The 121,896-nt window shown below is 48.7% G+C and overlaps 7 protein-coding genes and 1 non-coding gene across 20 annotated transcripts in view; 4 read left to right on the top strand and 4 right to left on the bottom strand.

Annotated features, from left to right (window-relative positions):
* Window positions 1-1,007: 1,007 nt before the first annotated feature.
* Window positions 1,008-13,585, bottom strand: Plekhg2 (pleckstrin homology and RhoGEF domain containing G2). 5 transcript variants are annotated; one of them, XM_045133713.1, is made up of 19 exons: window positions 12,884-13,585; window positions 12,036-12,166; window positions 11,153-11,424; window positions 10,983-11,083; window positions 9,513-9,579; window positions 9,340-9,386; window positions 8,950-9,100; window positions 8,635-8,772; window positions 8,246-8,440; window positions 7,305-7,397; window positions 7,132-7,218; window positions 6,741-6,774; window positions 6,547-6,648; window positions 6,418-6,465; window positions 6,302-6,340; window positions 5,517-5,533; window positions 3,915-4,091; window positions 2,904-3,795; window positions 1,008-2,753 (listed from the first exon to the last, which is right to left on the bottom strand). In XM_045133713.1, the coding sequence occupies exons 2-19, from the start codon at window positions 12,142-12,144 to the stop codon at window positions 1,195-1,197; spliced, it is 4,128 nt and encodes a 1,375-aa protein (XP_044989648.1). In that variant the 5' UTR covers window positions 12,145-12,166; window positions 12,884-13,585; the 3' UTR covers window positions 1,008-1,194. The 5 variants fall into 5 exon arrangements, with proteins under 5 accessions (XP_044989648.1, XP_044989651.1, XP_044989650.1 ...); XM_045133716.1 differs by having other exon boundaries at window positions 8,246-8,437; XM_045133715.1 differs by having other exon boundaries at window positions 12,899-13,585.
* A 311-nt stretch (window positions 13,586-13,896) lies between these two features.
* Trnai-uau lies at window positions 13,897-13,989 on the top strand. Its single transcript is given in 2 exon segments — window positions 13,897-13,934; window positions 13,954-13,989. It is a non-coding gene; the product is annotated as a tRNA-Ile (tRNA).
* Window positions 13,990-18,156: 4,167 nt separating this feature from the next.
* On the bottom strand, window positions 18,157-20,585 carry Zfp36 (ZFP36 ring finger protein). Its single transcript, XM_004670421.3, has 2 exons — window positions 20,460-20,585; window positions 18,157-19,735 (listed from the first exon to the last, which is right to left on the bottom strand). The coding sequence occupies exons 1-2, from the start codon at window positions 20,481-20,483 to the stop codon at window positions 18,791-18,793; spliced, it is 969 nt and encodes a 322-aa protein (XP_004670478.1). The 5' UTR covers window positions 20,484-20,585; the 3' UTR covers window positions 18,157-18,790.
* Window positions 20,586-30,104: 9,519 nt separating this feature from the next.
* Med29 (mediator complex subunit 29) lies at window positions 30,105-35,180 on the bottom strand. Its single transcript, XM_004670422.2, has 4 exons — window positions 34,924-35,180; window positions 34,207-34,265; window positions 33,974-34,058; window positions 30,105-30,416 (listed from the first exon to the last, which is right to left on the bottom strand). The coding sequence occupies exons 1-4, from the start codon at window positions 35,137-35,139 to the stop codon at window positions 30,174-30,176; spliced, it is 603 nt and encodes a 200-aa protein (XP_004670479.1). The 5' UTR covers window positions 35,140-35,180; the 3' UTR covers window positions 30,105-30,173.
* Window positions 35,181-35,372: 192 nt separating this feature from the next.
* Paf1 (PAF1 homolog, Paf1/RNA polymerase II complex component) lies at window positions 35,373-42,794 on the top strand. 2 transcript variants are annotated; one of them, XM_004670424.3, is made up of 14 exons: window positions 35,373-35,665; window positions 36,276-36,305; window positions 38,705-38,797; window positions 39,078-39,199; window positions 39,290-39,356; window positions 39,449-39,550; window positions 39,662-39,767; window positions 39,846-39,914; window positions 39,994-40,097; window positions 40,571-40,687; window positions 40,771-40,899; window positions 41,837-41,942; window positions 42,052-42,142; window positions 42,222-42,794. In XM_004670424.3, exons 1-14 carry the CDS (start codon window positions 35,619-35,621, stop codon window positions 42,647-42,649), a joined length of 1,611 nt encoding a protein of 536 aa, XP_004670481.1. In that variant the 5' UTR covers window positions 35,373-35,618; the 3' UTR covers window positions 42,650-42,794. The 2 variants fall into 2 exon arrangements, with proteins under 2 accessions (XP_004670481.1, XP_044989914.1); XM_045133979.1 differs by lacking the exon at window positions 35,373-35,665 and adding an exon at window positions 35,889-35,991 and having other exon boundaries at window positions 36,209-36,305.
* On the bottom strand, window positions 41,596-96,210 carry Samd4b (sterile alpha motif domain containing 4B). 3 transcript variants are annotated; one of them, XM_045133976.1, is made up of 13 exons: window positions 96,117-96,210; window positions 75,454-75,856; window positions 61,094-61,564; window positions 51,386-51,625; window positions 50,892-51,001; window positions 50,647-50,733; window positions 49,617-49,956; window positions 49,234-49,319; window positions 48,723-48,841; window positions 47,806-48,004; window positions 47,540-47,663; window positions 45,169-45,252; window positions 41,596-44,962 (listed from the first exon to the last, which is right to left on the bottom strand). In XM_045133976.1, the coding sequence occupies exons 2-13, from the start codon at window positions 75,647-75,649 to the stop codon at window positions 44,934-44,936; spliced, it is 2,085 nt and encodes a 694-aa protein (XP_044989911.1). In that variant the 5' UTR covers window positions 75,650-75,856; window positions 96,117-96,210; the 3' UTR covers window positions 41,596-44,933. The 3 variants fall into 3 exon arrangements, with proteins under 3 accessions (XP_044989911.1, XP_044989912.1, XP_044989913.1); XM_045133977.1 differs by lacking the exon at window positions 96,117-96,210 and adding an exon at window positions 92,408-92,495; XM_045133978.1 differs by lacking the exon at window positions 47,806-48,004.
* A 419-nt stretch (window positions 96,211-96,629) lies between these two features.
* Window positions 96,630-110,081, top strand: Gmfg (glia maturation factor gamma). 5 transcript variants are annotated; one of them, XM_045134005.1, is made up of 7 exons: window positions 96,630-96,761; window positions 100,687-100,783; window positions 100,888-100,937; window positions 103,962-104,011; window positions 108,439-108,521; window positions 109,581-109,654; window positions 109,899-110,081. In XM_045134005.1, coding segments are annotated over exons 2-7 (330 nt in total). In that variant the 5' UTR covers window positions 96,630-96,761; window positions 100,687-100,782; the 3' UTR covers window positions 109,971-110,081. The 5 variants fall into 5 exon arrangements, with proteins under 5 accessions (XP_044989940.1, XP_044989942.1, XP_044989941.1 ...); XM_045134006.1 differs by lacking the exon at window positions 96,630-96,761 and adding an exon at window positions 96,781-97,147; XM_045134004.1 differs by lacking the exon at window positions 96,630-96,761 and adding an exon at window positions 100,134-100,278.
* Window positions 110,082-118,280: 8,199 nt separating this feature from the next.
* The window catches only part of Lrfn1 (leucine rich repeat and fibronectin type III domain containing 1), a 21,121-nt gene continuing 17,505 nt past the window's right edge, over window positions 118,281-121,896 (top strand). The window contains exon 1 of one of the 2 annotated variants that reach the window (XM_045133872.1): window positions 118,281-118,323. The gene's annotated coding sequence lies outside the window, so the exon portion shown is untranslated. Of the gene's footprint in view, window positions 118,324-121,684; window positions 121,724-121,896 lie in introns of those variants that run through there. The other variant, XM_045133873.1, reaches the window with a different exon arrangement.

Here is a 121,896-nt window from a genome sequence, read left to right as displayed (position 1 = left end):
GCTTTGTTAGCTGTTGCTTACTATCAGTTTCTGGGGCTGTAGTAGGATGGGACTAGATCCTGGGGGCTTTGACTTGAATGTGGCCTCTGGTGAGTCAGAGACTCAGACACATTTGGGCAGTGAGGGTACACTAATGCCATTCATAGCAGGGCACCGATGTTATTTTGCCCATAGGAAAAACCAGGGCTGATATCAAATAGAAAAGATGGGGACTTGAACTCACAGCCATGGTATGGGGTTACCTCAGGGAATTCCAGGTTAAGATTAAATACCGAGCTAAAACACAAGATATTGGGTGGGAAAAGCTGGTATTAGCAAACTTCTTAAATTATGCTTCTCATTGGGCAGTTCATTGCAGGGAAGGAGCAGAAAGATCCAAACATAGAAGTCTTTTGTCTCCACGATCTGAATTAGTTTGTGGGAGGCAGGAATATGTTGAGCAATTGTAGAGGTCCCAAATGAGAGGGTGTAAGGATATGATGTGTGGGTAGGTACAATTGAGATATTCATGAGGACTGAGGACCAGGGAATAGTGCCGCCTCAAGAAATTAAGACACATGAGGGATAGACTTCTCGGAGCCCCAACCTCATCTGCTTTGGTGCTAGCATGCAGGTCTCTGAACTTGTGCAGAAACCAAGATCCAGGAGGACCCAACTAAGGAAGGATATGGGACGGGTCAAAGGATACAGAGATGGCTTGGGGAATGAGGCATATGGAAGACTAAATGATGGATGGAGAGAGATGAAAGGAAGGACAGATGAATGTTGACCTCAAACTCCTGGGCTCAAAGGATCCTCCCAAGTATCTAGCAATACAAGTGGGCTTAATTTACCTTTCCCAGATGGGCATCAAGCAATTCTAAACCCCTTGAAGCTATACAGCGGACCTAGTTCCAAATGGTTCTCAAAAGAACTTCAGATTCCCTCAGTTTTCACCAAGGTTTGTGCTGCTGGCCCTTCCCATTCATCACATCATCTCCCACAGCTCCAGAATGGCAACACACACATTGTTTCATAATATTAATTAACAAAATAACCATAACCTCTTTACCCATCTGCAGTCCATGGAGGCCGACCCCAGGGGCTGGAGGGCTGCAGCCATTTCTAGGCCTGCATCTAGCATTCTGGATGATGTTGAGGGTGGGCGGCACCTGATAAAAAGTCCTTGCTGTTTGGGAAGCTTAATGTACACGGTCACATGTGGAAAGGGGCATCAGGAGTCCCCTGGGCCCTGCGAAGGCCCACAGGCTCTTGGGCGGAAGTCAAAAGAGCAGGGTGGTTCAGTCGGACCTGGGCCTTGGCTGGTTGCAGCCGCCCACCACCTCCCACCTGGATATTGACTGTGGTGGCATAGCTAAGACGCCGGGCTGGGGATGGTAGGGGCTGGGGCTGGGGTGGTGGTGACGGTGCCCGAGATGTAGGGGCAGAGGAGGACCAAGGGCCACGGGATGCGACAGGGATTTCTCCCACAGGCCCCTGCCGCCGGGCCAGGCTCTGGCTGATATAAGAGGCTGCCAGGTATCTTGAAAGGGCAGCTGCATTGGGGCCCAACAGCTGGCGGGTGGGGAGCGGGGGACTATACCGTGGAGTCAAGTCTGAAGACTCTGACCTGGCAACAGGAGAGACAAAGGCACCTCCAGGCTTGGATGAAACCATGGTGGTTTGAACTGGGGAGGATACCAGGCCCTGAAGGTCCTGAGAGCACCCCTGGTCAGGGAAAGATATGGTGGCTGGAATGTGGACATTTGTGGAGTCCTGTTGGCCCAACAAAGGCAGGAGTCTGGGGGCTTGTGTGCCTGGGAGGCTGGCCTCTTGGAGTCCTGGCGTAGCTTCCGAATCCAGAGGATCTGGGGGGCTGTCTTGCTTGGACAAAGATGGGAGGGCTTCCACTCCAGTGTCCATAAGGCCTTGTGATTGGGGCAAGGGTGTGGCAGCTGGTACGGGAAGGTCTTGGGACAAAGAGGATGGAGTGCTGGCTGGGATGAAATAGTCCAGCGGATCTCCATGTGGAAGCAGAGGTGAGGCACCGGGATCCTGAGTCAGGGGGAGGACAGACGACAAGGGCAATAGTGTGGTGGCTGGGGTCTGGCGGTCCAGGCTGCTTTCACACTTCGTTAAAGGGCTGGTGACTTGGCTGCAGACAGAAGCTGGGTCTTCACTGACCCTGCCAACTCTCTGCTCAGTTTCTAAGGTGCTGCCTGATCTCTGGCTGTTTGTGTGGCTTTTTTGCTTGGGCAAAGGGGTGGTGGTTAAAATCGTGACATCAGCACAGTTTCCCAGCATGGGCAAAGCTGTGGCTGCAGTTTGGTGGTCTGTGTGGCATCTTTGACCAGGAAGGCAGGTGGAGATGGCTGGAACCTGTATTTCCACGTGGCTTCTGTGCTCAGGCAAAGGAGTGGAAGATGGAGCTTGGCTTTGCAGGTGAACTTGATCAGGCGAAGTCCAAATGTCTGGAACATCTGGAACGTGGACATCTGGAGGGTCCTCTTGTTTTGGCAAAGGGGGTGAGGGTGGGGCCTGGAGGTCCCAGAAGTCTCCTTGCTCAGGCAGAGGGACAGGAGAATTGCAGCTGCCCTGGTGCTCTTGCAAATCTGAAATATTCGCAGTCTGGCCAGCCAGGTGATCTCCCTTCTTACATAAGGGTGTGGCAGCTTGAACCAGAGTAGCAGGGCCCAGGGAGACGGACTCTTGGGCACAGGTCAGTGGGAAGGCCAGCTCACAAACCAGTACATGTCCAAAAGCAGGCAGAGGACCTGTGGGCAAAGGAAAAGAGGATCAAGGGCTGGTGGGTGTAACTCAGCTGTAGAGCATCTGTGTAGACTCCACCAGTGAGGGGCATTGGGTGTGGCTCAGCAGTAGACTGTTCCCTAACCCAGACTGCCAAATGTAAATATAGACCTCACCTGGCTCAGCTTCCTCCTGGGGTGGACAAGGGGTCGGCTGGGGTTGGGCCAGAACCCGTGGTCGGCGCCGGGGAGCATTGGCTGATGCTCGAGTTTCAGCCCTTTGCATCTGCTGGATGCGCTCACTGTAAAGCCGGGCCAGTTCTCGCACCCGGGATGCAGCCCGCTCAGAACGCGGGGCTCCTGCCTTCCCTCTCCCGCTGCCTCCACCCAGATCTGAATCCTCCAAGATCAGCAGTGGCTCTGGGAAGCCGGGCCGGGCCAGCTGCCCCTGTTCCAGTGCCTGCCAGGCACTCCGGATTTCTGAACAGGAGCGGTATTCCAGCTCATCTGGAAACCCTTGGGCTTGGGTGAGATCCTGGGACTCCAGAGCTGGGAACGAAACCCCTTCTCCTTCCTCCTGCTTTGTCCGGCTTCCCGAGAGAGGCTCTCCCAGTTTCCCAGGATTGTTCCCACAAAACAGTTCTCTCTTGGCAGACAGAGTCTCAGCTGGTTCCGGCAGTTCACAGAGTCTGGAATCACAGGGGAGCGATGGGGGAGCATTGGAAAGACTGGGGATGTCAGGCACACTGGGCATGGCTGGAAGACAGGGTATCTCAAAAACACTGGGAATGTCAGAGAGACTTGGAAGGTGGGGCTCAGGAATTTCGGGAAGGCTGGGCTGGTCAGGAATCTTGGTAAGGCTGGGAATGTGGGGAATTTCAGCTGTACTGGAACTTTCGAGTCCCTCTAAGACATGGAGTGGGGAAGGCTCCCGTTCATCCATCTCCAGCTCTTCCTCCTCCTCCTCTTCTGAAGACTCTCGGCTGGGCAGGGCTTCGAATGGGAGACTTTCACTGTCATCTGGCACCTGGGCATCTCTGGGGAACTTGGGACTGTCATGGGTGGCTGACTGTAGTGGACACACAAATATGACAAAAATATCAGGGTGGGGTGGGCTGACCTGGTCCTTAGTCTCTGCCGGCCCAAGGCTAGTTCTCCAGAGACACCATGACAGGGCACCCAGCTCACCCCTGGATCTCGGAGGCCTCTCTGGTTCAGCAGTTCTAGGATTTCCTCAGTGATGGAAGTTCCAGAAGGGTCCAGGGTAGGAGGCCCGGCATCCTCCATGTCTTCCGGGGGACCAGATGCTGACACAGGAGGCTCTGGTTCCAAGGGCGTGTAGAGTTCCCTTTCACTGCCAGCATGCTGTGAGAACAATGTAAACAAGGGCTGTGAAGGGCCTGTGCCACACCTGCCTGGTCTTACGTAGATGGGGTATTTTGTTTTTAATTTATTTGAGACACTGAGATTGAGAATGGGCACACCAGGACCTCTAGCCACACAGCAAAGGAACTCCAGACGCATGCACATCTGGCTTATGCAGGACCTGGAGAATTGAACCAGGAGCCTTAGGCTTCGCAGGCATGTGCCTTAACCACTAAGCAATCTCTCCAGGAGCCCCCCCTTAAAATATTTTATTTATTTATTTGCATAAGGAAAAGAGAGAATAACATAGGTGAACCAGGGACTGTACCACCATAAACTAACTCCAGATGCATGTGCCACTGTGTATCTGGCTTTACATGGGCACCAGGGAATTAAACCCAGGTCATTAGGCTTTACAGACAAGTGCCTTAACCGCTGAGCCATCTCTCCAGGCCCTTTTCCGCCTTCTTTCCTGAGGCAGGCTCTCACTGAACTTGAAGTTCCCTGCTTGTTGTTAAGACTGGATGACCAGCAGACTCTTGTGTTCCTCCAGTCTCCACTCTCCTTAGCTTTGGGGTTAGGCTAGGCTATCATGCCCTGCTTTTTATATGGGCTTGAGGTATCTAACTCAGGCTCTCTGCCTGCTAAGCCATCTCCCTATCCCCCCCCAACACACTTTATTTTTTGAGGTGAGGTCTTACTCTAGCCTAGACTGACCTGCAATTTACAATGTTGTCTCAGGGCGGATAGAACTCACTCTGTAGCCCAGGCTGGTCTGGAACTCACAATGACCATCCTACCTCAGTCTCCCAAGTGCTGGGAGGAAAGGTGTGTGCCACCATGCCCAGCTTTCCTTTTTTTCTTTTTGAGATAGGGTCTCATGTAGCCCAAGCTGACAATGAACTTTCTCAAACTCCTGATCCTCCTGCTACCACCTCCTGAGTGCTATGATTATGAGGTACCACCAAACTAAACCTTGCTTCCTTTGTTATTATTTTTAATTTTTTTTCCAGCACTCAAATTTTTTATTAACAACTTCCATGATTATAAAAAATATCCTATGGTAATGCCCTCCTTCCCCGCTTTAATTTTTTTTATGGTTTTTCAAGGTAGGGTCTCGCTCTAGCCCAGGGCAACCTGGAATTCACTACGTAGTCTCAGGGTGGAATTACAGAGATTCCCCCTACTTCTGCCTCCTGAGTGCTGGGATTAAAGGCACGTGTCACAACACCTGGCTATAATAATAATTATTGTTACTATTACCTTATTATTATTATTTTGGTGGTGCTGGGCTGGAATCCAGGGCTTCTTGTGTGCTAGACAAGTACTCTACCATCTGAGCTACACCTCCAATTCCCTTAATCCCCCTGTCCCACTCAGACCCAGGAGTCCCAATTCCAGGCCCTGTCTTAGGACACATCTTACCTTAACTTTAGGCTTAGCTGGGGATAGAGAGATGAAGAAAAGAAAAGTTAGTGAGACATAGGAATAAGTTTTTTGGTTTTTTTAAATTTATCTATTAGCATGTGACAGGACAAACACCAGATGCATGCCCCACTCTTTGTGTCCCGCTTTACATGGGTTGCGGGGGCACTGAACCCAGGCCAGGTTTTGTAAGCAAGCATCTTAAACTGTTGGACCATCTCCCCAGTCCCAAGAGTTATTATTATTTTTAAAACTTATTTATTTGTTTCCAAGCAGAGAGTGAAGACAGGGAAAATGAGTGTGCCAGGCCCTTCAGCTGCTACAAATGAACTCCAGATGCAGGCACACTTTGTGCATCTGGCTTTCTGTGGGTACTGGGGAATTGAACTGTGTTGTTAGGCTTTGCAGGTAAGTGCCTTAACTGCTAAGCCATCTCTCCAGTTCCAAGTTACTCTCTTCTTTTTTTAAATTATTTATCTATTTGAAAGAAGCAGAGAGAAAGAGAGAGAGAGAAAGAGGAGAAAGAATGGGCACACCAGGGCCTCCAGCCACTGGAAATGAACTCCAGATACATGTGCCATCTTGTGCATCTGGTTTATGTGAGTCTTGGGGAACTGAACCTGGGTCCTTTGGCTCTGCAGGCTAGTACCTTAACTGCTAAGACATCTCTCCAGCCCCCAAGTTACTCTTTACTACTGATTAGTTGTCCTCATCCTCCCTCTCTATCCAACCCCATGCACTGCCCAGGGAGAGGCAGACAAGACAGACATGTACCAACCACTGACCTTTCTGGGCAATCACAACGTAAGGGTCTTTCATTGGCTCTAGGGGAGAACACATGATGTCAGTAAGAGACCAGGACACTGGATCCCTGGGTCCTCTTCATATGGTGGGTACTCACCAGACTGCCTGCGGCCACGGCGGCTAGCAGAGAGTCCCGGAGAAGGAGCTGTGAAGAAGATGGTTGGAGCCCACCATGAGCCCAGCTCTGGGGCTTGGGGACAGGAATATCACATTCCATCCCAGTTACCTGTGCTCCTTCGACCAGGGGTGAAACTTCTAGCGTCCTGAGGTCGGGGAGACTCAAGTAGGGGTGTCAGGGGCTCTGAAATAGGTTTGCTTTTTGGGGCACCTGTGGGGAGAGTTGAGAGGGTTTATAGGCTCCTTTCATTGGAAGTGGTTCTGCGTCCTGCGTGCAATCCTATCCCCAGGCCCTGAACTCACAGTGCAGGCTGTTTTCCAAGAGAACTTGCTTAGCCTGAAAGACACAGAGATGGATGTTAGGGGACAGGGCCTGGGAAGGCTAGTCCTGAGAACCAGCCATCCCCATAAACAGATGCTGGACCCATGATGGATGTGTCTGATAAAAGCCAATCTCCACCACAGCACTACTATCCCTCCAGGTGAGGAAACTGAGGCCCACAAAGGTTAAGTTAGTAGCCCAAAGTCACAAAGCAAGGGAGTGCTGGAGTTCAGTGAAACCTAGGTTAAGTTTATTTTATCATATTGTATTGCAGAAGAACGTCCCATCCCTGCACTACAAGAATCTGCTGGAGGGAAGGGAGTGGGTCCAGCACTCTGCTGGCCCCCCCCCCCCCATTGTGGCAGGAGATACCTTGGCAGGGATAGAGGCAGGATGATTCTCAAAGAAGAGGCGTTGGAGACAGTGAATCCACAATCGCTTCTCTTCTTGGTTCTTGGCCTGAAGGTGGGGCAGATAGAGTCGTGGATGGAGGCTGGATGGGGGAAAAGAGGGTGGGCTGCCAGCCCAGTCCATCCTGTACTTACCTGGAGCAGGTATCTGTGCTTGGGAATGGTCAGATCAGAAACCTTGAACCCTAGAGGGTCCCGAGGGTTCTCACTCACACACAGGTTGCAGCACTGAGGGGTGGGGCAGGCAGAGAAGGAGAGCACACTGAGAGGCCTTCAGATACCAAGATGCCCTTGGGGAAGTATCTGGGTCCCTACCTCCTGGAAGGGGACTCTCTAAAGACCACCAACTTCCTGGCCCCACCATGCTGGTCCCTGCTTTCTCACCAGACTCCTTTCCTACCTTTATGAAGTAGGTTCCTGTTCTCCCAAACCCCATGAACATGAGCATCCCTCTGGCCTCATTCCTCAAATATGTGATCCTCTGGGATTACAGGCATGAGCCATCACATCTAATTCCCCCCCACCACCTCTTTTTCTTCCTTCAAGGTAGGGTCTCACTCTAGCCCAGACTGATCTGGAATTCACTATGTAGTCTCAGGGTGGCCTTGAACTCACAGAAATTCTACCTCTGCCTCCCCAGGTCTGGGATTAAAGGCATGCACTACCACACCCGGCCCTATCCTGTGTTTTTTTTTTTTTTTTTTTTGAGGTTGGATCTCACTCTAGCCCAAGCTGGCCTGGAATTCACTATGTAGTCTCAAGGTGACCTTGAACTCATAACAATCCTTCTACCTCTGCCTCCCAAATGCTGGGATTAAAGGTGTGCACCACCATGCTCTGCTCCTATCCCACTTTTGACACAGGGTTGCTCTTAAACTTATTCTGTAGTTCAGGCTGGCCTTGAACTTTTGATCCTCTTGCCTCAGCCTGCTGAGAAGCTGAGATGACAGGTATACACCACCAGGCCCAGCTAAATATGGCCCTTTTTAAGCCAGGCTGTCCCTTGGCCTCCCTTCTGGTAATTCTACTTCTGATGTAGAGAAAGCATTTTGGAGATCGCCTATCCCCAAACTCACAAAGATGTGGCCCTTGTAGGTGTATTCTGGTCCCCGCCGCTTGGCCACAAGTAACATCCTTGAGAACAGGAAGAGCAGCCGCTCACCCCCTCGGAGCCGGGGGCCGCCCCCTCGGAAGGCACCTTCCAGCACCAGCTCCCCAAAGGCACTGAGCTCTGGGCCAGTCCAGCCACCCAGCCGCCGTTGCACTTCCTGCTGGGACCATGCCAGACAGAGACAGACCCAGGTGGGTGGCACACACATACAGGCCAGGATGGGAGGGGCAGTGTTAGCGACAAGGACTCACTGTCTGAGCCAACCCCCCAAGGCTTCCTTGAAGCACTGTCCTACTCCCCAATGGCCCGCAGCTCAGTCCCCAGTTCGGTCAGCCCAGCCCTCCCTGGGGCCACCTGGAGACGTGCTGCGTGCTCCTGCTTGCGCTTCATGTCATTGATGTACCAGGCCACTGCAGTCATGGACACAATGGCTTCCTCCACCATCTCCCGGCCTCCAGCACCTGGACCCTCTGCCCAGTGCTTGCCCAGTTCCTGCCAGGTATCCACCAGGCACACAGGATGGGAGAGAAAAAAAAAAAAAAAGAGAGAGAAGGAGAGTGACAGAGAGAGAATGACATACAAAGAACGGCACCGAGACAGCATTACAGACAGGATGTAACTACATCCTCCACCGCACGCCACGCTTGGTGCGCAGGGACCCCAGCTGACCTGCAGCAGTAGATGGTACTTGAGGATGCGCTGAACGGGTTTCAGCAGGAAGCTCTGCAGGGGCAGGGAGTGGCGGAGCTGCGCCTGGCGCTCCTGTAGCCACAGCGCAGCTGGCGGAGACAGCGACAACTCCCGGAGTAGGGCCAGGGAGCTGGGGGCATAGCAGAGGTCAGCAATGGCTGGTATTCCCAGCAGGCAGGCTGGGAGGGTTGGTGAGGAGCCAGGGTTTGGGGAAAGTCAAGATAGTTAGGGAAGGTCAGTTATGGTCAAGATCTGGCAGAAGGATTACTGCTGGGGCACTGGGTGGGTCAGTGGGTACAGAGGAATGGCTGGCACAACTGGCTTGTGGGCATGGCCTGGAACCCCCCACAGGGACTCCCTGCCCCTCACCTCGGGTAGTTCATGCAGTACAATGTGTAGATGTCAAAATCCTCGCTCTGCGGGGGACAGGGGAGTCAGGGCGATCTAGGTCCCAGCTTCCCATGGCCCCTCCCTGAAGCTCAACCCAGCCAGACCTGTAGTTGCTTAGCTAGGCCCTGCTGTGAGCATGCAGGCTCACTCACTCTTTGCACGAAGCACTCAGCGATGCCCCCAGCGCTGCTGGTGCCCTCCAGGTCCTCCAGGAGCTCACTGCAGGAAGAGGGCAAAGCTGAAGAACAGCCCTGCCTCCAGGTGCCTCAGGGCAAGACTCGGAAGTCCAACAGAGAGCCAGGATCCCTCAAGGGGCTGTCATACCCGGAGGAAGGGGCCTCTGACAGCTACATCCAAGACTGTACCCCATTCACTCTACCCTTGCCCTGCTTCACACTTCTTAGGCTGCTATCCTGTAACAGCTAGCATGTCATGACACAGAAAGACACTACTGCACTGAGAAAGGAGGTGCTGGGACCTCCCCCCCCCCACAGCAAACACAACTTTAAGATTCTTTTGTAAACCAGGCCTGGTGGAAGCATTGGCCTGTAATCCCAGCAACTTGGGAGGTCGGGGCAGGACAGGAGAACTGCAAGTTCAAAGCCAGTATGGGCAACTTATGGAGACCCTGTCTCAAAATAAAAAGTCAAGAGAGAGCTGGGGAGGGCTGGAGAGATGGCTTAGTGGTTAAGGTGCTTGCTTGCAAAGCCAAAGGACCCAGGTTTAACTATCCAGAACCCATATAAGCCAGATGCACAAGGGGGGCAACGCATCTGGAATTCACATCTGGAGTTCCTTTGCAGTGGCTGGAGGCCCTGGCATGCCCATTCTCTCTTTCTCTCTCTATCTGCCTATTTCTGTATCCCTCTCTCTTAAATAAATAAAAATAAGATATTTAAAAAAAAAGCTGGGCGTGGAGGCTGAATAGGATTACCATGAGTTTGAGGCCACCCCGAGACTCCATAGTGAATTCCAGGTCAGCCTGGGCTAGAGCAAGACCCTACCTTGAAAAACACCAAGGGGGAAATAAAAAAGCTAGGGACGTTGCTCAGTGGTAGAGCACTTGTCTAGCACGTACAAGATCCTATTTTCAATCTGATGGGACCATAGAAGCAAAATGAAACAAAAAGACTGTTGTAAAGGTGAGTGTGTTGAGTCACACCTGTAATCCTAGCCCTTGGGAGGGTGAGGCAGGAACAGAAGGAGTTCCAGGACATCCTCAAGATGCAAAGGAAGTTCAAGGCCAGCCTAGGCTATACCAGTCCATATCAACTCCACTATCCTCCCTAGGGTGACCAACTGTCCTGGTTTGGCAAGGACTGAGCAGCTTCCCAAGAAAACGCATACGGTCTCGACCTTCAGGACCCACGTGATTCTTGGGTTTCTGAGAAGCCCAGCCTTGGGCCAGCTCCGTGGTTCCACCCTGACGTTCGGCACTTATCCTGACATGTGCACCGCTGTCCTCTCTGCTCCACTGCTCTTTGAGTTCTTCCCTCTCCCATCATGGTTATGCCCAATGTCACCTTTCTGCACCGGCCACTTTAAGCAAGGCACCAAGGGGCACCCAGGTTGGCGTTAGGACATACCCTCTCCCTCACCGTGGTAACCAGCACCCTGCTGACCTGCTGAACTCATAGATGTCCTCAATATTGGCAAACAGTGTGCCCACTTGTTCCACACTCAGCCCCAGGACACTACCATCCAGAAGAGGGCCCAGGTAGTCCTGTGAGAATGACCAGGGTTAGAGGGGCCACTTGAGTCCTCACTGCCCTCAGGTGCTTGCCCGCCTTACCTCCACAATGCTGCGCAGGTCCCGCACATAGGCCCGCTCTGTTTCCACAATTTCACGGGCCACTCGCTCCAGCCTCGAGGGTTTTCCTGAACCGGGGATCCCCACGGGTGAGAGGTGCAGGCTGATAGGGGGCCCTGGCAGGGGCTCTGGCCTGGAGGCTGGGCAGGCTGGGCTAGGCCCTGGCACGAGGTCTCCCTCAGAGCCCACTGTGCTCAGGGAGGTGGAGCTCCCAGAACCTCGGGGAGAGGCCATGGTGGGGACTGCTGGGGCTGCTAGGGTAGGAAATGGAAGGGTCAGGGGTTCTGCCCAAATACCCCTTTTCACGACCCCACACGCGCCCACTCAAGTCTAGCCAACAATGTTCCTGCAGTTCTCTCCACCACCACTACCCTGTCTCGGTCGAGTTCCATCCTTTACTCACCAGGGTCCACTCTGGGCCTTGGGCCCCCATCCCTCTAATGCCATCTCCATGCATCAGCCACAAAGAGCTTTATGAATCTGTCCGTCTGACCCTGTCACTCCCAGAAGCATACTTCCTTCAAGTCCTCAGGCTACACAAACTCCTTAGATCAACAGGGCCCCGTGGCCAGACGTCTTCAGGCAGCTTTCTTCCCATGACACACCTCCTCTTACCCTCCCCCTCCTCCAGTCTCTCAACTTCTTCCAGTTGATAAAAACTCCAGCTCTGGGCCTTTGCACATACGGTTCCCAGTGCCTTCCTTTTCTTTGTCTTAAATCTTTCAATTCCCAGCTTAGATGGCCCCTCCAAGGGGACAGGGCTGGGCTGCCCTGGTCATACTGGGCACACAGCCAGTCACAGAGGATTGCTCAGTGACCTGAAAGAACAAATGCCCAGACTCCACCCCTTGTCTGGGACACTCACCTGTCCGAGTCTCACACACAGCTGCACAGTCACAAGCTTCACCTCCGTGACCACATCCGAGCCTGGGGCTGGGTTTGGACAGGCTGAGTCCCCGGGCTCCCTCAGGCATGGCTGAATGGCAGAGTAGCAACCTGCAAGAAACAGAGAAAAAAAGAAAAAAGAAAAAAAGAAAAAGACTCACTCACTGGGGACAGGACTCCTCGGGCCTTTTTGGGAGTTCTCTAGCTCACAGATGGGGTGGGTAAGAATTGTTCTAAACCCAGGGAGGGGCCCCTTGGGAGTGACTAATTGGGGGAAGAAGCAGACAAAGTGGCCGAACTAAGGTAAGGGGACGATAAGAAGACAACCTAAAGAAGATGAAAAGGTTGAGACAAAGAGCGAAGACAGCAAAAGTGCCCGAAGCTGCGCTTCCCTCCAGTCAAAGGGGCTCCAGGGCTCGGGGATCCTGGGAACGCTGCTTTGGCTCCGGCTGGAGCGAAGGGCGAAGGGGCAGGGCTGGGAAAAAGCCGTGGGCGGGAGGCCGCGGGGTCCCAAGGGAGGGCGGATGCTGGGGGACCGGATGCCAGGGTCCTGCCGACGAATCCCTCCCTCCCCGCCGCCGCCGCCGCCGAGGGCTGCTCGCTGGGGCGCTGGCCCCGAGCCCTTCCCGTCCCCGCAGCGGGGCCCTCTCCCGATCGCCCGTCCGCGCCGCCGGGGAGCCTCCCCGAACACCGCCCCCCGTCCTCCTTGTTCCAGCCCCCCAACTCCCGCCGGCGCCGCCGCTCGCCCCCCGCCGGCACGCCCCCTCATTGTTCCGCGGCAGCACCGCCCCCTCCCCCAAACCCTGGGCCCCTTCGCCCTCCCCTCACCTCCCCGGGAGCCACCTTCAGCCGCGGATCGGGGATCCCGGTTCGGGTCCACCCTAACGCGGTCCTCGGGGAAGGCGCACGGCCCGCGCTCCCGTAGAGACTCCAGGAACCGGAATCGTGGGGGTATTGGAGAGTGGGGGTCCAGAGTCCCGGGTCTCCCGGGTGGAAGATGCTGGAAAGACGCCCCCTCTTCAAGCTCTTTCCAGTCTCCGAGGGAGGGAGGGGTGTGCGCTGGGGACCCAAAATCCTCAGTCCTCTAGGTTAGGGCCGGAGGGAAGGGAACCCCCCTTTTAAGTGGTGGACGCAGCGACTCTGAACAGACTGGTGGGGGTACGCTTGGGGTACGGACATCCCCCCTCCCCGCCACCACCACTAGAGTTGCTCCCAACTCGCGGGTCTTGGGCTTGAAGTCCGTAGAGCCGTGCATGGGACGTGCGGTCCGGGATGCTGAGTTCTCGACTGGGCGGCGCGGCCTCCAGGGGTCCCGCGGGGGGTGGCCGCTTCCAGGAGGGGGCGCTGGGTTCCCCCCGACACCTTACACCGCTCAAGCTCCGGGAGGGGTGTCCCGAGGATCCGGAGAGAGAGCGGCACCACATCTGGAGCGGGGAGGAGGAGAAGGGGGAGAGAAGGGCCCCAGCGGTGGAGTTGGGGGGGCCTTCCCTTCCCCCCTCCTCCAGTTGCCGCTGGGGCTCACATCCTGTTCCCGCCCGCGGGGGGGAGGGGCTGCCTTCCGGCCGGCCAGCGAAGGGTTAAGGCCACGCCTCCCGGGTGTATGAATATTCATGAGGAGGAGTGAGTTCCCGCCCGCAGGCCGCAGCCGCACATTCCGGGCGCCTCGCGACTCTTCTTCCCTTTTACAGCCTGGGCCTGGCGGCGTGAGAATCCGGAGCGGGCCCGGCGCGTTCTCCTATTGGCCGCTCTGGAGATTCCTGATTTACGTGTACCGAGCAAACCGGCGCGGTCACGTGGCTTCAAATGGCTGAAGGAGCGACCGGCGCAAGGCTGCGGCCGGAGCTCCAGTGGCGCAATCGGTTAGCGCGCGGTACTTATACGACAGTGCAGGCGGAGCGATGCCGAGGTTGTGAGTTCGATCCTCACCTGGAGCACTCTTTTCCTCACCCTGTATCTGGATGTTTACTAAAGCAACCAAAATACCCACAACGCTTTAAAGAGCTCGCTCGCTGTCTGTCTCTCTCTCTACATATAAAATATATACATACAATTTAACTTTTTGGCTTTTCGAGGTAGGGTCTCACTCCAGCCCAGGCTGACCTGGAGTTCACTGTGGAGTCTCAGGGTGGCCTGGAACTCATGGCGATCCTCCTGCCTCTGCTTCTGTAGTGCTGGGATTAAAGGCGTGCTCCACCACCCCCAGCTGAGTATTCTTTATTACCTGTTTTCGTGTGTGTGTGTGTCAGGGTTTCTTACCACTGAGAACAAACGTCTGTCTGATTGTATGTGGGCGGCTAGGGAATTAAACCCAGATGGGCAGGTTTTGCAAGCAAGCGCCTTTAACCACTGAGCCATCTCCCCAGCCTTGCATGTGAATTTCAGAAGTCACAAAACTGGCAGCTCTAGGTTGGGATCTTCCTGTATTGCGTAAATGTTCTTACCTAGTCACTAGGGGGCAATATCGCCTCTCATTAGATGTCTTTAGCCTTGAAACTAAATCTCAGTTTAAGACTTCCCTGGCAATGTGACAAACTGGCAGTTCAGCAAACGGTGTGAGGATTCTGCCTTTAAATGTATATTTCTTCTCTCTCTCGCTCTCTCTCTTTTTTTTTTGGCTTTTCAAGATCGGGTCTCACTCTAGCACAGGCTGACCTGGAATTCACTATATAATCTCTGGGTGGCCTTGAACTCACGATGATACTGCTCCCTCTGCCTCCCGAGTACTGGGATTAAAGACGTGCGCCACCACGCCTAGCTCGTTTCTACTTTTTAATTCTCGGTTTCTGAATTACTTTGTCGTCCCCCCGCCCCCGCAACAAATGTTGAACACTCACTAGGTGCCTCCTTTCTGCTAAAGGGTGGCTGAAAGACAAGTGAAATGACAAAATCCCTGGGCACACGGCATTCTACAGTTTCCATCTCTCCAGTGCTGGTGGTCCCGGATGCCTACCACCATGCCTGGCTTTGGAGTGTATTTTTACCTGTTAGATCACGATGCAGAAAGTAGTAGTACAAGGTGAGAAGGGGTAGCAGTAGTAGTAGTCAGTTAAGGTTTTTTTTTTTTTTTTTTTTTTTTGGTTTTTGGAGGTACGGTCTCACTCTAACCCAGGCTGACCTGGAATTCACTATGTAGTCTCAGGGTGGTGTCAAACTCGGGATGATCCTCCTCCTCTGCCTCCTGAGTGCTGGGATGAAGATGTGCACCACCATTCCCTGCCAGAGTTGATCTTTGAACAGAGACCTTGAAGAGGAAAGAACCTGTATGCAAAGGCCCTGGGGCTAGCAGCTAAGGAGGCCAAGGTGACTGGGACAGTGAGCCGGGGGAGGGGAGGCGATGGGAGTCAGCCAGGCTGTTGGGCCATGACCAGGACTTAGGACTTTGGCTTTTTGTGATCTGACTCAGGTTTTTTTTTTTTCTTTCTTTCTTCTTCTTTTTTAAATCTTAATTTACTTGTCCACTGCACAGAAATTCCAGAAGCATGTACATCTGGCTTTAGGGAATCGAACCCATAACAATAAGCAAGTATCTGTAACCACTGAGCAATTTCTCTAGCCCCTCACTCAAGTGTTGTAACACCTTGGGAGGAGGCTTTGGGGGCAAGGGTCTGAGGGGAGGGAAGGAGCAGAGATCAGGGAGGGGTTAAGGTTAGGGTAGGAGGGGTTGTGACAGACCTGGGGAGGGTGTTGGAGGGTGTGTGCAGTATGATGGCAGATCTGAGCTAACTGCTGGTGGCCTGTGTACTTGTGAGACAGGGGACTCACTCCCAGGACCCAGGTGAATGAAGGCTTTGCTCTGTGCTGGGAATCCAATTTTGTTCTTGGCAGATGTTGCCTAGGGTGTTTGTCTCTGGAAGGGACAAGAGAGTGTTTGGGCTAAAGAAAGGCCTCGAGCCGGGGTGGAGGCACATGGCACATCTACAATCACAGCTGAGGCCAGACTGAACTACAAAGCAAGACTGTCTCAAAGTAAATCTATGGATGAGTAGTGTCCTTCCAGCATCCATGTTTCTGCAAATGTGCCCTCTGCCTTCCTGTTGCCTTTTGGGTTTCTGTTTCCCTCTCAAAACTTAAAACAACAACAACAACAACAAAAAACCTATTTATGACACAGAGAGAGAATGGGCGCGCCAGGGCCTCTAACCACTGCAAACTGTATGCAACACAAAGTGTATCTGGCTTATGGGGGTTCTAGGGAATCGAACTTGGGTCCTTAGGCTTCGCAAGTGCCTTAAGAGCTAAGCCAATTCTCCATCTTTTAAAAGCCTCTTCTACATACTCGTACCTGTGCTCTTTCTCACAAGGGAAGCAGTTTTCTAGAAGAGGAGACCAAAGGTCAGTCAGCCAGTGGAATGGGAAGAGGGACAAGAAAGGCTTTGGGGAGAGAAGGGAGGGGATGTCTGGGGACATCAGGGGAGGACGGAGGAGAGGCGGCTAAGGAGGGAAAGAAGAGCAGGGTAAGGGGGAGAAGAGGGGTAGCCACAATGTTAGGCCAAAAGTTGGAGGCTGAAGCAAGAGGATTTGCTTTCGAGTTCGAGGCCTGCCTGGGCTACAGGGTGAGACACTTACCCCAAGCCCCTCTCCAAAACAGAACAAAACAAAACAAAACAAAAAGAGGCTGGAAGGGAAAGTAGGGAGGAGTAAAGGGAGAAGGACGGGAAGCAAAGGCTTGAGAGGGAGGAGGGAAGAGCGACGGAGGAGGAGGGAAGAGCGACGGAGGAGGAGGGAGAAGAGGGGTGGGATGGGGGAGTACTGCGAGGGGCGGGGCTCGGTCGCTGACGTGAGCGGCTTCCGGGCGCGGCGGACGCCTCTGGCCTTGTATGGTCGGAGGACGCGGCTCCCCCGCGCCCCGCCCCGTGCGCCCCGCCCGGCCGTCCAGGCTCCCGGACAAGGTCCGGAAATGCCCGACCCCAATCGGCCCAGGCTGGTGGGGTCCCCGAAGTCAACGAAGTAGGATCCAAGCGAGCGTCTAGATTCCAGGTGACCAGATTCCAAAGGGCTAGTATCCTAGAATCAGAGCCGCCCCCACCACCTTGTTGTTTCCGGGGCAGGGCCTCACTCTAGTACAGGCTGGCTTCGAACTCACGATCCTCATACCTCTGCCTCCAGAATACTGGAATTAAAAAGGAGTGCTGGTGCATGCCTCTAAATCCTCAACTCTTGGTAGGCTGAAGGAAGTCTCAGACTAACCCGGACTACAAAGTGAGACACAATCTCAAAATGAGTAAATAAATAAATAAACCCGGCCTGGTAGTGTATGCCTTTAATACCTGCACTGAGGAGACATAGGCAAGAGGATCGCCTTGAGTTCGAGGCCAGCCTGAGACTACATACATAGTGCATTCCAAGTCAGCCCGGGCTAGGGCAAGACTCTACTGCGAAAAACCAAAACAAATAAGAATGAGAAAAAAATAAAGCCGATGATGGTGGTGCTCGCCTTTAACCCCTCCACTCAGGTGTGGAGGAGGTAGGAGAATGGCTGTTAGTTCGAGGCCTGCCCGGGACTATAAAGTTCCAAGTCAGCCTGGGGTATAGAATAAGACCCCACCTCGAAAAAAAAAATCCCCCTACAAAAAAGCAGCAAAGCTTTTGCTCTGAGTTTTCGAAAATCTGAGGGCCCCGGGACGGAGGTTTGGGGTGACCCCGTTCAGGGCCCGGGCTCTTGTTCCGGCACATTCCGTCCTCCCCGCCCCTCCCCTCTTGGCCCCGTGGGGACGGAAACATCTCGTCCCCGCCCGAGCTGGGTCAAGGAGCCCAACGAGACGAGACGGGGCCGGATAGGAGTGCCCCAACGCCGGGAGAACAGGCTCTCCGGGTTCCTACCGGGTGACCTCACCTGGTCCCGCCCTCTCAGGTGAACAGTCGGGCTGGTGACGTCACTTCCTTCCTGATAAGCGTGTACTGATGATAAGTCTTGGGAAAGGTTTGGAGGTCGATCTTAAACCTGTTACCAGCCTCCTTTCCCCACTAGTTTACAGATCACCGAAAATGCCAGAATTTCAGTTTGCACTCAGATTCCTTTTATTTAAAAATTTCAAAAACCCACAAAAATAGACCTTCAAGGCAATAATATATATTACTTAATATATTATTATAGTATACTTCCCAATAATTATAGCATTGTTTCCAATTTTACAAAATGAAGAAAAACACAAGGGAAGCAGACGACCCAATATATATAAATACTATAAAATCTTATTATAATAAATAAAGTCATCATAAATAAAAGGGCCCACTGACTGGGGGAGGGATTTGGCAATGGCTTGGGCTAGTTGCTTTGGGAAGGGAAATTTGAGCACCAGGATTCTCTCTCAAGAGAGGCTCCGAACACTAGACACAACCTCGGGGATCTAGGGAAGATGGAGAGGAGGCTGTGGGAGCCCAACTCTCCGCAGCATTGGAGAGTCCGGGAGACAAGAGTGGGCAGTGGCTGGCATACAGTTGTAATCCCAGCATTCATTAGTCCCGGCTACATAGACCCTGTCTCAGAAACAGTTGGGCAAGTGTGTGTGGGGGGCTCACTGTCCCCTCAAATATGCTACATCAGGAAACATTGCATCCAAACACTTGAGCGTGCCCACTGGGGTACCTGCCCCCAGCCTGGCATCAAGGGAGTAGGTTAATGCATTTTGGAATGTGGGGGGAGCACTTGATTAACCTAGGAATCACCAGGTCCCTGCCAGCACAAGTGTCTCCCCCTTTTGAGATCTAGCTGATCCATACTGGGCAGGGGACCGGTCACTCTGAAACAGAGATGCGATTGAAGATGGGGAGACGCCGCGGAGGTGCAGGGGTCTGGGGTGGCCCAAACACCCCAGCCTCAAAGACAGGTGAGTCAGATCCCCCCAGGCTGCTGCCGCTGCTGGCATATTCATCAGGATCGGATCCCAGGGAGTGTGCGGATGGGCTCCGAGCCAGGCCACCCAAGGGCCCCCAGATGGTGCCAGGAGTAGACCTTCGGCAGGAGGGGCAACAGGCTGGGGTGGGGTCCCTTCGAGTCACAGGGGTTCCAGGGGCAGCAGAGAAGGCAGAGGGGGAAAGCAGATAGTCCACAGATGGTGGCGGAGAGCTGGAGGGCGAGAAGGAACACGAGGACCGGGAAGGACCAGACAAGCCTGGTGGCGGTGGTGGAGGTGGCGGCGATGGCCGGCGGACCGAGGGCAAACCAGAGAAACTGATGCTCTGACGCAGCACGTGGGGGTGACCGGGGGTAGCCAAATCCTCGTTGGGGTTGTGGATGAAGTGGCATCGTGAGCCATAGGGACAGCGGCCCTGGAGGTAGAACTTGTGGCAGAGTTCAGTCTTGTATTTGGGGTGGCGATTGGCTTGGCGCAACTCACCCAGGCCATGGGCAAACTGGCATTTTGCCCCGTAGCGACAGCGTCCACTCTCGGAGAAGGTCCGACAGAGCTCAGTCTTGTAGCGGGAGGCAGTGGTGGGGGTGGCAGTAGGCGAGGTGGGTGAGGGCAGCAGCTCAGAGGCCGGATGAGGAACCAAGGGTGCAAAGCCAGGAGGTGGGGGCACCCAGCTACAGCTTCGACCCTCCACCAGGCTGGTGGAGCGGCCAGTCAGGCGGGAGGTGACCCCAGACGCGCTGGAGTCAGATGAGTTTAGGCTCCAAAGTCCCGAGGACTCAGTTCCTCCGTGGTCGGATGGTAGGTCAGAATTCAGTGACAGGAGGCTCTGCAGGGTGGAAAGGGGGGGGGTTCGGTTAGGACACCCGAAAAAAGTCAGGTGACACCCCGCCATCGTTGTAAAGCACTTCAGAGCTTGCCAGTCCGGTTTGTGGGCTCTCTGCCTGAGCCCCACCCGATAGCAGAAAATCTCCAGGGTTCCAGCTGCCAGACAACCCCGATATGGAAGGTTCTGAGTGGCCCCCCCAAAAAAGAAAGACAGAAGCCAACTCAGGCCGAGCCAGGCATTCCAGCTTCCCGGAATGGAAGAGACCCAAAGCCAAACGCTGCTCTGAAGTTTTGTTTTTCGAGGTAGGGTCTCTCTCTGGCTCAGGCTGACCTGGAACTCACGGCATCTCCCCGACTGCTGAGATTAGAGGCGTGCGCAACCACGCCCGCCTTGCTCCCCACTTTTGAACCTTCGGGCCTCCCCGGATATGACTGCACACCGGGCTCTCCAGTTTCACAAGTGATCCCTCAGAGGCTCCATAACTCTGGCCAGGGAGGTGGAAGTTCCCTCCCACGCCCACCCTAGAGACCTCAACTTCAGAGACGCCCCAGGTCCTCAGCGACGAGCCAGGCGCGGGGGTCACTTCCGCTCCCCCAGGCCGCCCAGGCCCAGTACTCCGCTCCTCCAGCTCCAGGGACGTCCCGCGAGCTCAAGTTTCACAGGACGAGGAGGCGTCGGGGTGCTAGAGACCTATGCCAGCGGCGGCGGTGCCCGGGACGCTTACCTCGTAGATGGCAGAGAGGTCCATGGCGGCGCGCGTGGCCACGCTGCGGAAGGCCGGAGTTCGGAAAGCTGGAGTCGGCTGCGGCCGGCGGCGAAAGCCGGCGCATTTATAGCGCCCAGGAGGGGCGTGGGCTCGGGCGGGGCGTGGCCGCGAGGCGCTTCCCGGACGCGCCCCCCGCGGCGTAGCCCGCCAGCGCGCTCTCCCCCTTCCGCCCGCCGCGGGTCAGCACGCGGTGTGAGCCTGCGCTTGGCCCTGGGGGAGGGGGCTGCGGGCCGGGGGGCCCGGGACCGCGCGGGGGGCGCGGGGCGTCTGACTGGTCTTCAGAGTTGGGGGGTAGTGGTGGGGTTAAGACTCCTGGGACAGTTGACCAGGGCAGAGGCCCGGGAGGGCGTGGGTGAGACAGACGGGGGCGGGGAGAGATAAGCTGGAAGAGACCGAGATAAGGCGGGAAGCCAAGAGAAAAACAAAGAGACGTAAGAACTTGTGCTGGGGGTGGAGAGACGGCTTAGCGGTTGAGGCGCTTGGCCTGCTAAACCTAGGAACCCCCTGGTTCGATTGCCCGGTACCCACGTAAGCCAGATATACAAGGTGCCGCATGCGTCTCTCTCTCAAAAAAAAATAATTTTTTTTTTTCGAGGTAGGGTCTCACTCTAGCCCAGGCTGACCTGGAATTCACAATTCATTGTGTAGTCTCAGGGTGTCCTTGAACTCACAGCGATCCTCCTATCTCTGCCTCACCACCACGCCCGGCTTTCAAACAATTTTTTTTTTTTTTTTTTTTTTTTTTTTGGTTTTTCGAGGTAGGGTCTCACTCTGGGCCAGGCTGACCTGGAATTAACTCTGTCATCTCAGGGTGGCCTTGAACTCCTGGCAATCCTCCTACCTCTGCCTCCCAAGTGCTGGGATTAAAGGCGTACGCCACCACGCCCGACTCAAACAAATTTTTTTGAGTTACGGTTTCACTCTAGTCCAGGCTGACTTGGAGTTCACTATGTAGTCTCTGGGTGGCCTTGAACTCACAGTGATCCTTCTACCTCTGTCTCCCAAGTGCTGGGATTGTTTTTAGGCAACTTCGACTGTGTCTCAAAAAAATAAAAATTAGGGGCTAGAGAGATGGCTTAGCGGTTAATGCGCTTGCCTGCAAAGCCAAAGGACCCACGTAAACAAGATACACAAGGGGGTGCACACATCTGGAGTTCTTTCCAGTGGCTGGAGGCCCTGGCATGCCCATTTTTTCTCTCCCTACCCATTTCTGTATCTCTCTCTCAAATAAATAAAATATAAAAAATTAAAATAAATAAAAAGAATAGCCGGATTAGCATGCCTATTAATCCTAGCAGCAGTTCGAAGGTCGAGGCAGGGAGATCAAATGCAGCCTCAACTACACAGTACTTCCAGGCTCAGTGCCTGCCTGCCTGCCTGCCTGCATTAAATCCTGAGTCTAATCCCCACTATGCATAAACTGGGACATTCTTAGAACAGCCCTCAGTAGGTGGAAGCAGGAGGATCAAGGTTATTTCAGCTAACCTGGGCTTCATGGGACGCGTTCACTGAAAAAAAAAAAAGAGGGATGCTGGGTATGGTGAATAGTATTCATTCAATGAAGGGTGGAGAGCACGTAGGAAGAGACAGATTGAGAGACAAATTCAGAGGAAGCTGGTCACACGAACAGGAAAGAAAAATCCAAACACCTGCAGAGACACAGAAATGGAAGTGTAGAGAACATTTTCCAAAGCCTTCTCTCCAGATGTCACCTCACATCCCAAGAACCCTGGGATGGGGTCCACAAATGCCCTCGGTTTCCCATTCTTGGGAACATAGAAAAGGACCTCTTTTCCCAAATCGGAGCCAGAGCCTTACTTTAGGATGTTTCACCTGAAAATTCAAGATTTTAATACTGCCCGGTGTGGTGGGGCACACCTTTAATCTCCGCACTTGGGAGGCAGAGGTAGTTGGACCGCCATGAGATTCGGGCCACCCTGAGACTACATAGTGAATTCCAGGTCAGCCTGAGCTGGAGCAAAGCCCTTCCTTGAAGAAAACAAACAAAAAAGAAAGCAAAATATGGGCCAGCCTCTATTTTGAATAACACTCTTATAATGCTAACGCACCTTGATTTAAGTCGAAACACTGCCTTAAGGTCTGGTAAGGTGTTTATTTATTTAAAATAAAAATTTATATATATATATATACATACACATACATATATACATACATACATATATATATATATGTGTGTGTGTATATATATATACACACACACACACACACACACACACACATATACTTGCAAGGAGACAGAGGGAGGGAATGAGAATATGAAGGGTATGCCAGGGCTTCCAGCTCTTGCAAAGGGACTCCAGATGCACGTGCCATCTGTGCATCTGGCTACACGTGGATATTGGGAAATTGAACTCAGGTCCTTAGGCTCCAAAGGCAAGTGCCTTAACTGCTGAGCCATCTCTTCAGCTCTGTTTATTTATTTACCTATTTATTTTAGACTTACTGTGCCATGTAGCCCAAATGATAGCCTCCAATGCTCCATGGTCCTGCCTTCACCTTCCTTCCAAGTGTTAGGATTACAGGCAGGCTGTGTCATCACACCCTGCTAAATTTTTTTTTCCCATGGGGGGGGTGGGTCTCCAGTGAACAAGTATGTGTGTGTGTTTGTGTGTGTGGCATCATGGTCAGGAGTGTCATTACAATAGTGGGTAATTCGTTCTTGCAGGCAGCTCTGCGGACTTGTACTGAGGTGGGGAGATGGCCAGGTTCCTTGTCGGAGGAAAGGGTGTGTTGGGGGGAATCCCTGATGCTGCGCTTTCTGAGCTCAAAGGGGCCTTTCCTGGGCTGGTCCCGTGAGCTGGGCGGGCCACAGGCTGCTCTTTGCACGGTTGCGGCCTCCCGCTCGCCCATGACTCACTCGCAAAGGGCAGGGGGTGGGGGGGCTTCCTGGAAGCCGTGACGAGGACACAGCCGGGACGCCCGGGTTCCTCTCTGGTAACCAGGGCTCCTGTCTGTTGTAAACAAGTCACGAGGACAACGGTTAAGGGGTGTAGGGAGGGGGCAGGGACTTGCCTCCCGGTCCAGCCTCCAAGTCTTGGTGTCATCCGCCGGTTTTAAAAAAAGGAGGGTGGTGATGGTGTCGGGCACCCTGGATTTTTTGGAGTTCCGCTAGACCCTTTTCTGGAGGAGGGATTCCAGTTTCGATTCCCTGGATACCGGGAGAATTTGCGATGCCTGACTCAGCCTGGCCCACTCCCCTATCTGCTGAATCATCAAGTCCAGGGCCTGGACTAGCGACTGGGCCACTGTCCAGGGGGGAGGGGTACCCTGGAGTGGGGGAGGGCTCTTGAATGCTGAACGACCCTCTGAAGAAAAAATCAAGTTGGGACTTGAACTCCGAAAATGAGAAGACTTCAGTCTTCTAGAACACATGAGACCAAGTGTTCAAACCCCCTTCTGCCCTACACCCAGGGGTCCAGACCCAGCCCCCCTCATCAGACCCAGAAGTCCAGGCCCAGTCCTCCTCCCTCAGACCCAGGGGTCCATACCCAGCCCCCCTCATCACTCAGGGGTCCAGACCCTCATCAGACCCAACACCCCTCCCTCAGACACAGGGGCCCACACCCAGTCCCCCTCATCAGAATCAGGGGTCCAGACCCAGACCTCCTCCCTCAGACCCAGCTCCCCTCATCAGATCCAGGGGACCAGACCCTAGCCCCTCTTCCTTTGGAACTAGGAATCGTCCCACTTCTGCCCAGTCGGGGCGCCCCATTCCAGGAGGAAGTTCGCGGGCAGACCTTCTCCCCGCTCCCCACGCAGCCAGCGGGAAACCCCGCGGCCCCAGCGACGGCCGGGAATCCCCTCTGGAATGACGGTGGGTACGGGGACGGCCGAGGTCCCGCGGGGCGCAGGGCCAGATCTGTAGCACTGGGGGGGCGGGGGGCGGGAAATGAAGGGGTAGGGGTGGGGAGGACTGCCGAGGAAGAGAAAGGGGCGGAAACCAGAGAGGCTAAAAATATCGCGAGCACTTCCGGCCTGGGCGGGGGCGGCTGGGGGTGGGGTGGGGGTGAGCGGAGCCGAGTTTCCAGAAAAACAAGCGAGCTCGGGAAACGCGCGGGTGTGAGAGCCGCCGCGAGCCAGCACCCTGGCAAGCTGGGGGTGGGGGGTGGCCGTACCGTGGCACGTGTGCCTGGATGGGTGAGCGCCTGGCGTGACTGCGGGGGCGACGAGTGCGACCCAGGGTGGCACTGGCTGAGTGCTTGGGGGCACGGATAAGAGACGGGCGGCCACTGTGCCAGCTGTGTGTCTTGCTGGGCGGGAGGTGCCCTACCATCTGCGGTGGAAGTGTGGGACATGAGTGGGACTTGTTTTAGAGAACAGGGGACTGTGTAAATAAAAGTGAAACCCTGATGCACACGCCTTTAATCCCAGCACCCGGGAGGCAGAGTTAGGAGATCACCGTGAGTTCGAGGCCAACCTGACACTACGTAGTAAATTCCACGTCAGCCTGACCTAGAGTGAAACTCTTAAAAAATCAGTCAAAAAAAAAAAAAAAAAAGTGAAACCCTGGAGGCTGAAGAGATGGCTTAGTGGTTAAGGTGTTTGCCTGCAAAGCCAAAGGACCCCGGGGTTCAGCGCTCCAGGACCCACGTACAGCCAGATGCACGAGGCCCTGGCTCGCCCATCCTCTCTGTGCCACAGAGCTTGACTCGACCGCATGCGCATATGGGGAGGATTATCAAGTATAAGTGCTTACAGCTGTCTTTGAGGTGGCTTTATGAGACATGCCACCTCCACTCCCCATCCCTCAAGCACTGTGTGTATCTTTGAGCCAGCACCGTGGGATCTGGGGTGACTAAGTGTGTGTAATTCCTGGCAGGTGCCTTGGATGACAGGGCTGTGTCCACAAGACCTTGAAGCAGAGCGATTCTGATCAGTATCTGCAGCTGTAGCTCAATGTGTGCCTGTCCTCAGGTGTGCAAATGGTGTTCGTGGGCCAGTTTTTTTCCCCTTTGGTGGCTTTCTCTGAGTGCATGTGCCTGACAACGTCTGGAACCAGTTCCTCTGTGGCCTAGTCACAAGACAGCGCAACTGGTGAACTTTGGTGCCTCATTGTGGACATTGACCTGTGCGCGTGATGGGAAGAGTGGCTGGCATTCTGTGTCACCACTCGCGTGTCTGCTCTGCGGGCAGAGCAGACATGTACACACCAGCACCTAGATGTTGAGTTATCTGAGCTAATCTTATCTGTCCAGCCAATGAGACTGCTCTACCAGTGAGCTGAGGGCAGGGCTGAGTCAGCCTTGTGATGGGGTGAGAGACAGCAGGTTAAAGTGGTGGTTAGAGAACTGGGTATTCATGTGGTTGGATGATTTTCTTGAGTGCTTGTGGCACTGTCCATGGCATGGACCAGAGTCCCTGTGTAGCAGGGCTAGTCTCTGCTAGGAGGTGGAGGTATGTATCCATGGTCTGTTTTTTTTTTTTTTTTTAACTTGAAACACGCCTTTATTTTCCATCAGTACACTTTACTCAGAAAAGTAAACGCCCCTGGATTTGAAGATTTGGGTCTCATTAACAAGTGGCTTCCTTCTTCAAACAGTCCTTCACTGACCAGTGTCGGCTTCTGTGTAACCTAAGCTCTGAATGGAGCAGGTACAGGAGTGACTACTGCCAGGGAGAAGGTAACAGCAATGGGCAGAGATGTGAACTGAAGACACGTGGCTGCAGTGGGCAGGAGGGCTAGAGCCCAGACCCCACATCATTACAGAATGGGGAGCCAGTGCTGTGCATTCTAAGAAGGGCTAGTCAGTTTTAAGACCTTACAGAATTTACTTCTCTTCATAAAACACATGTTACTTTAAAAGCAGGCTACATGGTCTGGTTTTTTGAGACTGCATCTATGTAGTCTCAGTAGGTCACTAATTCACAATGACCCTTCTTGCTTTGCTCCCAAGTGCTCCATGGTCTTGCTCCTTTTTTTTTTGGGGGGGGGGGGGTAGGGTCTTGCTTTAACCCAGGCTGACCTGGAATTCACGACCACCGCCCAGCTTCTATGGCTGTTTTTTGTTTTTTTTGGGGGGGGGGCGTTCTCGAGGTAGGGTTTCACTGTGGTCCAGGCTGACCTGGAATTAACTATGTAGTCTCAGGGTGGCCTTGAACTCATGGCGATCCTCCTACCTCTGCCTCCCGAGTGCTGGGATTAAAGGTGTGTGCCACCACGCCCGGCTTCTATAGCCTTTATATATATATTTATATATATATAAATAATTTTACTTATCTGAGAAAAAGGGGGAGAGAGAATGGACATGCCAGGGACACTGCAAAGGAACCCCAGATGCATGTGACCCCTTGTTAATCTGGTTTATGTGGGTCCTGGAGAGTTGGACGGAGATCCTTTGGCTTTGCAGGCAAATGTTCTATGGTCTCCTTTGCTCAAAGTTGTGGTGGATGTGTAACACACACACACCTTCCTAGTGTAGGGTTATGTACCAGGGTATACAACCTCTCTGTGACTAAAAGTCTGGCTAGAGCCCAGTCTTCAGCAAGGCCTTCCACGACACCTGGCCCTCCACTCAACACCGCCAAGTCCCCACACCACCAGCACATTTTCACCTCAGGATGTGCGCACCGCAGTGCCCTCTACCTGGAACACCCGCCCTTGCTGTCAATTACCACTGCTTTACTCACTTCCTCTCCTTCAAGTCAGCTGTCTCCTCAATAAGGCTTCCTTGGATTTATCAAGGGTTATTTTTCTGCCCAGGCTGGCCCCAAGCAATCTTCTTGCCAAAACCTCCCAAATGTGGGGACTACAGGTGTTTGCCACCTGACCTCTCCTCTCTCTTTGGAGATACAGTCTCACTATTCCAGGTTGGTTGTGAACTTTTTTGTTTTTTGAGGTAGGGTCTCATTATAGCTGAGGCTGAGCTGGAATTCATTATGTCATCTCAGGGTGGTCTCAAACTCATAATCCTCCTACCTCTGCCTCCCAAGTGCTGGGATTAAAGGTGTGCACCACCACACCCGGTTTGAACTTTGAAAAAAAAAATTACTTGCAAGCAGAGAACTGGAGCCTCCAGCTGCTGCAAATGAACTCCAGATGGTGTGTGCCACTTTGTGTATCTGGTTTACATGGGTACTGGGGAATTAAACCCAGGTCACTAGGCTGAGCCCTCTCCAGCGTCTGGTTTTGAACATTTATTTTTGTGTTTTTTCGTGGTAGGGTATCACTCTAGCCCAGACTGACCTGGAATTCACTTAGTAGTCTCAAGGTGGTCTTGAACTCACAGCAATCCCCCTGCCTCTGCCTCCCAAGTGCTGGGATTAAAGGCATGTGCTACCACACTGGCTTTCCAACACTTTCTTGTGCTAGCTTTATTTCTAAGTATCTAACCTCTTTGAACCATGTCCCCCTGCCACCAGGATTACAGACATGAGCCACATGGGACAGACTTTTATTTGAGACAGGGTCTCACTAAATTCAAGCCCAGGCTGGCCTTGAATTCAGACAGGCCTCAAAACACTATCCTCTGGCCTGAGTTTCCCAAGTGCTGTGATGATAGATATGTACCCCATGCTGCCTGCTCCCTTCTTGCAGTGTCAGCACCAGGAGTATAGGGACCTTCCACTGACACTGCCTGGGGCTTTGCTTGCACAAGCTACTGGGTTTCTTGAAGGAATGAAGTTTCCTGGTGTCCTTCCAGCATGTGAGGCTGTCGAATGAAAACCCATCATACTCGTGTGGGCTCCCAGGGTATGGTTTTACCCTGGTGCTGGGATGCCATGCCCAACCTGTGTGCTGTGTTGATAACACCCCGGGGGCCAGCTGTACCTGTCGTCTTGTACCACAGACAGACAAACCCTTGCCAGAGTATGGTGCATGTCCCTGGCTGGAAACTGGTAGGTTCTACTTAAGACAGACCAGTACATTTTCAGTTGTATGCAAGATCACGACATGATGCGCAGCTCAGTGGTTAAAGGTGATTGCGTACAAAGCCTTCTGGCCTGGGTTCAATTCCCCACATAAAGCTGGACACTTGTTCATTTGCAGGGGCAAGAGTTTCTGGCATGACAATATACCCACACAGAGGCAAGAATTTTTTTTTCCCTCTGAGGTAGGGTTTCACTCTAGCTCAGGCTGACCTGAAATTACTATGTAGTCTCAGGGTGGCCTTGAATTCATGGTGATCCTCCTACCTCTGTCTCCTGGGATTAAAGGCGTGCACCACCATGCCCAGCAAAAAAAAAATTTTTTTAGTAAGTTTTAGAGAGAGAGAGAATATGAGAATGATAATGGGCGCAGCATCAGGGACTCTGCAAATGAACTCCAAATGCATGTGCCATGTCTGACTTTTTTCTTTTTTGGTTTTGAAACCTTTTTCAAAAAAATCCGATGTAAATTAAAATTAGAGCCCATGATCAATTGATCTTAGGCAAGGACCATTGTCCTGGATGATCTGAAGGGAACTGACTTACACAGATAAAAGGCAGAACTTGGGACTTTTTATAGAATACTCCTCACCATGGACAACCACCAGCCCTGTGGCCTCAAGGCAGGGCAATAAATTACCCAGGAGAGTTGCACACGCGCACACGCACACACACGCGTGTGAGTTTCCAGTTTTCCCAGTGTGGAAACTTGGGCTCCAGGTAAACAGAGGCACCCATGGCTCCAGGGGTATCACTGCAGACATGGGGTCCAGGAAAAGAAGGCTGCGGGGTGGTGACATAGGAACCAGGCACTGAAGGTATTGTTACTGGGTGGGGCAGTTTCCCCAACCAGGCTGAGTCACTTGGGCCTTCTACACTGACAGCTGGGTCTGGGCCAGGAGCCCCACCCAGCACTTGCCTAGGCCTGAGGGCCATGGCTGAGCTCCCTGAAGCCCTTGGGGAAGTGGGGTGCTAGTGCTCCCCAGGCCCCCTTCCCAAGTCCTGCTTCCCGGAGCGGAGTTCTTCCCCATAACTTATGATTCACCTCTGCTGGAGCCTTTTTCACTTCTCCTTTGGGGTTAGAAATACAGGGGCCCAGGCATCCGTTGAGCAGGGCCTCTGCACAAATTGCACAACATCATCAACACAGTTCTGCTGATGCAGGGGATGGGTGGGGGCCAAGTCGCTCCCCAGTAGGGGGTGCTGAGGTCAAGGTCTGGACCCCTGTACTTCTCCTTTCTAGGCCAAGGATCTTGGCCTTGGCTCTAAGAAATGAAGCCCCTTCCCCAAGCCCTAGTAACGGAGGCCTCTGGTTCCCTGCATACACTGTCCCAGTTTTGGAGTTGAGGGCAAAAGACAGTAAAAGGGGACTGGTAAATAGAGCCACAGACCACTGGGCAGTGTCACAGAAGAGGGTGCCAGATGGAAAAAGGAAGAGAAGTGAGAAGGGAACAGCTAAGAAATGAGCAGACACACTGGGCCATACTCAAAAGTCAAAAGGAGAAGGGCACAGCTAGAGTGACCCACCCAGGTGGCGGCAGTAGGGTCCCTGGAACAGAAGTCATCCAGTGCAAAGGCCATGCATGATAGAGACTAGGGACAGGGGTGGGTGATGGCAACAGAGGGGAATGCCAGGCTGCTTGGTGGCCTCTGCTGCCCCCTGCTGGATTCCAGCCTTGTTGCGCAGGTGAAGAAATAAGAAAATCAGCCAGCTGCTTTGCCTCAGGCAACTCTTCATTCTCCATGCCCACCCCCACCACCAGCCCCAACTCCCTGCCCAAGACCTCAGAGGCTGCCTCCAGGGCCAGTGGATGGTGTGGGTGTCTTGCCTGTGACCTTGTTGGCACACTCTAGCAGAGCGGTGTGAATGTCTTTGGCACAGGCAATCTGGGCTTTGATGACGGCCAGGTATTGCGGGTAGGGCAGGCTGTCAGGCTGCACTGCATCTGGCTTGGTGGCTGTGGGTACCAGCGTTGGAGAGTGTTTAGCACTGTCACAGCTCTGTGAAAGGCATTCATGTGCCAGACGCTATGGAAAGGGAGGCAAGGACACAGCATCAGTGTCACCCAGGCAGCTGCTACTCCCCCACCTCTACCCTCTGAGGCAGACATGGGACTCCCAAGGTCTGGGAGTCAAAGCCTGGTCTTGCCAGTCACTTGCTGGGTGACCTGGGACGTGGCTGCTCTTCTGAGACCTGATATTACACGTGTGCACAACCATGTCTAGCTCTTTCAACTCTCCTTACCTGGTAAGACGAGAACAGATGTGTGAGGCACTGATGTACCATTTTAAGTGCGAACTGATGAAGGAGTACCCAGCCTGGGCCCTGGCTTCCCTGATGGCACCCACCCCTCCTCCTCTCTGTGTAAGACAGGAGCAGCATTTGCAGCTCTTCATTCTTCCCGGGGCTGTGTCACATAGCTCCTGCCTCTGCACCGAGAGGGCCCACATCTCCTTGTCCCTAGCCTCCCAGACATTCCTGGGCTCTCCCACTCCCCCTCCAAATTGCTCCTTCTATAGTGTGCTTGTCTCAGGGCTGACCAACTCTAGAGGGAGTAGACTCCAACTCCTAGCAAAGTAGCGACATCTTGTAACAAAGTGACACTTTGTTCTGTATACCAGACTACAGCAAAACATACTGTCCTTCCCACAGTCGGACAGTGTTTGCAGAGACAGAAGAATCCCTGAGAAGAGCTGGGTGTGGTGGTAGCTTACTATAATCCTAGGACTGGAGGTCATTCTCAGCTACACAGCCAGGGCAACCTGGGCTACATGGAATGCTGTCACAAAAAGCATAAAACAGGGCTGGAGGGAAGGCTTAGCAGCTAAGGCGCTTGCCTATGAAGCCTGAGGGCCCAGTTCAACTCCCCAGTACCCTTGTAAGCCAGATGCACATGGTAGCAATGCAGCAATGCAGTGGCTAGAGGCCTTGGTATGCCTATTCTATGTATCTGCCTAGCTCTCTTTCAAATAAATAAATAAAAAGCAAACAACAAACAACAGTAGCAACAAAAACACAGCATATGTTGGGGAGATGGCTCAGTTGTTAAAAGGGCTTGCTTGGGGCTGGAGAGATGGCTTAGCAGTTAAGGCGCTTGCCTGCGAAGCCTAAAGACCCAGGTTTGATTCTCCAGATCCCACGTAAGCCAGATGTACAAGGTGGTGCATACGTCTGGAGTTTGTTTGCAGTGGCTAAAGGCCCTGGTGTGCCCATTCTCATGCTTAAATAAATAAATAAATTAATAAATTAATTAATGGTGAAGCCAGGCGTGGAGGTGCATGCCTTTAATACCAGCAGTCAGGAGACAGAGGTAGGAGAATTGCTGTGAGCTCGAGGCCACCATGTGACAACATAGTGAATTCCAGGTCAGCCTAAAACTAGAGCAAGACCCTACCTTGAAAAAAAAAAGTGCTTGCTTGCAAAGCCTTTCAGTCCAGGGTTCAATTCTGCAGCCACCCATGTAGAATCAGACAGACATTAGTTTGCAGCAACAAGAGATAGGCAAACAAATAAGCAAATATTTAAAAAAAAAATTCTAAAAGCAAAAACAACCCCACAATACAATAGGAGCTTGGAGGGCCATAATACAATAGGAGATTGGGACTTTTTGGTGGTTCAGCTGCCAGTCAATCACCGTGTTCCTTTATGTTAAACCTAATAAACTTATTTACCAAGCTGGATCTTTCAGAATCTGCACCCTCCTTATTTGGAGAGGAGGGAGTAAATAGACATTTGTTTTTCAGTCTCCTCAGGAAAGTCATACAAGATGTCCCCTTTTGGGGATGGGGAGATAGCTCAGCAGTTAAAGACACTTGCTTTCAAAGCCTGCAGTCCTGGTATTCGAATCTCCAGTACCTAGGTAAAGCCAGATTTCCATTTGTCTAGAGTTTATTTGCAGGAGCAAGAGGCCCTGACATGCTCATACTTAATCTCTCCCTCCCTCCATGTGTCTACCTCAAATATTCAAAACAAAACCAAAAAACAAAAAAGAGGCCTGGCTAAGCAGTTGAACTTCCACATGTGCTTCCTTCCTTTTCTTCAAGGTCCAGCCCTGACTACCTCCTTGAGATCCCATCTTGTCTCAGTGCCTCTTGTACAGCCCTCCCTTTCCAGCTAGAATTCAAGGTGATCTTCCTATCTCTACCACTTGAGTACTGGGATTAAAGGCATGTGTGTCACCACACCTGACCTTACCTTTTAACTTTAGACAGGGTTTCACCCAGTTGCCCATATAAGCATTAAAACTATGACTTGCTGCATGTGGTGGTACACACCTTTAATCCTATAATCTACTTCTAGCTGGAAAGGGAGGGATGCACAAGAGGCACTGAGACTGGAGGTGGGATCTCAAGGAGGCCGTCAGGGCTGGGCCCTGAGGAAAGAGGAAGGGCATGTGGAAGTTCGGCTGCTTAGCCTAGCCAGGCCACAAAACTAACAGGTCTTTGGAGGAGGCCTTTCCAGGGTGAGATTTGGGAAGCAGAGGTAGGAGTATTGCTCTGAGTTCAAGGCCAGCCTGGGCTATAGTGAGACTCACCTTGAACACCCCCCCCTCCAAAAATCCAAAACGAACTATAACCCTCCTCCTTCAGTCTCCCCAGTAGCTGGAATTCCACGTGTGGGCCACCAGGTCCATCTCCTGTTTAACTTGACAGTGAGGCCCTATCTTATAAGCACAAATTCCCAGGTGTGGTGGCACAAGCCTTTAATCCTAAGACTTGGGAGGCAGAGGTAGGAGGATCATCACGAGTTCAAGACTACCCTGAGACTACAGAGTGACTTCTAGGTCAGCCTGGGCTAGAGAAAACCTACCTCAGAAGAGAAAAAAGAAAAAAGAGCACAACTCAAGTAAAGAAAGAAGTTGTTCCACCTGGATGGAATACTACTCCTAAGAGCCTCTCAAATTCTGCCTTTCTTTCAACACCTAGTTCAAAACAATGATGAGTGAAGGGGGGAAAAATGACTACAGTACTACACCTGGAATCATGATACACACTTCTCATGCATGATTTTGAAGAGTTTCCTAAAACTCTATTTCCCAGAGAAATCAAAGGCTCTTAGGAATGCTTGCTTCAAGTCCTGCTCCTTTCCTGCCCAAAGTTCTGTGTGCCTATCTCCCTACCAATATCCTCCTGAGATTTCCTCTCTTCCTACCCCAACATCCCTTGAGCTTTCCCATCCTAGCCCTGCCTATCTGTCTGTGCCTCCTCCACAGCCCTGACTGCTCTGGTCTACTCTTATCATACCCTTGGCCACTCTGCACTGTCCTTGTTTGAAGTTATATGTCACTTCACTGAACTAGAATTTCTGTGAGAACGAGAATCAGGTACAACACAGGTGAGGCCCAGAGATAGTGGCTAATGAGCTGAATGAATTCAGGGTTTGTATCCAGGTCAATGTTAGCACTTGGGATGCAGAGGCAGAAGGATGACAAGTTTATCATACTGGTTTAAATAGCCAGTATCAGGCCAGACTAAGCTACCTGTCTTAAAACACCAACCAAAATAAATAGATAAATGGATGGGCTTTGAATATCTCTAGGAATTAGAGGGTACTATGGTCAACCACTGTTCAGAAGGCTCCTTACCAGACAAAGCTCCAGCTGGTCACAGAGTGCATAGAACTCCTCCAGGCACTTGTCAAAGCGCTGTATGGGACCATCGCTGCTCTTTCTAGGGTCAGGAAGAAAAGGCTGTCAATCAAGTCCCTGGCTGAGGAGATACAGACTGGGCTTGTAAAGAAAGGGAGTGAGCCCTGGGGAGGAGTTTCTGAGGTTGGAGCCATGTTAGGATATACTGGGGCAGTAAGAGCCACACTCACTGTCCATTGTCAATGTTAGTGTTCTGAGTCAAGTTCTGGGCTGCAACTTTCATCAAGGTCTGTTTAGAAAAAGAGGAAGCAAGAAAAATTGCAAGAGAGCAGTTAGATTTACACTCTTCCTTGTATTCCACCGTCATAGGTCTTCTCTTCACTTATAGGTAGGATTTCACTCTAGCCAAGGCTGACCTGGAATTTACTACGTAGTTTCAGTCTGGCCTTGAACTCACAGTGATCTTCCTACCTCAGCCTCCGGAGTGCTGGGATTAAAGGCATGTATTTATTTATTTATTTTGTTTTTTCAAGGTAGTGTCTTACTCTGGCTCAAGCTGACCTGAAATTCACTATGTAGTCTCAGAGTGGCCTCGAACTCATGGCTATCCCCCTACCTCTACCTCTTGATGCTGGGATCAAAGGCGTATGCCACCATGCCTGGCTTCCCCTTGTTTTTTAAAAATATGTATTTTATTTATTTGAGAGAGAGAGGAAGAGGCAGACAGAGCGGGAATGGGTGTGTGCCAGGGCCTCCAGCCACTGCAAACACCAGGCACACGCGCCACCTTGTACATCTGGCTTCCGTGGGTCTTGGGGGGGGGGAGGTCGAACCTGAGTCTTTTGGCTTTGCAGGCAAGTGCTTTAACCTCCAAGCCATCCCTCCAGCCAGCATAACCCTCCCACCCCTTGGCAACAGACTGCCAAAGCCCTCTCACTGTCAATCACCTGCAGACTCTCCTTCAGCTGCGGGATGAGCATCTTGTAGCGCTGCACAGGATCGAAGTCCTGTTGCTGCTGCTGCAAGAGCCCGCTCTGGGAAGGTCCCACCAGTTGCGTGGACGGCTGCGGCTGCTGCTGGGGACCCGGGCCACCAACCGAACCGGGACCTGACACACTACCAGCTGAGGAAGCCGCTGAAGCCTGCTGCTGGGGCGCAGCCATCTTCTTCGTCTAGAACGCCGGAAGTGCGTCACGAGCGCCCCGACCCGGTTTCTTTTCCGCTGCTTCGTTGGGCAACCTCCTAGACAAGTTAGCCAATGAAAAGAGAGGATACGCGCTACCTTCCGGCGGGAGAGGGCAAGCGTGTGTTTTTCACCAATCATAAGAGGGCCTTTGGCCTTCGCTCCGCCCCGTTCCCACAGCCAATCAGTGTGGGCTTCTGGTCGGCACTCTAGTTCCCGCAGGGCCTCGCAGCCTGAGGAGAGCCGTCGGGGGCTTTGGCGTCTTCGGCAGCGGTTGGCAGAGCCTCCGTGCGAGTGCGCGTCTGACGGTCCGGCCGTCTGTCCCGGAGTACTGTCTTCTGTGAGTCCGCCTCGTCGTAGCGCTGCCTCCGAGCCCGCGTCTCCCGGAGTCGGCACGCCCCTTCGCGTCGGCCCGCGGCGCAGCTAGGACGCCGGCGACGCGGCCGTCGCCTCGTCGCTATGGCGCCTACCATCCAAACTCAGGCCCAGCGGGAGGATGGACACAGGTAGGCGCCCCGCCATCGGGGGGAGCGAGGGCGGTGCCGTGACGTCACGACGAAGGGGCGCACTCTTTCTGGGATCCTCGACCGGTCTCCCCGGGGTCGCTCCCGCCCCCTGCCACCAGAAATAGACTCAGAGTTTAAGTGTCGCCTGCAGTGGAGCGTTTGGGTCCCCCCTTTTTTATTTGAGAGAGAGAGGAAGAGAAGGAGAGAGAATGGGCGTGTCAGGGCCTTTAGCCGCTGCATGCATACAACAGACGCATGCACCACTTCTGTGCATCTGGCTTTATGTGGGTTCTGGGGAAACGAACCTGGGTCCTTAGGTTTTGCAGGTAAGAACCTTGGCCACTCCAGCCCTGGGGGCCTCTTTCCAAAAGGATACAGTATTTGGGCCTTATTAAAACAAGACATTTCCTGCTTCTGAGGGGATTGAACACTTGGCTTCTTTCTCTAAGGCATCTTGGGGCTCCATTTAAAGCACTTGGGGTATCCCCTCCTCCCAATCCATGAAGCAGGTTAGCATTTGCCAACCCTTCTTGCACCTTCCAGAAGTTTGCAGAAGCGTCTTTCACTCTCCATTCAATCCCCATCCTCTGGTGTCTCTTCTTCCCACCAGGCCCAACTCCCACCGGACTTTGCCCGAGAGGTAAGCCCTTCCAAGGCGGGTGGGCAGCAGGGGCTTATTTTTTTATTTGTGTGTGTGATGAGGTGTGTGCATGTGCAACCACCTTTTTTTTTTGACAGGGTCTTAACTGGCCTGGAGCTTGCTGCTTGCCCATTAGGCTAGGTTGACTGGCCAATGAACTCTAAGGAACCTACTCTCTGCCTCCCCATGTGCCTGCCACCATGCTCAGCATTTAAAAAAATAAAAATTAGAAATAAGAGCCAATGGGTACACCACGGCCTCTAGCCACTGCAAATGAACTCTAGGTGTATGCCACATTGTGCTTCTGGCATATGTGGGTACTGGGGAATCAAACCTGGGTCCTTAGGCTTCACAGACAAGTGCCTAATTCTAAGCCATCTCTCCAGCCCCATGCTTACCATTTTTATGTGGCTTTTGGGGATGGAACTGGGGTTCACATGTTTGCAAAGCAAGCACTTTGTCTTTAAAAAAGAAATTATTTCAAGATTATGGGTGTGCAGGGCCTCTTGCTACTTTGTGTGTCTGGCTTTAGGTGAGTACAGGGGAATTGAACTTGGGCTTTCAGGCTTTGCAGGCAAGCATCTGTTTTGCTCCCCCCCCCCCCCCCCCAGGTAAGGTCTCCCTCTAGCTCAGGCTCCCTGGCTGACCTGGAATTTACTCTGTATTCTCAGGGTGGCCTCAAACTGGCAGTGATCCTCTTACTTCGGCCCTGAGTTCTGGGATTAGAGGCGTGCACCACTTAGTGCATCTGGCGTTAAGGGTGTACTGGCAACTTGAACTTTGGGCCATTAGACATTGCAAGCAAGCAGGCTTAACTGTTGAGCCCTCTGTCAAGTGCCCCTATTTTAAAAAATATGTTTTTCTTTAATGAGAGAATTGGTGGGCCAGAGCTTCCAGCCACTGCAGATAAATTCCAGACGCATGTGCATCTTACATGGGTTCTGGGGAATCAAACCTGAGTCCTTAAACTTCCCAGGCAAGTGCCTAAACTGCTAAACCATCTCTCCAGTCCTCACGTTGTGTTTTTAAGACAGGAGGTGCATAGCATAGGTGGGCCTGGTGCAGCAGTCTTCTCACCTGTCTTTTGAGTGCTGGTATGATAGGCTTGTGCTACCACATTTAAAAAAATCCACCAAGGCCTCTTGGTGGATTTAAAAAATTTTTTTGTTTATTTTTTATTTAAGAGTGACAGAGAAATTGGCAGAGAGAGAGAGAGAGAGAGAGAGAGAATGAGAATATGAATGAATGAATATGGGCACACAGGCAACTGCAAATGAACTCCATACCCGTGTGCCCCCTTGGGCATCTGGCTAACCTGGGTCCTGGGGAATCGAGCCTGGAACCAGGGTCCTTAGGCTTCACAGGCAAGCACTTAACCAGTAAGCCATCTCTCCAGCCCGCTTTAATGGATTTTTTAAAAAATATATTTATTTATTTTGAGTGAGAGAGGGAGAGAGGCAATCATAGAATGGGTGTGCCAAGGCCTCCAGCCACTGCAAATGAACTCCAGGCACATGTGACCCCTTGTGCATCTGGCTTATGTGGGTCCTGGGGACTAGAACCTGGATCTTTTGCCTTTGCAGGCAAATGCCCTAACTGCTAAGCCATCTTCTCCAGCCCTGTTTTTTGTTTTTAATGAGAGAATGGGCATGCCAGGGCCTCTGGTCACTTTAGTTGAACTCCAGATGCTATGTGCCACCTTCTGTGCATGCATGACCTTGTGTGTCTGGCTTGCGTGGCTTCTGGGGAGTCAAACTTGAGTCCTTAGGCTTTGTAGGCAAGTGCCTTACAAAGCCATGTGTCCAGCCCAGTTTTTTTTTTTTTTTTTTTAGGTAGGGTCTCACTAGCTCAGGCTGACCTGGAATTCACTATGTAATCTCAAGCTGTCCCTCAGCTCACAAGCAATTCCCCTACCTTTGCCTCCCGAGTGCTGGCACTAAAGCTGTGTGCTACCACACTTGGTTTCCAGTCCCCCCCCCCCCCCATGTGTACTGTGTGTGTGCATGCAGATGAGAGCACCTTCATGTGAAGGCCACAGGAGACCATCCAGTGGTCCTTCTCCAGTGAGGTTGTCAGATTCCAGAATTTGTTTTGGGAACCCTAGTAATTCTGCAGTCTCTGCTCCCCACAGGGTTGGGGCCACAGATATGTGTGGTCATGCCCAGCTGTTTACGTGGGTGTTGGAGAATTGAACTCAGGTAGTCTCAGGCTCTCATGGTTGTACAAAGTATTCTTACCTGTTGAGCCATCTCTTCTGCCTGAGGCTTTTTTTTTTTTTTTTTTTTTTAAGGCAGGGTCTCTGTTATAGCCTAGGCTGGCTTTGGCCTCCTGAGTGCTGATATTAAAGGTGTATGCCATCACTAGGCCCGAGGCCTAGTATTGAGCCACTGCTTTTCTAGGTCTGGAGTGGTCTGCCGAGTCAAGTACTGCAATAGCCTCCCTGACATCCCATTTGACCCCAAGTTCATCACCTACCCCTTCGACCAGAACAGGTGAGAGTAAGCCCAGGGATGGAGAAACTACTAAGAAACAAAAGTTCCTTGAAGGCAAGGACTGCTTGTCTAGTACAATGCTCCTTCCTCATGCCCAGCCCAGTACCTGCCAGCACATGATAGGTAATGAATCCTAATAGATCGACAAGCAGTAGCCAACTGGAACACTGGGGATATTCTGCGTTCCCTTCCATAGAAGCTTAGCTTCTGGGAAGGGGAATGGGATGGGTGTGAAGCTGGATCTGATCTCGAAACCACAGTGGACATGTTTCTCCATCAGGTTTGTGCAGTACAAAGCAACTTCCTTGGAGAAACAGCACAAACATGACCTCCTGACTGAGCCAGACCTGGGGGTCACCATCGACCTCATCAACCCTGACACCTACCGAATTGATCCTAATGGTGTGTGGGGAGACTGGGAGGGTCTGCTTTAGATCAGCAAAGGCCAGGCTTAGGCCACCCCTCATGGTTCTCCTGACTCTTGCTCCCTAGTTCTCTTGGATCCAGCAGATGAAAAGCTTTTGGAAGAGGAGATTCAGGCCCCTACCAGCTCGAAGAGGTGAGAGGGTGCCATGTAGGTGCTGGGGATGGCCTCTATAAGCAGGAGTACCTTGCATTGGGTCTTGAAGGTGTCTTGGGTTCCCACTCTAGATCCCAGCAGCACGCCAAAGTAGTGCCATGGATGCGGAAGACAGAGTACATTTCCACCGAGTTCAACCGTTACGGTATCTCCAATGAGAAGCCAGAGGTCAAGTAAGTAGAAGGTGGGTGGGTGAGTGTGTTTGGTGGGGGAGGGGGATGGGAGACAAACTGGAGACTTAAGAGATGTCCAGTGGTCCATGCAGGCCTTCTCTTCATTTGTAGGATTGGAGTTTCTGTGAAGCAGCAGTTCACAGAGGAAGAGATATACAAGGATAGAGACAGCCAGATCACAGCTATTGAGAAGACTTTTGAGGATGCCCAGAAATCGGTAATTGGGGAACTGGGATGGAGCGAGGCAATGGTGTGGCTTGATCTCTTTATTTCCTCATTTGTTTTGCTCTACCAGATCTCCCAGCATTACAGCAAGCCTCGAGTGACACCGGTAGAGGTCATGCCTGTTTTCCCAGACTTTAAGGTCAGGCTTAGTGTGGGAGGTGGAAGGGATATCCTCCTGTGCTTGCTCAAACCAGACTAACTTTAATCCCTCCCCCCAGATGTGGATCAACCCATGTGCACAGGTCATCTTTGACTCTGACCCAGCCCCCAAGGACACAAGTGGGGCAGCTGCATTAGAGATGATGTCTCAGGCCATGATCAGGTCAGAGGTCCTGCTGCCCACTTTGGCTTGGTCCTCCTTGGCAACCCTTTCTCCCCCTGTTGTTTTGGGGATAGGGTTTCACTCTGTAGCCTAGGCTTTGAACTTCTGGGGCAGTCTTCCCACCTCAGTCTCTGGAGTGTTGGGATTACAGGCATATGTCACCACATGCAGTTTTGTTGCTCCTTTGTCTTTACCTTCGTGAGGGGCCCTTGTATTGCTCATCCATATAGTCTGAGATGTGGTCTCTGAGCCTAAAGCCGCCATTTATGCAAGCCCAGCAAGTTTTCCTGGTTTCTGAGCTCCAGAGAACTGCTGTTGCAGTAATGTGAAGCCATGCCCAGTTGTTCATGTGGTTGGAGGTTCAAACTCAGAAAGAATTAGGCCTTATCCTGGCAAAGCAAACACTCTAACTTGCTGAACTATCTCCCCAGCCCCTACCCTCACCTTTCACTTTTCCTTTTCTCTCTACCCAGAGGCATGATGGATGAGGAAGGGAACCAGTTCGTAGCTTATTTTCTGCCTGTGGAAGAGACACTGAAGAAACGAAAGCGGGACCAGGAGGAGGAGATGGACTATGCACCAGATGATGTGTACATGTGTTGGGGTTAAGTTTGGGGGATTGAGAAGTGTCATTTTCTCAGAGACAAATGGGCTGACTTTGCCTCATCCTTAGGTATGACTACAAGATTGCAAGAGAGTACAACTGGAATGTGAAGAACAAGGCTAGCAAGGGCTACGAGGAGAACTACTTCTTTATCTTCCGAGAGGGTGATGGAGTTTACTACAATGAGCTGGAGACGAGGTACTCAGCTTTCTCCTCTTTCATTAGCCTGGCTCTGTTCTTAAGAGCCTGGGCATACAAGAGCCACTTTGGTCATTTGTACCTTGGGATTAACCATGTGTGATTGTAAGAGGGAGATCAGCAGAAGGAACCTGTTCATGCACCTGGACTGGACCTGTCTCTATTACCTTCAGAAAGTCTTCTGGTGATGCAGTATATAAACTCAGCCTTCCCCTGATACTAGTAATACATATGGAGGTAAAGAGCCAGAGTATTACATGATACATAAAATTATGAAGGGTATTCCATGTATGGCAGTATTGGGTATGGTCTTGTATATGCTAGGCAAGTGCTCTACCACCAAACTACATTTCAAGTGGCAGCATTTTCTTATTTTATTTTTTTTTGAGATAGGGGCTCACTCTAGCCCAGGCTGACCTGGCATTCACTTTGTAGTCTTAGGGTGCCCTTGAACTCATGGCACTTTCTAAGTCCCAAATGCTGCGATTAAAGGTGTGCACCATTATGCCCCGCCGTAGCATGTTTTAAATGAAACATGAGGCACAAAGCATGCCTCCAGAATTACTTTCTAAGGGTTGAAAGCTAACTTGTTGTGCTGGTGCCCTTAGTAAGAGTTGGGGAAGCAAGACTTGAGTTTTTCTAACGCTTGCAAGGTCTGATCTTATAGCCAGGCTGGAAATGTGAAGAAATGGCAGAGCATCATATCTCAGTTTTAGTTCCTATTATTCACAAGCCAGAAATACAAGATTTGCCATTTCTTTGTTTCTAAGTATTGGTAAATTCATCATACAGATATGAATATCCCATAAGTAACATCTCAGAGATACATATTTCCTTTGCATGCTCTGGGCTAAGCATGGATGGAGAACCAAGTGTGAGGTAAGACTGCTCCCTGCTGGGGTTAACTGTATCTTCCCCCTACAACTGTCCACTGCAGAGTCCGTCTTAGTAAGCGCCGGGCCAAGGCTGGGGTTCAGTCGGGTACCAATGCCCTGCTTGTGGTCAAACACCGGGATATGAACGAGAAGGAATTAGAAGCCCAGGTAAAACAAGCTTCACTGGCCCAGGACACCCAAAAGGAGGCTAGCAATGGGTGAGGAGTGGCCAGACAGAACACTCTCTTGTTCCTCTTCCCAATCTTGATGCTTCTAGGAGGCACGGAAGGCTCAGCTGGAAAACCATGAACCGGAGGAGGAAGAAGAGGAAGAGATGGAGGCGGAAGAGAAAGAAGCTGGGGGATCAGGTAAAGAGGAAGAGGTCACAGCCTGGGAGCCCTGGGAGGCCCGGAAACTGGGTCTTACCCTCTTCCTACTCCCTCACAGATGAAGAGCAGAAGGGCAGCAGCAGTGAGAAGGAGGGCAGTGAGGATGAACACTCCGGCAGCGAGAGTGAACAGGAGGAGGGTGACAGAGAAGAGGCAAGTGACAAGAGTGGCAGTGGCGAGGATGAAAGCAGTGAGGATGAAGCCCGTGCAGCTCGGGACAAAGAGGAGATCTTTGGTAGTGATGCAGATTCTGAAGATGATGTGGACTCCGATGATGAGGACAGAGGGGGGGCCCACGGGGGCAGTGACAATGACTCGGACAGTGGCAGCGATGGGGGTGGTCAGAGGAGCCGCAGCCAGAGCAGGAGCCGGAGTCGTAGCCGCAGTGCCAGCCCTTTCCCCAGTGGCAGTGAGCACTCTGCCCAGGACGATGGCAGTGAGGCTGCAGCTTCAGATTCCAGCGAGGCTGACAGTGACAGTGACTGAACATGAGGGTCTTCCAAGGAGACCAGAGCAGACACCATTCTTAGAACAGGAAAGCATTTTTCTTGTGGTCTGTTTTGTGAGCCCTCCTTTGTGCACCTGACCCCTCAACCATTGTTAATAAAGCCAACCTATTGATTTTCCCTTCCTAGAGCCTCTGGTCTTGTTCACTGCCCCCCCTCCCCCCAAGCTTCCCAGGAAATGCAGCATAACAACTGGTTAGAATCTTTTTTTTTTTTTTTTCCAAAATAAGCCCAGACCATTAAACAATTGAAACTCCAACAAATAAGTCTTCTCCAACAGCGAGAAAAACTGTACAGTTACTCAAAGCTGATTCTGCCAGTGGGGCTGGGGACAGAAATGGGTGGGGAAGGTGAAATCATGGAGGGAGGTAGGGTAGGGTAGGAGGATCAGGGGTCCTGCCTGTCAGAGTGGGGCCGCCTGCGTCCCACACTCTGCTGTCAGGTGGGGAGCAGCTCTCGCCTCCCCTTTTGGGGAGGGTGTCCCTTACCACCTTCCAGTGCCAGGCAGGGTCAGTTACCCTGATGGATAGTGAACAAGACTGGACCGGCTGGGGAGGGGTGAAGGTCCCATTAAGAGGGACACCCTGCTGATTCCAAGCAGGTGGCCTTCCACCCCACTTCCCACTAGTGGGAGTGGCCGGAGAAGCCCTGGAGCTTGAGGGGGATGAGCAAAGGCACAGAAACCTGGAGGGCCGGGGTGGGGACTTGCATAGGTTGATGAGTGTGCAAGAGGTACATAAATACACCTGACACCCCGCCCAGCCCGGCACTGGGAGAGGAGGTGGGGACCAGAGGCAGGTCCCCAGGGCCACTCTACCCCCTGGCTTCTTCACCCACCCTGGGCTCAGAGCGGGGGAGGTCCACAGACCAGGAGGCAGGGGCAAGGTCTGGGGAATGGGCTTGAAAGTACAGGGAGGGCGGTGGTTTTCAATTTTTTTTTTTGGTTTTTTGTTTTTTCCCAACATTTTGTATCTTTAATAACATACACAATGGTTACCAGCCATATTCATAACAAAAGTTATTCATAAAATGTATCTAAAAATAACATTTTTTTTTCCTTTTCGGTGTGAAAAGCTTGAGAATGTCCCAGTGAGAGGGTGGGTTGAGGAGGAAAGAAGAGGTTGGAATAGGGGGCCCTGGCTTCCCCAGTTTGAACCCCCAAATCCCATCCCTCCACCTGGGCCCCAGCACAAGCCCTCATCAGGAACAGACCAGGGGCTTTGTGACATGGGCTGGGACGCACCTCTGAGTTATGACATAGTGTTCCACTTATATGAGGTCATGACAATGGGGAGTGGGAAAAGTTGAAAGAAAGAGGGGGTGTGAAAAAAAACAAAAACCAGACAATCCCCTTTCCCAAATTCCTAGCCCCCAAGTCTTTTGCCAACAGACCTAGGGAGTGGAGAAGGGTGTGTCGGTGGGGGAAGAGGACGTTAAGGCAACAGACTTCCTGACCTCACCGCTGCCCTGGCTGCCCACCTTCAACCTCTGCATCTGGGAGCCCAGGCTAGGGGGATAGGGAAGGGTAGTGGGATGTGGAGGAGGGGGCTCTGCCCTCTCATAAAACTCAGGTTTCCCCTGCCACTTTCCAGCTCAGAGAGAGGCCTGGGGATTCTAAAAATGACAGGGAATGATCAGAGAGAAAACCGTTAAGAACTATATAAATATGTATCTTAAATAGGCCTAAGAAATTAATTGTTGAGAACCTCTGATAAACAGGGCAAGAGGAAGGGGAGAAAGGTGGCACCTGTCCTGGGGAACAATGAGGGGTGTTGTGGGGTGGAGGGAAGGAGAGAGCTCCTCTCCAGTGACATCCTGGCAAGCAGGCTGTCCACAGTGGTCCCCATCCCACTGAATTTCTGAGCAGGCTGCACAAGGTAGCAGTCAGTTTATCTCTGGAGGAGTCTGCTCCCTTGGGAGGGGCAGGTGTCAGTGGTACTGGAGGAGGCAGCAGGTGTGGGATAGGTAGGTGGGGGATGTGGGAGGTAAGGGGCAGGTGATCTGGCTGGTCCTTGCCCCTTTTATCCTGGCTGCCCCCTCTATTGTCTCCCGGGCATCAGCTGAGATCCCTCAACAGGCCTGGGAGTGAGCAAGGCATGTGCCAATGTTAAACAAAAGTTAAGAGGGTGAAAGAGTAGAAAAATATTAGAATGTATAGCTGCGCCAGCCCACCCTCTCGCTGCTGAGAAGCCTGTTGGGGGTTGGCCCCGCCCGCCGCCCGGGGGGGGGGGGGAGCCTATGGGTGCGCTGGGCTGTGGGTCCTGTCAGATGGTGGAGGTTTTGTCTGTCCCATCTGTGATAAGAAAGGGAGGAAGGGAGGAGGATCAGGAGCTGCTGGGAGGCCCAGGGAAAGGCATTCACGTAGCCTGTCACCCCAAGTGGGCCCTCCCTGGAGTTTAGCCTCCCCTTGGGGCCCTCAGGATGGCTCCGAGTTCAGAGGTTCAGAGGTGGAGATGCTGGGTAGGTGGGAGCTGGGTCAGGGAAAGAGAAAATGCTCACCACCCAAGGCGTGTTCTGTCATGCTCAGACACAGAGATTCCAGGGTGGGATTGATCTCCAGGTCAGACCCAGGAACCGGGCAGTCTGGGTGGGAAAGAGGAAAATGGTGGCAGTGAGGGGAGGACCAACCCGACTGGGCCCAGGGCAGGGACAGGCCAAAGGCTGCTGGCATGAGGTGGGGGGCCAAGAGATAAACATCAGAGCTCGGGAGGCATTCACACACATAGGTGGAGAGCATGGCTGGACAAAGACACAATAGAGTGATCAATAGGTCTGGAGGTATCACAAAGCAGGTTGGAAGACAACATCCAAGGCAGAGGTTTGGCAATGAGGAAAATAGACTTGCAGACAGAGGAAGCGATGTGAAGCCAAGGGAACATTCCTGGAGGCCACACACAGGCTGTGACTATTTTGGGTATGGACTGCAAGTTGCCTTGGGCACTCTGGGCACCTATCCCAGACATTGGGCAGCCCCGTGCTGACTGATGACCCACTCTTCTCTGTTTGGTGGAAAAGCTAAGTTAAAGTCCTTCCTGTCTGCACTTGGACTCACTCTTCTAGTCAAGATGCAATCTAGGCAGCTTGAGCAGGTGGTGTAAAGTGGGACAGCAGCCATGGCACCTGTCCTCAAAGCACTTCTCAAAGGACCTCCCATTCAGCACCTGGCAGACAACCCAGGTCCCTGGCAGACCTGCCTCTGTCACACACTGCATAGCTCATCAATGCTTCAGGAGGACATCAAGCTTCTGATCTGGACTCCTAGGACCTGACTTCCATCTTGAGCCTCACCTCTTACCACTAGCTGTCTAAACCTTGAGCTCGGTCCTAGCAGACCCTTTTCTTTTTTAGTTTGTTTTTTGAGTGAGGTAGGGTCTCACTTTAGCTCAGCTTGACTTGGAAATCTCTCTGTAGCCCAATGCTGGCCTCAAATTTAAGGCAACTCTATCTCTGTCTCACAAGTGCTAGGATTAAAGGTGTGTGCGACCACGCCTGGCTTTTTTAAAAAATTATTTTTGCACATGTGTGGGCATGTCAGGGTCTGTTGTCACTGCAAATGAATGCCTGTCTGACTTTATGTGGGTGCTGGGGAATTGAACATGGGCTAGCTGTCTTTGCAAGTAAGCACCTTTAGCTGCTGAGCCATCTCTTCAGTGGTTAAGGTAGTACTTGCCTGCAAAACCTAATGACCCGGGTTCAGATCCCCAGTATACATGTAAAGCCACATGCACAAAGTGGCACATGCATCTGGAGCTCATTTTCAGTGGCTAGAGGTCCTAGCACACCTATTCTCTCTCTGCTTGCAAATAAATAAATAAAATGTTAAAAAATATATGTGTGTGCATGCATTTTGATCTTGAATAGATTTCCTCTTTGTATTAGACTGGTGATTGGGGAGGGAGAACAGCTTTGGTGCCTTCCCATGGGCAGCTGGGAGGGTTCAGACAGGTAGGAAGGCTGTCTGACAATGCCTAGCCCATAGAACACCAGTGAAAATGGTTCTTAGCTTTGGCTCCTATAGTTCATTCTTCTACTTGCTTAACATCATCTACAGATGCCTACTGTGTACTAAATCCTGTCCTAGGATGAACACAACAGATGGAGACCCCTTGGCTCCACTGATGGCAGTCCATATTATCTCAAAAATTCAGAATCCCCACTGACTGGGAAATTTATGTGAATCTAAGAACTCCCTAGGAGGGCCCACTGAAGGCCAGTCTGCTGTCAGATGCCCAGCTCAGCATGCAGCAGTGGGCCTGGCTAGGAAGGATAGAGGAGCCACTCCTTGTCCAGTGAAGCAGGGGCCCAATTTTGGCACATCTCTGATCTACCTCATCCACTTGGCCCTCCTGACCGCTGATGTCCAAGCTGGCCTGTAAGCAGAGGTGAAAGAGCCTCCCATCTTCAATATCCTTTATAGCAGAACATCATCTATGAGGTGGTTCTAGTAGCCATCAGCTTTTGAAAGAGCACACAGCTGGGCTGATGAGCTGCTATTACCTCTATGGAAACCTCACACTGACCTCTTATCCTCAACCCCTTCTTTAAACTGAGTTTTCAGCAAGCCTATAAAGGAACAGTGATAGATCAACATGGACACTGAAATCACTGCATAGAGAGAGAAAGATGTGTAGGTGGAGGGAAGGGGTAAGAGAAGATGCTCTGGAGATAGGGTGAAGGCAAGACCTAACACAAAATGGCAACAGAAGGAAAAAACCCTTGACAAGGTGGGAAGACAAATACAGAGTAGTGAGAAGTCTGGGTAGAGTAGTTCACGCATCGAGAGGGGGTATTAAACATGAGACCCAGGTGAAGGGAGAAAGTTCAGAGGAGGAGGTTGGCCAGGCTGAATCCCAAGAATAAGGGACCTCACCTGGAGGGAACATAAGAATGGCCTGGGGTGATGAGTGGACTGGGAGCGAGTGGGTGCGCTGCACAGAGCTGCGGCTCTGGCTGGGCATGCTGTTGCTGCCTCCAGGGTTGGCAAACCACAGGTTCTGCATAGGACATGGGGAGAGAGAAAGTAGGGGGTGAGTGGGAAAGCGGCCTAGACCCAGGTGCTGACACAGACACACATTCTTAGGTACTGCTGCCACCCTAACCCAGAAGTGCCAGGACTTCTGCCTCCAGCCAGCTCACCTGTCGGCCCTGGCCCCCAAGGCTGGGGCTGGTGAGGGCATGTCGAGGGGAGACACCCCCAATGCCCGAGGGGCTCAGGAGGCCCATCCTGCCAGGTGGGAGGGCCCGAGGAGGCATTGGGAATTGCCGCTGGGTCCGCCGGGCCACCCCCATCCCCACAGAACCAGCTATGGGGAGCGAGTTGGAGCCAAATGCCCAGCTGTGAGAGAGCAGAAGGCAGAGTGTTAGCTTTATCAGATGGGGGCCACCCCTTTCATTACAATCCCAGTGGGTAGGAGGAAAACATTAATATGCCCTGAACAAGAACTCCCTGACTATGTCCCTGCATGCCACACTTCTGTCACCTCCTGAACCAAGGATACCCCCAGGATGGATATGGGGAGTATGTACAGGTTTCCTCACTGTCCCCTAATAGCAAGTCTCTCAACTTCCACTCTTAAATGAAGAGATTTGTTTGGTGTGGGAAAGACCTTTGAAGGCTTTTGCATACAGGTAGGGAGATAGGTACAGAAAAGAACTTGCACTGGGCATGGTGGTGCACGCCTTTAATCCCAGCACTTGGAGGCAGAGGTAGGAGGATTGCCATGAGGTTGAGGCCACCCTGAGACTCCATTAATTTAATTAAGTTAATCCCAGGTCAGCCTGGGCCAGAGTGAGACCTTAGCTCAAAAACCAAAACAAAACAACAGAACTTGCTTTGCAGACATGAACTGAGTTTGTGGCCAGGTCACTATCCTATTCTTTCTTTTCCAGTGGTGTTTGGGATAGAAGCTATGGCCTTAGGCTCTCTACCTATCACCAAGCTATGACTCAGGTCTTGCACACTTTTCTAAAGGTAACAACACCCCGAAATTCTTCTAAGAAGGTCTTCACTAGACGATGAGAAAACCACGGATCCAGGGAAGGCGCACACCTACCCCTTCTGCTGCCGGTAGTTCTGCATGTCCAGTGCAGCTTTGCGTGGGAATGTCCGGAGGAGCTTCAGCACTTGCTGCTTCCAGGACAGCAGTCGCTTCTTCTGCGTCTCTGTGAAAGCCTAGAATGGAGGGAGCAGGAAGGAGTGCTTCTTTCAGATCTGCCATCCACTCACAGCCTGCCTGCTCTGTGTTAGGAAATGCTGGACACAAGAGGGGGCTGTGCTCATAGTTAGCTGGGGAGACATATATACAATGATGGTTGGGCATGGTCAACTCTCCTTGTGAAAGTAAGGAGTCAGAGGCACAGAAGCCTGAACTAGAAAGAGCAGTTGGTGGGGTAGGAGGGGCTGTTCCACATAGAGAGTGTACAAGGGCTCTGGGAAGACGCCTTTGAAGCCAGTGCTGGAGAGGTGGGCAAGTGCCAGGCCTCTTCCTGAGGCCCTAGTTCACTGTAGGTCCCAAGAGGGTTGGGACGGCCCTTCCTGCTTGGGAACTCTAGTGAATGCCTTACCTCATGAGTCAGGCACTTTTCGATGAGCTGGAGGTAACTGGTGATGTTCTCCTCATCTGGTCTGGACACCAGCAACTGGGTGCACACTGGGGAACACAGGAAAGGACAAGAAATTAGCTTCCAGCATGCAGTCTGCCATGCCGCAGCCTTTCCAGTCCCAGCCAGCTGATGCAGGAGGAGGGACAGAAAACTCAGGCTTGGATGAGTCTCAATTATGTATGTGCTCAGCACAGGAGATGGGCTTTGAGGGCAAGGGCTGTCACCACCAACTCAACAGGCCTGAGCCTGAGAGGAGGATCCTTGTCATCCTCAGTCAGAGGCTCCAGGGAACTTAAACTTGATCCCTGGTGCCTGAGTTTCACCAGCTTTCTGCTTCATCATACCTTTGCCCATCACCCGCGTAAACTGGCTGGGGATGTCTCCATCGGCGACGGGAGCTGGGGCTGGCTCACTGCCATCAGAAGCTGCTGGAGCTGGTGGGAGAGGATAGTTCTCTGGAGCTGGAGGGTCCTTGGTCTCAGTGCCCTTGTCTGTGCTGGAGTGGGTGAGGGGTGGCTCAGCACCTGGCAGCAGTGGCTCTCCACGACCCCCATCCTTGGTGGTAGGGGTGGCAGCGGTAGTGACCACAGTGGCCTGAAGAACACTGTAGGCCTTGATGGGGGTGATGATGATCTGCTGCAGCTCCTGCAGAGCGTTCCTCAGATTCCCACCTTCCAGCACATCCTGTGGGGAGAGTATGGCCAGAGTCAGAGGCAGACTCCACTTAAGGCACAGAGGACATACACAGGTGTGGTCAGACAGGGCTTGGAGAACACTGCATGGCCCTCTGGGTTCCAGAACATAAGAGTGGGCAGGCGGCAAGAGTGCTTGCAGCCTGCATGAAGACAGGTACATACTGTGCACACACATTCCCTCTTCCCCTCCAAGGTGGAGACTCATGGAATTCAAAAGGTCATTTAATGCTGTGGCCTCACGGACACACAACTAGGAGGGAGAAATTCAGACTAACACACTGAGGGGAGATGAAAAAACAGAGGGCAAGCAGCAGGGGAGGAGGAAGGTAAACACAGGCAGATGAAGTAGAGTGAGTAGATGAGATAATCAAATGGAAAGTTCTCTATTCTTCCCCCCACCACACCCAAGCAGACAGACCCACAGGTATGTTAAAGGATGGAGAGATTCTGGAATCACAAACCAAGGCAGGCAGGGAGAAAAGCCTCTCAGCCAACAGCCCTGTGACACCAACTTGCTCAAGGTTCCGGAAAATCTGGCTGCCCAGGACTAGGGCCACCAAAGGTCAGACCGGAGGAAGTGGCTTATGCAGCTCTCAGCAAGGCTGACCCCAAAGCCTTCTGCCTGCCAATACCATTGGGCATCCTCTTGTCCTTGGAGATGAGGATACCAGGTCCTCACCTTCTCTAGGGACTTGAGGACACTCTGCCTCTCACGCAGCTTCTGGATGCTCAGGGCTATCTTGTGGCGGGCACCTTTGGTGACATTCTGTGACAAGGACAGAAGGAGACAGGAAGCTGGAAATGGGAGGTTGTGAGGTACTTAGGGATATCCCAATGGGGACAAGAGACAGAAAAGGCTTGGTGTTTGGGGCATTGCCCAATGATATTGACCCTATACCTCCCCAACAGTCCCCTTGGATTCACCTGTGACTCCAGGTGCTGCTCAGTCAAGGTCATCATCTCCTCATAGCTCATCTGTGAGAACAGAGCAGCATACTTGTGCAAGCGGAGGCTCTTGAGCCATGAGGGCACATCTGTGGAAAAGAAGCGAGTGTGGTAAGTTAGGAGTTAGACCCTCATGACCAGAGGAAATACTATGGGGAGGGAACAGGCATAAGCCATAAGCAGCTTTGGAAGCAAGAGTGAATGGAAGGCAGTTTTCCCTGGACAGGACACCTGACACTCTGAGTTGCCAGGACTGCCTTGCTGATTTACCAGAGCACTGGCTGCCTATCTTGTCAGTCTGTGGTATAAGAAAGCAGGGTCCTCAGTCAAGAGGAGGACCTGAGGATGGGCATGGGTCTGTATGCTGCCCTCAGACTCATACCCTTACTGGGTGAGAGCACAAGCCATTTTCGGTTCTCCTAGCCCCGCCAAAGTCCTTGGAGAAGGGTCTTGGCTCCATCCTCCAGATGTACCTTTCATCCCACTGCCATCCTCCTGGAAAGTGTTTCGGCTGGAGCCCTGCTCCTCCGTCTGCTCACTGCCAGAGGAAGCCACACTGCTCTGTGGCGAGAGGGGTGCGTGGTCGGGTGTGGTGAAAGCAGCCCGGGCCCCAAGCTCCTCTGGACTTGGCCACTCACCAGGGGCCTGGGGGCTCGCAGGAACGAGTGACATGGAGCGCTTCAGTGGGCTAGGGTGGATTTGGCAGGGGAGACCTGGCAGGAGAGGAAGAAACAAAAGGTAAGGCTTGGGGATCTGAGCACAAAAGGCCACACCCCATGACTGGCCCCATAATCCTTTAAGAGGAAGAGACGAAGAGGTCCTAAGGCAAACTATCAGATACTACTCATTCCTTCATCCCAGCCCCCAAATCCCCAGCAAGGTGCTGGTCACTTCTCTAAATTGCCCCACTCCTCTGCTCAATCAGGTCCAAGCCCCAGTTACATCTTCTCACTGGATTCTTTCCTTCATTCTTACCTCCTACTGCCCTCTTTCCTAAGAGTAGCCATGCTAATTTTTTTTTCTTTTGGCAAATTTCTTGTGTAACTGGTATGTCACAGCCTACAGGCACTGAACTCAAACTTCAGACATGTGCACCACTTTGTGGGCATGTGCAACCCCTTACACATGTTACCTCATGTGCTTGGCTTATGTAGGACCTGGAGAGTTGAACATGGGTCCTTAGGCTTTGCAGGCAAATGCCTTAACCACTAAGCCATCTCTCTAGCCACCCCCTTAAAAAATTTTATTTATTTATTTGAGAGAGAGAAAGGCAGAGAGGGGGCAGAGAGAGAATGGGTGCACCAGGACGTCTAGCCATGGCAAACAAACTCCAGACACATGTGCCCCCTTGTGTATCTGGCTTTATGTGGGTTCTGGGAAATTGAACCTGGGTCCTTTGGCTTTGCAGGCAAGTGTCTTAACTGATAAGCCATCTCTCCAACCCCAAATTCTTTTTTTTTTTGTTTTGTTTTGAGGTAGGGTCTCACTCTAGCTCAGGCTAACGTGGAATTCACTTATGTCGTCTCAAGGTGGCCTCAAACTCACAAGTGATCCTCCTACCTTTGCCTCCTAAATGCTGGGATTAAAGGCATGTGCCACCCTCCCCCCACCTTTTATTTTTTGAGGTAGGGTCTCGCTGTAGCCCACGCTGACCTGAAATTCATTCTGTAGTCTCAGGATGGCCTCAAACTCATGGTGATAGTCCTGCCTCTGCCTTCCGAGTGCTGGAATTAAAGGGATATGCCACCACGCCTGGCTTAGTCTTTTTTTTATTTCCTCCTTTTTGTGTGTGTGTGTGTGGGGTGCTTTTGTGAGACTGTGAGCCCAGGCTGGACTGTAGCTCATTATGTACTCAAACTGGCCTCAAACTCATGGTGATCCTCCCACCTCAGGTATGTACTATTATCACACAGCTAGATGTTAAACATGCAAATCTAACCAAGCTGGTCCCCTACTTGGATCCCAGAGGCTTGCTTCATGCTAACCATAAAATTTAAACTCTTTCACACAACTAGAAAGCAAAGTAGGAGCTGGGCATGGTGGCACATGCCTTTAATCCCAGCACTCGGGAGGCAGAGGTAGAAGGATCACCATGAGTTTGAGGCCACCCTGAGACTACATAGTGAATTCCAGGTCAGCCTGAGCTAGAGAGATACCCTTCCTCAAAAAACCAAAACAAAACAAAACAAAAAAAAACCAAAACAAAACAAAACAAAAAAAAAGCAAAGTAGGCCTTGGCCTCTGGTCATCACTGACTTTTCATCTTCCATAGACCAACCCTTGGCTCAAGCCTTCCTAGGCCTTATTCTTACTTAATTCTACCTTAACACCCTTTATAATTTTTTATTTTATTTCATATAATTTTTTTGTTCATTTTTATTTATTTATTTGAGAGTGACAGAGAGAGAAAGAGGCAGGGGGGGAGAGAGAGAGAAAGAGAGGGAGGGAGGGAGGGAGGGAGGGAGGGAAAGAATAGGCTTGCCAGGGCCTCCAGCCACTGCAAACGAACTCCAGATACGTGTGCCCCCCTTGTACATCTGGCTAACATGGGTTCTGGAGAACTGAGCCTCGAACCGGGGTCCTTAGGCTTCACAGACAAGCACTTAACCGCTAAGCCATCTCTTCAGCCCACCCTTTTTAATTTTTTTTAAATTTTTTTTGTTTATTTTTATTTATTTGATAGTGACAGAGAGAGAAAGAGGCAGATAGGGAGAGAAGAGAGAGAATGAGTGTGCCAGGGCCTCCAGCCACTGCAAACGAACTCCAGACGCGTGCGCCCTCTTGTGCATCTGGCTAACGTGGGACCTGGGGAATCGAGCCTCGAACCGGGATCCTTAGGCTTCACAGGCAAGTGCTTAACCGCTAAGCCATCTCTCCAGCCCTCTTTTTAATTTTTTAAAGTTTATTTGTGATGACAAAGAGAGACAAACTGTATATGGGCATACCAGGGCCTCTTGCAGCAGCAAATGAGCTGCAGACACATGTGCCACTCTGTGAATCTGGCTTTATGTGGGTACTGGAGCCAGCAGGCTTTGCAAACAAGTGCCTTTAAAACTGTTGAACCATTTCCCGAGTCCCTTTACCATACCTCTTTTTAAAATTTATTTTTTATTTGAGAGAGCGAGAGTGAGCGAACATGAAAGCGCCGGGGCATCTATCCACTTGCAAACGATATCCAGATGTGTGCACTGCCTTGTGCACCTGGCTTTAGGTGGGTACTGAGGAATTGAAGCTGGGTCTTTTGGCTTTGCCAGCATGTACCTTAATTGCTACAAGCCATCTCTCCAGTCCCCCTTACTCCCTTTTTATTTTTATTTTTTTTAGAGATAGTGAGTGAGTGAGTACAGGCGGGTGTGCCAAGGCCTTCAGCTGCTGCTAACTCCAGATGTGTGGACCCCTTGTGTGCATGTGTGACATTGCATACTTGCATCACTGTGTTTGGCTTACATGGGACCTGGAGATTTGAACAGGAGTTTTTAGGCTTTGCAGGCAAGTCCTTTAATTGCTAAGCCATCTCTCCAGCTCCCCCACCCCACTCCTCTTTTGTCTTATTCTATAGCTTAGGCTAACCTTGAACTCATGGCATCTGTCTCCCAAAATGCTATGATTACTAGTGTACACCACACCAGCTTCTGAATCTCCACTTGCTCCTGCAACTCAAGCTTGCTCTAGGGGACTTTAATCTCTTCCACCCCACCTCCATTCTTTCTTGTGGTATTAAGAGATGGACACCAGGGCCTCCTGAATGCTAAACCAGTACTCTACCACTGAGCCCAGCCCTGCATTTGTTTCTTCTTGACTCCCTCATCTTTTTCTTTTGGGGGGGGGTTCAAGGTAGGGTTGCAGTGTAGCCCAGGATAACCTGGAATTTACTATGTAGTCTCAGGCTGGCCTTGAACTCACAGTGACCCTCTGAAAGCTGGGATTAAAAGCATGTGCCACCTGTGGTGGTTTGATTCAGGTGTCCCCCATAAACTTAGGTGTTTTGAATGCTAGATTCCCAGCTGATGGAGATTTGGGAATTAACACCTCCTGGAGGGAGTGTATTGTTGGGGGCAGGCTTATGGGTGTTATAGCCAGTTTCCCCATGCCAGTGTTTGGCACACTCTCCTGTTGCTATTGCCCACCTTATGTTGGCTAGGGGTGGATGTCCACCCTGTGCTCATGCCATTGTTTTCCCTGCCATCATGGAGCTTTCCCCTCAAGACTATAAGCCAAAATAATCTTTTTTTCCCCCACAAGCTGCTCTTGGTTGAGTGATTTCTAACAGCAATGCGAACCTGACTGCAACACCACCCTAATGACTCCTGAATCTTAACAGTTGGCTGCCTTAAGTCTCATTTCAAATGTCACCTCCTGAGGACTAAACTGAATTGTCTTATAACTGTCTTCCAATCCTCAATCCTAACTACTCTCACATATTTCTTGTAACACCTATCAAAACCTAGAGCCAAGTTGGCTGTCTACTTTATTATCAACTATAGCCCTCTGCTAGAATGGAAGAACTGTGAAGCAGAAGTGTGTGTCTTAGATATCATTTCCACAGCAATCACAGGGGAATTGTTTCATTAGTACTTGCACATGAATACAGAACATTATTTTTCCACTTGGTGAGTGGGGGTTGAGACAAAGTCTCATATATAACCCAAGCTGGCCTAGATCTCTCTATGTAGCCCAGGCTACCTTTAAATTTACAATCCACCTACCTCAGCTTCTTGAGTGCTTGGATTACTACCACATCTTACTAATAAACATCTCTACCATCTTTGTGATTAAGCCTCACATTTCTGTCCATAACCCACCTTTTTTTCTGAACTGAACTCAAAATAGCCAGTCAAGAGGCCTGGTAGTTCAGGGTGGAACTCAGATCCTCTTCCTCAGTGCATTTCACACCTTCTGACTATTTCATTTCTTATTTTCTTTTTGGTTTTTCGAAAGTAGGATCTCACTCTAGCCAAGCTGACCTGGAATTCTCTACATATTCTCAGGGCAGCCTTGAACTCACTGCAATCTTCTTACCTCAGTGGCCTGAGTGCTCGCATGTACTACCCTGCCCTGCTCTCTCTCTCTCTTTTTTTTTTTTTTTTTTTGAGGTAGGGTCTCACTATGGCCCAGGCTGACCTAGAATTCACTGTGTCGTCTCAGGGTGGCCTCGAACTCTTGGACATCCTCTTACCTCTGCCTCCAGTGTGCTGGGATTAAAGGCGTGCGCCACCACGCCTGGCCCCTCTATCTCATTTTTGAGGTAAGCAGAGGGATTCTAATTGATTTGTAATGATTCCCCAAGAAAGACAGGATCTCTTGAGGTTCCAGATCTTTACACTATCTTTTCCCTCTGTCCTATCACTGCTTCACCACCTTTTTTTCTTCTTGGTTTTTCGAGGTAGGGTTTTGCTCTAGCCCAGGCTCACCTGGAATTCACTCTGTAGTCTCAGGCTGGCCTCAAACTCATGGCTATCCTACCTCTAACTCCCGAGTGCTGGGATTAAAGGTGTGTGCCACCACATCCAGCTCTTCACCACCTCTTTCTGAAAACTACTTTTGTTTTCATGCCTTGCTCTTGTTCCCTTTGCAGCCAATGCAAGCCAAGTGCGTGCTGGTCTCTGCACTAGCTATGCTGTTGCACTGGACTGTGGGCTTATAAAGGATGGCACCATGGCCTGGTCATTTCTGCATTCCAGACACAAGCATGAATACAACACACTGGAGCCCTACAATCAAACTTCATTAAAAGGTAAAAGTGGGGGGTTGGAGAAATGGCTTAGAGGTTCAGGTGCTTGCCTGTGAAGCCTCATGTTCAACTCCCCAGATCCCATGTAAGTCAGTGTACAAGGTGGCATACATGTTTGGAGTTCAATTTCAGTGACTAGAGGCCCTGGAGTACCAATGCTCTCTTTCATTAAAAAAAGAAAGAAGCTGGGTGTGGTCATGCACGCCTTTAATCCCAGCACTTGGAAGGCAGAGGTAGGAGGATCGCCATGAGTTCGAGACCACTCTGAGACTACATAGTGAATTCCAGGTCAGCCTGAGCTAGAGTGAAACCTCACTGTGAAAAACAAACAAACAAACAAAAAAAAAAAAAAAAAAAAGGAAAGAAAGAAAGAAGAAAAAGGCAGAGGATGGAGAGATGACTTCGTGGTTAAGGTGCTTGCCTGCAAAACCAAAGGATCCAGATTTGACTCCCCAGGACCCATGCAAGTCAGATGAACAAGGTGGCACATGTGTCTGGAGTTTGTTTGCAGTGGCTGAAGGCTCTGGCATGCCCCTTCTCTCCCTCCACGCCTCTCAAACAAATAAATTTTTAAAAAAGGCAAAAGGGGGGAGGCCAGAGGGTGAGCTGGAGAGATGACTCAGTGGGTTAAGGTACTTGCCTTCAATGCCTAATGACCTGAGTTCGATTCTCCAGTACCTACATAAAGCCAGATGCACAAAGCAGTGCATGCGTGTGGAGTTCATTTACAGTGGTTAGAGGCCCTGATACACCCATTCTCTTTCTCTTCTTGGAAATATATAAATTATATATATACAGCAAGTGGGTGCTAAGGTGGCCTATGAGTTCAGCACAGGAAATTCCCCTAGCAGCCTAGAAACAAAGAAAAGGAAACAAAGTCAAAATGCTTGGTTAAGCTGGGCGTGGTGGCACACACCTTTACTCCCAGCAATTGGGAGGCACAGGTAGAACTGCTGTGAGTTTGAGGCCACTCTGAGATTACACAGTGACTCCCAAGTCAGCCAAGGCTACCAGACCCTACCTTGAAAAAAACAAACAAGGACTGGAGACATGGCATAGTGGTTAACGCTGGCCTATGAAGCCTAAGGATTCCGGTTTGAGGCTTGATTCCCAAGGACCCACATACACCAGACGCACAAGGTGGCATATGCATCTAAAGTTCGTTTGCAGTGGCTGGAGGCTGTGACGTACCCATTCTCTCTCTCTCTGTCTGTCGCTGTCAAATAAAAAAAACAATATAGAAAAACAAACAAATGCTTGGTTAAGTGAGGATAGTCAGGGCCATGAAGCTAAAGTCTTTTGCCCCAGTTCTCACAAGGAACTGGAAGTAGAGACAGAACACAGGCCTTGTTCTGATGGCTAGGCTGGAATTCCTGCCAATGCTCCACTGACATCCCACCCAGGAAGAAGGCCAGCCTGGTGCAGGCACTAAAGCATTGTCTGTCACCATCTGTGACAATACTGATACTTCTAGCCAAGAAGTCACCCAGGGAAAGAGCCTTGGCCTCATAAGGCCAGCCTTAGCCTCAGCTCTTGCCTAGGATTTCTCTGGGATTCTCTACTCAGGGCTCCTTCCAATTCTCTGATTCCACCAGCTTGGGCTTCTGCTCTATATGGGCCTCCTAGAGGGGCCCTCCTAGGGCTGGAGAACTCTCAATACAGGTCTTTGTGCCTGTTTTAGTGCCTCTGGCCACCTCATTCCTCCCTTCTAAGCCAAGAAGGAGGCAAGCAAGGCTGAGAGGGCAGGAAATTACCCTCATTGGAATGACTATGCAGTTCCTGAGGAACCCTGCTTGGCCTGTGCTGGGGTGTAGGCTGGCCACAATTTGAGGATTATAAAAACAGAAATACCGGCTATAGTTGTATGGTCTTGCACTCTCGAAGAAACCCTGTTCTGTTCTTGGCAGTACCCCAAACCCACCCTGCTTGGTCTCCCAGTCTAATCTTTGCTTCCCACTCAAAAATATTTAATGGTTTCCTGTTTCCAATAACTGCCTATTATCTAAAAGCTTTGTCCTGTCCTTCAAGGCCTCCCAGACTGTAGCCCTAAGGGTCAAGTTCCAATTCCAACTTTGCCATCTCTGAACTCAATGTTCTCGGGCACTTCACTATTCTGCTCCCATTTCCACACAAAATCCTCAGCATAGGACTGGGAGATGGCTCAGTGGTTAAAGCACTTGCTTATAAATCCTAATGGCCCAGGTTTAATTCCCCAGTACCTACATAAAGCCAGATGCACAAAGTAGGGCATACATCTGGAGTTTGTTTGCAGTGGTAAGAGGCCCATACATGCCATACTCTTTTCTCCTTTTTCTGTTCTCAAATAAAAAATGTGGTAGGCACAAGTACACACTACTAAGATTACTCAAGTAAATTCACCCCAGAGAGACTTGGTGTCCTCTCTAATGTTCTTTCCCCGTACCTTTGATTCGTGCTGTGCCCTTCTCATGGACCTGCCAATGCCTCTCTCTCTCTTTTGGTCCATACATGTATCCAACCCTATGCAAGCTTGGTCCTATAAAGCTGCTGGCTTTATGGCTCAGTAGTAAAAACTCTGTCTACAAGGTTAAGATTCTGAGTTCCATCCCCAGCACTGCCAAAAAGAAAAGTAAAAACTTGTTGGGGTTCCAACCTAGGGAGCCCCGAAGATACAGAGGTATCACTGCATGGGAGAGGGTCCAAAAGGGTCATTTCTAGTTGGAAGCAGTGTAGCATAATAGTTCAGGGTATGAACTCTGAAGCCATAAATGCCTGCATTAAATTCTAGCCTTATCATCTGAAGCAAGTGACTTCTGAGACTAAAGGAAGTTTTGGTGTTCATAATTATAAAGTACAGCAGCTCCTAGCAAAGGTTAAAGATTAAAAAGTGAGCCGGGTGTGGTGGTGCACACCTTTAATCCCAGCACTCGGGAGGCAGAGGTAGGAGGATCGCCATGAGTTCAAGGCCACCCTGAGACTACATAGTGAATTCCAAGTGAGCTGGCAGCCTGGACTAGAGTGAAACTCTACACCAAAACAAAACAAAACAACAACAACAAAAAACTATGATGCTTCAAGACTATAAAAGAGCCAGGGGCTGGACAGATGGCTTAGCAGTTAAGGCACATGCCTGCAAAGCCTACAGACTCAGGTTCGATTCCGCAGGTCCCACATACGCCAGATGCACAAGGTGGCACATGCATCTGGAGTTCATTAGCCGTGGCTAGAGTACCTGGCATGCTTGTTCTCTCTCCCTCTCTGTGTCTCTACTAAATAAATAAAAATCTTTAAAACAAACAAACAAACAAAAAAACCCCCACAAAAAACAGCCAGGCATGATGGCGCATGCTTTTAATCCTAGCGCTCAGGAGGCAGAGGTAGGAGAATTGCTGTGAGTTTCAGGCCACCCTGAGACTATATAGTAAATTCGAGGTCAGCCTGGTCTAGAATGAGACCCTACCTTGAAAAACAAACAAACAAACAAACAAACAAAAAAGACTATAAAACAAGGTCCCAGAGCCCCCCAGGGTTGGAGATGCCTTGTGATGTCAGGCACCAGAGACCCAGGCTTACCTTATACATGACTTTGCATTGCCACTCTCTCATGGCCTACTACAGCCACTGCCTTCCCAAAGGGGGCTGACCACCTAAGGTTAAATCATGACTACTCTTGAGTCAGGTCAGTCCAACTTTAATATGGTTTAAGAAAACCACAATGCTCATTTTAACTAACATTTCAAAAAGGCACAGTACCAATTCCTCCTGCCCATCTGATCCTTAGCCAGTTCCACTAGTTGTTGTATGTGTGACTTTAGCTTTGAGTCCCACTTCATCTGTCAAATGAACTAATGCTTTGATTGTGAGGAGGATTGAGATACTATGTGGAACTACCTCTGAGAGTACCTAGTATAGTTACCTTTTATTACTGAAGCTTCACATTTTGTCACATGGGACACATTTATAAACATTTCCTCCCTCCCTCCTTCTCTCTGTCTGTCTCCCCTTTCCTCCCTTCCTTTTGATTTTACTTTATTTATTAGAGAGGCAGGTAGAATGGGTGCATCAGGACCTCTAGCCTCTGCAAACAAACTCCAGATGCATATGGCACCTTGTGCATCTGGCTTATGTGGGTCCTGGGGAACTGAACCTGGATCCTTTGCATTTACAGGCAAATACCTTAACTGAGACATCTCTCCAGCCCATCTAGTATTTTAAATTAAAACAAAAACAAACAAATATACACACATACACACACACACACAAACCAAACCAAACCAAAGGTGAGTTCAGTAAGACATGTCTATAAGTCAGATTCAGCTCTGGGCTCTGGGAATGCTAGAGGACAGACATCCTCTGCACTATTTCCCTCATAAAGCTGAGGCCCAGAGAGGTAATGGAACTTGCCCAAGGCCACAGACCAAGTGAAGGAAAGTCCAGCCCGACTGTTTTCAAGCCTGGAAGTCCTCCTCACCTGTGTTTGCATTGCTCCCAATACTGTTGATAGCTGGCGGCACTGAGCTGGATGGGTGGAAGGGTACATGTCCATTTTCCCGGGGAGGCTTGTCCTGCCAACCTTGCCCTGCTTCTCCAGGGCCCAGCTCTGCAGGTCCTCCCCACTCATCTGAGCCCTGGCGTGAGTGGTAGGACGGCTCTGGCCGGGTGCGGAAGCCACTAGCCAGCCGTTCTTCCAAGTGGCTAAGCCAGAGGGCAAGTGCGTTGCGGTCCTCCAGTGTGGTGGCCGGGTGGATGAGGGCATAGGAGAGGAGCTGGCGGCTCTCCTCGATGAAGGCGTTGCTCTCGATCGAGTAGGCTAGCACTTTCTGAAGCAGCCTCATGTACTCTGATTTGGCCTCCGTGTTGCCTGGCTGAAGCAGGGGCAGGTGGGATAGCAGGAGGGACACCACCTTCTCTTTGGACTCCTGTTGCCACTGGCTGACGATGGCTACAGAGGGGATAAGAAGGAAAGTCAGGGGTCTGAGTGAACACTGTCACACACAACTGAAAGTGCTGCCCATGGTCTCCTCCCTCAGCTCTAGTCTCTACTTTTCTGTTTTGATTTTTTTTGATTTTCGAGGTAGGGTCTCCCTCTAGCCCAGGCTGACCTGGCATTCACTACAAAGTCTCAGGGTGGCCTCAAACTCATGGCGATCTTCCTGCCTCTGCCTCCTGCGTGCTGAGATTAAAGGCGTGCGCCACCAAACCCGGCTTAGTCTCTAGTTTTCCTGTTCATGACCCTTGACCTTGTCCCTCAAGGAGCTGATACAAAACATACTCTGCTTCTAAAGATTTTTAGTTCTATCACTCCTGTCAAAAGTGTGCAGTAGTGCCCAGTATGGTGGCACATGCCTTCAATCCTAGCACTCAGGAGGCAGAGTAGGAGGATTGCCATGAGTTTGAGGCCACTCTGAGTCTACAGAGTGAATTCCAGATCAGCCTGGGCTAGAGTGAGACCCTACCTCCAAAATCCAAAAAGCGTGCAAAATGTGTGTGTGTGTGTGGGGGGGAGAGTGATGGGGAGATATTTCAATGGTTAAATGTGCTTGCTTGCAAAGCCTGTTGGCCCCGGGTTCAATTTCCCAGCCACCCACATAAAGCCAGGTAGGTGTTTATTTGCAGTAGCAAGAGACCCTTCAGGGTGGGCACATGTAATGTGCAAATAAAAATATTTTAAACATTAAAAAATATTTCATTTATTTATTATTTGAGAAAGAGAGAGAGGGGAAGATGCAGACTGAGAGAGAGAATGGGCATGCCAGGGCCTCCAAACAGTGCAAATGAACTCCAGATGCATGCGCCACCCCTTTGTGTCTTACCTGGGTCCTGGAGAATCAAACTGGGGTCCTTAGGCTTTGCAGGCAAATGCCTTAACCGCTAAGCCATTTCCTTAGCCTCCAATAAATACATTTTAACAAAAAGCATTCAGAGGGGTTGTAGAAATGGTTTAGGGCTGGAGAGATGGTTCAGTAATTAGGTGAACTTCCTTTGCAAGAGAGCCTGACAGACCTGTCAGAATTCAAATCCCCAGGACCCTGGCTGGGGAGATGGCTAAGAGATTAAAGAAGTTTGCTTGCAAATCTCCAGAATCCATATAAACAGCTGAGTGTGGCAATGCATGCCTGTAACTCCAGTCCCTTTGGGGAGTAGAGACCCAGGAATCACTAGCAATCACAAAAACCAACCAACCAAACAAAGAGAAAACCCAGCAGGCTCCAGGATTTAGGCTTAAACAAGAAAGGCAGAAGAAAAATGGAGCAGGACACCAACAGGCACACTGAAATGCAGGCAAGAGCAATGGGCACATACATGTGCATACACCTCCCAGCACACACAGCACATTGCTCACATACACAAGCCAAAAACATAAAAATAAAAAAGACCCCAAATAGAAGTGCAGCGATCCCCCATTCAGCCATTCTGCGATCTAAGCTCCTCCTGTGGCCATACGCCTGTTCTTTTACTATACTGCTTTAACTCTCTTTAGCCCATCAAACAGCTTCCTGCCTCAATGGTGAAAGTTCCGAATATAGTAGTTAAAAGTTTGTGATCCAAGGATTCACTCATCTCTAGCTTTCTAGGGCTAGGATTACAGACATGTGTCACTATACCCAGAGTTTTGTTAGGGTACTAGGGGTCACACTAAGGTCCTTATGTACATGAGGCAAGCCCTTTAACTGAACACTCTTTCCTTCCTTTCCCCCCTTCATTTCTATTCTTCCAGAGAAAAGACTGAGCTTGGGGTATCCTTATCTTCTTTGGGGCTCTCTGCAACTTATACTCATCCAAGCTTCCACGATGAGGCAGAGAATCAAGGTCTTAAGCATACTAGCCAAGTACTCTGAGCATACTACCCCCTCTCTTTCTACTTACTTTCATTTCCATGTGTGTATGCCAGTGTTTCTTGCTGCTGCAAATGAATGCCCATCCTGGCTTTATGTAGATGCTCGAGGAATTGAACCCAGACCCACAAGCTTTACAAAAAAGTGCCTTTAACCACTGAGCAATCTCCCCAGCTTCCTTTTTAAATTTTGAGACAAGGCCTCACTAAGTAGCCCAAGTTGGCCTTCACATCATTCTGTAGTTCAGAGAGGCATTGTATTTGTGATTCTCCTATCTCAGTTTCCTGAGTACCTGAGATTACAGGCCTCTGCTACCAGGCACAGCTTGGTTATTATTATTTTTGAAATATTTTATTTATTTATTTGTCAGAGAAGGAAAGAGCACACATGCAAGAAAAGTGCATGTGAATGGGTGTGCCAGGGCCTCTAGCATGTGTCACCATGTGCATCTGGCTCATGTGGGTCCTGGGGAATCAAACCTGGGTCATTTGGCTTTGCAGGCAAGTGCTTTAACCACTAAGCCACCTCTCCAGCCCCAGCATGGTTATTTTAAAAAGATTTTTTTTAAGGTTTTTTTTTCTGATTTATTTATTTATCAGAGACACAGAGAAGGAGAAAGAGAGAGAGAGATAGAGAGAATGGGCACACCAGGGCCTCTAGCCACTGCAAATGAACTCCAGATACATGTACCACCATGTGCGTCTGTCTGGCTTATGTGAGATCTGGAGAATTGAACTGGGTCCTTAGGCTTTGCAGGCAAGTGCCTTAACTGCTAAGCCATCTCTCCAGGTCCCCCAAATATTTTTGTTTACTTATTTGACAGAGAGAGAGAGAGTGGGGGGGGGAGGGGGAATATGGGTGCGCCAGGGCCTCCAGCCACTGCAACATAACTCCAGATATGTGCGCCCCTTGTGTATCTGGCTAATGTGGGTCCTGGGGAACCAAACCTGGGTCTGTTGGCTTTGCAGGTAAGCGCCTTAACCGCTAAGCCATCCCTCCAGCCCAGCTTGGTTATTTCAACATGATACAAAAAAGTGTGGAACACTTTTAGTATGATCCTTGCACAAAGCCCATGCTAATACCCTGTGTATCATCCCAGTCTTAGCATGTTTTTAGCATGTGTGGTGACTGCTGAAAGTGAGTTCCAAGTGTAACATCTTTTCCTGCTGTTTAAAGGCAAGGTTCTGCTTTGCACTCCAGGCCGGCCTCAGTACCGCAGGTGCTGAGGCTGCAGGTGTGTTTCGCCACACCCAGCCTGAGCCCTGCTTTCAGAATCGCTCCTACCCAGTCGTTCTAGGAATTACAGGAGACCACAGCATAGGGTCAGTTCTCAGGAGACATGAGATTCATAGTTATCATGGCTAGAATATTGTATGACTCCTTTCTTTTAGGCAAATGTCTTTAGTCCCAGCACTAAGGCTGAGGTAGGAGGATCAAGGCTAGCTAGGAGCTACAGTGAGATGCTGCCTCAAAAAATGAAAATAAATAAAATAAGGGCTTCAGCCAAGCAGCTAGCCTAGGAAATTCAGGCTGGAACTAGGCTTCAGAAACCTAGGCATACAGCTGGGCATGACGGTACAGGCCTACAATCCCTGCTATTTGAGAGGTTAAGGCAGGAAGATCATACAAGTTCAAAGACTACCTGGGCTATAGAGCTATAGAGTAAGTTCAACACTAGCCTTAGTGAGATATTGTTTTAAAATTGAAAAGAAGAAAAAAATAAAGAAAAAAAATAGCCTATGGCTCAGTAGTACTGCACATGTACAAGGTACTCGGTTTAATTGAGTACTGCAAAAAAGAAAAAAAAAAAAGACATCTGAAGGTCTTACAACCCAAGTTTCTTGGGCTTTAAGATTTCAAGGACTGGGGCTGGAGACATGACTCAATGGTTAAAGATGCTTACGTGCAAAGCCCACAGGCCCAGGTCTGGTATCTCAGTACCATGTAAAGCCATAAGCACAAAGCACCACATGCATCTGGAATTAATTTGCTGGGGCAAGAGGCTCTATTGAGACCATATTCTCATTTTCTCTCTCTCCCCCCCCAATCTCTGTTAAATAAATAACAATAGATTTCAAGGACTTCTGGTCTTCTCCATCTACAATAAAGGATGGATGTCTGGCCACTCAAATATACTTGAAAAGTACCCCTTTCTCCTAATAACCTACTGAGAAACTATGGCCTGGATTCTTATTAACTTCTAGTTCTATTTAAATCTGTAGCCCTAGAAGAATGAATAACACAACTCCTGGCTAAGTAAACTACCTTTGCTCAGTCTGGAGCTCTTTGCTCCATGCTTCCTGCTTTAGCCCCAGTAAAAGTGTCCAGGAATTTATCCAAAGTAATCCACTCACTCTGCGACCAAAACACTAGCCAAACGAAACTAGGAGTACGACTGCCACTCCTAGTAACGACAGTAGTGATGGGTAATACTTACAGAGCATTTGCTATATGCTATACACTAGGCTAACAACATGACTGGTCTTCACCTCTACCTCAACCCTACTTTAGCATTTCTACCTTGCAGACAAAGCTGAGAACTAAATTGCATGTCTGTCCCCCCAAAACTTTCTATCTCCTCAGTGCTAATCTCCCATCTTCCTTTCTCCCCTTCAGTATCTGCCACTCTTCCAAAAGCCAGGAAACTGTGTCTCATCTTCATTTGAACCAGCTCCCTCAAGCCCCCACTCTGTATTTAATATCTTTCTATCATAGGATAAGTTCTTGAAGTCAGGAAGCCTTTTCTTTCCTGTCCTCCCACCTCCATCTGGACTGGGTCATATGATAAAGGCACTCTCTGGTATCCTCTTCCCTAACTCTGTTCCTAAATTTTGAGTTCTTGATGAGAGGCACTAAGAAATAGTCATTATTAGGGAAAAAGCCAAGCAACTTCTATTCCAGCTGTCTTGCAGCTGCCTGGGCAATATGTTTCCTTCTCTGTAAGAGGAAGATTACAGGCTGCTGAGATTTAGGGAGGTGATATGTGTGAAACATTTGACAAGAGTCTGTCCTAAGTAAGCACATGGAGATGGCTCAGTGATGGGTGATGCTTTCAGTCATTGTTGGTTACGCTCTTGTAGGATAGCCAGGAGCATCTGGAACAGAGAGGAGCCTTGTCTAGTCCCTCCCCCTCTCTAGTAATGCCAGAACCCCAGGGCTACATCCCTTGGATGTAGTTTCTCCTCTGGTACTGCCAGGGGATATGACAGAATAGCCTTAAGGGTTGGGCTCAATGAAGAACCTTGTTCTACTGCCCAGAACGAAGAGAGGGTTTTGGACAAATAGAAGCTGACCCTGAGGAAATGTGTGCTCATGTGTCTGAGCAATGCTAGGAAGGGTGGGCCTTCCAGGACTGGGAATCATCAATGAACACTGGAATGAGGCCAAGGAATTTGTATAGCCTCAGGCCCCTTGGGGTGAGCCCAGCTGGGGCTGTAGATGACTGGTGGGGATGGAACTTTTAGTTTCCTGCCCAGATCAGAAAGTCTGGCTTAGAGCAAAGGCACAGCAGAGCCCCAATAAATACCTGCACAATTGAACCCAGATGGTCCCCTGGAAGACAGCGGTTTCTATGTGGGTTTAATGTGACCTCTGTAGGATCCACCAAACTTAGGTTACCCTGTCTCAGGTGCTAGCAGAGCATAGTCAGTAAGTTCAACAGCAGTTCAACCTGTCTGGGTTCAAAACCTAACTCTGTCCATGACCTAGAGCATTACAACTGTGGGCCAGTCCTTTAATTCCATGAGTCTTAGTCTCTAGTCTGTGCAATTCAAGCTGTAAAAACTCTTGAGGTCACAGGTTATAGAGTCCAGACAATTGTGCAAAGCACCTGGCATATACCTGTGCAGAGTAACCATTACTGTTGCTGCTCCTGGTTGGAACTTTTTGAGCCATGCTGTCTTGGGGCTGGGGGAGCAAGTGGTTTATTTAGCAGAGGCATCTGGGCCACCCCCTTGAGATTCCTGACAGGGGTGGGGAATTTCACAGTTATTTACCAAAACAGATTAAGTCTCTGGTTCAATATGCAGTGATGAAATTCAGGAGGTGGGCGGATGGGGGTGGGGTGGGGAATGAATGCTGTGATGGCAGCAGCTAACTGCTCCTCACTGAGCTGCAAACTTGGACTATATAGGCATGGAGAGGGTGAAGGAGACTGTCTATGAGTGGTGCTCTGCTTGGCACAGTGGTCACAAGGCAAGGCTGGCCAGGTGACCAGAACTAAGTAGGTCATGACCCTGGGTTCTGGCAAATTAACAGGAGCCAAATATATCTTCAAGCCAGTCCTAAAAGCAAACCTATTTTTATGTGCTGAGCTGTTGCACCAATCATGGCAGCCTATGGCACCAGTTGGAAGAGCTGGGGTTTGGCTCCAGACATGTCCTTCTCTGCCTCACCCTGGTTCACACAGACTTGAGGGAGGGCCATGGGCTCACATTTTTGTTTGATGAACTGTGTCAGTACAGCCTGAAAGGGAAGGGTGGAGGCATCAGGGGATGAGCTGTGGTAACTTACCACAGCCCCTTCCTGACCTCAGTTTCCCCACCCTACTTCAGGGAGCCAGAGAGGATGAGGCTTAAACTGTTAAATCTGTTAGATATAGGCACTGACTTAGAAGAATGGAGATGGGAAGAAATGCAGGCAATGTGGCCCAGGAAGACACAGAACCAGGGAAGGAAAGGGACCTCAGCTGTCCAGGCCCTATCTTCTCCCTTCATTCCATCAGAGCATCCTTTCTGGTTCAAGGCACTGGGGGAGGAATAGGGAGAGGGCCAGGATTACTGTTTAACATTCCAAATGGTAGGCAAACCAGCACTAGGAGATGTGGGGTGGTGACAAGGAGTTGGAAACCCAGTGCCTCTTCTTTCCCTGTGCAGACACAAGTGACACCTTTCTTTTTTTTTTTTTAATTTTTGGTTTATTTTTATTTATTTATTTGAGAGCGACAGACAGACAGAGGCAGAGAGAGAGAGAGAATGGGCGCACCAGGGCCTCCAGCCACTGCAAATGAACACCAGATGCATGCGCCCCCTTGTGCATCTGGCTAACGTGGGTCCTGGGGAATCGAGCCTTGAACAGGGGTCCTTAGGCTTCACAGGCAAGCGCTTAACCGCTAAGCCATCTCTCCAGCTCTCAGAGTGCCACCTTTCTAGTTCTGGATGTTGCCTAAAGTTCTGTTCTCTTGAAATCCATGCTAGCTACCAGGCCGGGGGGACTTCCCCACACATGCTCAGCTGCTTGAGAGGAAGGGACAACATGGGCAGGAGTCTTCTTTTCACTTTTTCTCCCCCCACCCCAAGGTAGGGTCTCACTCTAACTGAGGCTGACCTGGAATCCACTAGGTAGTCTCAGACCGGCCTTGAACTCAACAATCCTTCTCCCTCTGCTGAGATAAAGGCATGTGTTACTATGCTCAATCCCCTTTCACTTGACCTTTTTATTTTATTTAAAGTCTTTAAAAAAATCACATGTGTATGTATGTGTGTGTGTGTGTGTGTGTGTGTGTATATACACACACACACACACACATATATATGTATATATATATTGCAAGTAGAGATATAGAGATAGAGATAGAGATAGAGATAGAGAGAGAGGGAGAGAATGAATGTGAGAGAGTATATATGGGTGTACCAGGGCCTTCAGCCACTGCAAACAAACTCCAGATAATGTGCCACTCTGAGCATCTGGCTTATGTGGGTACTGGGGAATTGGACTAGGGACATTAGGCTTGGCAGGCAAGCACTTTAACTGCCGATCCATCTCTCCAGCCCTTACTTTATTTATTTGTAATTTATTTGTGGGAGAGGGAGATAGGGAGAGAATGGGTGTGCTAGGACCTCCAGCCGCTACAAAGGAACTCTAGATGCATGTGCCACTTTGTGCATCTGGCTTTATGTGGGCTTTTCGAGTCTAAGGAATCGAACCTGGGGGAACTGAACTTGGGTCATTAGGCTATACAGGCAAGGGCCTTAACAGCTGAGCCATCTTTCCAGTCCCTCTTCAATTTTGATAGGTGACATGATAGCTTGCTCACCACCTACTGGGCACATCCAAAATGAGCATCAGCATCAAGACCAGTGGTTCTTCCTCTGATGTACATAGGAGTCAAGTAGGAGGCTGGGCTTGCTTGTAAAGCTTGATGGCCTGGGGTTCAATTCCCCAGTACCCATGTAAAGCTGGATGCACAAAGTGGCACATGCATCTGGAATTCATTTGTAGAGGCAAGAGGTCCTGGTGTGACCAGTCTCTCTCTTTGCAAATATATTTAATGTTTTTTTTAGTTTTTTGAGGTAGGGTCTCACTCTGGTCCAGGCTGACCTGGAATTAACTATGTAGTCTTAGGGTGGCCTCGAACTCACAGCGATCCTTCTACCTCTGCTGCCTTAGTGCTGGGATCAAAGGCATGCATCACCACGCCTGGCTCTGCAAATACATTTAAAAAATGATTTAAAAAAATAGAGTCAGGGCTGGAGAGATGGCTTAGCGGTTAAGTGCTTGCCTGTGAAGCCAAAGGACTCTGGTTCAAGGCTCAATTCACCAGGAGCCACATTAGCCAGATGCACAAGGGGGCGCACGCATCTGGAGTTCATCTGCAGTGGCTGGAGGCCCTACCATCCCCATTCTCTTTCTTTCTATCTGCCTCTTTCTGTCTGTTGCTCTCAAATAAATAAAATGATTTAAAAAAAAAAAAAAGTCAGAGCTGGGTGTCGTGGTGCACACACTCAGGAGGCAGAAGAGGATTGTTGTGAGTCTGAGACCACATAGTGAATTCCAGGTCACCTTGGGCTAGAGCAAGGCCTTAACTTGGGGGAGAGGGTAAACTAGGGAGCATTATATATGAGGCCAGGGCCTAAGTCTCACATTATTCTTAGAAAGTCCTCAGGAATTGTCACATGAAACCAGGGTTAGGATATGTCCACTAAGGTTAATTTTTGTGTGCTCCCTGTTCCAACAATGAAGGAAATAGGCAGGTAGGGCAGTTCTGACCCCAAAACAGGGTCTCCCTGGAGAACTAGAAGAAGCACAGGGTTAGTTGTATGGAACATGGAGATGAAATCTAGAAAAACGCAGGGCTTATACATGGTCAGTCCTCATCTTCTGAAGGGACCTGAGATGCAAAGGAACTTAGTCACTGGAACAGGAAGCTCTTTACTGGGGACTAGTAGGCCAAATGAACTCATAATTTGGCTAGTGGGTAAGTACGCATCTTTCTGGGGAGAGTAAAGAGGAGGGCACATCTTCTGAGGGACCAACCCACTAAATTTCATTTTGGGGGGGATTAGATAGATGGTTCAGTGGTAAAAGATGCTTGCCTTGAGGTTCCATTCCTCAGTATCCCATAAAGCCAGACACACCAAAAATGGCACATACACCTAGAATTTGTTTGCAGTGGCAGGAGGCCCTGGCACATGTTTCATACTCTTTCCCCCATCTTCCCTCCCTTCCCCTCTCTCTCTTCTGCCTACTACTAAATAAAAATTTAAAAGATAAAGCCAGGCGTGGTGGTGTATGCCTTTAATCCCAGAACTTGGGAGGCAGAGGTAGGAGGATTACCATGAGTTTGAGGCCACCCTGAGACTCCATAGTGAATTCCAGGTCAGCCTGGGCTAGAGTGAGACCCTACCTTGAAAAACCAGAAAACAAAAATTTAAAAATAATTTCATTTTTGTGATGGTGCTGGGTATGGAAACCAGGTCCTTATGCTTATTAGACAATTGCCCTACCACTGAGCTACATCCCTAGCATGCATTAAGTATTAAGACCTACTGCTTGGGCTGGGGAGATGGCTCAGGGATTAAAGGTGTTTGCTTGCAAAGCCTGTTGGCTGTATCAAATCCTCAATATTCACATAAAGGTAGAACATGTATCTAAAGTTCATTCGCAGCAATGTGCTCATGTTTTTTTTTTTCTCTCTCTCAAATAAATAAATAAATAAATAAATAAATAAATATTTCTCAAAAAGAGCTATTGCTTTAGATAAATGTGCTAGGCTCTCCCATGAATAAAGCAGCATGCTTGGCTACAGTTCTACTCATTTTGGCACATTTGCTCACAACCCAAGAAGCACAGGACTAACCCCAGGTCACAAGGGCACAGTGGTTGAGCTGGATCCAGAACTTTATGTGCTCTATTCCAAGATAAGTGAGTGGGCCAGAAGGACATACTCTCTCATGATGTCTGGTCCTCAGAAGAACCTGGGACCTTCTCCTAGGCCCATCCTTTCAGGATTTCCACTTACTGGGTCAGCAGTGTATGGGCCAAGAATGTGGATTTTAAGTCATTCTAACCACCCCCTTCATGATTTTAATGATAAATTTAAGTGTGGGAAATACAAGGGAATAAAAAGCCAGAATGAACAACAAAAGAAAGAAACAAACAAAGAGAGGAGAAAAGGAGGGAGGGAGGGAGAGAGAGAGGGAGGGAGGGAGGGACGGAGGGAGGGAAGGAGGGAAGGAAGGAAGCAGTGAGTAAGTCAGAGGAGGGACAGCTTCTTAATAGGGACATACTCCAGGTCCAAGAAACAGAAATGAGTTGAGTGGAACTGGGTGTGGTAGAGTATGCCTTAAATCCCAGGACCCAGGAGGCAGAGGTAGGAGGATTGCTGTGAGTTGGAGGCCAACCTGGGACTATAGAGTGAGATCCAGGTCAGCTTGGACTAGAGTGAGACCCTAACTCACAACAAAGCAAAACAAATAAGCTGGGAGAATAGGGAATGCTAAGGGTGAGAATAACAAGAAATGACACCTTCTTTGTCTTAGAGTCCCCTTATGTCTATTAGGAAGAGTTTAACTGTGATCACTTCCCTTTAAGTTATGCTCTGTTTGGCTGGACAGATGGCTTAGCAGTTAAGGACCCCAGGGTCCATATAAGCCAGATGCACAAGGAGGCACGTGCATCTGGAGTTTGTTTGCAGTGGCTGGAGGCCCTGGTGTGCCCATTCTCTCTCATGCTCTCTCTACCTCTTTCTCATAAATAAATAAATAAATAAATAAAATTAAGCTGGTTGTGGTGGCACACACCTTTAATCCCAGCATTTGGGAGGCAGAGGTCAGAGGAATGAGTTCAAGGTCACCCTGAAACTACAGTGAAATCCAGGTTAGCCTGAGCTAGAGTGAGACCCTACCTCGAAAAAGCAAAAAGTTAAGTTAAAACCAATTTGCCCTAATAAATCAATAGCAATAAATATCAGTGGTGATTCTGGTAAGACTGGCACCCAACAAGTTATGATGGATTAGTTGGGTAGAGGTATGACAAAGCTGTGTAAAACACTAGCCTGTCCCCAAACTTTACTGCCTCCAGATTCATACCACAAATAGTGAGTTTCATCCCTGTTGCTAGAGCAGGGGAAGGCCTGCAGGGTGGGAAATGGCTGAGCTTCAGCCTTCTCCAGCTAGGGAGAATTCTTACTGCTCTGTCTGCCAGACTGGGAAATCAGGCTAGTGTGACTCCTGGTCTAGGTAACTGTTTTCTCTTATAACCATGTGTGTTTAGCAACCTTTACATAAAGACTCACTAGGAAACAGTGAGGTGTTGGGGTTGAAGAGATGGCTCAGCAGTTAGGCATTTGTCTGCAAACCCTAGAGACCCAGATTTGACTCCCCAGGACCCAAATAAAGGTACATGCACAAAATGGTGAATGTATCTGGAGTTCATTTGCAACAGCTACAGATCCTGGTGCATCCATTCTCTTCTGTCTTTCTTCTCTCTGATTTCAAATAAATAAATAAAAATATTAAAGAAATAAAGGTGTTGTTAAGATGGGTGGGCCTGGTGAGATAAGACCAGGAAGCTCTGTGGATCCCCAAATCCCAACCTTAGAAACCCATGCTGATTTCCTCATCTGTAAAACATAAACAGTATTTTATAAGGAGACTGCAAAGACTACTTGAGTTACAACAATAAAAACAATTGATAATTATTGTATATTTAATGCTTGCCAAGTACTGTTGTTAGAGCTCTACCTGTGTCAACCCAATGACTCCTCACAGTACTCTAAAATACCATGGCTGGCTCAGATGTAATTATTATCTTGACCTTAAGAGAAGGAAATTGGTGGCACACGCCTTTAATCCCAGCACTCAGGAGGTATAGGAGGATTGCCATAAGTTCAAGGCCACCCTGAGACTCCATAGTGAATTCCAGGTTAGCCTGGGCTAGAGTGACACCCTACCTCGGAAAACAAACAAACAAACAAACAAAAAACCACAAGATAAGGAAATTGAGGCACAGTGAGAGGCTAAATTATTCCTTTGATGGCAAATGACAACTGTGATTTTATCTTCAGTAATCTGACTCAAGAACCACCAAAGAATACTGTCTTTAAAGCTAAAACAGCCAGATGTGGTTGCACACGCCTTTAATCCCAGCACTTAGGAGGCAGAGGTAGGGGATTGCCATGAGTTCAAGGGTACCCTGAGACTACATAGTGAATTCCAGGTCAGCCTGGGCTAGAGTGAGACCCTACCTCGAAAACCCAAAACCAATAATAATAATAATAATAACACTTAAACATAAGTGAAGGGTATTTACCTTGTGAGGGCCTCCATGGGAACTACCTTAGCAGTGGCTCTTGAGACTGCTCTCTGTACTGATTCCTGTTGATGCTTGGGTTCTCTAGAGACTGGTTATAGAGAAGTTTGGCCTACACATCACAATGCCAGCAGCAGGGGACAGAAAGTGCCTTTCTACATGGTACTTAGGGAACTGATATGAAGAGCTAAATCTAAATTCAAAACTCAGGTTGGGGAAATGGCTCAGCAGGTAAGAGTGCTTGCTATGCAAACCTGAGGGTCTGTGACAACCTGAGCTTCATCCCTAGGCACCCACATAAAAAGCTGGGTGTGAGCTGGGTGTGGTGGCACATGCCTTTAATACCAGAACTTGGGAGGCAGAGGTAGAAGGATCGCCGTAAGTTCGAGGCCACCTTTGGCTGGAGTGAGACCCTACCTTGAAAAACAAAACAAAACAAAACTGGTGTGAGACTTGGGAAAGGGCTCAGTGGTTAAAGGTGTTTGCTTCCAACTTACCAACCCAAATCTGATTCCCAGCACTCATATAAAGCTAAATGTGAAGTAGTATGGTTATCTGTAATTCCAAGGAGCCTGTGGCAATGGAAGGCGGAGCTAGGACAATCCAGAAGGCTACCGGCCAGCTAGACTGGCCTATCCAGTAGTACAGCCTATCTCAAAAAAGGAGACTCACAGCCTGCACATGTATACCAGCACTGTGCCACCCACCCCCCAGAGCTGGGTGTGGCCACACACCAGACTCAGATAATTGCTGGGCTTGAATGAAAACAATGAAAAAGAAAAACAAAATAAAACACAAAAGGGCTGGAGAGATGGCTTAGTGGTTAAGGCACTTTTGCCTGTGAAATCTAAGGACCTAGGTTTAATTTCCCAGTATCCATGTAAGCCAGATGCACAAGGTAGTGCATGCATGCATCTGGTGTGTGTTTACAGTGGCTGGAGGCCCTAGCATACCTACTCTCTTTCTCTCCCTCTCTCAAGTTAAAAAAAAAATCATATATATAAATAAAAATCTGGCGCCTCCACTTCTAGGTTCAGTGAGATTCTGTCTCAAGGAAATAAAGCCGAAGGACAAATGAGGACAACAGCTGAAGTTCTTCTCTGGCCTCCCCATAATATACATGGAATGAGCACACCTGTGTACACACAAGCCTCCCACCAAAATTCAAAATTCCCTGAAAGTTATTTATGCCAAATCATGGCTCACTTTCTATGCCCTCTTCACAGATCATGACTTCAGCAGCTCACACAAACCATCTGACATGATCCTTCCTCTGTTATGAATAGCTTCCACTTTGTGTTGCCTTCCACCCCCAAGACTCCATTCCATACCAAAGACTATCAGACCACACAGTCCTAGGAAACTCAATAGGCACAGTGGACATATATCTCAGCCCCACTATTTTTTGACACCTCCTATATATCTCCCTCCTGCTATATTCCCATCTTGAGGGGCAGAAACTCACCAGCACTGTTGGCCTCTGACTCAAGGAGGTGTATGTCATTGCAGTCCGCAAGTGAATGCTCCAGGCAGAGCTGCAGGAAGCGGGCTTGGGTACGGGTGACACGTTTCAGAAGTGACAGCAGGGCCACTGTCTGCTCACACTCATTCCAGCCCTTGAACCAGCCAGCGAGGATGCCCACCTGGTCTCGGAACATCATGGTGCCAGGCCTGGGGCCCGGGTGGTGGGGACGGCGGTGGCAAAGGCCAGCGCCGTCACATGGTCTCGGCTCTGGGCTCCTGTTACTTCTCCCCTGAGGGCCAGGGCTTAAGGATGTTCCCTGGCTTGGTGGCAACTAGTGGTGGGAGGAGAAGGAAGCCTGCTCACATCAGGGGATTTCTTGGTCCAGTCACGCCTCTCCAAGCTCCTAGAAAAGAAAGTGAAGGGATCAGAGAGAGAGACTGAAGCTGTCATGGTGAATGTGGGCTGAGGGGACTTCCTCCCTGTTTCAGGAGGCTTGTCCCAAGGAGTTTATGGGAGGAAGTGAGACCAACACAAGACACTACACCAGATTCTTTCACAACTCAAGATTCACAAAGTGGTGCCCACCTTTAATCCCAGCACTTGGGAGGCAGAGGTAGGAGTATCCTGTGAGTTCGAGGCCACCCTGAAACTACATAGCGAATTCCAAGTCAGCCGAGGCTAGAGTAGACTAGTGAGACTCTGCCTTGAAGAAAAAGATTCAGAGAAAGGCATGAATGCCACTTCAAGGCCCACTCTTGTGATTAAGGAGAAGATGCTGCTCTCCAATTTGGCTCTTATAGACATAAGAGGTGAGTTCAAAAACAATAAGCTGGAGCTGGGCATGGTGGCACACAACTTTAATCCTAGCACTTGAGAGGCAGAGGTAGAGAGTTCAAGGCCACTCTGAGACTACACAGTGAATTCCAGGTCAGCCTGGGTGACAAGTGAAACCCTACTTTGGGGGGAACCCTCCTCCACCCACAAACAGTAAGCTAGATTTATTTTTCTGACATGGGATACAAGAAAGGCTTCACTTACAGGAAAAGATCTGAATTAATGGGTGATCTGGCCTAAGGTGACATGACTAAGCAGACATGCAACCCTGAGTACATCTCTTGACCTTACCATCTCTGTCCACCTCTGCTGAAATATGGACAGAATAATTTGTTCACCAGTTGATAGTATCCTAAGGGCTCCTTAATTACTTCAAGCTAAAATCCACATTGCCTGATCAGGGGTGGATGGTGCGGCAGTGACTACAGTAGAGATCACAGGTTTGTGGATAGCTGGGATTAAATGGGTCTGCCACTGTACACGGTGACAATCTTTAAAAAAAATATATTTACTTATGACAGAGAAATAGGTAGAGAGCATGACAGAGAATGAATGAGTACACCAGGGCCTCTAGCCATTGCTGTAGTCTCAGGGTAGCCTTGAATTTACAATAATTCTCCTACCTCTGCCTCCTCAGTACTGAGATTAAAGGTGTGTGCCACCATGCCTGACTTCATGGTTCCCCCCCCCCCCCCAAGGTAGGCTCTTACTCTGGCCCAGGCTCACCTGGAATTCACTATGTAGTCTCAGAGTGGCCTTGAACTCACAGTGATCCATATATCTCTGCCTCCCAAGTGCTGTGATTAAAGGCATGTGACACCACGCCTGGCTTTTTAAAAAAAAGTACTTAATTTATTTGAGAATAAAAGAGGCAGAGAGACACAGGGAGAAAGGGCAAGGGGAGGAGGAGGAAGAGAGAATGGGTGTGCCAGGACCTCCAGCCACTGCAAAGAGACTCCATACAAATACATCATGCCAACTTTGTGCACCTGAATTTACATGGGGGGTACTGGGGAATTAAACTCAGGTCCTTAGTCTTTGCAGGCAAGCACCTTAACTGCTGAGCCATCTATCAAGCCCCTGACCATCTTGTTTTAAAAAAGTATTTCATTTACTCATTTGCAAGGACAGAAAGAAAGGAAGAATGAATATGAGCACTCCAGGGCCTTTATTCACCTGGCTTTACATGGGTACTGGGGAATAGAACCTTGACAGTCAGGCTTTGCAAGCAAGCACTTTAAAAAAATATTTTATTTATTTCATTATTATTTTTTGTTTTTTTGAGGTAGGGTTTCACTCTAGCCCAGGCTGACCTGGAATTCACTATGTGGTCTCAGGGTGACCTCGAACTCATAGCAATCCTCCTACCTCAGCCTCCTGAATGCTTGGATTAAAGGCATGAGCCACCATGCCTATCTCTAAAATATTTTATTATTTATTTGACAGAAAGAAGGTGGGGGAGGGGGGAGAGAATGAACATGCCATCAGGGTCTCCTGCTATTGCAAATGAACTCCAGACACATGTGCCACCTTGTGCATCTGACTAATGTGGGTCCTGAGGAATCAAACCTGGGTCCTTTGGCTTTGTAGGCAAACACCTTAACCACTAAGCCATCCCTCTAGCCCCAAGCAAGTGCTTTTAACCAGTGAGCCATCTCTCCAGACCCCAGCAATTTATTTATTTATTTAATTTTTAAATTTTTAATAACATTTTCCATGATTATAAAAAAAGTCCCATGGTAATTACCTCCCACCCCACCCCCACACTTTCCCCTTTGAAATTACATTCTCCATCATATTACCTCCCCATTACAATCATTGTACTTACATATATACAATATCAACCTATTAAGTATCCTCCTTCCTTCCCAGCAATTTTTTAAGGGAAAGTCAGATGTTATCTCCTTGGCTTAATGTCTGTCAATGACTTCTTATTGCAATTATATAAAATTTAAACTAAATCTAAATTTATTTTGGCCAAAATGCCCTACGTGACTCCAGTGGTCCCTCCAACTTCATCTTTTTTTTTTTTTTTTTTTTTTGGTTTTGAGGTAGGATCTTGCTCCAACTCAGGCTAACCTGGAATTCATTATGTAGTCTCAGGGTGGCCTCAAACTCACAGTGATCCAACTATCTCTGCTTCCTGTGTGTTGGGATTAAAGGTGTGTGCCACCATGCCTGGCTTTTTTTTTTTTTAATTTTTTTGGTTTATTTTTATTTATTTATTTGAGAGTGACAGACAAGAAAGAGGCAGAGAGAGAGAGAGGGAGGGAGGGAGGGAGGGAGGGAGGGAGGGAGGGAGGGAGGGAGGGAGGGAGGGAGAGAATGGGCACGCCAGGGCCTCCAGCCACTGAAGACGAATTCCAGATGTGTGTGCCCCCTTGTACATCTGGCTTATGTGGGTCCTGGGGAATCGAGCCTCGAACCAGGGTCCTTAGACTTCACAGGCAACGCTTAACCACTAAGCCATCTCTCCAGCCCACGCCTGACTTTTTTTTTTTGGGGGGGGGGGGTTCTGGGTAGGGTCTCACTCTAGCCTAGGCTGCCCCGGAATTCACTCCGTATTCTCAGGGTGGCCTTGAATTCATGGCAATCCTTCTACCTCTGCTTCGCGAGTGCTGGGATTAAAGGCATGCACCACCATGCTGGGCACAATGTCATTTTCTTTCTTTTTTTTTTTTTAATATATTTATTTGAGAGAGAAAGAGAAAGAGAGAGAGAAGAGGAGGCAGACAGAGAGAAGGAGAGAATGGGCGCGCCAGGTCCTCCAGCCACTGCAAACAAACTCCAGATGCATGTGCCCGTTGTGCATCTGGCTTAAGTGGGTCCTGGGGAATCGAACCAGGGTCCTTACACTTCACAGGCAAACATGTTAATAACTAAGCCATTTCCCCAGCCCATAATGTCACTTTCTTAAAGAACCTTTCTTGACTCTCAGTTAAGGACACTATGCCCTGGTCACTCAATTATATAAATTCTGTCTCATTTCTTTATAATGTGGCACTATGAGATACCAACTATTTTATGTTGCTTTTCTCCTCACCAAAATGCAAGCTATGCACTTAGGCCGAGTCTGACACATAAAGCCTCAAAAACAAACAAAAAACCCCACAACCTTGTGTGTGTGTGTGTGTGTGTGTGTGTAAAGAAATTTTCACTATGTGGCTACGTTGGCTTGACACTCAATATCCTTCCTGCTTTAGCTTCCTAAACCCTAGGATTAGGGTTACAGGTATGTAGTAACCATGCCTGGTTTACTATTAAATGAAAGGATAGTGCAGAAGCCATACTTGGGATTTTGACACCCATGCAACAGTTAAGACATGTGAAAACTTTGTCCCAGAAGAAATTTCCTGAGAAAAGAGAAGATAGGACATGGCATGGCTGACTTCAAACAGATGAAGATATGGGACACAAGGGAAATGAATGTTTTTTGTTTTTTTTTTTTTTTTTCCACTCCAAGAGAACCAGGGTAGACAACTGTAAGTGGGAGGCAACATACGAACATGGGAAATGTTCAAAGTCAAGGAAATTCACTTCTAGACCATTCCAGCCAGACTCAGTATGTTGCTGGAGTTACTCTGCTTTTCTCTATGTGTGAGCCCTAGGTGGGAATTGCTGCCTGCAGGATGCTGAAGAAATGAAACACTGGGACTACCCATCAGTGGGGAATGATCAATAAATTGAGGCCGATACTAATCCATAGTATGTATCTACTTTGATCTTGAAAACAAGATGCAAGGAGGGAAAAGCCTATCTAGTGTTTTGAGCTTTAGCTACCAACTTACAGGGATGTCCATAAGATGCATAGTACTAGCTGGATATGGTGGCTGTCCATAATCCAGCATTCAGATTAGGCAGGACTGCTTTGAGCTCCAAGCCAACCTAAATTATAAAATGAGATTCTAACTAAAAAAAAATCAAACCGGGGCTGGAGTGATGTCTTAGTGATTAAGAAATTTTCTGCAAAGCCAAAGGACCCAGGTTCGATTCCCCAGGACCCATGGAAGCCAGACGCACAAGAGGGCACATGCATCTGGAGTTCGTTTGCAGTAGCTGGAGGCCCTGGCATGTTTATTCTCTCTCTTTCTCCCTGTCAAATAAATAAAAAATAAAAATTATTTAAAAAAATAAAATGGGGAAGGGGCTGGAGAGATGGCTCAGCAGTTCCATTTGCCACGTAAAGCCAGATGCACAGAGTGGCACGTGTCTAGAGTGTGTTTGCAGCGACTAGAGGACCTGATATGCCCATGCCTTTAATCCCACCACTCAGGAGGCAGAGGTAGAAGGATTTCTGTGAGTTTGAGGCCAGCCTGAGACTACATAGTGAATTTTAAGGTCAGCCTGGGCTAAAGAGAGACCCTACCTTGAAAAATCTAAAATGAAAAAAAAAAAAAATCAAACCAGGGCTGGGGAGATGGCTCAGTTGGTAAAGTGTTTGTGGTGTTAAGTATGAGGACCCAAGTTCAGATCCCCAGCAGCCATATAAAAACTGTGCATGGTGGCATGTGCCGGTAATACTCAGCATGTGGAGACAGATGAAATCCTGGGGCATATTGGCTAGCTGAATTTGTGGCTCTGTCTCAATAGGTAAGAGAAAGAGCAATACAGGGAGACACCTGACAACTTCTGCCTTTACCTGTGCACATGTATCTGCACCCACATGCATACACACATGCCACACACCATTACCACCACTCCACCAGCCAAGAAAAAAAAAAAAAAAAGTGATGTTAAGAAAAAAATAATAAGGAGCCGGGCGTGGTAGCATACACCTTTAATCCCAGAACTTGGGAGGCAGAAGTAGGTGTATTGCCATGAGTTCAAGGCCACCCTGAGACTACATAGTGAATTCCAGGTCAGCCTGGGTTAGAGTGAGATCCTACCTTGAAAAACAATAAAACAAAACAAGGCTGGCTCAGTGTGAGTACTATGATTAATTATCAATGTGTGCCCTGGACACAGGGTGGATGAAATGTTAGCTCTAGTGCCTGAAAAACATCAGTTTCCCTTCTCAGTTTCAGCATTTGGTGGCTTTATGTTCCAAAGAGGCAACAGCTGATTCAACATAAGGGAGAATTTTAAAATAATGCATCTGTCCCAGAATGGAACTGGCTGCCATGTAAGGCTTCCAGTTTGCTGAAAGTGGTCAAGCAGAGGCTAGGTGGACATCCCTTGGGAGTGGGAGGGATTCCTTTACTGGATGGCAACTCAAGATAGAAGGCCATGTTACTATTTCAGAGGGAACATTTGTGATGTGGGGTTTGATATGCCAAAAGCATTTACAGCAAAAAGATGACCCAATCTATAAACCAAAGTTGTGCATATTTTTGCCCATAAATTCTTTTTCTTTTTCTTTTCTTTTTGGTTTTCAAAGTAGGGTCTCACTCTAGCCTAGGCTGACCTGCAACTCACTCTAGTCCCAGGCTCACAGCGATCCTCCTATCTCTGCTTCCCCAGTGCTGGGATTAAAGGCATACACCACCATGCCCAGCTCCCATTAATTCTTTTACTGGCAGTTACTTTTCCTAAGCAACAGGACTACATTCCCCAAATAAGCTGTTGATTAAACATCTATCTAGCTTCTTCCAACAAAGCTTTGGGACATAATGGGGTCTCACACATGATGCTTACCAGACCAGGCTTTGAACCCAGCTGGCCACTAGAGAGAAGTCACTATTTAGCTACAACCAACTGCTGCTGAGTTGGAACAGGGGGTTCAACACTACTAGATCTTGGATTTTTAAGAAATAATTTTTCTTAAAAGTTTTAACTTTATTTATTTTGTGTGTGTGTGTGTGTGTGTGAGAGAGAGAGAGAGAGAAAGAGAGTGAGAGCGAGAGAATACGCACACCAGAGCCTCTAGCCACTGCAAACAAACTCCAGACACATGTGCCACCTTGTGCATCTGGCTTACTGGGTTCTGGGGAGTTGAACCTAAGTCCTTAGGCTTCACAGGCAAGCACCTTAACCACTAAGCAATCTCTCCAGTTCTTATAATTATTTATTTTTACATATTTATTTGAGAAAGAGAGAAAGAGGCAGACAGGCAGAAGAGAGAGAGACACACACAGAATATGAATGGGCACCTAGGGCTTCCAGCCACTGCAAGCAAACTCCACTTTCTGGCTTTACGTGAGTACTGGAGAATAGAACCTAAGTCCTTGGGCTTGCAGGCAAGTACCTTAACTGCTGAGCCATCTCTCCAGCCCAATCCTAGATTCTTTTTTCCCTATTTAAAAAAATTTATTTCTTCTTGCCACTGGAAAAGAACTCCAGATATAAGCACTACTTTATACACCTGGCTTTATGTGGATACTAGGGAACTGAACCTGGGCTAGCAGGCTTTCAAAGAAGTACATTTAATCACTGAGCCATCTCCCAGCCCCAAATTTTTCTCTTTTCAAATGTTGAAAATAAATTTACATTAAAACATCAATAGGCTAGGCATGGTAGCCCACACCTTTGCTCCCAGTACTCTAGAGAGGCAGAGGTAGGAAAATTGTGAGAATTTTGAGTTAGAGGTCACCCTGAGACTATATAGTAAATTCCAGGTCAGTCTGGGCTAGAGCATGACCCTATCTGGAAACAAAATAACAACTAAAAAATCAATAGTGAACTACTAAATAGAACCAAACAAAAGCAAGAAATCTGGGCTGGGGAGACAGCTTAGCGGCTAGGGCATTTGCCTGCAAAGCCAAAGGATCCTGGTTTGACTCTCTAGGACCCATGAAAGCCAGATGCACAAGGGGGTGCACACATCTGGAGTTCGTTTGCAGTGGCTGGAGGTCCTGGTGCACCCACTTTCTCTCTCTCTCCCTCTTCTCTCAAATAAATAAAATATATATAAAAAGAAATCTGCTGGGTGTGGTAGTGTACACCTTTAATCCTAGTACTCAGAGACAGAAGTAGCAGGAGTGCTGTGAGTTCCAGGTCAGCCTGGGCTACAGTGAGACCCTACCTTGAAACACAGTACAAAAAAATCCAAAAACCCAGCCGGACATGGTGGCGCATGCCTTTAATCCCAGCACTTGGGAGGCAGAGGCAGGAGGATTGCCATGAGTTCGAGGCCACCCTGAGACTACATAGTGAATTCCAGGTCAGCCTGAGCTAGAGCGAGACCCTGTCTTAGAAAACAACAACAACAAAAATCCCCAAACCTTGTGGCCTTTGGAACAAACTGGGAATAGGCTAGAAGTCAACTAATGATTCCTCCCTTGAGGCCACTCTTCTCAGTCTAGTCCAGGCTGACCTGGAATTCATTATGTAGTCTCAGGGTGGCCTTAAACTCATGGTGATCCTCCTACCTCTGCCTCCTGAGTGCTGGGATTAAAGATATATGCCACCATGCCTGGCTAGGCCACGGGCTTCTTTACATCTTCAAGTTACCCCACTGCTCAGAGAACAAGACTGGTGGACAAGATGGAGCAATGAAACAGGCTGGGCATGGTGGCACATGCCTTTAATCCCAGCAGTTGAAAGGCAGAGGTAGGATTGCTGGAAGTTCCAGGTCAGCTTGGGTTACAGTGAGACTCTACGTCAAAAAAAATAAAAAAAAAGAGGGTTCTGGTAGTTTGCAGTGAATACTGGGGCTTTAGGAATCTCAGTTAAAATCTTTTTACTTAAACCAGGCGTGGTGCCGCATGCCTTTAATCCCAGCACTTGGGAGACTGAGGTAGGAAGACTTGAGTTCCCAGTCCCCCTGAGACTAAAATAGTGAATTCCAAGTCAGCCTGGAGTAGAGCGAGACCCTAACTTACAAAACCAGAAAACAAAAACAAAAACATTATCCTCAGTGACCACTGCAGAAGAGGTGCTGAAAAAATGTAAGAGGCATAGGAAAGGGAGGAATGCTTTGCAGTGCTGTATTTCAGACATAAAATGGCTATGGCATCTATGATTTCACAGTGGCTAACACTACTTTTGCAAGACTTGTATGAGAGGAAGGAGGAAAATGATGAAGCCTGACATGGTGATGCACGACTTTAATCCCAGTACTTGGGAGGCAGAAGTAGGAGTAATGCTGTGAATTCGTGGCCAGTCTGGGATTACAAAGTGAATTCCAGATCAGCATGGACTATAGTGAAACCCTACCTAGAAAAACAACAACCCCCAAAATGAGTACATCAAAACTGAAACAGCTCTCATAACTCATAAGATCCAACTCCATGGTGAATATCAGCAATTCCACTAAGAAGAGCCTTTAATGAAGGACAGGGAGGAGGGAAATGATGGTAGCAACACATGATGTATCCATACAGTTTCTACTTTTTTTTTCAAGGTAGGGTGTCACTCTAGCTCAGGATGACCTACAATTCACTATGTACTCTCAGGGTGACCTTGAACTCAGGGCAGTCCTCTTACTTCTGCCTCCTGAGTGCAGGGAGATAGGTACAGAAAAGAACTTGCACTGGGCATGGTGGTGCACGCCTTTAACCCCAGCACTCGGGAGGCAGAGGTAGGAGGATTGCCATGAGTTCGAGGCCACCCTGAGACTCCATAGTGAATTCCAGGTCAGCCTGGGCTAGAGTGACACCCTCGAAAAACCAAATAAATAAATAAATAAATAAATAAATAAATAAATAAATAAATAAAGTAACAAACAAAACCAGGTCAAGGTATGGTTAGGATAGCCTGAGACCAGATCAGCCCAAGCTAGGGCAAGACCATACCATGGGGGGAGGGGAAAAAGCTGGGCGTGGTGGTGCACGCCTTTAATCCCAGCACTTAGGAGGCAGAAGTAGGTGGATCTCTGCAAGGTAATGGGGAAATGGATCAGTGTGTTAACATGGCATTTGTTTGCAAAGTCTGCCAACCTTTATTCCCCCATACTCATGTAAAACCACACACACCAAATAGCGCATGCATCTGGAGTTCAACTGTAGCAAGAGGCCCTGGTACACCTATTCACATATTCATATCTTTTTCTCGTAATAAATAAATACAAAATTTATTTTTAAAAGAAAGCTGGAGAGATGGCTTAGTGATTAAGATGCTTGCCTGCAAAGCCTAAGGACCCATTTTTGACTCTCCAGATCCCATGTAAGCCAGATGCACAAGGTGACGCAAGCACACAAGGTCACACATGTGCATACATGACACACGCACCTGGAGTTTGATTGCAGTGGCTGGAGGCCCTAGTGCACCAATTCTCTCCCTCACCCCCCTCATTCTCTCTCTCTCTCTCTCTCACACACACACACACACACACACACACACACACACACACAGAGAAATTAGGGGAGGATAAAGAAGACCTGTTCAAATCATTTGAAGACGACCTAGGTCCACCTAGCCCAAAGCAAAGATGTTTCAGTTCCACAGACCAATAAATATGTCCCTTCTTGATTAGGTCTGTTTGAATTAAGTTTCTACTACTTTAAACTGAAACAACCCAACACTTGCATACAAAACAGAATTCATCACTGTTCTGGTTGTTTGTTCTCACATAACCAAAACCACTCCCTGCTCTAGAGGAACACAAGAGGAACTCCTATGGCAAAAGTCTCTCAAACAGCCCAGCAATATTGATGGCATTTGACCATATTTGGATTAAGTAACCTTATTGGAAAGAATCTACCAACTCTGCAGGTGAAAAATGGAGCCAACAAAGTAACTAAGAGGTTCCAGGGAAAACTACCTCTTCCTTTCAGGCTTTTTCCCTGGCCCAAAGCAGAGAGAAGACTGAAGGTGCCTCTAGTGGTCAGCTTCATTTTTATTCAGTAACAAGATTGTGGGGTCAAGTCAGAACTGGCTGGAAGCTTGCCTTTCCCACTGATACTGTTGAAGTTTGGTAAGTTATTCAGTTTCTTCTATGAAGTTGTGGTAAGAATAAAATGAAACAATGTATATAAAAATACCTAACATGATGTTTCACAGGCTTTCCCACATCATAGACTGCCTTGCGCCAACAGTTCTCCATAGGTGAGTTCATTTGATCTTAAAACCTCTACTTTTATCATTTGTTTGAGACACAGTCTGTCTATGAAACCCAGGCTAGCCTTGAACTTGAGACCCTACTCCCTCAGCCTTTTAAATGCTGGGATCACAGGCATATAGCATTACACCCAACAAAACTTCTATTTTTAAAATACATGTTAAGGCTGAGGGTAGAGCTCAATGGCAGAGTGTTTGCCTAACATGTGTAAGGCACTGGGTTTAATCCTTAGAATCACATACAAATATATGAACAATACATAAATGTGCAATATATGAATATCCTCATTTTTTTGCTTGTGTCACTTTGTGTGGTGTCTGGCTTATGAGGGATCTGAAGAGTTGAACATGGGTCCTTAGGCTTCACAGGCAAGTGCCTTAACCGCTAAGCCATCTCTCCAGCCCAAACATCCTCAATTTGCAGATGAAAAAACCGTAGCAGAGAAGGTAAGTCATTTGCTCATGACTGTATACAAGATTTTCAAGGGCTGGGCATTCTGCCTCAGAGCTTTTACTTTTAAAAAATGTTACAGCTTTCTACAAACTGACTTTGGTGCCCAGCAAGGTGGGCCTATGGGTACACTCTTTAATGCTAACATCTTAGTGAATAGTGTCCCATCAACCGTCCTGTCCAGTTCTTGGTTCTGAACTAGGCCTTTGAGGAACACATATTTCATGAACAAGGTAGTAGTCTAGTTACCTAAGGTGAACTCACTATCCTAATAGGAGAATGTCAGAAGCCAAAGAAGCCCAACATTTCATTTGTAAGAACCAATTGTTATTTTCAGAAATCCTGAGATATGTACATAAAATATACACCATTCACTTCTGCAGGGAAGCCTTTTGTACAAATGGTTTGGGGGAGGCAAAGGAAGGAGGAGAAGGGCAAAAGCCACCCAAGGTCCCTGAAGACAAGCATAGCATAGTGAGCTCTGGGAAGCCCTGGAATAGAGAATGCTAGTGTTCTTGGTTCCACTCCCAAAATCTCTTGACTCTTTCCTGTAAAAGTGCTTCCTGTTCCCTGTTCTTTTTGTACACTTGGGCTCTCACTTAGCAATGCAATCAGTTCCTGAAGAGTCAAGCATCACCTTTTTGTGGACACCTTACAATCTTTTGTTACCTTTGACTCTTCTTCCTGAAGTTTTTTTTTTTTTTTTTTTAAATTTGGTTTTTCGAGGTAGGGTCTTGCTTTAGCCCAGGCACACCTGGAATTCACTATGTGGCCTCAGGGTGGCCTCAAACTCACCACAATCCTCCTACTTCTGCCTCCTGAGTGCTAGGCTTAAAGGCATGCGCCACCACGGGGCTTTTATTTTTTAGTCAGGCTCTTGCTATGTAGCCAGGCTGGCTTAGAACTGGAGGTCTTTCTTCCTCCACCTCTTCAGTGCTGGGATTATAGGTCTGTGTCTACCACAATTAGATCTTTTGTTTTGAGGGTCTGGTGGGGGCAGGAGGCAGAGGGGGGATAAGGTTTGGTCAGGGTCTCAAAAGCTATGTAGCCTTGGCTAGTCTCTAGAATTACAGGCATGCACTAACCAGGACAACAGCCTAAGATCTTTTTTGTTTTGCTTTGGTTTTTTTTTTGAGGTAAGGTCTCACTCTAGCCCAGGGTGACCTGGGATTCACTATGTAGTCTTGGGGTGGCCTTGAACTCATGGCCATCCTCCTACCTCTGCCTCCTGAATGCTGGAATTAAATGTGTGCACCACCATGTCCAGCTCTTTTGCTTTTTTTTTTTTTTTTTTAAGTTTTATTTATTTTCGTAGTTGACAGAGAGAGAGAGAGAGAAAGAGGCAGATAGAACAGGTGCATCAGAGCCTCCAGCCACTGCAAATAAACTAGACACATGCAACACCTTATGCACCTGGCTTATGTTAGTATTGGGGAATCGAACCTAGGTCCTTAGGCTTTGCAGGCAAGTGCCTTAACCACTAAGCCATCTCTCCAGCCCCCCCTTTTTAAAATTTTTTCTAGGTAGGGTCTCACTGTAGCCCAGGCTGACCCGGAATTCACTAATGTAGTCTCAGGGTGGCCTCAAACTCATGGCAATCCTACCTCTGCCTCCTGAGTGGTGGGATTAAAGTCATGCACTACCTGGTGTCTGTTGCTTTTGAGACAGGGACTCACTATGTAGACCAGGATGGCCTCAGACTTGTGGCAATCTTCCTGGTTCTTCCTCCTGGGCGCCGGGATGCTGATTACAGGTGTACAACACCACAACCAGCTAATTATTCTCTCTCTCCCTGCTTAAGTTTACTGAGCACACTCCAAGGGTACAGTGGGCATGGCAGGAACTGAAGAACTGCCTGCATAATTATTTTTACTTAAATGTCAGCTAATGTCCTTATCTTTCCAAAAACTCAAGTGGTTCTGGAACTAGACTGCCATGTCAAAAATAAAACACTATCACTTACTACCTGCTTCATTTCAGGCAAGTGATTTTACTCTGCTATGCCTGCCATCTGATTGTAAAATAGGTTATTGAATACCTACTCTCATAGTGCTGTGAGGTATAAGTGACCTATTATGATTATCCTAGATTCCCCTTTTGCAAATCCCACCCAGTCCTGTTTTCTCTATAATCCAAATACACTCATTTCTCTCTAACTTTCCTTTCTCCATTTTCAAGTCACCATCCTTTATCATCTGGACAAGTATATTGTGCCTCCTAACCCACCGTCCTATATCCATTCTTGCCTGTCTTCCTCATATAAGCCAAAATGAGCTTTCTAAAAAACAAACAAACAAAAAAAAAACAACAAAACCAAAAATAGAGCATATCTCTATTTTGCTACATACACACACACACACACACACACATATGGATCCTTCTAATGACTTTCCACTCCCCTTAATCAGATCTGGGATCACATGTGTTCCAATTTTCCTTGCCTTCCCTGTGGGAAGGAGTTTAATATGATTATCAAGAAAGGGTGGGCTGGAGGCAGGCATGGTGGTGCACACCTTTAATCCCAGCACTTGGGAGGCAGAGGTAGGAGAATCACCTTGAGTTTGAGGCCACCCTGAGACTACATAGTTAATTCCTATTCAGCCTGGACCAGAGTGAGACCCTACCTTGAAAAACCAAAAGAAAAAAAAAAGAGAGAGAGAGAGAGAGCACGCGAGCGAGCAAGGGGTGGGCTTAGCAGTTAAGGCATTTGTCTGCAAAGGCAAAGTACCCAGGTTCAATACCTCAGGACGCACGTTAGCCAGATACACAAGGGGCACATGGTTCTGGAGTTCGTCTGCAGTGGCTGGAGGCCCTGGCATGCCCATTCTGGGTCAAATAAATAAATAATTAAAATATCTTTTTTAAAAGGGGTGTTTTTTCATAGGCTACAGCTCTTCCTAAATTGTACCTAGGCTGCAAGAGCCAACAGAAGGGAAGACTGGCTGTATTGGTTACTAAGGCCTTCAAGAAATATTTGTGATAAATTTCCCCACTGTGCAAAGTCCTTTCTCTGCATGTAACAATGTTTAGTTTAGAATGTCCCACTCCCTGATCTTTTCCCACTTGGTACTTCTCATCTTTTCTGTGTATCAGGCTCAACTGCCACCTCCTCAAAGAGGCCATTTTCTGGCCACTCCATATAGTAGCCATCCTCATACCCTTTTTCCTTTTTTACTTCCTTCATAGCATCACAGACTTTAAAAAAGGGGGGAATGGGCATGTCAGCACCTCTAAGTTCTGCAAAGGAACTCCCGATGCATGTACTACCTTGCACATCTGACTCGCGTGGGTCCTGGAGGAGCAAGCCTGGGTCCTTTGGCTTTGCAGGCAAACACTGACTCAGTTCTCTTTCCACTAATTATACTAGGTAGGATTTAAATCTGAGGACAGTAATCTTTTACCACAAATCAGAAACTTGTCAAGGATGAAGTTAGTCAGTAGAGAAAAGAGAACATTAGTATTATTATTTGAGCTTCTGGATGCTGCTATATACAGTCTGAAGCAATTCTAGCACTGGAATTTTCAGTAACAGGAACCAATTAACACTCCCCTCCTCCCTTACACACACCAATTGTTTTAGAAGTGCTAGAGCTTAAAATCCCCCTTTGAATGACTTTTTTATTTATTTATGTTTATTTGAGGTAGGGTCTCACTCTAGCCTAGGCTGACCTGGAATTCACTACGTAGTCTCAGGGTGGCCTTGAACTCAGTGATCCTCCCACCTCTGCCTCTCAAGTGTACCACCATGCCCCGCTGTTGAATCACTTTTTTTCTAAAAAAATATATTTTTATTTATTTATTTATTTGAGAGAGACAGACAGACACACAGAGAGAAAGTGAGAATGGGCACACCAGGGCCTTCAGCCACTGCAAATGAATTCCAGATGCATGCACCACCATGTGCATCTGGCTTATGTGGGAACCTGGAGAATTGAACCTGGGTCTTTAGGCTTCGCAGGCAAGCACCTTAACTGCTAAACCATCTCTCCAGCCCTGGATCACTTTCTTTTCAAAATATATTTTTATTTATTTATTTAAGAGAGAGTTCATTTGGGTGCACAAATGAACTCCAGATGCATGTGCATCTGGCTTATGTGGGTCCTGGGAAATTGAACCTGGGTCCTCTGGCTTTGAAGGCAAGTCCCTTAACTGCATCACTTTTCAATTAAGGTTATGTTTTTAGAGTCTTGATTAATATGAGCAACTTTTCGTTAATAGCAGTTATGTGTGCAAGATATTGTTTTCAGTACTTTATAGGTAGTACTTAGTCATAACAATTCAACAAAGCAAGACATCATTATCACCTTCATTTTTTGAAGCTGTGGAAAATAAGGGTTGCATCCAGCTCCTATCTGAACAGATAATACAAATCTTTAACCCAAGGCACTATCATCTTGGAACAGAGACCATACACCTTCTACTAGCCCCTCTATCCTCCAGTTCATTGTACATAAAATGAAGATAACTACAGTTTACTTATTTCACAGGGTTCCTATGAATGTGAAATGAAATACAGACAACATACACATTGCCTAGCAAACAGTAATTATTCAATAAGCAGCATTCACTCTTAAATATTCTTACTCTGAGGGTCACTAAACTACAGCTGGACAATGCCATACAAATGGAGGAGCTTTTCTTTCCTTCATCTTTGTCTATAGGTGAATAGAAGTACCACAGATGAGAAAGAAAGAAGCTTTCTTGGTACTTGAGACATAGCTCAGTGGTTAACACTTACCTAATATGCCCAAGGTCCTGGGTTTGATCACTGAGCTGCAAGAAGATTTACATACAGGAGGCTTTCTTGTCTTTGACCCATTCATTATTTGTTTCCTCTGCCTGGAAAGCACCTCATCTTTAGCCCAACTCCTGTGAATACTAGGCCAAAATATCTTTTTTTTCATGAAATCTTTTGAAATAAAGGTCTCCCTCTAACTGCTGAATCCTCACAGCATATAATTTATATCTCACATTCTCCCTGATATACTCGACCAAACCCTCTACTAGACTGTGAGCTCCCTGAAGACAGGCCCCAGTGCTTATCTTGGCATTCTTGTTTCCTCTTCTATTTATTTGAGAGACAGAAACAGGGAGGGAGGGTGGGAGAGAGACAGAGAGAGAATGGGTATGTCAGGGGGCCCCAACCACTGCAAACGAACTCCAGATGCAAACGCCCCCTTGTGTATCTGGCTTATGGGGGTTCTGGAAGTCGACCCCCTAGAGATCCTTTTGATTTGCAGGCAAACGCCTTAACCCCTAAGCCATCTCTCTAGCCCTATTTATTTATTTCTTGAGGTAGGGTCTCACTCTAGGCCAGGCTGACCTGAAATTCACTATGTAGTCTGAGGGTGGCCCTGAACTCACGGCAATCTTTCTATCTCTGCCTCCTGAGTGTTGGGATTAAAGGCATGCACCACCACGCCAGGCACCTGTTTCTTCTTCTTAATGTTAGACAGAAATGTAATCACCTAGAAAAAGTTGAGAGCCCTACAAAGGCCTCTCAACTTATGGAGGCTGAGAAGCTAACTAGGATGGAGGTGGTTCAACAAACAGAACTTGAGGCAGTTCAGAATCAGAAGACAGCCCAGAGAAAAATCTTATGTACAGAAGCAGTGGGACAAGAGGACGAGTAAAGGGACTGGACAGGGTGACCAAAAAGACTGAGAAGGGAAAAGGCAGGGAAGGGAAAATATACCAAATTTGAATGGAGAGTGAGATCTGAGAAATGCATACCTGTCCATTCTTTAACAGTACACAATATTTCTTAGAAAGCAGATTCCATGTGGCAAATTCAGAAGAACAAGATACATCCCTGTGCTTTCAGAACTCAGAGACCCTGCCTGAAAAACAAATAAAGAAGTACATGGCTGGGGAGACGGCTTAGTAGCTAAAGGCACTTCCTTGTAAAGCTTGCCGGCCCAGGTTCAAGTCTCCAGTACTCACATAAAGCCAGTTGCACAATGTAGTACAAGAGGCCCTGGTGCATCCATTCATATTCTCTCTTTCTCAAATCTATAATTAAAAAGTCCAGAGCTGGAAAGATGGTTTAGTGGCTAAAGATTCTCGTTTTATAAAGCCTGATTGCCCGGATTCAATTCTTCAGTACCCATGTAATGCCAAATGCACAAAGTGCATGCATCTGGAGTTTGTTTGCAGTGGGAAGAGGGCCCTAGTGTGTCCATTCTCTCTCTCTGTTTGCTTGCAAGTAAATAAATAAATAAATACAAATACACACACACACGTATATACACTTTTTTTTTTCAAGCTAGGGTTTCACTCTAGCCCAGGCTGACCTGGAATTCACTATGAAGTCTCAGGGTGGCCTCAAACTCATGGCAACCCTTCTATCTCTGCCTACTGAGTGCTGGGATTAAAGTTGTGTGCCACCATGCCTGGCTTAGTAAATAAAATAGTTTCTAAAAAGAAGTAAAATGGTAGGGCACTTGGTGGCTAACACAGAGTGAAAAGATCTGCAGGTGTCTATATGGACAGGGATAGATGAGAAGACAAGGAGGACATGTGTGTTCAAGGAGTTAGCAATTTAAAGCAGAAGTATCAAAGGCTGGGGTGGGCTGGAAAGGAAAGCAGTGGGAGAAAGTACTAAAGAAGATTTGAAAGAGAACCATTCACAGGCAGAATCTAAAGTAATTACTCAGAGGGTGGGGTAACCATGTGGAAAAGCCAAGATCCTTCCAGAGAGAGTAAATAGTCTTTCTGCAGGATGAGTACTTGATAAATTGATCCCTATGAAAGAGGGGATGTGTAGCAGAGGTTAGAGGCACACCTGTAAGGCTCTTTCAGTGTGGCTTTTTGTGAGGAAAGGGAGATATTCCTTGAACATGCGTCAGAATCATCAGGAGAATTTGTTAAAAAGTAAGATTGCTAGGCTCTGTCTCCAAGTTTTTTCAATCAGTAGGTCTGGGTGGGACTCAAGAATTGGCAAGCCAGGCGTGGTGGTGCATGCCATTAATCCCAGCACTTGGAAGGCTGAGGTAGGATGATCACTGAGTTCGAGGCCAGTCTGGGACAACAGAGTGAGTTTCAGGTGAGCCTCAGCTACAGTGAAACCCTACCTCAAAAACAAACAAACAAAAAATAAAACAGAATAAAATTTAACTAAAGAAAAAAATTAAAAAAAAATTTGTATTTCCAACAAATGCTGCCATTGGTCTGACCATATTCTGAAAAAAAAATTGGTTCTCTGGCAGAGGGAGGCATAAAAATGAAAATTGGCTTCTGTGAGGAAAATGGGGAACAGTCCTCAAGTCTCTAAGTGAGTGTTTAGGGTCTCTCCATCTCTGAAGGAAAAGATCTATGTGGGTAGAGTCTAAGAAAAATGGTCTAGTTGGAAAATCTCTGTGCACTGGGATTTTGGGGGGGTGGGGTGGAAGAGTTCTGGAGGATTTAGGAGTCTCTGAAGAGATAATGGGCAAAGATGTTCAGAATCAAGAAGGGTCCCTGATTTCAGAGGGCCATAAGGGGGTATAAAAAGAGGTCCTAAAGAGGATAAAAATCTGACAGAATCCTGAATAAGATTTCCTGGGGATGGATGTCAGAGGGGGAATCTGAGGGAGAGTTTCCAGAAAGTACTAGGGGTTGCTGATGCAGGACAATTTTGGAGAAAATTCTCTCCTATCTTGGGAAAGGTGTGTTCCTCTGAGACAGGTCCTGGTGCAGTGGGATGACATAGGAAATTTCCTCCCATTAAAACTCATCAGAGAATTCTGATGAGGAGAAACTTCTGAGTAAAGTCTCCAAAAGTGAATATGGAAAGGAGGGCCTCCTGGAGTGAGCTTAGGAACAGAGTAGAGATTTTTTCTTTTTCAAAGAATTCTGGGAGTTCAGATTTATACTGAAGTTGGTGGGTGATGTCTACCTGGATTCTAAAGAATTTGGGAGGACCCAAGAGGGAGAGATCTCTAGAAAAGTCTCTTAGTAAGTAGGAAGTATCCAAGAAATGACTCAAGGGGCTCTGGGGATGTCAAGGGTCTATAGGAGGAAGGATTTCAGGGGCCATTTCAGGAGGGGTGCTGGAATCTTTGGTATCAGGAAATCCTGAAAACTGCATCTCAAAAGGGTCATTTAGGGGGCTGGAAAAGACCGCCTATCTGTTAAGGTGCTTGCTGGCAAAGCGTAAGGACAGAGGTTCGATTCCCCAGTACCCATGAAAGCCAGCTGCACAAGGTGGTGCATGGGTCTAGAGTTGTTTGAAGTGGCTGGAGACCCTGGTGCACCCATTCTCTTTCTCTCTAAATAAATAAATGAAGAAAAAACTTTAAAGGGTCATTTAGATCAGGGCTATCAGTAGGCTCTTTAGAAAGTTCATCCACCCACAAGGGTTGGGGGGGCTACTTTCAGGTTAACTAAGAGTTCTAGAGAAGATAAGGGAACTTTTTGGTCTCCTTTCAGAAAATTTGGAACAAGTATTTTGGGTTACTGGGAAAGATTTGGGTTAAATACAAGGGGATTTGGAAGATGGGAAGAACTCTGGTGATCCCAGACGACTTCTGGAGATTTTCAGGATTAGTGAGGGGAGGGCTCAGGGGAAGATGGTGAGATATATGGTGATTTCCAGGGTATTTCAAGATGGGGGAAAGTTTGGTAAACATTTGGACTCTGCGCAAGATTTTAGAGATCAGAGGAAGGATCTGAAGGGGTACTGTAAAGGGGGGATGAGTCTATGGGAGATGGCTGTAGTAGATGGTGGGGACTCTCCAGGTGAGTTTTGGAACCTAAGGCCATTTCAGAGTCTCTGTAGAAGATATTTTTGGGATACAGGAAAGAAATCCTCAAGAAAAATGTTCAGGGTAAACACACGAGGGGCATTATTAAGGATTTTGGGGGTACAAATGAGATGTCTTAAGATTTCTGGCATGGGGGGTGGATGGGAGGGCAAATTCTTGGGCTATGTGAAGTGGGGAGACTGATGGAATATATGAAGCAGGTCTGGGGGGGCGGTTATGGACCGTCAAGGAGGTGACCTGGGTATAGGGGGGCCGTCCGGAGGTTTCTGGGGAGATGCCTGATGTAGACTGTGGGGACTGATGAGGAGTGGCCAACCGAGGAATGTGTTGCGATCCAGAAAGAAGGTTACGGGGGGCAGGATGACGGACACCCCAAGGTCCCCGAAGAAGGCGGTTTGAAAGTGATGGTGGCCGTTCGGCTCTCACGGGGAGCCCGAGAGGGCTCGGGACACTCCCCGCAGATGATCGAAGGGTCAGGGGTCTCCGGCCCAGCCCGGCCCTCGGCGATCCCCAGGGCTGGGAGAGGCGGGCCGGGGCGCCAGTGTGAGGGCGTTCTCCGCTCGGTCTCGCGCCCGTCGCCGCCCGCGGCTCGGGGTCCCTGAGGGGGCGGGGCCGGCCGCGCGGCCTGGGTCGCCCTGAGGGGAGCGCCGCGCACCCGGCCCCGCCGCCGCCCCGCGCCCGCCCGGCCCGGGACTCACCGCCTCGGCCTTCGCCGCCGCCAACTGGGCCTCGTCAGGCCACCACGAACGCCACCGCCGTCGCCCCCCTCTCTCTGGCCCGCGAGCTTCCCTCCCTCCCTCCCTCCTCCTCCTCCTCCTCCTCCTCCTCCTCCACCTCCTCCCGCACCGACCACCGCCGCCGTCGCGCTGCGTCACCGCGCCGTGCGTCACCGTCCTCCCGGCCCCGCCCTGACAGGACGCCGCGCTCTGACATTCGCTGACACCCTCGGTGACGGACGGCGTATTAGCCAATAGGAGGCGAGAGCAGCGCTGAGAAAGGCGGGGTCCGGGGGCTGGAACGAGGCTCAAGAGGCCCGCCCCCTCCTCAGTGGGATTGGTCAGACGTGAGGGTGACGGACAGGCTGCAGAGGGCGGGGGTGGGTGGGGAAGGGGTGGGGCGCGCGCTGCGTTGCTAAAGGCAACGGCGCCGGCCGAGCCTGGGATTGGGCCTCCGGGCCTGCAGGGGGCAGTCTCGCGCAAGTCTAGCTCAGCGGCGGCGAAGCGAGTCACAATTCCTCATTCTGGCGTGTGCAAGGCCTCCTCCTCCTTCTCCCCGCCCTTCTGACACGCCCCACCTTGGACCTGTACACACGCGTTCCGGGGAGCCAACCTACCCCGCCTCTAGTGAGGACAAGCGAGGCGAGATCGTACCTTTTTTTTTTTTTAGGAAGGAGGGAGAGAAAGCTTGGCACCATTGGGTCAATAAGTGGGGATCGTGACTATGACTTTTTTTTAAATTTAGTTTTTGTTTTTCCGTGGTAGGGTCTCACTCTAGCCCAGGCTGACCTGGAATTCACTATGTAGTCTCAGGCTGGCCTCACACTCACGGTGATCCTCCTACCTCTGCTGAGTGCTGGTATTAAAGGCATGCGCCACCACGCCCGACGTTGCTATGACTTTTTGTTATGGGTCTGTACAAACTCCTGCATCAGGCTTCCTCGGGAGACATCCACGAATGTCCCAAGAAATGCAGTCGGGTGGAGTGTCGGAGTTGAAAGACCTGGGGAGTGGTGAGAAAGGAGCTGCGGCCAGATGTTTTGCCACTGGAGGGAGTTTGCAATGGTGCTGAAGGCACTAAGGGAGTCATGGAAAAGGACCCAAGACGGGGGCGAGGGCCTTGGGGAGTTGAGGGTATGGGAGAGTTGCCTCTGGGTTTACAGGCGGAGGATACATTGGAAGGAATGGGGTACCTGCGGTGTGGGAGTCCGTGGAGGCTGCAGCTTGGTGTGGGGTTGCATTGGAGTGGACCTTAGGGAGGGGGACGTACAAGGTAGGAGAAACGCCTAGCAGGCAGACTGAACGGACTGGGGTGTGTGTGTGTGTGGAAGTCCAGAACAAATCCCTCTGAGAGATTAAAGGCCCCAGAGTAGAAGCCCAATGTGGGGTGCCCAAGACACCTGGACAGGACAGATAGAAACTGGAGACTAAGATTGCTAAAGATGGTAATTGAAGCTTGAAGGAGTTGGTGACCTAACCGAGGGGAGGGGAGGGCAGATGAATGGAGGAGACCGGTGGGGAAATCTGGGAAATGAGGACACTTGGTTTGAATGAAGGTTGAGAAAGGGGCAGTGACAGAAAAGAAAAACCAGACAGAGGGAAGCATTGTCATAGACCCCTGAGGAATGGCCATTTCTTATTAGGGTAGGGGAATGTCACAAGCCCCTTATGCCACTTTCTACTTGTTTGGTTTAGTGTTTTTTGTTTGTTTGTTTGTTTTTGTGGTAGGATCTCACTCTGCCTCAGGCTGACCACTATGTAGTTAGTCTCAGGCTGGCCTCCTACCGAATGATATTCCAAGCTTAAGATGGGGTTTTTATGTGTTTATTTTTTATTTTGAGACAGGTTTTCATATAGCCCAGGGTGGCCTAAAACTAGCAGAGAATGACTTTGAACTGGCCTGGAGCGGTGAGATGGGATCTGGAGTTGGTGGCACACTGTTGGAAGGAGGAAGTCAACACAGAGAACAAAGTGTAGGAGTGAAACTTGACTGGTCTGGTGTTTTTGAGATCTGCCCTGTAGATCAGACTAGCCTTGAACTTGCTGCAATTCTCCTGCTTCTGCCTTCAGAGTGCTGGGATTACAGGAATGCCACCCTGGCGTTTTGTTTTGATTGACACACAGTCTCATGTAGCCCACACTGGCCTAGAGCTCTTATTTTAAGACAGTATCTCCCAGGCAGCTGTGGTGGTCCAGCCATCATTCCAATTCTTGGAAAGGTGAAGACTGAACTCATTATGTAGCTAAGAATGACCTAGAACTCCTGATTCTCCTACCTCTACCTCCAGAGTGAGGGATTATAGACATGTGCCATCAAGCCTGGCTTTTTTTCCCTCCTTTGAGTGCTAAGAATGAAGTCTAAGGCCTAGTACATGCTAGGCAAGTGCTCCCCCACTGAGCCACATCCCCAGCCCTAAGGATGTCATGTGACTGCTTTTATGAGGCTATCTCTGGCAGTGGCATAAGGAACAGATTGTGGGGGTGGGAATGAAGCTGCTGTCATAGTCCAGGCTAGAGGTGAAAGTGGTCATGCTCAGGAGGTAACCCGTAACCTAGGAGAAGTGGGCAGGTTCTGGTTATATGTTGACATTCAAACTGAGGGTTGGTGGCAAATACCTGTAATCCCAGCACTATAGGAGGAAGATCACAAACTTAAGGCCAGCCTGAGTTGCCTACTGAGACTTTGTCTCAAAACAAGAAAGCAAACAAAAAAGCACCTGGAAGCAGAGGGTTTGGGAGATCAGGAGGATTCATTGTTGGCAGCAAGTGTAGAAGATTCTTTTTACTTTATTTTATCTATTTAGTTGAAAGAGAGAGAGAGAATGGGCATGCCAGGGCCTCTAGCCACTGCAAATGAACTCCATACACAAGGCACCGCCTTGTGTATCTGGCTTATGTACATATTGGGAATTGAACCTGGGACCTTAGGCTTTGCAGGCAAGTGCCTTTACCACTAAGCCACCTCTCCAGCCCCCCCCCCCTTTTTTTAGGTAGGGTTTCACTCTAGACTAGGCTGACCTGGAACTCACTCTGTAGTCCCAGGCTGGCCTTGAACTCTAAAGCGATCCTCCTACCTCTGCCTCCAGAGTGCTGAGATTAAAGGTGTGCAACACCATGGCCAACATTTTTTTAAAATTTTATTTATTTGAGAGCGACAGACAAAGAGAAAGAGGCAGGGGGGGGGGGGAGAGAGGGGGAGAGAGAGAGGGAGAGAGAGAGACAGAATGGCTGCACCAGGACCTCCAGCCACTGGAAACAACTCCTGATGCATGTGCTACCTTGTGCATCTGGCTTACGTGGGTCATGGAGAATCGAGCCTCAAACTGGGGTCCTTAGGCTTCGCAGGCAAGCACTTAACCACTAAGCCATCTCTTCAGCCCAACATTTTTGTTTTTTTGAATTTATTGATTTATGCATTATGTATTAGAGAAAGAGGCAGGTAGAGATTGAGAGAGAGAGAGAGAGAGGGAATTGGCATACCAGGGCATCTAGTTGCTGTAGATGAACTCCAGACACATATGCTACCTTATGCATCTGGCTTTACATGGGTCCTAGGGAATTGAACCTGGGTCCTTTGGCTTTGCAGGCAAGCACATTAACTGCTAAGTCATCTCTCCAGTCCATTTTCTTGTGTTTTTGAGATAGGGTTGCATTATGTAGCCCTGGCTGGTCTAGAACTCATGGATCAGGCTGGCCTAAACTTTGCAGCAGTTTGAGGCAGGCTTCTGCCTCTGTCTCTGCCTGCAGAGCCCTGGGATGACAGATTTGAGCCACTATTCCAGGCTTAATACCTACTCTATTGAATACATCTACCAAGCTAGGAAAGAAGTGAAGCTATTTTCTCCTCCTGGCAATGCTGAATCAGAGGGGTGAAGTTACTTAACTAGGAGCACACAGCATGGTGGTATTCAAACCATAGTCGTCCTGATTGAGTGCAAAGCCTGACAGGTCATGGCAGATAAGGGGAAGGAAGGATGGGGAGGAGCCTTTTGTGACAGTTGTCCCAGAAAGGGCATAAACAGGATGTGGTGTTGGATGAAAGCTTCCCCTACCCCAAAGCCTGCCTCCCTCCTTGGCTCTCGTCCCCACCTCTAGTTGATGGTGCAGCTGAGACCAGAGGAGGCCTAAGGACAGAACAGCCATGGTCAGGGGGTCAGGGGTGGTATGGGAAAGGTTAAGGGATGGAACTTGGCTGGGGTGGGGCTCAGAGGATACCTGGGTGAAGGCCAGATATGGGGTGAATGTCACAGCTCAAGGAAGGGACACAGTTGAGACAAAGGGTGCCGGCTGGGGCCAACAGGTGGTGGTTTGGGGTTTGGTCCTGGACAAGGAGATCCCTGGGTCTCCTAGAGTAGCCCACAGGTGACTGTGCCTGTGGTCCCAAGCTGAGCTGTGTGTGTCGTGCTGTCTGACACCATCTAAGGTGTTTACAACAAGCCTCTCACATGCATTAGTGTGAGCCTCTTCATTCCTGGATAGAGAAACTGAGGTCAGGGCAAGGGGCCCCAAGTAGAAGCCAGGCCACCTCAGCACCTCCTGGTTCCCTTGGCAGTCGGACTCCCTGGTGGTATGTGAGGTGGATCCAGAGCTAAAGGAAAAGCTGAGGCAATTCCGCTTCCGAAAAGAGACCGACAATGCAGCCATCATAAGTCAGTGACATCTGCCTCTTCAGAAGGGTGGGGGGAAGGGAGGGGGGCTAGTGTCCCCTGGGATGGGAGGGACTTCTAATCCCCTGTGTGCTATCTCGCTCCAGTGAAGGTAGACAAAGATCGGCAGATGGTGGTGCTGGAAGAAGAATTTCAGGTGAGAGGCTGGGGTATGGGGCCACTAAGTAGTGCATTGTGGGGACTGGAGATGTGGCTCAGTTAGTAGAGTGCTTGCCTAGCATGCACAGAGTCAGTTGATCCTTAGCACTTCAAGAACTGGACATGATGGTGCCCACCTGTAATCTCAACAATTAGGAGGTGAAGGCAAGAGGATCAGGAGTTCATGGTCATCCACAACTAATAGTGAGTTTGATAGTGGCCTGGATCCTGCCCCAAAGGCTAAAGCTAAAGCTAAAACAAAAACAAAAACAAACAAAAAAGTACAATGTGGGACTAGGAGGCCCAAGAAACTGGAGCTAATGTTAAATAAGAGCTTGTCACTGGAGGTCATGAAGTCACTTGGACACCTTGCTCCCAGGTAAGAGACTTGGCCTTCATGAGTCTATTATACATGATCTTAGCCAAAAGGTCAAGAGTTGATCTTCATGTGTCTATTAATTTACCTGTGAACTGAGATAGCTAAGCCTACTTCATAGTATTGTGAGCCAATCCAGTGATTTAAACCATCACAGATTTTATTTATTTATTTATTTACTTACTTTTGGTTTCACTCTAGCTCAGGCTGACCTAGAATTCACTATGTAGTTTCAAGGTGGCCTCGAACTCAGTATGATCCTCCTCCTACCTCTGTATGCCACCACCCCTGGCTAAATATTTTATTTATTTGTTTATGAGAGAGAAAGAGTCAGAGAGAAAGAGAGAATGGGCATGCCAGGGCCTCTAGCCACTGCATACAAACTCCAGACACATGTGCCCCCTTGTGCATCTGGCTTATATGGGTCCTGGGGAATTGAACCCAGGTCCTTAGGCTTCCCAGGCAAATGCTGTAACCACTTAGCCATTTCCCTATTCCCCTGGCTTTTATTTTTTTTAAGCTTATTTTGTATGTTATTTATTTGAGAATAAGAGAGAGAAAAGCGGGGGTGGGGTGGGGGGATGGGGAGAATGAGGATGCTAGGGCCTCTAGCCACTGCAAATAAACTCCAGATCCATGCACTACTTTGTGCATCTCTCTTAACCTGGGTACTGGGGAAATTGTACCTGGGTTCTTAGGCTTCACATGCAAGCCTCTTAACTGCTAAGTCATCTCTCCAGCCTTATTTATTAATTTTTTAAATATTTATTTATTTGACGGGGGGAGAATGGGTACACTAGGGCCACTGCAAATGAACTCCAGATGCATGTGCCACCTTGTGCATCCAGCTGTATGTCGGTACTGGGAAATTGAACCTGGGTCCTTTGCAGGCAAGCACCTTAACCACTAAGCCATGTGTCCAGCCCCTGTGACAGATTAAATAAGGTCTGGAACATAGTATATACTCAAGAAAGGGATAATGATTCTTCATTGTCACTTCACAAATGAGTTTCCAGAGCCAAGCCTGTGGTGCAATGCAGACCTGTAATCCTAGCCATACCAAGTACTCAGGAGGCTGAGGCAGGAGGACTGAGGGTTTAAGGTCAGCCTGAGTTGTTTAGTGAGACCCTGTGTCTAAATAAAAAACTGGGCACAGTGGTACATGCCTGTAATCCCAGTACTTGGGGGCAGAAGCAGTGGGATCACAGCAAATTTAAGGCCAGCTTGATCTATGTAGTGAGTTGCAGGACAGATACAGATATACTAAAACCTTGTCTCAAATAAATAAATAAAAATTAAAAAGGCTTGGATGTAGTTTGGTAATCGAACACTTGCTTAGTATGCACAAGGCCCTGGGTTCTATCCATTTCCAGCACCACAAATAAGTTTCCAGATAAGGTCTGAAGAGATGGCTTAGCAGTTAAGGCTCTTGCCTACAAAACCTAAGGACCCATATTCTACTGTCCATATTCCACTTAAGCCAGATGCACAAAGGTGATACAGGTCGCATATTCCCACAAGGTGGCACAAGTGTCTGGAGTTTGACTTCAGTGGCTGAGGCTCTGGTACACCAATTCTCTGTCTCTAAAAAATAAAATTTTGCCGAGCATGATGGTGCATGCCTTTAATCCCAGCACTTGGGAGGCAGAAGTAGGAGGATCACCGTGAGTTCAAGGCCACCCTGAGACTACATAGTGAATTCCAGGTCAGCCTGGGTTAGAGTGAGACCCTACCTCCGAAAACCAAAATAAATAAATAAAATAAAATGAAATAAAAAATTTTAAAAAGTTTCCAGATAAATTAACAAAACCTACCCTAGTAAATCAATATATACCTGGGTGGCTCTATCAGGGACATGGGGGTGATAGTAAGGCTTCCTTCCTTCCTTCCTTTTTCTCTTTCTTTTCTTTCCTTTTTTTTTTTTGTTTGTTTGTTTGAGATAAGCCCAATAAACTGGCCTTTTTATTTCATTTTCTTTTTTTGATGAGGGTCTTACTCTAGCTCACGCTAACCTGGAATTCATTATGAGTCTCAGGGTAGCCTTCAACTCATGGTGATCCTCCTATAAGTGCTGGGATTAAAGGCATGCTCAGCTCTGGCCATTTTTTATGCAGAAGACGGAGAGAAAGAGAAAGAGAGAGAGAGAGAGAGAGAATTGGCATGTCAAGGCCTCCAGCTAGTGAAATCAAACTCCAGATGTGTGCACCCCCTTGCATGCTTGCGTCACTGTGCTCCTGGCTTACATGGGACCTGGAGAGTTGAATGAGTCCTTAGGCTTTACGGACAAATGCCTTAACCACTAACATCTCTCCAGCCTAAAGTTTCCTTTCTTTTGACTGGTTAACAGTGAAAGGGGATTGGCAGGGAATTGGACACCCTTGAAAGGAAGTGTTATGAACTGGTTACCATGAGAACACAGATAAAATCATACCTCTGCTGCTTATTGTATTGTGCAGCCTTGGACAGATGCCTTGATAACCTCTGGACCTCAGTTTCCTTAGCTGTCAAGTGGGCATAATAATAAGACTTACAGTGTAGGATTTGGAGAAAGCTCAGTGAATTAATCTGTGTATTTCTTATAACAATGCCTCAACACATATTAAGTGCTCATTTAATGATAGTCATTTGTTTTCTTTTTTGCTTCAGAATATCTCCCCAGAGGAACTCAAGTCGGAGTTGCCTGAGAGACAGCCCAGGTATCCCAGGGGAAGTGATGGAGTGGAGGACATGTCGGGAAGGGGTGGTGAGAGGGGTACAGACAGAGTGCCAAGTTTCAGTTGTGTCCATGGACTCAGGGTCTCTGTGTTTGAGGCTAAGAGGTCATATTCTAGAACTTTTTGTTGGTATAGTATTTTTATTTATTTGAGAGAGAGAGAGGGAAACAGACAGACAGAGAGAAGGAGAATGGGTGCGCTAGGGCCTACAGCCACTGCAAATGAACTCCAGATGCACGTGCCACTTTGTGCATCTGGTTTATGTGGGTCCTGGGGAATTGAACCGAGATCCTTTGGCTTTGCAGGCAAGTGCTTTAACCACTAATCCATCTCTCCAGCCCTATAGTATTTTTTTATTTGTGTGTAGTATGTGTTGTGTGCATATGGTATATCACATGTGTGTACAGATGGGAGCACAATTTGTGGAGGCCAGAACTGGACATCAGGTGTCCTTTTGTATCACTCTTCTACCTTATTTTCCTGAAACAGAGTCTGTTACTGAACCTGGGGCTACTGCCCCTCCCCATTAGATTGGCTGACCAGTGAGCCCAAGCAATCCTCATGTCTCCACTCTTGTCAGCACCGTGGAGACAGGCATGGATAGCCATGTCCTACTGTTTGTATATGCATTGTGTGTGGGGGTGCGTGCGTGCGTGTGTATTGTGTGTGCACAAGCACAAGCTCCATATGTACACATGTCCATGTGGAGGTCAGATTAGAATGTTGGGTATCTTCCTTGATTGCTGTTCCACTTTGCTTCTTTGAGATGGAGTCCCTGAGTTTCGAGTGTCTCACTTAAACCTAGAGCTGCCATTTTTTGTCAGATTGGCTGCCCAGCAAGCCCCAATAATTCTCATGTCTCTGCTTGCTCCCTGCAGGATTGGGGTTATAGGTGTGTGACACATACCTGGCTTCTTACCTCAGGTCTTCATGCTTGTGTGTGTATAGGGGGGACTCTTACAGGATCTATCACCATTGCAAATGAGTGACTTTTAAAATATTTTTATTTATTTATTTGACAGAGAAAGAGAGAGAGAATGAGCACACCAGGGCCTTCAGCCACTGCAAACAAATTCCAGAGCATGCGCCCCCTTGTGCATCTGGCTAACAAGGGTCCTGAGGCATCGAACCTGGGTCCTTTGGCTTTGCAGGCAAATACCTTAAGCACTAAGCCATTCTTCCAGTCCCTCCCCAACTTTTTTTAAAAAAATTTTATTTATTTATTTGAGAGCGACAGACACAGAGAGAAAGACAGATAGAGGGAGAGAGAGAATGGGCGCGCCAGGGCTTCCAGCCTCTGCAAACGAACTCCAGACGCGTGCGCCCCCTTGTGCATCTGGCTAACGTGGGACCTGGGGAACTGAGCCTCGAACCGGGGTCCTTAGGCTTCACAGGCAAGCGCTTAACCGCTAAGCCATCTCTCCAGCCCCCTGCCCAACTTTTGATGTGGGTAGCTGGGGAATTGAATCCAGGCTAGCAGGCTTTGCAAACAAGCAAGTAAGCACCTTTAACTGCTGAGCCATCTCCCCAGCTTCACTTCATTTTTTTTAAATGTAAGTTTTGATTTAGAAGTAGGTGGAGGAGGATTGTAAATTCGAAGCCAGTCCACATAGTCTGGGATATATAACCAGACCATGTCTCAAAAAATGGGGGTGGAGGAGTAGCGGGAAGATTGCTCAGTGAGTAGGAGTGCTTGCTGCCCCAGCATGAAGACCTGAGTTTGATTCCCAGCACCCATGTGTAAAAAAAGCTCAGGTATGGCCACACATGCCCTACAGTGCTTCGTGGGGCAAAGATAGGAGTATCACTGGGCCTCATTGGTCAGCTAGTATAACCAAAGACTGGTATGATCTCCAGGTTCAGAAAGAGACCCTGTTTCAAGGAAATAGGTGGAAGAGTGATGGATATCTTCCTTTGTCCTCCATACATTTACACACAGGGCATATGTATCTATACATACACATACTGCATAATATGCACAATGGAAAAAAACCCCACAAAAAACAGAGTAAGTGAAGTACAAAAAAAAAAAATTCAAAAAATAAAAGCCTGTCATGGTGGCTCACACTTTTAATTCCAGCACTCGGAAAGCAGAGGTAGGAGGATCACAGTGAATTTGAGGGCACTCTGAGACTACATAGTGAATTCCAGGTCAGCCTGAGCTAGAGTGAGACCCTACCTCAAAAAACTAAACAAACAAATTGCTTTCTTTTTCAATGCTTGGGAAAACTTTGGGTAACAAATAAGGTTTTCTCCTCTTCTTCCTCTTCTTCTTTTTCTGTTTTGATGGTACTAGAATCAAGCCCAGGGCCTTGTGAACAATTGGGCTTATGCCTATGATCTCAGCATTTGGGAAGCTGAGACCATAAAGTTGCTACAAGTTTTGAGGCCAGCCTGAGCTACAGAATGAGAATCTATCGCAACAAAAACAAACCAAACAATGGGCAAAATCATGTAAAGTCACATGAGCCTATTCTTGTTACTTTTTATAAATAGTTTTATTTATCTATTTACTTATTTGAGAGAGAGGTAAATAGAGAATGGGTACACCAGGGTCTCTAGCCACTGCAAGTGAACTCCAGATCCATGCGCCACCTTGTGCATCTGGCTTTATGTAGGCATTGGGGAATTGAACCTGGGTCGTTAGGCTTTGCAGGTAAGCCTTAACTGCCGAGCCATCTCTTGACCCCTTAAAACATTTTTTTTGAGACAGTCTCTTGTAACCTAGACTTTTAGCATGCAGCAAAGAATGACTTTTGACATCCAATTTGACATGCAGCTAAGAATGACCTTGAGTTCCTGATCCTAATGCTTGTAAGTCCTACAGGTATATACCCCCACACCCAGATACGTCCTCCAACTTTCCATCCTGTGTCAGCTTCCCAAATGCTGACATTCTTTGTAGCTTTACCTTTGAATTTGTACCTGGTATGAAGCCTTATAGATAGTGAAGCCTGCAAGATCCCACCTCCTGCACCCCTTCTAGACAGGCACTGGCTCCCTGTACCTGCCTATGACTGATGTGCCCTCGGGCTCTGTGCTAGGATCGGGCAGTCAGAGCCCATGACTAGGCCTGCCTCATAAATTCTGCGCCACCCCTGTGGTCATCTGTACTTCCTGGATAAGCACCCCTGTGGCTGAGAAAGCACAATGTTAAATTGCAATTGCTATTTATTTATTTTTGTTTTTAAAGGTAGGGTCTCACTCTAGCCCAGGCTGACCTGGAATTAGATTCAGGCTGGCTTGAATTTACAGTGATCCTCCTACTTTAGCCTCCCAAATGCTGAGATTAAAGGTGTGAGCCACCATGCTCAGTAATTTTTTTTTTTTTTTTTTTTTTTTTGAGACAGAGTCTTACTCTGTATTTCAAGCTTGGTCTGGAAATGGAAGTGATTTTCCTTCCTCAGCCTCCTGAATGCTGAGACTACAGGTGTGTGCCACTATACCAGGTTTGCTACTATTATTATCATAATTATTGATATTATATATTCCTATCCTTTGTGCTTCATCTTTTCCATGAGTCAGGGTCTCATAAGACCCAGGCTGGCCTTAAACTTGCTATATAGGGTTGGAGAGATAGCTCAGCAATTAAAGTATCTAGCTTGCAAAGCCTGGCAGCCCAGGTTTGATTCCTCTTTACCAGTGTAAAGCCAGATGCACAAACTGGTGTATGTGTCTGGAGTTTGTATTCAGTGGTAAGAGGCCCACCCATACCCACTCTGTCTTTCTCACTCAAATAAATAAATAAAAATATTTTTAAAAATATACTTGCTACAAAACTGAGGTGGAGGGCTGGAGAGATGGTTTAGCTGTTAAGGCGCATGCCTGTGAAGCCTAAGGACCCAGGTTTGATTCTCCAGGTCCTGTATAAGCCAGATACACATAGTGGTACATGTGTCTAGAGTTTGTTTGCAGTGGCTAGGAGCTCTTGTGCGCCCATTCCTTCTCTCTCTCTCCTGACTTTAATAAATAAAATCTTAGAAAAAAAAGCAAAAATATTTATTAAAAACAAACAAAAAACAGCCCTGAGGTTGGGGGCTGGAGAGATTGCTTAGTGGTTAAGGTGCTTGTATGCAAAGCCAAAGGACCTTGGTTTGATTCCCCAGGACCCACGTAAGCCAGATACACAAAGTGGCGCATACATCTGGAGTTCATTTGCAATGGCTGGAGGCCCTGGAGTGCCCATTCTCTCTCTCTCAAATAAATAAATAAATAAATAAATAAAATATATTTAAAAAAAAACTTGAGGTTGACCTTGAAGTCCTGATCTCTCTGCCTCTGCCACAACTTTGTGCCACCATGCCAGATTCTAGGCTTTTTTCAGTTTTGGTCAAAAATCAAGGTTGTGGATTCAGGGGTGGAAATTGGCTGCTCAAGTCCTGAGCGAGATTTCCCTTCTCCTGATGTAGGTTCGTGGTCTACAGCTACAAGTATGTGCATGCGGACGGCAGGGTGTCCTATCCTTTATGCTTCATCTTCTCCAGCCCCGTGGGTGAGCACATCTCTGTGGTCCTGAGGAGAGGTTCTTAGATACATTCGGGAGTGGGGGGAGGGGTTGTGTGTGTGTGTGATTTGTGAGTATGTGTGGGATTTGTGAGCATTTAAACACTTGTGTTAGAATGTGTATGAGACTACACTTGTGTGTGAAAATGCATAAGCACCCATGTTAGGGGATGAACATGGGTCTGGGATTGGTAGAGTGCTTTCCTGACATGTTCCAAGCTCTGAGTTCCATTCTTAGCACTGCAAAACAAGCAAAACACAGTACAAGAGTTTGCATATAACCAGGCATGGTGGTGGCCACTGGTAAGCTCAGCACTTGGAAGGCTGAAGTAGGAGGTCTGGTCTACATAGTGAGTTCTAGGCTAGCCTGGGCTACAAGAGACCATGTCTCAAAATTTTAAAATAATATTTTATTTTGGTCGGATGTGGTGGTGCATGCCTTCAATCCCTGCACTTGGTAGGTACAGGTAGGAGCATCACCACAAGTTCGAGGCCACCCTGAAACTACATAGGTTTATTCCAGGTTAGCCTGAGTTAGAATGAGACCCTACCTTGGAGACCCAGCCACTGCAAACAAACTCCAGACACATGTGCCACCTTGTTCATCTGACTGGCTTACGTGGGTACTGGGGAATCAAACCATTGTCCTTAGGTTTTGCTGGCAAGTGCCTTAACTGCTAAGCTATTTCTCCAGCCCTCATTTTTTAAATTTAAGAAGAAGACTGACCACGTGGACTTATGTGTGACTGAGGGAGTGTGTGGGTGTGTGACGGCAGTGAGGTGGAGGTGGGAGCCAGATTCATGAAGGGCCCATACACCCTCAGTCCTATTACTTGGAAACCCCTGTCTGGCCCTAAATCTTCACCAAGATCATCACAATAGCTTGAAGCTCCAGAATGAACCAACCTAGAAACTCCTGAGTATATCCGTCGAGGTCCTAGCACCCTTCTAAGATCCTCCCTACACTTCCAGGCCTGCCGGACATTGTTAGAGCTTTACAGATGTGTCTGCATTCCTCCCCAGTGAAGGGCCTTCTCTTTCCCCACAGGCTGCAAACCTGAGCAACAGATGATGTACGCAGGGAGTAAAAACAGGCTGGTGCAAACAGCAGAGCTCACAAAGGTCCAGAAGGGCTCCAGCTCTGGAGGGACTGGTCTGGGCCCTAGGGTCTGAGGAAGGAGGGCTGGTGCCTTGACTTCTGGGTCAGAGGGAAGAGGGTTGGGGTCTGGACTCCCTGAGTGTGAGGGAGGAGGGCTGGGGTCTAGACTCCCTGGGTGTAAGAGAGGGAGGGCCAAGGCCTGGACCCCTGTGTCTGAGGGGTCTGGCATTCTCTGGATTATAAGGCTGTGGCATCTCCTTTACCCAGGTGTTTGAAATCCGAACCACTGAAGACCTCACTGAGGCCTGGCTCCAAGAGAAGTTATCTTTCTTTCGTTGACTTCTGAGCCAGGGAGTCAAGCTCCTGATGTATGAGCCCCGAGTAGACTGAAGACTCGGACTACTAGGATCAGAACATTCAAGAGCTAAATAAAATTTAAAACTACCAGAACTCAGCTATCTTCATGCATATGCTTGTGGGCACAAACTGACGTTTATGCAGTTTCAGAAAGTCGCCGGCAGGGGGCGGAGCAGACCTAGTGCACGCAAGCCGGCTTCCAGAGGAAGACACCTGTTTCTCAGAAATAAAGGGAAGGGCTGTAGGGTTTAGGGGTTTCTTGGGTTGGTCTGGAGAAGAGACAGCCTTGGATTCCTGGAGAAATTTGGGGGGAACGTCTGAATCCAAGGAGGGGTTTCTCCTAAGGTAAAAAATGCTCCCAAAGAAAAGGTAGAGTTTTCTCCCTCCCTTTTCTCCTGAGCTCTGGGTCTGGCAGGCATTAGCTGGCACTAAATGATACTTTTCTCAGCTGAGCCCTCAAGTATACGATGACTTTAAAGACCAAAAAATTGTCCATGGATCAAAGGTCAAAAAAGTGCTTCAGGCACTCTGGACTTGCCGGGAATCATTTTTTGGGGGGAGGGGGATGTTGGGTAGAACTGAGGCTCAGGACTGGGAGTTGAAAGGTATCCAGGGCTCCCAGTGGAGTCGCAACGGGGAGACCTCCATCCTCCTACCTCGGTGTGATTCTTCTGCCATCTCGGAGCACTGAATTCTGTCAGGCTGCTGTCTGTATCTTTGAAAGACATTTGTTCAGCACCTGTAGAATAACCAGCTCTGAGGTGGACAGTCGACATAAGAGATGAGTCATTTTTTTCCTGCCGCCCCTCCCCCCCCCCCCCCCCCCCCCCCCCCCCCCGCCTACCCCCTTACAACGTGTCTCCCATTGTGCTACAATCTCCAGACTCAGGGAACTGGGTGCTTTTGCCTCACCCCATCCCATACCTTTTTTCAGGTTCCCTGTAGAGAGGTGGCCGTTGCCATGGTAACAGTAACACAGTGACCTTGGGCCTGAGCTGCCCTTCTCACAACCCTGTCGCTCCTGGAGGAGTAGGTCTAAGTGTGTTGGGACCCTACACTTCCCTCCCAGTCATTATAGAGTCTCCTATTCAAATCATGCCCTGCCTCATCCCTTGCCCTACTGTACCCAATAAGACTAGCCTTTTGCTTGAGCGTTTAGGATAGAAACTCCCTTCTGTCTCTTCTCCTCTGCCTCTTCTTTCTTCTCCCACCCCCTCTCTCTTTCAGGCAAGATCTTATATAATAGACCAGGCTGTTATGTAGCTGAGGATGACATTGAACTTCTGATCCTTCTGGCTCTACTTCCTGAGTGTTAGTATTACAGGTGTGCATACCTAGTTGATGCAGTGCTAGGGGATTGAACCCCAACTGAACTACATCCCCAATCCAAGAATAGACTCTAAATTTGGCCATAGAGAACTCTCTCTTGCTTTTAAGTTTTCATTTGAGTCAAGCCTACCTCCTCTTTGCTAGTGAGTGTCCCACTCCACCCTACCCATCATTCCTCCTGTCCTGATCACAGGCCCAGTTCCTGATTGCTGGAAGAGATAAAGGTGGAGGCATGAGAATACAAGGCGTTTTCAATAAAGAGATCATGGAACTCCTGGCCTGCAGAGGTCAGAGTGACAGTGGGACTTGTCCAAGGTCATACACTTATATCCTCAAATGTATTCTAGTAGCTAATTCTATTGAGGGTTTCCTGTATGCCAGGCACTTCTACATGCAAGACACAAGCATTAACCCAATTGCTACAGTACTCCATAAAGAAGGTACCATTATTATACTCAATTTAAAAATGAAATAGGCATAGAAGGCAAAAATAATTGCTTGAAGCCACAAGCCTGTGACCAATGGCCACAACCTCTCTTAGGCAAGAGATTTTGTTAACCAGGACATTTTTCCTTTTCCTTCCCCTGTTCCCTGAGATTTCCACCCTTCATAGCCCAATTTGCTTCAAGGTTATAATTGTAAATAATCCAATCTGAAAAGGCCATCCACAGAGACTTGTCCAATTAGGAGCAACTTTTGGAAAGCATGGACCAATTAAAGAGGGTGACTCTGGGCTGAGAAGAAATCTCAGTGGGTAAAATTCTTGCCTTGTAAGCCTTGGGACCTGAGTTCAATCCCCAGTACCCATGCAAAATGCCAGGTGTGGGCTAGAGAGATGGCTTAATGGTTAAGACACTTACCTGCAAAGCCTAAGGACCCAGGTTTGATTCCCCAGGACCCAACTCATGTAAGCCATATGCACAAGATGCATGCATCTGGAGTTTGTTTGCAGCTGCTGGAGGCCCTGGTGCACCCACTCTCAATCTTTCTCTCTCTGCCTCTTTTTTTCTTCTGTCAAATAAATAAAAATAATATATGTATGTATATTATATGTGTGTGTGTGTGTATATATATATATATATTTTCCCGAGGTAGGGTTTCACTCAAGTTCAGGCTGACCTGGAATTTACTATGTAGTCTCAGGGTGGCCTTAACTCATGGTGGTCCTCCTACCTCTGCCTCCTGAGTGCCGAGATTAAGGCGTACTTCACCATGCACAGCTCAAAAATAAGTTTTTTTTTTTTTTTTTAAATGCCAGGTGTGACAGTGCACATTTGTAATCCCTGTGCTGAGGAAGCAGAGACATGAGACTCTCTGGAGCTCACTGGAAAGAGCCTACCTTATGTGACAGGCATGAATCCTACCACTGAACCACCAAAGCTATGTAAGAGAGCCTGTCTGGAAGAGAGGTGGATGGTGTTCCTGAGGATCACTCTAGGGGCTATCCTCTGGCCTCCCCACTCACACACATGCACCTGTGTGCACATGCATATCATATACATCAAAAAAGGAGAGAAAAGAGTGTGACTCAGACCAATGCAGAGTGGGTGTGAGGAGCATTGTGAAAGGACCAAATCAGGCCGGGCGTGGTGGCACACACCTTTAATCCCAGCACTGGGGAGGCAGAGGTAGGAGGATCTCTGTGAGTTCGAGGCTACCCTCTGTAGTGAATTCCAGGTCAGCCTGGGCTAGAGTGAACCCCTACCTTGAAAAACAAAAACAACAAAAAAACAAGCAAACCGAAGAGAGACAGAGAGAAAGAGAAATAGACAGGCTGGGAAGATGGCTTAGTGGTTAAAGGTGCTTGCTTAGAAAGCCTGACCCAAGTTGGATTCCCCAGTACCCAAGCAAAGCCCGATGCACTGAGTGGCACATGCATCTGGGGTTTGTTTGCAGTGGCAAAAGGCCCTAGTGTACCTGTTTTCTATCTAAAATAAATAAATAAATATTTTAATTTTTTGAGGTAGGGTTTCACTCTAGCCCAGGCTGGCTTGGAATTCACTCTGTAGCTCCAGGTTGGCCTTGAACCCATAGATAACCTCCGACCTCTGCTTCCTGAGTCCTGGGATTGAAGGGGTGTTCCATCACGCCTGACTATACATAATATATATTATTTTATTTTATTTATTTCAGAAAGAAAAAGAGGCAGGTAGAGAGAGAATGGGCGTGCCAAGGCCTTGAGCCACTGTAAATGAACTCCAGATGCGTGTGCCACTTTGTGCAGCTGGCTTACATGGGTCCTGGGGAATCGAACCTGGGAAATCACAGCCTAAACTGCTAAGCCACCTCTCTGGCCCCTGACAATATATATATTTTAACAGGTTAGAGGGCAAGCTGGTAGTACTAAAAGAGGTGATCTCGCTGGGCGTGGTGGTGCACGCCTTTAACCCCAGCACTCGGGAGGCAAAAGTAGGAGGATCGCCGTGAGTTCGAGGCCACCCTGAGACTACATGGTGAATTCCAGGTCAGCCTGGGCTAGAGTGAGACCCTACCTCGAACCCCCTCCCAAAAAAAAGAGGTGCTCTCTAGTTTGAACCACTTATCTGAGTCATTCCAAACGCAAGACCCTAGCCCACTGCACTGATTCTTCATTGGTTAGCCTACTCTGTCCTCCTGGACCTTCTGATTTGGTTCTTCCTTCTTTCTTTCTTTTTCCTTTCTTTCTTTCCTATTTATTTATTTTTGAGGTCGGGTCTCACTCTACCCTGGAATTCACTATGTAATCTCAGGGTGGCTTCTAGCTCACTGTGATCCTCCTACGTCTACCTCCACAGTGCTGGGACTAAAGGTGTGTGCCACTACGCCTGGCTCTCTCTCTCTCTCTCTCTCTCTCTTTTTTTTTTCTCTCTCTCTTTGGTTTTTTGAGTCAAGGTAGGGTCTTACTCTAGCTCAGCCTGGCCTCAAACTCACAGTGATCCTCCTACCTCAGCCTCCTAAATGCTAGAATTAAAGGTATGCATCACCATGCCCAGCAGAGAAAATGGCTGCTTCAAATGAACTCCAAATGAAGGTGCCACTTTGTGCATCTGGTTTTACATGGTACCGGGGAATCAAAGCCTCAGGTCATTAGGCTTTACAGGCAAGGGTCTTACTTTCTAAGCCATCACTCCAGCCCTGGTGTCACCATTCTTTCCCCTCAGATTATGTAGGTTTTATGTAGGTTATCAATACCCACGGAGAGGTCATAAATGCAATGGCCAGTTTGTGTGTCTGGAAGACAGCACTCCAAAACACTCCACTCCATCCTTTGGAGATGGCATTCTCTCTGCTACCTCTTCTTCAATGACCCCTGAGTGTTGTAGGATGATATAGAGTTGTCTCAGTGTTGACTACAACACGATCATGTCTCAGTATTTTGATGAGTTTTGAGTCTCCCCAGTAGTCACCATCATCTGGAAAAAAACAAAAAGCTTCCCTAGCCAAAAGTGAAAGTAGGGCTGGAGCCATGCCTTAGCATTTAAGGGGTTAAGGCACTTGCCTGTGAAGCCTAAGGGCTCACATTCGATTTTCCAGGCCCCGTGTAAGCTGGACATGCAGTGTGATGCAAGTGCACAAGGTTGCACATGCAAACAAGATGGCGCACACATCTGGGTGGCTGGAGGCTCTGGCGGGCCAATTCTTTCTCTCTCTCTGTCTGATAAATTTTTAAAAATTAAAGTGAAAGTGGCTTTAAAATTTTTTGTTTGTTTATTTATTTATTTATTTATTTTTTGGTTTTTCTAGGTAGGGTCTCACTCTAGCCCAGGATGGCCTGGAATTCACTATGGAGTATCAGGGTGGTCTGAACTCATGGCAATCCTCTTACCTCTGCCTCCTGAGTGCTGGGATTAAAGGCGTGTGCCACCACGCCCAGCTTTTGCTTGTTTATTTTTATTTATTTATTTGAGAACAACAGACAGAGAAAGAGGGAGAGAAAGAGAGGGAGAAAATGGGTGCGCCAGGGCTTCCAGCCACTGCAAACGAACTCCAGATGAGTACGCCCCCTTTTGCTTCTGGCTTACATGGGTCCTGGAGAATCAAGCCTTGAACCGGGGTTCTTAGGCTTCACAGGCAAGTGTTTAACCGCTAAGCCATCTCTCCAGCCTGAACGTGGCTTTAATATATGAGCATAAACATAAATATTTAGAGAGCAGTTTGGTAGGCATAATATATTAATTTAGCAAAAAAAAAAAAAAAAGTTTCCCCAGAAGGGCTTATCACCTCCCAAACCACAGTCTTTTGATCAGGTTTTTAGTATCAGGAATGCATTTCTTCCTGTGGAGTGGGCCTCAAATCCAATCAAGAGTAGTTTTCTCCACAACAGACATGACACCATAGTACCAGTTGGCACTTTTGTCTGGCTGGCCAGCTGTGTAGCTTTCAAGGCCCACTGCTGCTTAAGACTGTTGATGACTTTTCTCCCCCAACAACCCGCATAGCTCTTTCCAGCACTATGGCAGCAAGTCAAAGACAGGAGGCTTCCAGCTTAGCTCCAGCTTGGTTGCTCAGTGTCCTGCAGACAAAACATGTGGTGTCTTCAGCAATAGGGCTCTACTATCTAGTTCTGATGGGCAATCAAGAACCTTTAAATTAAAAAAAAAAAAAAAAAAGAACCTTGAAGTCTTTAAAAAATTTATTTCATTAAAAAAACTTTATTTGGGCTGGAGAGATGGCTTAGCGGTTAAGCGCTTTCCTGTGAAGCCTAAGGACCCTGGTTCGAGGCTCGGTTCCCCAGGTCCCACGTTAGCCAGATGCACAAGGGGGCGCACGCGTCTGGAGTTCATTTGCAGAGGCTGGAAGCCCTGGCGCGCCCATTCTCTCTCTCTCCCTCTATCTGTCTTTCTCGCTGTGTCTGTCGCTCTCAAATAAATAAATAAAAATTAAAAAAAAAACCTTTATTTATTTGAGAGGGATCAGAGAGAGAGAGAGAGAGACGGAAGCAGATAGAGAGAGACAGAACGGGCATGCCATGGTCTCTAGCCACTGCAAAAAAACCTTGGGCATCTGGCTTATGTGGGTACTGGTGAATTAAACCTGGGTCCTTAGGCTTTGCAGGCAAGTGCCTTAACCGCTGAGTCACCTCTTCAGCCCTTAATATTATTTATTTATTTATTTTTGGTTTCTTGAGGTAAGGTCTCACTCTAGCCCAGACTGACATGGAATTAACTATGTAGTCTCAGGCTGGCCTTGAACTCATAGTGATCCTCCTATCTCTACCTCTTGAGTGCTGGGATTAAAGTAGTGTGCCCCCATACCTTTCTTTTTAAAAATTATAATTTAAAAAACTGTATTTACAAGAAGAGAGAGAAAGACAATGAATGTGCCAGGGTCTCTTACCACTGCACACAAACTCTAAATGCTTTGTGTGTCTAGCTTTACATAGGTATTGGGTAAGTGATCCTGGGCTCACAGGCTTTGCAAGCAAGCATGTTTAACTGCTGAGCCATCTTCCTATCCCCTTGAAATCTTTTTTTCTTACTTATTTGTTTATACGTGTGGTGTGCCCATGTCTCTTGCTGCTGCAAATGAACACCAGATTCTTAAGTGGGTGGCTTGGGAATTGAACTGGGCTGGCAGACTTTGCAAGCTTTTAATTCCTGAGCCATCTTCCCAGCTACCTTGGGGTGCTCTGTGTGATAGAAGAATGTGTTTCATCTAAACTGACATATAGGGCTGGGGGGATGGCTTAGCAGTTAAGGCATTTGCCTGCAAAGTCAAAGGACCCAGGTTCAATTCCCCAGGACTCAGGTAAACCAGATGCACAAGGGAGCGCATGCATCTGGAGGTCGTTTGCAGTGGCTGGAGGCCCTGGTGCACCCATTCTCTCCCCCATTCCTTCCTTCTTTCTCTGTCAAATAAATAAAAATTAAAAACATGTTTTAAACTGAAATATAGTTAGGTAATACTTGGAGCTGGAGTTTTTGCTTTAAAGCAGAGCCTAAGAGACAGTGGGTGAGGCCTGGAATTGGAAATGGGTCCTAAATTGTCCAAGAATAGGACTGTGAGTCTGTCTACTCCCTCTTGCTCCTCTACTTCCTGAAGTTCATTAACACTTCCTGACCTTGGTGGACATTTTGAAGCCACTCACGTGTTCCCCTTGCCTACCTTCGGAGACTCACATTGGGAGACTGTCTACATTCCTTACTGTGTGCCCAGAGAGAATCTGTCTTTGACATGGACTCCCAGCCCTCTCCCACGAGGAATTCAGGAGCTGGGCATGGTGGTGACACCTGTGACTCCAGTGCTCTGGAGGGAGAGGCAGGACAATTGTAAGTTTCAGACCAGTCTGAGCTACATAGTGAAATTCTGTCCCCCCCCCCAAAAAAAAATGCCAGGCTTGGTGGTGGCACACTCCTTTAATCCTAGCACTCAGGAGGCAGAGGTAGAAGAATCACCATGAGTTCAAAGCCAGCCTGGCATGACAGAGTGAGTTCATGAGCGAGAGTGATACCCTACCTTGAAAGTTAAAACAAAACAAAACAAAAAACCAAAAACAACAATGCAGGGCTGGGGATGTACTCAGTTGGTAGAATGCTTGCCTAGCATGCAGGAGGCGCATAAACCAGGCCTGGTGGGGTTTGCCTGTAATCCCACTACTTGCTGGGGTAGAGGAGAGTGGAAGCATCAGAAGTTCAAAGTCATCCATGGCTACGCACAGAGTGCAAGCCAACCTAGTCTACATGAGACCCTGTCTCAAAAGCAAAAACAGGGGCTGGGAAGATGGCTCAGTGGTTGAAGGTGGTTGCTTGCTTGCAAAGCCTGCCAGCCTGGGTTCAATTTCCAAGCTACTCATGTAAGCCAGAAGCAAAAAGTGGTGCAAATGCCAGGTGTTTGTTTGCAGTGGCAACAGGCCTTGAAACACACACACTGTCTCTCTCTCTCTCTCTCTCTCACACACACACTCCCACATGCAAATAATTTTTTTTTTTTTTAAATCACAAAGGATCTGGAGACATGGTTCAGCACAGCTAAAGATGCTTGCTTATGAAAGCTTGTTGGACTGGAGTTCAGTTCTCCAACCACCCAGGTAAAGTTGGATGCAAAAATTTCATTTGCAATGGTAAGAGAACCTGGTATGCATGCATGCACACACACACCAAGAAACAAAGACAAACCAAAACCTTCATGAAAAGAAGGAACCAAACATGTAAAGGAAGACAGCAAGGGCCCAGGGCCTGCTTTGAGGCACCTGCTGGATGAATATTCATCCACTGAAACGGGAAAACAAGAGGGGCCAGAAATGAGGTCAAGAGGTGGGCAGGGACTGGATAGACTGTGACTGAGGCTCCTTCTGCCTGGCTCGAAGGCTCCTTGGTTCTCCATCATTGTGTATCTCTATGTCTCTTATTTTTTTCCTTATCCTGCTTGCTTCTACTGCAGTCTAGCCCAGGCCTGTTTTCACCCCTTTCCTTTTTTTTTTTTTTTTAACTTTTGTTCCCATTTATTTATTTAGGTTTTTTTTTTCTCAATTTTTAGTAACATTTTCCATGATTATAAAAAATATCCCATGGTAATGCCCTCCCCCCCCTTTTCCCTTTGAAATTCCATTCTCCATCATATCCGCTCCCCATCTGTTTCTCTTTTATTTTGATGTCATGATCTTTTCCTCCTCTTATGATGGTCTTGTGTAGGTAGTGTCAGGCATTGTGAGGTCATTTATGTCCAGGCCATTTTGTGTCTGGAGGAGCATGTTGTAAGGAGTCCAACCCTTCCTTTAGCTCTTATATTTATTTAGTTTTTTTTTTTTTTTTTTTTTTTGAGGTAGAGTCTTGCTCTAGCCCAGGCTGACCTGGAATTCACTCTGTAGTTTCAGGGTAGCCTCGAACTCATGACAATCCTCCTATCTCTGCCTCCCCAGTGCTGGGACTAAAGGCGTTCACTACCACACCCGGCTATTTCCATTTATTTTATTTTTTTTAGATATCTTTTCCTTCTGTGCACCCTCCTCTTCTGGTTTAGGAGCAATCTGTTCCTTTTCAGTGAGGATCACCTCAATGTGGCAGGGAGAGCTCATGTAGGGGTCAATCCGACCATGAGCTCCGTAAGTATGGTGGCACATCTTGTGGACTTTATTCACCTGGATAAATCCACATCTAAACCCTTAAGTTCAGTATTACTCTCTCTCTCTCTTTTTTCTTTTATTCTTTTTTTTTTTTTTTTTTTTTTTTTTTGAGGTAGGGTCTTGCTCTAGCCCAAGTTGACCTGGCATTCACTATTTAGTTTCAGGCTGACCTCGAATTTACAGTGATTCTCCTACCTCTGGGATTAAAAGCATGTGTCATCATACCTGGCTTCCTTTCACTTTCATTGTGTTCTGACATTTCATACTACCTGTGTGACCTTGGGTAAGTGACTAAAGCTATCTGTGCCTCAATTTTCCTCACCTGTAAAATATGAGCTCCTTGTCTGGCTGTTTTAAAGTCAGGTGAAGTAGTCAGTATATATATGTGAAGCCCCATAGGGCCATTGCTATATAGTATTGCTACATCTATATTCTTTTTTTAATTTTTTGTTTTTTCGAGGTAGGGTCTCACTCTAGCTCAGGCTGACCTGGAATTCACTCTGTAGTCTCAGGGTGGCCTTGAACTCATGGCGATCCTCCTACCTCTGCCTCCCAAATGCTGGGATTAAAGGCATGCACCATCACATCCGGCTCGCATTTTTTTTTTTTTTTTTTTTGAGGTAGGGTCTCACTGTAGCCCAAGCTGACCTGGAATTCACTATGCAGTCTCAGGCTGGCCCCAAACTCACAGTGACCCTCCTACTTCTGCATCCTGAGTGCTGTGATCAAAGGGGTTCACCACCACACCCAGCTATGCTCACTTTTGTTATTCCTTCTCTTACTTCTGCCCTCTCAACCCTGTCTGGTCCCCGTGCTCTGGCTAGGAAATAGGGTGGGATGGTGTCTGGTGGGAAATGGGACAGGTAGAGCCTGGAGATTAGGGATGATGTGAACATTCCCTGGAATACCTCTTGGTTTTGAGTTGGGTCAAAGTTCATCAAAGAGATGATGTGGAGAGAGAGAGAGGGAGGGGGGAAGGAAGAAAGATTCGGTTCTGGGGTATCCAGGTGCCAGGAATGATTTATAGACTGGGTTTGGGTGTTAATTCCATAAAGGGGGAACTCTGTTGGGAAATGTTGGCGAGTTCAGGGATCTGGGGGACTACAATAAGAGGATTTGAGGGCAGGACTTGCTGGGTTTAGGGGTCCTCTGAGCATCTCAGAAAGAGATGTAGCAAGGTCTGAGGGTGGAGCTGGGAGGTCAGCTGTGTGGTGGGAATTGGACAGAAGCATCCAAACAAGGTGTAAGGCAGGGTGGACTCTGTGGGAGTCATAGTGAGGGGGAGGTTCTGCAGGGTGCTTGCTTAAGGCAGCAGGACTGCAGGGGATTGGCAAAGAATGTAGGGCAAGTGGTGGGTTCTGGAAACCAAGAGGTGCCCTGAATGTGTTGGAGTGAAAGATCTAAGGTCTTCAAGGGCATCGAAGATGACCTGGCGTATATTGAGTGAGATGGGTGGAGTTTAAGGCTCTCCCATGGGAAGAAGAGACATTTTGGGGTTCTCTAGAAGTTAGCCATGATCTAGAATCCCTATGGGGGGGATAGTTTAAAGTCCTTGAGGGTGGAAGGACATGGCTGGGGATCCCCAATAATAGGCAGAACCCAGTCTTTGGCTCTGAATGGCTATGGAACTTGATGTGGTCCCCAGGGTCTCTCAAGGTAATAAGCTAGGCTCTGAGGTCGTCCTACATGTTGACATAAGGTCTGAGTGGGTCCTCCCTGGATGTTGGGGTGTGGTCTGGGAGTAGGGGGCATATAAATGATGGGGTATGATTTAGCGTCCCTGAGTGGGTGGTCTGGATCTCCTTGGATGCTGGGATATGATTTGCTGTCTCTTTTTGGAATGAGGAGGCATGATCTGGGGTCCCTAACAAGGTGTGGGGGGGCACAGTCTGAGGTCACCGTTGTCATTCAACATGGTCTGGGTCCTCAAAAGAGGTAAGACAGACCCGAGGTGTCTATGGAGAGAGCTGGGGACCCCCAGGTCAGTATGTTGGGGTGTGGTCTGAGGAAGGGTCTGGGGGTGGAGGCCAGTGTGTGTGTGTGTGTGGGGGGGTGTCAGGGGTGGGGCCAGGGAGGGATCGGTGGGGGGCGGGCCTTGGTCGGTTCTGCAGTGGCGAGGGGGTCTGCGGCGTCCGGGGGGCGGCAGGCGTGGGGTGTGTGTCCGCCCCGCCCGGCCACCCCACGGGTCGGCACCCCCTCCCCCGTTGCGGCGGCGCGGAGGGCGGAGCTCGGCGACGCGCGGGCGGGCGGGAGGCGGCCCCGCGGCACCGCGCCCCCTCCCCGGTCCTCCCCCACCATGGCGCGCAGCGAGGCGGCGGCGGCGGCGGCGGCGGGGCCGGGCCCCGGGCCCCCCTCCCCGGGCTGGGTGAGCGCGGCCGCGGCCGTCCCGGGGGAGGCGCGGGTGTGAGCGCGGGTGTGAGCGGGCGAGTGTGTCCGTGGCGCTGCGGCGGCCCGGCGTGCGCCCGCGCGGCCCTGTGTGTGTGCGCCCGGCGCCGGCGTGGACACCGGGTGTGTGCGCGCGTGTGTGCGCGTGTGCCG

This window comes from Jaculus jaculus, chromosome 14 (genome assembly GCF_020740685.1).
Source record: "Jaculus jaculus isolate mJacJac1 chromosome 14, mJacJac1.mat.Y.cur, whole genome shotgun sequence".
Classification (NCBI taxonomy): domain Eukaryota; kingdom Metazoa; phylum Chordata; class Mammalia; order Rodentia; family Dipodidae; genus Jaculus; species Jaculus jaculus.
The sequence above is the reverse complement of the archived record's forward strand: the minus strand, read 5'-3'. Positions and strand labels throughout refer to the sequence as shown.

What these genes read in the sequence shown, in the direction of transcription:
- Plekhg2 (XM_045133713.1), bottom strand. Translation starts at nt 12,144, where the DNA reads ATGCCTGAGGGAGCCCGGGGACTCAGCCTGTCCAAACCCAGCCCCAGG. An exon ending in TGTGTGTGAGACTCGGACAG is followed by an intron (nt 11,425 to 12,035) that starts GTGAGTGTCCCA and finishes TTCCTACCCTAG; the next exon opens with CAGCCCCAGCAGTCCCCACC. An exon ending in CCGTGGCCGCAGGCAGTCTG is followed by an intron (nt 6,341 to 6,417) that starts GTGAGTACCCAC and finishes GTTCTCCCCTAG; the next exon opens with AGCCAATGAAAGACCCTTAC.
- Zfp36 (XM_004670421.3), bottom strand. Translation starts at nt 20,483, where the DNA reads ATGGACCTCTCTGCCATCTACGAG. An exon ending in ACCTCTCTGCCATCTACGAG is followed by an intron (nt 19,736 to 20,459) that starts GTAAGCGTCCCG and finishes TCCACCCTGCAG; the next exon opens with AGCCTCCTGTCACTGAATTC.
- Med29 (XM_004670422.2), bottom strand. Translation starts at nt 35,139, where the DNA reads ATGGCTGCGCCCCAGCAGCAGGCTTCAGCGGCTTCCTCAGCTGGTAGT. An exon ending in ACTAACATTGACAATGGACA is followed by an intron (nt 34,059 to 34,206) that starts GTGAGTGTGGCT and finishes TCCTGACCCTAG; the next exon opens with AAAGAGCAGCGATGGTCCCA. An exon ending in ACCAGCTGGAGCTTTGTCTG is followed by an intron (nt 30,417 to 33,973) that starts GTAAGGAGCCTT and finishes CCCTTTCCATAG; the next exon opens with CGTCTGGCACATGAATGCCT.
- Paf1 (XM_045133979.1), top strand. Translation starts at nt 35,904, where the DNA reads ATGCATACAACAGACGCATGCACCACTTCTGTGCATCTGGCTTTATGT. An exon ending in TGGGTCCTTAGGTTTTGCAG is followed by an intron (nt 35,992 to 36,208) that starts GTAAGAACCTTG and finishes TGCACCTTCCAG; the next exon opens with AAGTTTGCAGAAGCGTCTTT. An exon ending in CTGTTTTCCCAGACTTTAAG is followed by an intron (nt 39,915 to 39,993) that starts GTCAGGCTTAGT and finishes CCCTCCCCCCAG; the next exon opens with ATGTGGATCAACCCATGTGC.
- Samd4b (XM_045133976.1), bottom strand. Translation starts at nt 75,649, where the DNA reads ATGATGTTCCGAGACCAGGTGGGCATCCTCGCTGGCTGGTTCAAGGGC. An exon ending in TACGCGGGTGATGGGCAAAG is followed by an intron (nt 49,320 to 49,616) that starts GTATGATGAAGC and finishes TGTGTTCCCCAG; the next exon opens with TGTGCACCCAGTTGCTGGTG. An exon ending in GACAGAACACGCCTTGGGTG is followed by an intron (nt 44,963 to 45,168) that starts GTGAGCATTTTC and finishes TTCTTATCACAG; the next exon opens with ATGGGACAGACAAAACCTCC.
- Gmfg (XM_045134003.1), top strand. Translation starts at nt 97,030, where the DNA reads ATGACTTTTTGTTATGGGTCTGTACAAACTCCTGCATCAGGCTTCCTC. An exon ending in GTTGAAAGACCTGGGGAGTG is followed by an intron (nt 97,148 to 100,887) that starts GTGAGAAAGGAG and finishes ATCTCGCTCCAG; the next exon opens with TGAAGGTAGACAAAGATCGG. An exon ending in AAACAGCAGAGCTCACAAAG is followed by an intron (nt 109,655 to 109,898) that starts GTCCAGAAGGGC and finishes TCCTTTACCCAG; the next exon opens with GTGTTTGAAATCCGAACCAC.